General features: G+C 37.6%; 1 pseudogene; it reads left to right on the top strand.

Annotated features, from left to right (window-relative positions):
• Positions 1-35,841: 35,841 nt before the first annotated feature.
• On the top strand, positions 35,842-117,919 carry LOC114036431 (annotated as a pseudogene).
• Positions 117,920-142,679: the final 24,760 nt, after the last annotated feature.

Here is a 142,679-nt window from a genome sequence, read left to right as displayed (position 1 = left end):
CACACACACACACACACACACACACACACACACACACACACACACACCTACACCTCCTCCTCCATGTATGGACCAGAATTACAGCAATAAATCTGTTCTCACCCCCCAGATATGTCAAATATCTATGGGAGTCACAGTGTTGTTTTCCTATGTACTCAAAGGAGAACTATAAACCATTAACCAGTATCAATTTTTATTTTGTTTTAGGGAGAAAAAGATTAGTTTACAAATAATGACAGTCTACTTTCTGTCATTGTGGTAGAGAAACAGAGACATCCAGTGGCCTGAATGGCTTTCCATAGACGCACAGGAAATGTGAGTAGCAGAGCATCAGCAGAACAGCAGATGGAAAAGACATCTTGGCTTATTCACTTCCAAGTTTTCTTGGCCCAGGATTCTCCCCTGCCATGCTCTTCCAGGGCTTTGTCCAACCCCATCTCAACTTCTGGAGAGAACAGGACTCTCACCATGACACTGGAAAACTGATTTCACTTGTTCATAGAAATTATTGCTGGGGCAGAAAGGGGGGAAGGTTGTTGTTATTTTCTGGTGCATCACTTATTTGTTTGTTTGCTTGCTTGTTTAAAAGCTTACATCTGGATGGAAAAATTCCACTTCTACCACCTACTATCTTTGTGGGCATGATGGCCTTTGAGAGCCTTTCCATCTCTCAATCTATGATCCTAGGGAAATGGCCATTTTGGGAAAGGAAATGCAAAATGTTAGTAACCAAGTGAAAATATGTTCAAGTTCATGAATAATATTTCTGATATTCCAATGGACTCATATTTTATAAATATGAGGTATTCCTTCAAATGATGTGGATTATGAACCATGAGAGGGGAGGGTTGGGGGCAGGGAGGAATGGATATACAAAAAAGAGGCTTGGAAACAACCATACATCATTCATCCAAGCTAATCTCACCATCCAAGTGCTATAGATGCCTGATTCTGCTCTTCTTGTGATACCTGGGGCCTACACAGGGTGAGTTTCATCTCTACCATCAAAGCTCTTTCTCTTTCTACCAGTCATGGCCCTGCTTCATGTTGGTCTAACTTCCATCATGGCTTCATGGCTTATCATTTAGCAGCTGCTCCTGAAAGATGTTCACAGGCGCTGTCCTGCTTGTGAAAACATCCTACTTCTTCCAACCAGTTCCCTTCCTATGTCAAAGTCAAGAGTGGAACCTGGGGGTCTGGGTAACTGCATACCTAGCAAATCAGTTCCCTTCCCCCAAATTTCCTGCTCACTGGGGCTGCAGCCAAGCTGGAGCTACAAATGTGCATATGGTCTTACTCAACAGGAAATACATCTTCAAGAGTAAACACTGTTTCTTTTTTATTTTTATATCCCCAATACCTACTACAGTGCTTGGAATATAATAAGGATTTAATGAATGCTTGTTGTTTGATTGATTGATAGATGACTACTCCCTGGCCATCTTCTCAACCTTGACTGATACCTTACCACCAGGACCAAGGAACATGACCTAGAGATTTTAACCTTTTCACCTCTGTCACTTCCACCTTGGGGCTCCTTGTCCTGATTAATTGCTGCCTCACCTGGCCCACTATTTAGTCAAGCTCCATTCATGATGCCTCACTTCCTTTCCTATTCACCTAATTATAGACAGCTTTTACAACCACCTTGCTGCTTCTTCCTGCTCTGCTCCTTCCTCCAGTTTGGAAACTATGATCAAATCAATTTTGCCATTTTTACTTGAATGAATATGTCAATCTACTCCCCTTCATGGTCCCACTCACCATCCCTGTAACTTTCTAAACCATAGTGGCACCTGGTCACCAATCCCCTAGGTGTTATGTCTCCTTCTATTAGAACTGAACCTTCTGACCAGAAGGGAGGAGGCAGAGCTAAGATGGAGGAGAAAAGCAGTGACTCACCTGAGCTTTCCCCAGAATACCTCTGAACACCTTTAAATGATGCCATAAAATAATTCTGGAATGTCAGAACCCACAAAAGGACAGAGTGAAATAATTTTCCAGCCAAAAACAACTTAGAAGGTCAGCCAGAAAGGTTTGTTGCATTGGGGTAAGAGTAGAGTACAATGCAGTGCAGGATGTGCCAGCACAGACCACACCCCAGCAAACCAGGAGCAGGACTTGGGAGCCATTGAATCTGCAGAGGCAGTGGCTCCTTCTGGAACTCTTGGCCCATAGATGGTAAGGGGGTCAAAAAACTGATCAGAAGGAGATTACAGGAGTCTCTTTACTGGTACTGGGGACAGAACTCTGTTGCTTTGCCCATACTCAGATCTGGGTCACAGTCCTAGGTGGCAGTCCCAGGGCAAGCAGGAGAACTAGTACACCACAGTCTGTGGGCCATAGTGGAGCACAGACCCTTGTTATGTTTCTAGGACAGAAAAGAGTGCTTGTGGTCTCTGACATACCAGAGCAGAGGCCAGGAGAGTGGTAAACACCTCGCCTTAGATCATACCACCTTGGAAGAACTGAAAACTTGCAGGTCACTATAAGTATTTCTGAAAACAGTGGCACAAAACCCCGGAAAGATTGGGACAGTACACCCTCCAGCCTGGAAGGAAAGCTCTACTTTAACAAAGAGTTAAAAGCTAAGAAATAGACTGGGAAAAATGAGCAAATAATAGGAAAATATTCTGACCACAGAAAGTTACTATGGTGACAAGGAAGATCAAAACACACATTCAGAAGAAGATAACAAAGTCAAAGCTTCTACATCCAAAGCCTCCAAGAAAAATATGAATTGGTCTCAGGCCATGGAAGGGCTCAAAAAGGATTTTGAAAATCAAGTAAGAGAGGTAGAGGAAAAATTGGGAAGAGAAATGAGAGTGATGCAAGAAAATCATGCGAAAAAAAACCAACAGCTTGAAAAAAGAGACACAAAAATGCTAAAGAAAATAATACCTTAAAAAACAGAATAGGCCAAATGGTAAAAGAGGTACAAAAAAAAATGAGAACGCATTGAAAAGCTGAATTGACCAAATGGAAAAGGAAATACAAAAGCTCACTGAAGAAAATAATTCCTTAAAAATTAGAACTGAGCAAATGGAAGCTAATGACTTTATGAGAAATCAAGAAACAATAAAACAAAACCAAAAGAATGAGAAATAGAAGACAATGTGAGATATCTCATTGGAAAAATAAATAACCTGGAAAATAAATCCAGGAGAGATAATTCAGGAATTATTGGACTACTTGAAAGCCATGATTGAAAAAAGAGCCTAGACATCATCTTTCAACAAATTATCATAGAAGACTGTCCTGATATTCTAGAACCAGAGGATAAAATAGAAATTGAAAGAATCCACTGATCACTTCCTGAAAAAGATCCCAAAACAAAAACTCTCAGGAATATTATAGCCAAATTCCAGAGCTCCCAGACAAAGGAGAAAATATTACAAGCAGTCAGAAAGAAATAATTCAAGTATCATGGAGCCACAGTCAGTATAACACAATATTTAGCAGCTTCTACATTAAGGGATCAAAGGGCTTGGAATATGATATTCCAGAGGGCAAAGGAGCTAAGATTACAACCAAGAATCACCTACTCATCAATACTGAGTATAATCCTTTGGGGGGGAAATAGGCATTCACTGAAATAGAGGACTTTCAAGTATTCTTGATGAAAGGACCAGAGCTGAATAAAAAATTTGATTTTCAATTACAAGACTCAGGAGAAGCATAAAAAGGTAAACAGGAAAGAGAAATCATAAGAGACTTAATAAGGTTAAATTGTTTACATTCCTACAAGAAGATACTTGTAACTTATAAGAACTTTCTCATTATTAGGGCAGTTAGAAGGAGTATATATAGAAAGAGGGAACAAGTGTAAGTTGAATATGAAAAGATGATATCTAAAAAAAGAATATTAAGGGGTAAGAGAGGAATGCATTGGGAGAAAGGGAAAGGGAGAGGTAGAATGGGGGTAATAAAAGAGGCAAGAAAAATCTTTTACAATGAAGGGAAAGATGGGGGACATGAGAGGGAGTGAATGAACCTTACTCTCATAGGCATTGGCTCAAAGAGAGAATAACATACACTCAATTGGGTATAGAAATCTTACCATACAGGAAAGTATGAAGGAAAGAGGATAGGAAAATCGTGGTGGTGATAGAAGGGAGGGCAGATTGGGGGAGGCACTAGTCAGAAGCAAAACACTTTTAAGGAGGGGCAGGTAAAAGGATAGAGAGAACATAGGATGGAGGGAAATGCAGTTAATAATTATAACTGTGAAAATAATTTTTGAAATGAGTTTCTATGATAAAGGCCTTATTTCTCAAACACATAGAGAATTGAGTCAAATTTCTAAATATAAGAACCATTCCCCAATTGATAAATGATCAAAAGACATGAACAGTTTTCAGATGAGGTAATCAAAGCTATCTATAGCCATATGAAAAAAATACTCTACCTCACTATTGATTGGAGGGATGCAAATTAAAACAGTTCTGAGGTACTACCTCACACCTATCAGATTGGCTAATAGGACAGAAAAGGAAAATGACAAATGTTGGAGGAGATGTGAAAAAAATGAGACATTAATGCATTGTTGGAGTTGTGATCTGATTCAACCATTCTGTAGGGCAATTTGGAACTAAGCCCAAAAGGCTATAAAACCATGTATACCCTTTGACCTAGCAATACCACTACTAGGTCTGTAACCAAAAAGAGATAAAAATAAACAAAAAGGAAAAGGTTATGTGTTCAAAATATTTATAGAAGCTTTTTTTTGGTGGCAAAGAATTGAAAATTGAGAGGATGCCCATTTAATTGGGGAATGGCTGAACAAATTTTGGTGTGTGATTGTGATGGAATATTATTGTGCTATAAGAAATGATGTGCAGGATGCTCTCAGAAAAACCTTGAAAGACTTACAGTAGCTGATGCAAAATGACATGTACTGTGTACAGAGTAACAGTAATATTGTAAGATGATCAACTATGAATGACTTTGCTATTCTCAGCAATACAATGATCCAAAACAACTTTGACTTATGATGAAAAATGCTATCTATCTCCAAAGAAACTGATGGTGTATAAATATAAATTAAAGCATACTTTTTTTACTTTATTATTCTTGAGTTTTTCCCTATGTTTTCTTTCACAACATGACTAATATAGAAATATATTTTGTATGACTACACACGTATAACCTATATCAAATTGCTTGCCTTCTCAATGAGGGGAGTGGGAAGGGAGGAAGGGAGAGGATTTGCTAATCAAAGTTTTAAAAACAAATGTTAAAATTGTTTTCACATGTAATTTCAGGGAAAAAAAGTACTAAACAAAAAATAATAAAATAATAAAAGAAAAAGAAATATAAAAATAAAAAATAAGAAAACAAGAAAAATGAGAAAAAAAATAAAACTATCAGAAGGGGGAAAATAATAACTTTGCTTGTGTATGGATATCCCCAGTGCTTGACATATAGCAAGTGCTTAATAAATGCCATTGTATTCATTCATGCATTATAAGCATGCATGTGTAAAATACTAGGCCCTGAGAAAGAAATATGGGTAAACAGCATAGTAATTCACTTGGGAAAAATCCAAGAAGAACTATCAACAAAAACCATGATCTCAAGGTAAGGCACCCAGAGGAACAGACAGGACAAGTTCAGGAAACAGATGATAAGCCTGGCAAGAGGCACGTGGAAATCAATTAAACAGCAAACACTTACTCAGTATTTTCTATGTGTCAAGTATTGTGCTGGGCAATGGGGATGCCAGAACAAAAAAGAGACTGCCCCCAACTTCAGGAGTTCATATGTCATGGGAGGAGATAACATGTACATTAACAAGTGCATATAAAATAAAAACTAGGTAATTAGGAAGAAGGAAGGTAATTTTATAGATACTGTATACCTGGATTCTAATAAGGCTTGATTTGGAAAGGAGAAAGGACAGTCACAGAAGATGAGGACATTTGAGAAAGAGGGAACAGCATTAGAAAAATCTACCTCTCTACATGATACAAACAGAAGTGCCACATGGCTCTGTCCTTGGACCAGTTCAGTTCAATTTTTTTTTATCACACTTGGTTAAAGATAGAGACGGTATGCTTATTAAATTTCTGAAGGCCATCAACAAGGCTGGAAAGAATAGCTAAGTCAGATTAATGAACCAAGATCTCAAAAGATCTCAGCATTCTAGAACTATGGACCAACTTTAAAAAGATTAAACTTAATCATGATAAATATAAAGTGTTTACTTAGGTTCAATAAACAATTATGTAAGCACTTATAAGAAAAGGTCTCAGAATTTAGTGGACTAGAAATTTAGTAGAAATCAGAGGTGTGACATGGTGTCCAAAACGCATAAGGCAAACTTAGGTTACATTTTTTTTTATCAGACTTGTGATTTCATCAGTATAGGGAGCTTCCATTGAGAAAGTGATGTAGATTAGAAGATGATTTGTAGCTAAGAACTTTATAGATTTTCCTAGGGGCACTGAGAAGTTTAGTGATTTGCCCATAGCCACATAGCCAGCGAGTGTTAGAGATGAGACTTTTGTCCAGATTCTCAGATGCCAAGGTCAGCTCTCTAGCCACCCTGCCATACCTCTCAAGACCACATTAATACAAATATATTCCCTAGAATAAAGAATGCTTAATTGAATTAATATGCTTAATTGAAAAAAGTGAATTTTTAAAAAAGAAAATACATGAGTAGAAGCCTAATCTAATTTTATACCTTGAATTGGATGAATGGAAAACTCTACAGTCATGATGGATTGTTGGGACTATGCTATAAGCTAATGTTTTTTTGACTAACCCACCAAGTACAAGCTAGAGAATGTATTTTCAACCACTGGATAATGAGCCCCTGGTGGGAAGTGGGGAAAGGCCCAGAATTCCAAGACAACTTCTGGCTTAGCAAAAGCCTGGAATATGTATTCCCAAGAGAAGAATCTTTGGGACCAGCTGCATACAATTTTCTATTTCAAAGTCTTCTTCTCTCTAAAGAACTTTCAGTATTCTGATTGTAGAGAGGAAAAAGCAACAGTTATGGGTAAGCCTAGTTTTAACCTCTCATTTTAGCAATGTAGGACATTGAACCAGAGATTCTAAGTTCATATCCTTAACTTTCTACTTTCTACCATAGTGATATAGTGGAGAAAGCATTGGATATGGAAGCAAGAAAACTTGAATTTGAAACCTACCTCAAACTAGCTGTGTGAACCTGGAAAAGGGACTCATAATTCTATCAGATTCTATTTCTTCATCTGTAAAATGGAGACAATAAGCACCTATTTCACAGGGTAGTTGGAGGGTTATATTTTTAAGTCCCACCATAGTCTGTCCTAGTTATACCACTTCTGAAGTACTGAAAGGACATTGAATAGCTGGAGCATGTTCAGAGGAAGGCAATCAGATTGTGAAGGGTCTTAGAGACATATCATTGGAGAATAAGCTAAAAGAATTCAGGATATTTTGTTTAGAGAAGGGAAAACTTAGCAGGAAGATGACAGCTGTCTCTAATGGTTGAAGGGCAGCCATGTGGTAAAAGAATTATGCTCATTTTATTTGACCCTGGAGGACAGAACCAGAGCCCATGGGTAAAAGCTACAGAAAGGAAGATTTTGGCTCAATATAAGGAAACACCCTAACCATTAGAGCCATCCATGGGTTGCCTGAGGCAGGGTAGGGAGAAGGTAATGAGTTCCCCATCACTAGAAGTCTTCAAGTAGAGGCTGGATGAGTATTTCTTGGGAATGTTATAAAGAGTATTCATGTCTCAGGTAATGGCTGGACTAGTTGACTTCTAAAGCAACTTACAACTTAAGAGCCTATGATTCTATGGTAGGCCCTACAAGGCAATGATTCTGAATGAACATCTCTTCATTTATGAGTGAACTAGATAATTTTCAGTGATAAATATTAAAAACTCATACTCTTTTTGTATGTTTTCAAGTAAAACACTCATTAAATGGATCTAGAGTGGAAATAGCATCAAGTAAACTAGCTTCTCTGCAGGATAGAGACGGATAGAACCAAATTAAAATCAGCCAACCGTTAATTATTTTGGCCTAATAGAGAAGTAGTATGCTTACTGCAGAACTGATGATTGATGTGAGGTTACCTTCATTTCCCTGCCTGGATATGCCTTCTGAAATAATGGTCTTGGAGCAATGAAACTGGCAAAATCAAGTCAATAGAGGAGAAATGGAGAAATCAAGGCTATGAATAATGTATTTAATAGATAATCTATTCCTAGGTGAATGATGGGCTGTGTCTATAGTGTTTAAGGCTCAGCTGAAGGACCTTTCCTGACCTCCCCCCCATTGTTAGTGCTCTCACTACCCTCAAATTATCTATTTATTTGCTGACTCATATTTATATCTTTCTAGGAGAATGAAAGTTCCTAGAAGGTAAAAACTCTCCTTTTTGTCTTTGAATCTGCAGTGTAAAGCACATATTAATCACTTAGGGTATGTTTAATTGAATTGAACTGTTATAATGCTCAAGTTATGTTTAAACAATCTTTTTTAATCTATTTGATTTTCTTTTTACTTAAAAGAATCAAAAGTCATATTAATTGCAGATATAATTGATATTTGTGCTCTTTTTCAGACTATAATTTGCTTTTAGTTCTAGAAAAGTACAGTCAACTTCCAGGTCACTTGACCAGTAAGATAGAGGATTATAAATTTTCTCCATTTCCCTATTAACCCTAAAAAAAAACACTAAAGAAGAGCTGTATGACAGAGGGAATGATTATAGCTATTTCCGCAGAACAAGAAAGCAAAAAGCCCAACAAAGTAAGAGTGCTACAGATTAACAGTGGAGTATATTAATCCTTAACAAAATTACTCTAGAACTCAAGAAAGGGTTCTCAATGCAGGATTAGGAAAGGCCCCTCAGCTGAGCCCTGAAGACTATAGAGATAGCCTATCACCCACCTAGGAATCCATTATATAGATTAATCATACCCAGATTTCTCCATTTTTTCTGCTGTTAACTTCATTTTGCCCTCCCTTTCTCTTCCCCTGCCACCCCCCATGTCTAGGCAGGAAGCACAAATGACCCCACCAGACCATATTTGCCTCTGCCTGGGGGAACCCCTAGGGTAAGGATTCCAAAGGCAAGGGAAACTACCCAAAACACCCATTTTATCCTCCCCAAATCCATGAATAGTGGCAAACCAGTCCTGTGTACTCAATGGGACAAGGATCAAAGTCCCATAAAAAATTAATTCCCCAATGTGGGAGAAGGCTGAGACAGCAGTGTGGTCAACAACTAAAGGAATATTTTCCATCAAAGAAGGAATAGACAGAAGTAAGTTGTTCCTTCTTGGGAAATTTTAGCTAGATCTCCACAATTGTCCCATTTTCTGGAAAAAAATCTCTTCTCAATTTGCTGAGTCATTTATAAATGACCCCTGGGGCATCACTTCCGTTGCCTGACATAAATCTTATGCAACATGACTGTCAGAAATAAATTAGAGGTAGGCACAGTTAAGGATATCATATAATTAGATATTAATGCTTCAGACACCCCAACAACCACCACCAAAAAACTCGTAATAACCAGAAAAGGAACATGTACTATGTTAACCTAACAGACCAGCCAGCCATTGCTTGTAATTAAATTATAAGGTGCTAGAAATGAGAGATTTACAGGGCTTGAAATATTTATTGAAGGATACATAGCATTAAGTGGAAATCTACAGCTGTGCAGCCCATTCCTGTTAGACCTGCAAGGGCAGTCCTTTTTAGTAAATCCAACCCAAGTGACAACTTTTTGTGCTTAGAAATATTCAATGGGCCTCACCAACATCATCCAGATAGGTATATAAATCAATATACTTTGTTGTTATTAATAAAGGAATTATGGCTTTATTTGAGAAAAGCAATGTATGTCACATCATCCCAAACAGGAGTTGGCCAAGTAGGGGAATCAATAAATCTGCTCTTAGCCTCAGAATTAAAGGCAGTGTGGTGTAATGGATATAACGATGATTTTGAAGTAAAGAGTGCTTGGGCTTAAATCTTATTTGGGATACTTCCTAGCAATGTGACCCCATCATGTTATTAGATCTCTCTCATACTAAATGTACTCATCTGTAAAGACAGAATATTAGCAATAGCACTTTCTTCACAAGATTGTTGTAACAACCAAGTGAAATAATAAATGTAAAGTGCTTATCATATCTTAAAGCACTAGATAGATAGATAGATAGATAGACAGACAGATAGATAGATAGATATTTGTGTGGGCCAATAAAAGTACTTAGTATTTTCTCAAAAGCAATCCAATCCACTCTCCTTTTCAAGTCTTGTCCCAATTCATTGTCCATTTGTATTGTCTGTCCCAGATACTATGTGCCAGGCACTGTGCTAAAAGATAGGGATACAAAGGCAACTATTAAGTGTCTACTGTTTCAAAAAATAACAAAAACAGTCCCTGTCCTTAAAAAGCTCATATAGTAATGAAAAAAGAAATGCCAGATGAAAGCACTGTCATATAATAAGAGTCATTCTTTGTGTCAAGTCATAAAGTATAGTCCTTGCTTCTGACTTAATGATGATTCACCATTCCTAAGGCCAAGTTATCCTTTTTTGGTTCTTTCTCACCCTTGTCTCCACCATCACCATCACTACCACCACCACTACCTTGGGTGTTAGCTGCCCTTGGAAACTCATATCTCTCTTGGGGTAGGATAGGAGGTACAGTCCTTTTTTAAAGAAGATGGTTCCCTAATGTGACAATTTCTCCCAAATAAATCTCATTATAGAGACCCTAGCTCTAGGCAGGCATGTATATCTACAAATATATATTCCCAACTACCACCACCATCACGGGAATATTATTTATATTCATCCTTATTTTCCCCTCCTGGGATGAGACTCCCTTTCTACTCCATATGTCCCAGTCCCTTAGTCCATTGCATTTATCCTATTTTCTCACAACTAGCACTCATGTTGAAAAATTAGAGGAATAGCTAAACCTTCTCTGTTCACCTATGGACTGGGTATGGACACATATCCACTTCACAGTCTTTTACCACCCTCTTACTTCACCATTTGTGCATCTTTCCAGTACAACTCCCCATCCTGGAATCCCAGTCCTAGGCACAGATCTTCTCCTTAGTCAGCCTTGGATCTGTAACTTAGAACTGGATAGTGAGCTGCAGGTGGGCACCTATTCCTGCATCTTTGGTAAGGTCAGTCCCCTCTTTTCTATAACTGAGACCTCTTATTACCTTAGTTCATAGCCTCTCCCTGCTCTGGAATTTGTTATTCATCCATTTCTGACCATACCTTATATTCAGTGTCTGTAGATCTCTGTCTCTCTATGCTGACCTGAGCTTGAAAAAGAACTCACTGTGCTTTTTATCTTGGCTTCCCCAATCACTTCTAAGTTTAGTATACTTTTTAGATATTTGTGGAGGAATTGTAGGAGTTGGGATAAATAAGCTATATTTATTTTCTATTTATTGTTGTTATGTTACCTTGTCATGACCTCTTCATTACTCTACCTTTGGAAGAATTGAATTATCACTAAGATTAGATCAAGCTAATCTGCTAATTAGCTAATCTGCTTTTGGCAAAGAGAACCCCAGAAGATGTTTCAATAATTGCATTCTCTAATCATTAGTATAGAATGCTTTTTTTACTAGGTTTGTTACATGTTCCCCAAATTCTTCATCTCTTTCCTTTTATTTTTTGTCCTGGTGGACCACAGTATGTTCCAATAGAAAAATCACTTTTGTTTTTTTCTCCCTTTTGATATTTACCCAAATATTTCCTGTCATGCTTCTATGCTCTGGTCCCTGGCTCTCTTTACATGAAAATAACTTCTTAATATGCAGTGTTATTTAATCTCTTTTTACCTATCTTATTTCTTTTGAATAAAGTACAGTATACTCATCCTGAGCCTAAATATGAATCTAGATTACAATTAGATAAACAGAGAGATGCATAAATTCAGAAGGAAGAAAAAGCAAGAATTTTTTAAAAGTACAAATAACATTAACAAGTACTATACTATGAAAAGGAACTAAAATTTTGTGTCACAAAAGAAATTCTTAAGATATCCCAGAAATCATGGAATAACAACAATAAGATCCATAATGGCTTAAAAGAGAAATAAAACTTTAAAAAAGGTTGTAGGAAATTAATTAAGTTGGAAATTACTTTTAACACATAATTAAAAAACACAAATAGCAAGGAACTAAACTTAGAAGCCAAGATGGATAATTTTTTCCAAGAAGTAGAGACTCTGAGAATGAGAATAACAGATTTGGAACATAAAATATGGAAATAAAAGAAATTTTGGCAGAAGAGAAGCAAAGAACAACAATTCCAAGAGAATATATGAATTCTATATAAGCCAACGCAACTGGCATTGAAGACAGGATGTGTAGAGGTAATCTATGGATTATAGGGTTCCCAGAAAAACATGACAAATCAAGTACTTGAACACTTTGCTACAGGAAATAATATAAGAAAATCACTCCAAACTTTTGAATACTGACAACAAAGTCCATATCAATAAAAGCCACAGATTGTTACTACAGAAAAATACCACAGTTAAAACTGCATATGGAGTAATTAAACAGTTTCAATAACAAATAAATTTTAAGGGCATTCAGGAGAAACCTCCTCAAACATGAAGGAATGCTAATTCAAATAACCCAGGGTTATTCCACAGTCTCAAGAAATCAAAGAAGAGAATGGAATAATATATTTGCCAAAAACAAAGGAACATAAACTAATCAAAATTATTTGAAGCATCCCTACAAAAAAAAGACAATTCACCAAAAAATTAGAGGTGATCAGAATTCTCAGCTTGCAAACACTCCAAATAATACAAACACAATAATGGTAAATAAGATAAATATTAAGGAAAAACTCAATAATGTAATAAATTATCTTGGGTTTATAGTTCTTTTCAAAAAAAAAAAAGAAATTTAACTAAAGGACCAAGGGACAAAAATAACCTAACAAAAGATTTAATGGAAACCTAAATACAAGAAAGGAAGGGTGAAAGATCTGAATTAATATTCCAAGTTCTATGGTCCTTTATAAATGAATAAATATTTTTGTGGGAGGTGAAGAGGTGGTGACAAGGTAACATACAGCAAAAAAAGAAGAGAAAGTATAGTTTATTTCTCCCAACTCCTATATTTCCTCCATAAATATCTAAAAAGTATACTGGGCTTAGAAGTGATTGGGGAAGCCAAGATAAAAAACATAGTAAGTCATTTTTCAAACTCAGGTCAACATAGGAAGACAGAGAGGTCTGTAGACGCTGAAGATAACATATGGTCAGAAATGGATGGACAGCAAATTCCAGAGCAGGGAAAAGCTGTGAACTAAGGCAATAAGAGGTCTCAGTTATAGAAAAGAGGGGGTTGACCTTACCAAGGATGCAGGAATCACTATCCAGTTCTAAGTTACAGATCCAAGACTGACTAAGGAGAAGGTCTGTGCCTAGGAGTGAGATTCCAGGATGGGAAGTTATAAAAGGTCTAATATGTATACTGAGCAAAGAGCAAGTTCAAGAGCAAGCAGCAGCCATGTGACTCTCATCTCAAAAGCTGAGCAGAATTCTCAGTTCCAGTACCCAACCCAGTCTGAAAATTGCAGTAGAATGATCAGAGAAAGTATCCCAGAACAAAGGTGAGAATGCAGTTTTGTTGTTCTGAATCAGCAGAGCAGAGGGCTATGAGAGTGGGTAAGTCCAGAAACAGTCTACTGGAACTCCAACCAAGAGCAAGCCCATGCATGTGTTACTCAGACTCAAACTCAGGCCAGAAATTTTCAGGGCTCAGACAAGAAGGGCAATGATCAGACTTTGCCCTGATCAGATCACTTTGGTAACACTAAAAGCTTACAGTTCTCTAGCCTGAGCCATCAATGAGATCTTGGAATATCACAATACTCAATACTCCAAGAAAACAGCAGAAGGATTCAAGAAGACAAAACTCTGCCCAGATATTTTTCCCTGAAGTATATAGAAATTAGCCCTAATGAAGTTCAAAATCAGGAAGTAAACTAGAAGAATGAGCAAAAAAACAAATAAATAAAAAATAATGCCATCATAAAGTATTATTATGGTGATAGAGATGCACAAGGCACAAACCCAGAAGAAAAAATCATTACAAAATATCTCTAACAAAAGCCACAAAGTAAAACATTGCTTGAGTACAAGTTCAACTAGAATTTCTCAGAAAAAAAATCAGTCAAGAGTTTTTTAAAGCATTTAAAATTATTTTAGAAATCAAATGAGACCATTAAAGGAAAAAATAAGAAAATTAATAAGCCTGTGGAAGAAAATGCTAGAAAAGGAATTAACAGCTTGGCAGAAGAGGTACAAAATCTTAATCAAGAAACAAACTCCTTGAAAATTAGAATGGACAAAATAGAAGTTATAGACTACACTGGAAATCAAGAAATATTAAAACAGTCAAAAGAGAAAAAAAGGAAGAAAAAGTAATGTACCTCATATAAAAACAACTATCCTGGAAAACAGATGGAAGAAAAAAAAATTAAGAAACATTGGGGTATTTGAAAGCCATGACCGATAGAAGAGCTTCATATTTTAAGAAATCATAATAGAAAACTGTCATAGAAAATAGAGGACAAAGTAGAACCTGAAAGAATCCACCAATCACCTCTTTAAAGAGATCCCAAAATAAAAACTCTCAGGAACATCATAGCCAAAATCCAGAGTTTCCAAGGCAAAGAAAAATAATCAAAGCAGCCAGAAAGAAAGAATTTATGTACTTAGGAGCCATGGTTGGAATTATACATAATTTAGCATTTCTCCTCTATAAATAAGTGAATAATTTAGAATATGATATTCCAGAAGGCAAAAGACAGACTTATAACCAATAATAACTTACCTAGAAAAACTGAATATAATCCTACAAAAGAAAAAAAAAAACAGATCCTTAAATGAAATAGAGGACTTCCAAGCATTCTTGATCAAAATCTAGGACTGAGTAGATACTTTGAATCACAAACCTAGGATTCAAGAGAAGAATAAAAAGACAAACAAGAATAAATAATTGTAAGATATTCAACAAGAATAAAAAATTTTCATTCTTTTTTTTAAGGCAATTGGGGTTACGTGACTTGCCCAGGGTTACATAGCTAGTAAGTGTCAAGTGGTCTGAGGCTGGATTTGAACTCAGGTCCTCCTGACTTCAGGGCCAGTGCTCTATCCACTGCACCATCTAGCTGCCCCAAAAGTTTTCATTCTAATATGGGGAGATGATAATGTGTTCCTTAGATCCTTGTTATCATCAGTAGACAAAGAAGGAGTCTAATAAGACAGAGGCTCTGGGTGAGAGTTTGTTATGTTTTGATGATCTTAAAAGATGAATAAAAAGGGACGGGGAAAGGGAGAGTTGAAGCATGGGTAAATTATCTCACATCAATTCACAAGATTGGAGAAGGCTAAGTGTTCTGATCTTCAAAACCTAAAGAAGAACAGGCTGTACAGAGTATAAGCCAGTGAGCCTGGCTTTGATTCCTGGGAAAATTCTAGAAACAATCACTAAAAAGAGGGTTGGCAAACATGTAGAAAGAGAAACAGTGACTACAAAGAGCCAGTGGGGTTTCGTCAATGACAGGTCATGCCAAACTAATTTCATCTCTTATTTGACAGGATTACTAAATTAATAGAAAAGGAGAACGTTGGAGAAATAATTTTCCTAGATTTTGGCAAAGCTTTTTGTAAAGTATCTCCTGCTCTCCTTGTGGAGAAGATGGAGAAATATGGATTAGACAACAACATAATCAGATGGATTCAGAACATGGCAGATGCCCAGACTCAAAGGGTAGTTCTTTTTTTCTGCTCACTAGTATTTTATTTTTTTCCAATTACATGTAAAGATAGTTTTTAACATTCACTTTTATAAGATTTTGTGTTCCAATTTTTTTCTCCCTCCCTTCCCTCCTCCCTCCCCAAGACAACAAGCAATCAGATATAGAGTATACATGTACAATCCTATTAGACATATTTCCACATTAGTCATGTTGTGAAAGAAGAATCAGAACAAAATGGGAAAACCATGAGAAAGAAAAACAAAAAAAAAAGAGGGAGAGAGAAAATAGTATGCTTCGATCTGCATTCAGACTCCACAGTTCTTTCTCTGGATATGGATGGCACTTTCCATCATGAGTCTTTTGGAATTGTCTTGGATCATTGTATTGCTGAGAAGAGCTAAGCTGGTCATCACACAGTGTTGCTGCTACTGTGTACAATGTTCTCTTGATCTTGATCACTCTACTCAGCATTAGTTCATGTTGTCTTTCCACAAAGGGTAGTTCTTAATGGTGTAATGTTAATATGGCTGGAGGTCTCCAATGGAATACACCAGGGATCTATACTTGGTTCTATGCAGTTAAATAGTTTTATTGATTACCTGGACAAACACATAGGTAGTATGCTCATCAAATGTAGAGATGATACAAAACATAATAGTGTCAGGATCCCAAAAGGTTCCTGACGGGATAGAACATTGGGCTAAACCTAATAAAATGTAATTCAATAGGAATAAATATGAAGTCTTCTGCTTGGGTATGAAAAAATCAACTTAAAAAATTTAAAATAAGAGAGGTATGAATATACTCAGTTGTTCTATAAAGGATCTGGGGTCTTCAGTGGATTGTAAGCTCCATATAAATTAATAGTTTATGTCACAAGTGGCACAATTTCTGGTCCCCCTTTCCTCAGTTATAGAGCTTTTTCCCACAAGCCAACTTTGCAATTTTCACATCTTCTGTCTCTATCCCACCTACTCCCATACCCCCTCCACTACTACCCTTCTTGCTCTAATTATTTTCACTTTCTTTACCATAGCTAGGTAGTGTCTGCCACCTTTTGTGAGGCAAAAGGTGAGGGTTTTCAGTCTGTCACTGTTATGGGATAACTGAGATGGGACCTGCACATCTTTACTCTGAAATATAAGCCTACAAGCTTTCTCACACTCATCATACCTAAAACATGAAGCAAATTAGGGTATGGGCATATACGTAGAAATTCTAATGATTTAAGCTCTCTAATGTTATTTCATGTTTAGTTTGCTATTACTACATGGTGTTTGTCTTATTATTGAAGATTTGGGTTTAGTTACTTTACATTTGGAATGTCATTTCTTTTTCTGAGGTTTCTGGTTTAGAGAAGTTTTATTGCACCATCTAGATGGATAGAAGTCTGGGTTTGGAGTCAAGAAAATCTGAGTTCAAGTCATACCTCTGAATTAGCTAACTTGTGACCCTGGACAAGTCACTTCACCCCAGCCCTGTTTTAGCATCTGCAAAATGGGGATAATGCAGACAGTTGTTTTGAGGATGAAATGAGATATTATGTAAAGCACTTCACATATCATAAAGTTCTACATAAATACTAGTTCTTTTTCTTGTTGTTGTTATTATTATCTTGCCCATCACAGCCTGATAATTTATACATTAATTGTTCTGCACAAATCATTATTGGTTAATGCATCTGTCTATTACCCTTTGAGTTACAGGAGAAGAGGAGAAGAAAGAAGAGGAGGAGGAGAAAGAATAGGAGGAGGAAGAGGAGAATGAGAAGAAGGAGGAGGAGGAGGAAGAGGAGGAGGAGACATATAGCAGTTGGACTACAAAGTACTGTCCTCATAATAACCTTATGAAATAAGTAGTATATTATCACCTTCATTTTAAGTTGAAAGAATGAAATACAGAGGTATTGAAGAATTTGTCTAATGTTACATAGCTCATAAGTGTAAAACCTGGAACTGAAATCCAGGGCTATTGATTCCAAATCCAGCGCCCTTTTGGCACTGTAATACAGTATACAGGCTGTTCTAGAATCAGAGGACTTGGATTCAAATCCCTCCTCAAATGTTTACCACTTGCGTGTTTTGAGGCAAGTCACTCAATCTCCTTGGGCTTCAGTTTCCTCATATATATAACAAGAGAGTTGGACTAAATGGTCTCTTAGACCCCTTCCAGTTCTAGATCTATAATCCTATAGAAAACAAAACTGAAAACCTGACCTCCGACTCAGTGCCAAAAATAGCAAAGCAAATGGGGAAATGTCCATGATCAATTTTAGAAACAAACTCTCTAACTTTTGCTTCATTAATAGCTGGCTGCTACTGAGAGATGTCATTAGTCACTTTGGTATCATTAATCAAATTTGCATGCAGATAGCCTAAATGCCTCTCATTTCTGTTTGACCTCTCCTCAAGGAGAATTGGCACCAATATCATTTCCATTGGTCATATTCAAAAGGCTAAATTGTTTGTTTTTTTTTAATTCCCCATTTTCTCTCCCTTTCCAGCTGCATAAGTAGAACAAAACTTTGAGGACCCCATTAAACTTCCCAAATGGCAAAATAAAACTATAGGCCTCTCCTCTGCACCTCCCTAGGCCCACAGATTTAAACTTCCAGTTCCTGTTCTGATTAATGGCAGTGATCACTTCTCCATCCAATCTGCAAGTTCTTATTCCTTCTTTAGGATATTCTAATGTAAGAACATGAAGATTAAAAAGAAATTTCATCTTCTCTCAAAACAGTTTCCAAATTTACTGCTCTTCCTTCCTTCCCATCTGATTTCATTCCAAAGCAAAGCCAGTGTACTCACTCACTCACCACTGCTGATCTCTCCCATTCATCTATCACACCTCCCTGATGCAAGCCAATGCTATAAACTCAATTCAGGGCGCACGGGTGGCCAGCAGACATAAGCTTCATGAGTGAATGGAAGAATTGTGTAAGACTGAGCTTTTTTTTTTTCCCCAGGAACCTGCAAGGGTGGATTTGCCAAGACTCTTAAATACTTTATATGCATGCTTTTGTTCTCCTCCTCAACTTTATAAATCTCATTTCTTTTTCACAATTCCTTTCAACATAATTATTTCACTGTCTTTTTCTTTTTAGGTGAAAGATTTAATTTACAGAGGCTGGTTAGGCTCAGAGTAGACAAAATAATAGTCTTGACACAAGTGAAACATTAGGGCCAGATCTATTTGGCCCCTACTCCACACAGACTCCAGAGTCCGCATAGAAACAGGGCAGATGAAACAGATAGAAAGTAAATCCCTCAATGAGCAGGAAAAAAAAAACTAATCTTGAACTTTGGTTGCTTGTAGTCAATGATTCATTCAATGACCCAGATTTTTTAATTCTGTTTAAGGAATCTTCAGAGATGCCCATAAGTCTTCCAGTGGATTTTGATACACTTAGTTCTGTGGACAATTGTCTCAATAATGAATGTTCTATGTTTTGTCATTTCAGACTCTTTGTGACCCTATTTGAGGTTTTCTTGGCAAAGATACTGGAGTGGTTTGCCATTTCCTTTTCCAGCTCATTTTACAGATGAGGAAACTGAGGCAAACAAGGTTAAGTGACTTGCCCAGGGTCACACAGCTAGTAAGTGCTCCAGGCCAGATTCAAACTCAGGAAAATGAGTCTTCCTGACTCTATGCCCAGTATTTTATCTGCTGCACCACCTAGCTGCCCCCAGTAGTGAATGGTGTGGAGTAATGGAAAGAACATTTGATCTAAAATCAGAGAAACTGGGTTTGAATTCCACTGATACTATTTCCAAGCGAAGTGACCTCAACAAGTGATTTTACCTCTCTGGGCCATTTACTCTTTTATAAACTGAGAGGTTTGAATTATATGGGACTCTAAGATGCCTTCCATCTCAAATCTCTATGATCTCATTATCTACCTGCACTTTTCCCCAAATTACTTTAACTTGCTTTCACCCTGATAGATCTAACCAGGAGTAATGGCAAGATCTGCATTGGTGACCTGAAGAACTGAGGCAGTTATCTACAGAACTAGGATTGGGAGAAAGAGACAGACACTGAGACAGAGACACAGAGCCAAAAAAAGACAGAAAAAGGTGGGGGGGGAGAGAAAGGAGAGAGAGGGGGAGAGACAGAGACAGAGAGAGAGAGAGACAGAGAGAGAGTCAGACAGAGAGGAGAGAAAGGCAGAGAGACAGAGAAGAGATAGAGAAAGACAGAGAAGAGATGGAGAGGAGACAGAGAGAGAAGAGAGAGAAGAGACAGAGAGAGAGAAAGGAGAGAGAGGAAAGAGAGAGCGACAGAGAGAAAATGAGACAGAGAGGAGAGACAGATAAAGAGAGAGAGATTATTATCACTTGCAAACAGATAATTAAAGCTAAAGAATTCGAAGCTTAACCTGCCTGGACATCTCTCTCCCTTCATCACAACTCTAAGTTTTCTGGGTTTGTTTTTTTTTTTTTGAGTCCAGTTTCTGGAATATGGAGGGGACTGAAGATCAGAATTCCTGAGCTCAAGAAAGACATCCGCTTTAGCCTCCCCAGTAGTAGTAATTAGAGTCATGGGCCATGATTCTGGGCTCTGACTCTTAAGGCAACATTAGCATTTCTTGAAAAATTATCAGTATATATATTTTTCTCCCAATGGCAATTTATTTGATCTGTTGGATGCAGGCCTGTTCTTGCTGTGTGGTCCACACCTGCAGTTTCATCAGTGCTGGGAAACTCTACCATTGCAGATGATTTAGGATTATAGAATCATCAATCTTTAGCCAAAAGGGACCACATCTACTCCAATGCATTCGTTTTAGAGATAAGGTAACTGAGACCCAGGGAGGTTAAGTGCTTTTCCAGCAGTCTCACAGGGAGTAAGCCTAAGAAACTGGATTTGAATCCAGGACTTTTGATTCTAGTGTTCTTTCTGCTATACCCCACATCTCTAGAAACTGAGAAGTTGTCACTGATTCAGAGTCCCAGTGCTACAATGCTCCAGAGGCAACATTTGAACCCAAGCTTTCTTGTCTCAAAGTCTAGCACCTTATTACTGCACTGCCTCCGAGGTTTCTTTAAATATATAGAGTATCCCAAAAATCTTGGGGCAGCTAAGTGGCACAGTAGATAAAGTGTTGAGCCTGGAGTCAGGAACATTCACCTTCCTGAGTTCAAATCTGGCCTCAATCATTTACTAGCTGTGTGACCCTGGGCAAGTCACTTACCACCGTTTCCCTCTGTAAAATGAGCTGGAGAAGGAAATAGCAAACTACTCCAGTACCTCTGCCAAAAAAAAAAATGGAGTCAACAAGAGTCAGACATGACTGAATAAATACAACTTTCTTAGCTTAAAAGCTTTGCTATCTTAAAACAGCACTCAGACTTTTGGGATACTCTATTGCAATAATTCCCTTGTTGCCATCACAAAGCACTTTACATGTATTATCTAATTTGATCCTGGCAACTACATATTGAACTCAGTCACTCAAGCATTATCATCCACCTTATAGAGATGAAGGAACTGAAGCCTAAGTAGATTATTTGATTTGTTCAAGATCACCCAAACAGGAAGTGAATGACTTCAAGCAAAGTCTGATTCCCACAATACTAGAAACTGTCCTTCAAAAAAAAAATAACATTTTCTTTTTCCTCAATTTCATGTTTTTAATAATATTTTCCCCACTTACATGTTACAACAATTTTTAATATTTGCTTTGTTTAAAGTTTTGAGTTCCAAATTGTACCCCTCCCTCCCTCTCTCCCCTCTCTCCTCCCTGAGACAGTAAGCAATCTGATATAGGTTATACACGTGCAATCATGTAAAACGCTTGCATATTAGACATTTTGTACAAGAAGACACAGACAACAACAAAAGCAATAAAGAATGAAAGTGAAAAAATAGTGTGCTTCAATCTACATATAGACAATATCAGTTCTTCTCTGGAGACAGATAACATGTTTCAGCATGATCCTTTGGGATTGTCTTGGATCATTGTATTGCTGAGAATAGCTAAATCATTCACAACTCTTCATCATACAATATTACTGTTACTTTGTACAATGGTCTCCTGGTTTTGCTCACTTCACTTTGTATCAGTTCATGTAAGTCTTTCTAGGTTTTTTTTTCTGAAATCATCCTGCTCATCATTTCTTGTAACACAATATTATTCTATCACAATCATATACCACAACTTGTTCAGCCATTTCCCAATTGACAGACATCCCCTTGATTTCCAATTCTTGGCCACCACAAAAAGAGCCGCTATAAATATTTTTGTACAACTAGGTCCTTTTCCCTTTTTCGATCTTTTTGGTCTATAGACCTAGAAGTGGTATTACAGGATCAAAGGTTATGTTAGCCCTTTGAGCGTAGTTCCAAATTGCTCACCAGAATAGTTGGATCAGTTCACAACTCCACCAACATTGCATTAGTGCTCCAGTTTTCTCATATCCCCTCCAATATTTATCATTTTTCTTTTTTTGCCATATTAGCCAATCTGATAGGTGTGAGGTGGTGCCTCAGAGGTGTTTTAATTTTCATTTCTCTAGTCAATAGTAACTTAGAGCATTTTTTTGAACTGAGTCAAACTTAGAAGAATGTAAGTCATTCCCCTATTGATAAATGGCTAAAAGATATGAACAGGCAGTTTTCAGACAAAGAAATCAAAGCTATCTATAGTCATATGAAAAAATGCTGACTGTCACAAAGAAAAATTTTATATTCACACAGCATTAATATTGCTACATTTTAAATTTTCTTAAGCAGACTATATGCATTGGTGAAGAAAAAAAGTGATTACCCCATTTTGACTACCAGTTCAGAGTTTCATTTTTAGAATAACGAAAACTTAGTTATAATTACCACTTTAAAAGACTAGCATTTTTTCTGTTAGAAAACACTGCTATTTTTCTCCCTCCAGAATTGTTTTTTTCCTCCAATATCAGTTGAAATTTCTTACTTTTTCTTAACCATTTTATCTCTATGACTTCTAAAATTTCTGACTTGAAGAAGGTTCCCTACTATTTCATACTTCACTAGGGCAAGATGTTTTAGGTGAATCAGTCAATAAATATTAATTAGGCTTTCATTTATTACTAGACACTGTTCTGGGCATCCAGGTGGCACACTGGATAAAGCAGTAGGCCTGAAGTCAGGAAGACTCATCTTCCTGAGGTCAAATCTGGCCTCAGATACTTACTAGCTGTGTGACCCTGGGCAACTCACTTAATCCTGTTTGTGTCAGTTTCCTCACGTATAAAACAAGCTAGAGAAGGAAATGGCAAATCATTCTAATATCTTCAAGAAAACCCCAAATATGGTTATGAAGAGTCAGACATGACTGGAAAATGACTCAACAATAAGACACTGTGCTAAGCAAAGAAAGGAAAAACATGAGCCAGGAACTCACATTCTAATGGGAGAGATTTGTGTGCTGTCTAAAAGAACTTTGAATCATAGGACCAGAAAAACACAGATCTAAAACTGGAAAATAGTTCAGTGCATCATCTAGGACACCTCTCTCTTTTGAAGAGGAACCTGAGGCCTGGGCAGGTAAAGTGTCCCAAGGTCAGAAAAAGTATAAGTATCCAAGGTGAGGTCCTCTGGCCCCATAGCCAGTGTTGAACTAGCTCAACATTCTTTTCATCACAACCACAAACTATTAATTTCCAGCTATATTAATTAGTTTGGAAACATAAATCAATGAAATGAGTACTTGATTGATTTTTGAAAATAGCAAATATCTCTCCTAAGAAAAAGAAAAAAAAGATTTAGAGTCTTTTGTTTTTACTTTTCTGGATTTAGGCCTGGATCAGAATTGGCTTAACTAAGGATAGAATGGCGGATAACACACCTGGTAGCTTCAGACAAGCTTGTGAGAAATCTTGTTCTATTACTTACCCAAACCCTGCCTTGGTAGAGAATGAGCCAGAATTCCATGGCTTGGCTAGTGGTTATTTGGGACAAGAGTGAACCCGCCTGGGGAAAAGAGAAGGAAATGGGGAAAAGAGATTATGAATAATTATAGATATTGCTAAGAGATTAGGGGCAGCCAGGTGGCGCAGTGGATAGAGCACCAGCCCTGGATTCAGGAGTAACTGAATTCAAATCCAGCCTCAGACACATAACACTAGCTGTGTGACCCTTGGCAAGTCACTTAACCCCATTGCCTAGCCAAAAAAAAAAAATATTGCTAAGAGATAAGTGGAAGTTGGAATCTAGAAGGAAAAGGGCTAACCACAAAAATAGTAATCTCAAGCCTTAATTTGTGTGATATAGGAGGGTTTTCTCCATATGAATAATATCTGACATTCATTTATCACATTAAGATTTACAAAGCACTTTATATGTATTATGTCACTTGATCCTCCCAACAATGCTCATGAAGCGGGCACTATAGGCATTGTTATCTCCATTTAACAGATGGGGAAGCTGAGACTGAAAAAAGGTGAAGGATTTATCTATGCTTGTGAAATTAGCAAGTATCTGAAGCAATATGCAGACTAGGCCTCTGTTTACTCCAAGTCTAGCATTCTTTGTACTAAACTATGCTGCTGCTCTCAAATATGGTAGAGCAAGCATTTTGTTGTTTTTTTTTTAAACTATCAAAATTGTGTTTATTTGAAATCATGGGAGCTGATCATTTAAAAAGTAAAAACCATGATTAAAAGGGGTAATTATATTTATGAATTTAAGTTATAATGGCAGCACTTGAAATACCTATTTTTTGCAGATGTCTAACTTAAATTGTATAAAGAGTAGGGATAGTATTTTTTCTGGTTTTTATGTATCACCTTTGAAAATGATTACATTCTTTTTTTTATAAGAATACAAGTCATTCTCCAAGTGATAAATGGTCAAAAAATATAAACAAACAGTTTTTACATGAAGAAATTAAAGCTACCTCTAGTCATATGAAAAAAATGCTCTAAATCACTATTGATTAGAGAAGCGCAAATCAAAACAACTCTTAGATACTACATTACATATAACAGATTGGCTAATATGACAAAACAGGAAAATAATAAATGTTGGAGAGGTTGTGGGAAAATTGGAACACTAATGCACTGTTGGTAGAGTTGTGAACTGATTCAACCATTCGAAAAGTAATTTGGAAGTATGCCAAAAAGGCTATAAAAATGTACATACCCTTCAACCCAGCAATACCACTTCTTGGGCTGTATCCCAAAGAGATCACAAAAATGGGAAAAGGACCCACATGTACAAAAATATTTATGGCAGTTCTTTTTGTGGTGGAAAAGAATTGGAAATTGAGGGGATGGAGGGCAAGCATTTTTGGCATATGGAAATGATGCAAGGCAGGAAAGGATGGCCTAGTGACTGAATACATCATAAGGAGAGGATTATTGGAAAACAATTACTGTTTCTTAAGGAGCTTCCATTTCTACTTTGCATAGTTTCAGGACTTGCAGTCAGGAAGACCTCAATTATAATCCTGCCTCACACTCTTGCTAGCTGTGAGATACTGGGTAAATAGGGATAAAAATGGCATCTACCTCACAGGATTGTGAGGTCAAATGAGATATCTTCAGGTGAGGCACCATCTCTTACACTACATGAGACCTTTTCTGATTCCTTTCTAGTTGTTAGTGCCCTCTCTGACTAAATTGCTTTGAATTATTTTGTATGTATTTTCTATCGACTAACCTGTACACATGCTGTTTCCCCTGATAGGATATGAGCATTCTGAGGCTTTATTTCATTGTTGATGTGCCAAGAAACTGCACTAAGGAGGCATTTAATACACACTGGGTGACTGAATAATATGTAAAGTTCTTTGCAAACTTAAACGTCCACTATTATTCCTTTGGTTCCTGCTTGCACTTCTGTTTGTACTTCTTCTATGAGCTAGTCAACATAGGGCAGCCCCCTGGTTATCACTATGCTAGATGCTGAGAACACAAAAATGGTTACAGACCAGTGTCTACTTTTAAGGAGTTTACAATCTAAATGGGTGGTAGACAAGAATATGAATAATTAGGACCCAAGGGAAAATGAAATAAATGCAAAAGAGAAGTCCAGGTAAAATGTTAAAAGAAATTTGAAGAGGAGATTAACTATCATGAGGATGCTGGAATGGAAAGGAAATGAATGATATACAGACACACCAATTTGGAGACTGTTGTAATAGACTGTAAGAAGAAATGAAGTAGAAATGATCACAGTGGGCATGAAAATGAAGGACCGACTGTGATGCAGATAGTGGAATGAAAATCACCGAACTTGGCAAGTGAATAAAAGTGTGCAGCAAGGTGAGAAGGGAGAGTCAAAGTTTATTCTTAAATTATAAGCCCAGGACGCCATAATAGCTAATAATTTATGCAGAGATACACACACAAATGTGTATACATTTTATATGTATACATATTTATGGCATATATATATCACATACGAGGTTACATATTTTATAGAATATAGAGCATAGGTTCCCAAAGTGGGGTCACTGTGATGATCCAGGGGAGGCACTGGAATGATTCGGGGGGGTGGTAGTAACCTCAGGTGCAATTGGGGGTCACAGAATAAAAATAAGGAGGCAGTGGAAACATAAGGAAAGAAGAGAAGAAAATTTTGAAAACCTGTTCACACATGTTTCATCTGTTGTATAACAGAATTAAAGTAGTAGTGATTACATTATTTTCCAAATAAACCCACAAAATGCAAGTTATAACCGATCAGTGGTCAAGTCCACTGACAGATCTTAACAAATAAGTTCTGGCAGTGAGCATGTTGCTCATTGTCAGGAAGTCCAGCATGCATTGGCAGTAATATGTGCATGTATTGACTTATTTACAATATGATACTATACAGTTACATGATGTAATATAGTGTCATCAAAATTTCAATGCAGGAAAAAAAACCCACAAATTTATAATAAATTATTAAACTTAAGATGTGTCATTTTAAAAAAATATATTTCATGTTTTTTGAAATGATGCAAATTTCATAAAAAAATGCTAAAAGGTTAAAGAAAGTGGATTTCTAGGGAGGTGTTGAGTAATTTTTTTTTTAAAGGGGATGGTAGGCCAAATAAGTTTGGGAACCTCTGTAGAGGATATGTATATGACTGTAAGTGAATCTAATTTCATATGCATATACATATATATGTATACGAATTATCTTTGTGTGTATATATATTTTAGAGCATATATTATATAACATATAAGGTTACATATTTTATATAGAGGATAGTATATGATTGCGAGTGTATCTAATTTCATGTGTACACGTATGTATGTATTAACTATCTGTATATGTATATATACATCTTTTATGTGTATATATATTCATAGGATGTATTTTATCATATATGAAGTTACATATTTTATAATATACAGAGATATGTGAATGTATCTAATTTTTTATACATACATGTATGTATTTATTATTTTTGTGTGTAGGGGAAGAGGGTAAATTAGTAGGAAAAGCACTATACTAATAATCAGAAGACCCAAAGCCTGGTCCTAGGTCTACTAACAACCTTGGGTAAGTCACTTCACTTACCACTTGGGTGAGTCTCTCTTTCCTTACCTCTAAAATGGGGATAGGCAGCTAGGTAGCACAGTGGATAGAGCACTGGGCCTGGAGCCAGGAAGATCTGAGTTCAAATCTAGCCTCAGACACTTACTAACTATGTGATCATGGGCTACTCACTTAACCTTGTTTGCCTCAGTTTCCTCATCTATAAAATGAGCTGGAGACAGAAATGGCAAACCACTCCAGCATCTTTGCCAAGAAAATCCCAAATGGAGTCAAGAATAGTCAGTCACAACTGAAAAACAACAATTTTGTGCTACCTACCACACAGGGTTATTGTGAGAATCAACTTAGGTAAATGTTTGATAAACCCTAAAAGTGCTATCTGACTGTGAACTAGCATCAGCATTGGCTTCGTTACATATCTAAAAGTTATCCAGGATGGCTTAAATCTTCCTTGATGGACTATTTCTGCTGCAGAACATGTATCTCATTCCCATTTCATGACTCAAGTCTGTAGGCAAGCTTACATCATATTTCCTGTGTTCCAGACTAAACTAATTTGGGGTGTAGGGGAAGGAACAAGGGCCTTATGGAGTCAGAGGACCTTAGTTCAAATCCTTGCCTCTATCATTCCCTCTATAGTCTTAGGAAATCACTTCTCTGGGCCCCTGTTTCTTCATCTTTTAAAAATAAGAGGATTGAATTAGATTGTCTCTAAAATTAAGGAGATTGAACTAGAGATGCCATTGCATCTCTAAATCTATGAAATTGATATGATTTCTCTCATGGATTCTTCTTATTTCTATTTTTACATTTTATTAGGCAGCTAAGTGGCACAGAGGTTAGGACTATTATGCTCGGAATCAATAAGATCTGAGTTTGAATCCAGCTGAAGACACTCACTAGCTGTATGACCTTGGCAAATCACTTAACCTCTCAACCTCAGTTTCCTCATCTGCAAAATAGGGATCATAATAGCACCTACCTGACAGGGGTTGCTGTCAGGGTTGAATGAGATAATATGTAAAGCCCTTCACTGATTTTTCTTACTTTATTCTTTAGATTCTCTTAAAAAAAAGTAATGATATAAAGTGACAGGTCGCCATGAAAGTCCTGAAATATGGATTTCTGTGAAATAAGAGATGCCTCATTCATCTGTTAGATAAAGGATACTTAGCACCCTGCCCAGAACATAATAGGCACTTAATAAATGTTTGTTGACTGACTCACTGTGGCAGAGAGGTGAATAGCAGTCCTGGAAGACTCTGCCAGCAGAGAACAAGCTCCATCAAGGGTCCTCTGAGTTGGAAAGACCTCAAATAAGAGCACAGTAATGGATTTCCTGTCTACCAACCAAGAAACAGCCTAGCCCTTTGTTTGGCCTAATCTGGTTAGCCATGGCGTGATGAATTTTTCAGCCACACTAATTCCCAAAAATGGTCTACTCAGGTTTAGAAGGCTTGTGAGCCAGATTTGCAGAGAGTAGCACTCACAATGATCCTAGAAAGTATGAAAAGAAGTAGACGATAACCTTCTATTTGAAGAAACAAAGCATTTCATTCAGATGTGGGGGTCTGGTTTCTTAATAGTCCTCCTCTGGCCTGGATATATTTTTGTAGACTATTTGATACAGAATTTTACCATCTTATTTCTTTCAATCCAAAATAAGTTTTGAAAATTGGGTGGAGGACCAGATTTCAGAATGGAGAAACCGTTTTACCAAATTTAAATTCCATTCAGTCTCTTAACCAATACTGTCTTTGCTGTTTTAGTATTTTTGTGTGACATCCACGTTTTAAGAAACAAGTTGCTGGAGATTTCTTTTTTTCCCCCCAAAGGCTTTGTAGATGCCAAATAACTCTTTGAAAAATGTTGACGCCATGCACTAAAGTGAATAAAAACATATGGATTTAATGTTCTCTAAAATATATATTTTTTAAATGAAGTGGACTGGGAAGTGGTGAGGGGAAAGAGAAGGGGTGCTTGGCAGGACACATTTGGGTTTTAGTGATTCCAAAATTTGTGAAAAGTTGTTCCAGATGTTTGATGAACCTCTGATGCCCCTAGGATTCACCCAAATCTGATAATAAATAAAGAGTAATTGTAAACAGCAATGATACACTGTTTGGGGATGTTTGTAATGGATACCTACTACTTGTGTGTGACCTTGAGCAATTCACTTTACTTCTTGGGGTTTCAGTTTCCTCCTCTGACCAAGGAGATCAGTTGGACTAGATGACCTCCAATACCTCCTACTTCGATATTTTTGATCATCCCATTATCCTAGGATAAGAGTTTGCTCTGGTCTGAATTAAACTACAGAAATAACCAGGTGAGGCTATGTTTCACATAACATGAAGAAAAGCTTCATGATAAAATCTCTCATCTGCCACGCTTATGCCAAGGAAACATCCATATGAAACTGAAAATTCTAATTTACAAAACTGGATGGTATCTATGAGATACTAAACATCTGGCTACTTAAAGACATCTGTTAATGGGTCTCACTCTTCTTCTCCAACCTTTTGCCTCACTACATTCCACTCCAGTAGGGTAGCTCTACTCTGGCCAGGGCAAACACCTTCCTTTCACCCTGGAACTCCATGTTCATACCCATATTATTCCTCCCATTCCTTTTTCTTGAACAATCTCCCCATCTTCTCTGCCCATCCACAATCTTTATTTCAAGTTCAGTTGAAGACTCACCCTCCTTCCCTCATGGATTCAATTCCATGGTGATAATTGCTCATCATCTAGAGATGGAATGGCCCTAAGAAATACTCTAATCATTTTGCAGATAAGAAAACTGAGGCCTATCAAAATGAAGTGACTTGCCCAAGAGTCACACAGGTAATGTCAGAGGAAGGATTAATACTAAAGTCCTCTGATGTCAATTCTCTCAGCACTTAATTATAGAATCCATACTTCACAATTCCATATTTGATTTCATCCTTTCTGATGCTCAGAATGATGGTAGATACTACATATTTGATAAATTCCTTTTAAATTGGTGTTTTATTTACTTTTCTTCCACCCAAATGTTTGGGATCATATATTCATAGTCATTGATTATACTTTCTTTGAGAGACAGAGTAGAGAAAGCACATTACTTGGAGTCAGGAAACAGGTTTGAATTCTGCTTTAGATACCATGTAATCACAGAGAAGTCATTTAATCTTTCAGTTTCTTCATCACCAAAATGGTTATCAAAATACTCATACTTCCTAATATGCAGGGTTGCTGTGTGAGAAACACTTTACCAACCTTAAAGTATTATGTAAGTATGTCATTATTGTTTTTCTTTCCTTCACATCAACATGTGTGTGGATTGGTGTGTTGTTGCTTTTCCATTTCTGAAGAGGACCAGTGACAGGGAGTGACATCTTGACTCCTGTGTAAATTGGATTTAAGTGAGGCAGAATTGTACAAAGTCATCAGCCTCACTCTCTCTTCTAGAGTCATCAAAGTCCAGGGGGAAGTCAGGATGACTGGCTGGGATGCAGTGGATGACCTTGGTGTCTCTGATGTCTGACCAAACTCTAAGCACTCCACAGCACCTGCTTCAAGTTACCTCTGTGGTCACTGGAACAAATTCTTCTTATCCACCCATTCTACTGGAGGAAGTCTTCACATGCTTGGGGTAGACAGCCCCCTAACTCACCAGCAAGTTTGAGGCTTGTTGGTTACCCTCAACTTTGTTTAGTTTGTCTGCCAAGATGGTTTTACCAGGGTGTGGCCACTACACATACTACAGCTTCTTGGAGCCACAGGTGAGAGTTGGGTGAAGGTAGACACCTAAGGTAGATGATTAGCTCTGAAAAGGGCCCGGCAAGCCCTCACACTGGAGGTCCTCATCTTCCTGAAGACCCCATACACCCCAAATTGGCAGATATGTGTATATATGTATATACGTATATGTATATATATATATATGTATATGCATATATATATACACACACACATACATATATATCCACACAGTGCAATCTTTTGGATTTGTAAATGTCATTGTCTGAAAGAGGACATAAGCAAAAGAATGAATGGGTAATTGGGCTCTACATCTTATTCTTTAGCTAATGACTACAGCTGCTACATAGATGGGCCATTGCTTCCTATAGCCACTCTAGTTGGCTCTGCAACATAGCTAAGGAATTTGGAGAGATTCATGTGGCCAGGAAGAGTCAATACATCTGGGGGGAAAATAATCCCCACAGATCTTCAGTGGAAGACATATACTACACATCTGGAAAGCTCTAATGCCTTGGGAGTTTTCTCTTTCAAACCATTGAAAACTATACTAGAGAGTGTGTTTTAAGAAGTAACCCTTCACTGACCATAGGCACAAAAAATCAAATAAGAAATGAACTTACTGAAATGCTTATTTAACACTAATACTTTGCTGTGATAATCTCTACCCTTATGAATGACATATTTTGAGGGTTTAGGAGAGTTCAAACCTATGATTTTACTAAATCAGAGAACTCCAGGTGAGGAGATTACCTTTACCAATGAAGAATTTTCCATTGTTCTACATTTTACAGTCTTATAAAGTGGCCTGAGGCACTGAGAGGTTAACTGACTTTCTAATATGTGTCAGGGTCAGGACTTCAACCCAAGTCATTCTGATTCCAAGGACTCTCTGTACATCACAGTTGCCTCTCTGAATGACATTTACATACAGATAAATACTGCTACCCCTAACCTCACCACTGCTCTCACAACCCCAATGGCCAGAACCCTGCCATGCCATAGTCCACCTCTGCCCTTAGAGCTCTTACTGCCATAGCCAAGGTCATCAATCCATTCTCCTCATGTCCATCCCAGTCCCTTCCAGGAGGATTCAGGCCTCAGTGCGTCACTGAATCACAGTCATGCAATCTCAAACTCAGAATGGATCATCAAATCCAACCTATAACTGAACAAATGCCCTATCTACAATGCACTCAGTAAGTGAGCATGCAGCCTCTGCTTGAAGACATCCAAAGAAGGAGAACCCGGTACCTCCCAGCAATCCATTCCACTTTGAGGCAACTCTACTCGTCAGGGAGTTTTTCAAGTGAGGGGCTCAGGTTCATGTCTTATTCAGGAACACTAAAGAGAGCTTAGGTTTATAAGTTACTGTAAAGACTATTTCAAATAATTTACAATTTAAATAGACTTGTATGGACTGGGCTACAACCCTAATCATCATCTATAACATTGTTTACATGAAGTAATGCAGTCTAAGTTCCAAGCAATCAACTTGCAAACAGACTTTTGGAATACAACCCCTCCATTAACTTGGGAATTGCCTAGGAACTACATAGGCATATTCCAGTTTTATTAATCCTCTTCCTTCTGAATTCAAAGGAGGGACATCAGTTGCCCAGTTGGTGTAGTGGGAAGACATGGAGTCAGGAGAACTGGGTTCAAGTCCTAACTGACCCTTACTGGCTGTGTATCCATGGGCAAGTCCCTTTATTTCTCTGAGCATTCATTCCCTCATCACAAAATTAGGATTATAATATATTGCCTATCTCAAAGGAATGGACAGCTAGATGACAGAGAGGATAGAGTGCCAGGCCTGAAGTCAGGAAGACTTAGCTTCCTGAGTTCAAATCTAGCCTCAGGCACTTACTATCTGTGTGACGCTGGGCAGGTCATTTAACCCTATTTGCCTCAGTTCTTTATCTATAATATGAGCTGGAGTAGGAAATGGCAAACCACTCCAGTATCTTTGCCAAGAAAACCCCAAATGGGATGATGAAGAGTCAGACATGACTGAAACAACTGAACAAAAAAAAAAACCTCACAGGATTGTTAAAAGGAATGTGCTTAATTAACCTTAAAGTGGTATATAAATGTAAGACACTTGAAAATATTTAAATGAGGGGAAGATTGGCATTTGACCCTTTATTATGTTCAGAGCCAAGATAGATTCCACAGAAGAAGAAAAAAAGGCATTTAATTTTGGTAACAAGTGTCCACAGTTAAGCTAATAATTGGTATACAGACTTCATCTTAAGGATTCAAATGAACATGTGTTCTGTTCAGTCATTTCAGTCATATCTCCTTCTTCATGATGCCATTGGGGTTTTCTTGGCAAAGATACTACAGTGATTTGCCACTTCCTTCTCCAGCTCATTTTACAGATGAGGAAACTGTGACAAACAGGGTTGCCCAAGGTCATACAGCTAGTAAGTATCTTAGGCCAGATTTGAACTCATGTGTTCCATACTCCAGATCTACTCTATACACTGTGCCAACTATATGCTCCTCAAATGAACCTGGGTTGGTACTATTACAGAGTAATAGGAATTATACAATTAGATTATTTCATCATGAACTCTTGAAATACTACAATACCATAAGTCTTAAATATAGAGGTATATGGAATTCAATAATTTGGGGGAAGGAGAGAAAAAATAAATTTATATGATAACTTTATATATTTAAAAGGAATAGCAAGTTGTACATAATAGATTTGCAGTTTCATGTGCAATCATCTTTTTTATAATACTATATTATAGAAATATTTGTTTTATTCCATAAATTTAAAAAATTTAAATAATTCAATGTAACTGAGGATATAATGTAACAGGCAAGAACACATCTTGCTCAGTATCCAAAAAAAAGAAAAAGGCTGAGTAGCAATATACTTGGGGAAAACTAGACAGAAGAGGATAAGCAAATATAAGTAAATATATAGAATCAACCTCAGACCACAAGACATTAGGTCATCCTTTAAATCTTGAAGGAAAACAAATAATTCATTGGGTATGATGTGAAGTCATGTTCTGAATCTAAGGGCTGCATTACCATCCAATTTCCTGGTTGAGAGAGAGTCCAGCAGAGGACTACCTTGGGAAGACTAGAGCTGGCCCAAAACATCACTGGAGAATGGTGGCAGGAAACTTGTCATTGACCCCCTAAGAGCCATGTGTACTTTTCTAACCTAAGTTGAGCTTGGATTTTAAAGGTCATTGATACTGCTATTTTTTTTTATATTTATATTATGTTTAGCGACGGGAGAAGGAAGAGAAGAGGGTAGAGGTAACATTGAGCAAGCACACTTTTAAGCAGTGGAGATAGTTCAGAAAAAATGAAACTTTATTTGCTTGCATCATGACCTATATGTTCTGGCTTTTTGAATCAAGATAGAGAACCAAGCTCTTAGGTAGAGAGTCAGAGCCACTACCCTCCTGTTGGGTAGAAGGGTTCAACAGAAAATCAACAGAGAAAGAATGATCAGCTCTGCCGCTGCTTGGACTTCAATTTCTTCATTTGTATATTGTGGAGTAGAAAGAGCACTGAACTTGGACTGATGGGAGTAAAAACACCAGCTCTGCCCCTTACTACGTGTATGTCCTTGGGTGAGTCACTTTAGTAGTCTGGCCTTCCATTTCCTCATCTGTCAAGTGAAAGGATTGTACTGGATGACCTCTGAGGTCTCAGCCAAATCTAGATCTATGATTCTATGACTAAAGTAGGCCCCTTCTAGCTCTTAGAATCTACTATTCTATAATTTTTAAAATTATTCAAATACAGTGGATAGAGGCCCTGGAGTCAGGAGGACCTGAGTTCAAATCTGGTCTCAGACACTTGATACTTACTAGCTGTGTGACTCTGGGCAAGTCACTTAACCCCATTGCCTACCCCTAAAAAATTATTCAAATAAAGAAGTGATCATAAACATTTTGTCACAATAAACTTTTTATAATTACAAACTCTTTATGATAAACTTTAGAGGGAAAAGTAGGCTTCCAGAACATTTCTGAAATCTGGAATAACCAGTTCATTACCACTGTCACTAAGTAGAGTCACCAGTATCTGCCAAAGCTGCAAAAATGGCCTCCTGCCATGTTGCTCATTTCCTTCAAACAGCAGTAAGAATATTCAAGAGCATCTGGGACATCTGGTTAATGTCACAATCACTTCCCAGGGTCTCCCTCTGCCTCCTCTTCACTGAAGATAATGGTAGCAATAGAATATAAACACCCAAGAGTGATCCACCGACTCACAGCCTTTGCTTCGCCCCTGAGGGTGATTCAACAGGAAAATTTCCCTTCAGACAAAAGTTAACAAGTGACAGATGGTGCTACAGATAACATGAACTTCTGCTAATAAAAAACCAGGAAAAATGTTAAGGTACAGTAAGTCCTTTAAGATTTGCAAATGTACCACATGTTGAACAACTTCTGAGTGTGTGAGTGCCTGCGTGTGTGTGTGTGTGTGTGTGTGTGTGTGTGGGTGAGTGCGTGTGTGTTTAAGGGTACTTGGGGGGTGTGAGGAGAGCACAAAACTAAAACTTTATATTGCAACAAAGAAAACATGGTGCTTGATAACCTAGGACTCCCTTTATCTCATTTTTTTTAGCAGAACCAAGACAACATTGTATACAGTAACAGTAATATTGCTTTAAGAATGACTTTGGCCTGCCTCCCTACGGGGGTCCTGGAGCTCCAGCAGCAGCACCAACTGTGAAAGAAAGTCGATGGTGATGTAGTAGGAGGGACAGAGACATGGGTGTATCTGAAGGGGAGCAGAAGCAAGCCCTTGCACCGCCCCTTTGGGGGCGGTAGGCGGGACTAGGTAAATAGAGTTGCATAATATTGCAGCCATGGAGTTGGTGCTGAATAAGCTGAAGGGCACTGTCACAAAAGTAACAGCTGATGTCACCAGTGCAGTAATAGGAAATCCTGTCACAAGGGGATTTGATGTTGCTCAACATGTTTACAGTGTTGGCAATGGACTGGCTAGCTTGGAAGATTTTTAATAGCACAAAAAAGTCAACTAAACAGGAAATGGCTGTTTTTGTCTTTGATAAATAGCTGATTGACAAATATCAGAAATTTGAAAAGGATCAAATCACTAATTCTCTAAAATGAGTTAAACAGTGTATCCGACTTCGACACCCTCAACTTCTTACAGTCCAGCATCCATTAGAAGAATCCAGAGACAGACTGACATTTTGTACAGAAGGTTAGCCAATATTCTTGGGAACTGGGAAAATCTGCCTTCCACAGGGTACCCTGACATTAAGGATTATAAACTTTATGATATAGAAACGAAATATGGGTTGCTTCAGGTTTCTAAAGGATTGTCATTTTTACATAGTATTGTGAAAATGGTTCATGGAAACTTTACTCCAGAAAATATAATATTGAATAAAAAAGAAGTCTGGAAAATAATGGGCTTTGATTTTTATATACCACTAATGAGTCCTTCTCAACAAGAGCCTAAGTTTCCTTGCAAAGAGTGGAATCCAAATTTACCTTCCTTATGCCTACCAAATCCTGAATATTTGGTTCTTCAATGTATATATTCTGTGAGCTGTGAGACAGCAAGTGATATTTACTCTTTAGGAGCTGTTGCTTATGCTGTATTTAATAAAGGAAAACCTATCTTTGAAGTCAACAAGCAAGGTATGTATAAGAGCTTCAGTAGGTAGCTGAATCAGTTAAGTCGTCTAAGATCCAGTTCTCATGAGAACATACCTGAAGAAGTCTGGGAACATGTGACATTACTTTTAAATATAACTCCAGCTATCAGGCCAGATGCAGATCAAATGACAAAGATTCCCTTCTTTGATGATGTCTGTGCAGTCACACTACAATATTTTGATTCCTTATTCCAAAGAAATAATCTTCAGAAATCACAGTTTTTCAAAGGACTCCCAGAAGTTCTGCCCAAACTACCCAAGCATGTGGTAGTATAAAGAATTTTGCCTTGATTAACCTCAGAATTTGTAAACCCTGATATGGTATCTTTCATTTTGTCCAATGTTCTACTAATTGCTGAGGAATGTACCAAAGAAGAATGTGTCAAGTTAATTCTGCCAGAATTCTGCCCATCTTTAAGCATCAGGAGCCTATCTAGATTCTGTTAATTTTCCTGCAAAAAAAAAAAATGGATTTACTGCTAACCAAAACACCTCCAAATGAAATAAAGAACAGTGTTCTACCAATGGTTTATAGGGCCTTAGAAGTACCTTCCATTCAGATACAGGAACTTAGAACATCATTCCAACCTTTGCAAATGTCATACACTAACCATCCATGAAAACTTCTTTGATACCAAGAATTAAAAATGCATGTTTACAAGCATCTTCCCTTGCTGTTCATGTAAATTTATTAGCGTGCTTAGAAAAGATTTTGGAATACATGAATAAGTGGTTTGTACTTGATAACATTCTAAACTTTCTACAACAAATTCCATCAAAGGAATCTGTACTCTTCATGGGAATTTTAGGTGTTTACAAGTGTACTTTTGCTCATAAGAAGTTAGGAATCACCAAGGAGCATCCTGCTGGGAAAGTATTGCCTCATCTAATTCCTCTGAGTGTTGAAAATAATCTTAATTTCAATCAGTTCAATTCCTTAATTTCAATCATCAAAAAAATGCTTCATAGACTGGAAGTGGAACATAAAACCAAAGTGGAGCAATTCCACATAATGCAAGAACAGCAGAAATCTTTGTCAAATGGATGTGTCTGAAGAGACAAAAATTCCTAATGTTGGTAGCCAGGTTGACAAGGTCTTTAACAATATTGGTTTGTTTTTGTTTTTTTGTTTGTTTGTTTTGGATAGGCTATGGGGTTAAGTGACTTGCCCAGGGCCACACAGCTAGTAAGTGTCATGTGTCTGAGGCCAGATTTGAACACAGGTCCTCCTGACTCGAGAGCCGGTGCTTTATCTACTGAGCCACCTAGTTGCCCCAAAGTCTTTAACAATATTGGAGCAGATCTTCTAACTGGTCAGACAGTAAAGAGAATGGGATACAGAATACACAGAAAAGAGCATCACTGACACTTGAAGAGAAGCAAAAGTTAGCAAAGGAATAGGAACAAGCCCAGAAGTTGAAAAGTCAGCAGCCACTAAAGCCCTAGACCCACACCTCTGAGTTCCCCCTCAAAAAGACTAAGGACTTGACAGAAACTTTGATGGATAATATGTCTGCTTTGACCAGTCATTCTGTTAACATGCCCCAAATTTTTGCTTCCACTAGCTTCTCTTCAGTCCCATTCATGGGGATGGGCATTATTCTTTTCCACACTAGTTGATTATACAAAGAGAAGTTCGACAAATGACCTAAATGCCAACATGGACTTTCAGATGCCAGCATTCAGCCTGCCAGCCGGTGCAAGCAGCATCTCTTCAGTAGCCCAGGCACACCTGCAGCAGCCCAGATGACTCTGGGGACACGTTATTGTTTACCAAACCTGCACACTCAGAAGGCTTCAGCTGGAATGCCATAGTAGACCTTATACAGACCCACCAATATGTCTGCTCTGGACAGTCTGTTTGAGCCTCAGAAATGCAAAGTTAGCATGAACCAGTTATCTCAACTGAAACCAAACCAATGTCTTAATCAGTTTGTACCTCCTCAAGGATCCCCAGGGATGGGCAGTTCAGTAAACATAGCTGAATATGGTAGGACAGGCTGCCTTTGATTTGGAGGGCAATCCTTTCTTTAACCTACAGAACTTTGCACAGTCAGCCAATATGACTAGTAGCATCTCAGCTAGCAATGATTTAAAAGGTCTTTTTCAGTAAGACATCCCGTGTTCATTTTGAAGGATTGATTGCATTTTAATCACGGGTAAGCTAATTTCCATCTTGGTATGTTTGATTGAATATCTGGCTTGGAGGAACTTTCCCTACAGGAAGGAGTCTGAGAGATTTGGTGGAGAAAAACAAGAGTATCCACATCAGCATTGTAATGATGTAGAATCCTGTCCTTTGTCCACATTGAATACAGTGTGGTTTGTTCCCTCCTGCCTTCTCCCACATCCTCTCCCACCCCACGCCTTCTCAGTGACCTGAAGGCATGGCCCTCAACCAGGCTCTTTCAGAAATGAAAACATTGGTGTCAATGGATCATCTCTCCCTGCATAACTTGGTATGACAGATCAGTGACAAAAAGGAGTCAATGGCATTTTCACATTTTATCTGCTCAGTGCTGCCAGCATCAACATGTCACAGCTTTTAAGTCTTAATTTTAATTTGTTCTTTACCTAGTTGCTTGAATTGATTCTTGAATCGGTGTTTCTCTAAGTAAAGCAAACTCTAAGCATATAGAAAGGATCAATCCTTTCTTTCTTAATCTTTATGCATTTGTTGTTTTCTAGACAATTCTCAGCAAAAATAGTAAAATTACACTCATCTTGCTTTTCATTGGTTCAAACAGTAAAAGCCTCATAAATCATCTTCAGTGAGAGACACATTATTGTAAAACCTAGTGGAGCATGGACTGCCTCGTGGTGTAGTGGGTCTTGTTCCTAGGTTCCCCATAGAGTGTTTGTGATCATTTGGCTCTTTCTTCCTATGCCTATCTGAGCAGACTAGCCAGGTTAGATGGGCATAGTCAATTGGCACAGCTCTCTTTTGCAGGGCGGCTCCAAATGTAATAAACTTTACTTCTCAAAAAAATGAGCAGTGGTATTTTGTGCTTGCCAATTGTGATGCTCAGCATGTCTATGATATAGTCTGACCTCTTCTCCATTAATGTGGCTGAATGTTAATTCTTCCTTTCCTAAGAATTTCAGGAATCTTTATTCTAACATTTTGAAATTCAAAGTTGACAATTTGGCAGAAGGAAAGAATTAATTCTTTAACATTTTTACAGAAAACCTATGTGCTTTATTTTTTAAAGTGTTTCACCAATGATATTGTCCTTTCATTTGCTGCTTTAAAAAAAATCACAGGGCTTTTTTGCTGTAAATATGATTTGTATTTTATTAAATTATATTTCCACAGTTAATGCAGTGATAAATTTAAACACATCTTTCAAAGAATCATGTATGTGTATCTAATGGTGGCTACCTTCATATTTTTATTTTGAATTATCTGGAACCAGCAGTGGTTTTAAATAAATCATTTGAAGTTTTGAGTGCTATTGATACTCTTGGTAGGTGTCCTGGGTTATACTGAAATTGATTATAAAATGTGATTGGATGATTTTTTAAAAATCCTTGTTGCCAACATATGATATGAGGGGACTTTTTAAAAAAATAAATAAATCATCTTCCACATCTGAAAAAAAACTTTGAGTGACTAAGTCATTTTGACAATTATAAATACCCAAATTAACTACAAAGGACCTATAAAGAAAGATGCTATCTGCACCAAGAGAAAGAACTGATAGGTTCATATAAAATTATTTTACTTATATATACATACTTGTTTTTAATGGTAGCCATCTGGGGCAGGGAGAGGGAAGGAAAAAAAAAAGAAATTTACATGATTATCTCATTATTTATTTAAAAGAAATAGCAAGCTGTACATAATAGATTTGCAGTTTCATGTGCAATCATCTTTTTATTATTCTAAATTAAAAATAAAATAATAAAAATTGTGATGATAAAAAGTTGGGAGTGTGAAGGAAGAAAGAAAGGTCAATGATTGAAAAGGGAAAAAAATAGAAATGTCAACTTTTTTGCACATCCATTTCCTAAAAATGTGCCAACCAGTAAGAAGTTGTTGTTAGTTGGCAATAATGCAGACAAAAACATTCATTTAAGCAAGAGAGAATAGCATTGACTGAGCCAACATGGCTATTGACACATACCTATTACTGAGAGGAAAATATACTGAGCTAAGAGTTGTAAATGAAGGGGAAAATATACTGTTATAATCAAAGGAAAATGTTATTGGGCTAAAGCCAAGAAATATCCTTGGTTTAGATTTTGTTTCACTTCCTCATAATGTAACTAGTTAGAATTCTTTTGTTTTCCCCTTGCAGAAGCATCCTATTAAACCTTTTGAACTGAAGGGTTTACCATGACAATAGAAAAATATTCATGTCATCTCACGTGTAGAATTCAACCTCCTAGGTCTCCAGAGAAGTGGGATCATCTCTGTGTTACATGCTCAGCATATACTAAATAAAAATTATAGGAAACAATTTAGGATTGAATAACCATATTATAATAACAACAACATGAATAATAATAGCTAATATTCATATAGTACTTTAAGGTTTACAAAGCATTTAATGTATATTACCTCATTTGGGTCTGACAACATTGTGAAGTAGGAGTTATTAAAATGCCTCATTTTACAGATAAAGAAGCTGAAGGGGAAGTGGCAACAGAGGTAGGAAGGATGGAAAAGAGAATGAGAAAAAGAGAAAAAAAGAGAGATAATCATAAGTGTTGACATATGGGGATAAACTAGATATGAATGATACAAAGATAGAATAGAAATAAAGATAAGTATAATTTGCTATTGGTAATATGCTGCAGCTTACTTATTCTCACCATTTGTCTCACCACTGTTTTTTGAGTAAACCATAATTTTAATTCTTCAAAGAATGTGAAGTACTATAATTAGTGCCCACATTCACCTGAATAACACTGTTTTTAATAAATTGAGGTTTTGTTTTAGGGTAAAGTTTGAGATCATTCAAAGTCTTACGCTTTCCAAAATTCAATCCAAAACATTTTCTTCCTCTTATTCAAGACAGCTCATTGACCACCTTCTTTGTCCATCTAAGATATATCTCCTTACAGATCAGCTCGATAAGCTATCTATACAGCAATGTAACTAAGCATAAAAGGAAAACAGAAAACAGAAAACAGTTTCTCAGATAAAGACCTTGTATCTCAAATACATAGAGAACTTTGTCAAATTTGTAGGAATATGAGTCATTTTCCAATTGACAAATGACCAAAGGATATGAACAGGCAGTTTTTGGAAGAAGAAATCAAAGTCATATATAGTCACAGAAAAAATGCTCTAAATCATTATTTTTAGACAAATGCAAAGTAAAACAACTTTGAGATACCATCTCACACCAATTAGTGATAGAAGGGGAAAATGACAAATGTTGGAGGGGATATGGAAAAATTATGACACTAATATACTATTGGTGGAACTGTGAACTGATCCAACCATGTTGGAGAGCAATCTAGAATTATACCCAAAGAGTTATAAAAAAGAAACAAACTGTGTATACTTTTTGACCCAGCAATACCACTATTAGGTCTGTTTCCCAAGATGATCAGGAAAAAATAAAAGAACCTATGTGTTCTAAAATATTTATAGTAGCTCTCTTTGTGATGGCAAAGAAGTGGAAATTAAGAGGATGCCCATCAATTGGGGAATGACTGAATAAGTTGTGGTGTATGATTATGATGGAATACTACTGTGCTATAAGAAATGATAAGCACATTGATTTTAGTAAAATATGGAAAGACTTGCATGAAACAATGAAGAATGAATCGAGCAAAACCAAAAGAACATTGTACACAGTAACAGCAATATATTTAGATCAAGATTATATAAATATAAATGAAAGGAAGATAGATACAATTAATGTAGATAGAGATATAATTTCAGATTGTAGAGATACAGAGAAGAAGAAGCACAGTAGAGAAGATAGAGGGTCAGCTTTGGAGTCAAGAAGACCAGGGTTCAGGTCCTGTCTCTGGCAATTAGCTGTGTAATCGTGAACAAGTAACATAATCCCCTAGTGCATCTGGGCAACCTCCTAAGGCTCTAAATTACAAATAAACTGCACATTTACAGCAGGGAAAGAGAGTTTTCACCCAAAAAGTTTCCAACTGATGAATCACCAGTCCAAAATCAGACAGATCAATATGCAGAGAGAGAGGTGAATGTAGGCAGACATAAATGATGTACAGAAACTGATGGATCCAAATGTGGATATAATCTTAGGTACATATTCAAAGATATAAATGTAGAGAAAGGTTTTAGTCATGACCTTCTGTTTCTACTGTATTGAATTCTACATAGTGAAATATGTCAGAGGGGACACATGAAGTCTTCTATTTCACAAGTAGGAGTCCATGAGAACAGAATGTCAAGCAGATGAAAGACAGTTTGAAAAACAAGTTACTTGTTTTAAACAATCATTGCTTGAAAATGGCCCTGTCATTGAAGGATAGGAAAGTCAGAAAGATAAACAATGACAGAATGATGTCTTTTTTCCCAAAAAAGTAAGGGCTTTTTTTTTTCACTACATCTTGCAAGGCTGCATCTGCATACATAGGAACAAAGCCGTCTTCAAATTACCTAAAACATCCTTTTCAGGTAGCACAATCAGTCACTCCAACAAGCCCCGACTGACAATCACTCTGCAGATGTTATATGTCAGTAAAAGTTAAAGGATTGGCTTTGAAACAGTTCTGATGTCGTGCAGATTACTATAAAAGTCAAAACAATAACATATTAGAAAAAAAAACCATTAAATATTTGGTTGGTTGAGTCAGAAAACATTAAGTTATGCTTAAAAAATCTCTGGGTAAGTGGCATAGATAGTTCATGGTCTTGGAAAAGAGTTTCAAAAACAATCAAGACCTTTCTTTCAGAATCAGGAAATCTCAGAAATGCTCCCAAGGGGGCAAAAGCCCTTTAAAAATCAAATGAAGCACTGAGCAATAGAATGTTACTATAATGAGAATAATAATAGTTTCCATATGTGAAGTGCTTTGCACCTAGAAAGTGCTTTCACATCCAATATTTAATTTGAACTCCATAATATTCTGTGCAAAGATGGATATAATTATCCCCATTTTGCAGAGAAGGAAGCTATGTTACAGAGAAGTGAAGTGACTTTACCTAAGGTTGTAGAACTGCTGTAAGGCAAAGCTGGTATGAAGCAGGTTTGGGATTCAAGGCAAATGAGGTGACTTACTGGATGATGATAAGCTAGCATTGATATAATGCTTTAAGGTTTGTGCAGTGCTACGTCTATGTTACCTCATCTGATCCTCATAACAACCCTATGACGTAGGTGCTATAATGATCCCCAGTTTACATTTGAGGAAACTGAGGCCAAGAAATACAACCTGGTTTGCCCAAGGTTACATAGGTAGTATATATTTGAGGTGGGATTTGAACTCAAGTCTACCTGACTCCCCATCTAATGCTCTTAAGCAATGTGCCACCTAAAGTGCTAGGCTTGCAGTAAGGAAAATCTAAATTCAAATCTCACCTCAGACACTGACTTCCTAGTCACGTGACCTAGCAAATCACTTAACCTCACTGGGCCTGTTTCCTCATTTTTAAAATAATGGGGTTTGACTCAGTGGCCCCTAAGGTCCTTTCCAACTCAAAATCAATGATTGGATAGAGACAAAACGTTGATTGAATTGTACCTTCTCACCCTAAGCCCAGACTTTCCTCGATATCCCACTTACTGAAAGACTTAACATGATTTCAGAAAAAAACTGAAGAGAGGAAATAAAAATAGCCGAGGTATCACATTAAGTAAAAAATTGAGACTATAAACATCTAAATATTAATATCAACTATTACCTGAGAAGTCTGAGTCTTAAAAATATTCTCATCTTGCTGCAGATATCTCTTCCCTAAGAATAAGGAATTTTAATCATATAAGATTCTAATGGTCAATTCAATTCAACTCAGCAAGCAAGTATTAAGCCCCTACCATGCAATAAGCAATGTGAAGGGCACTGAAGATACAGAGACAAAAACCAACAGACCCTGCCTTCAAGGAGCTTGCATGCTATTGCCTGATCTAGCATTAAGGAACCTTTGTAGATTAATTTTGGAATGGGTGAAAGCAAAGCAGAAATGAAGGTATGAGGCCCTGTCCTTAAAGAACAGGGACAAAGATAAAGGACAAAGGTGAAGAGTAATGAGGTAGAGCTAGAAGACATAGTGTGATGTCTCCTTCTGTTACATTGCAAGCTACTTGAGAGCAGGGGACGGTCTTTCTTTTTATTAATTGAAGCACTTAGCACAGTGCCAAACACATAGTAGATGCTTCAGAAACAGTTATTGGATTGGATCCATGCTCTTACTCTTTCAGGAGGTTGTTAGGTGGTCCGTGGGCAAGATTATGAAGTTGGTAAAGACTGCCCCACGTCTAATGCCCTTCTCCCCTTGGTGGCTATACCTTTGGTCAATTCCAAAGAGGTGCCTATGCCCTCAAAATTACTTCTCAGAGAATCACAGAACTTTAGAGTTTGAAGGGATCTCAGAGGTCACCTAGCCTGAGCCATATGTGAATGAATTAATGAAAGAATAAATGAATGGAAAGTATCAAATATCTACTATGTCTTGAGCACTGTACTTGGCACAACTACAAAAAGTGGGGTAGTTCCCACCCTCAAAGAGATTATATTCTAGTACAGATAATACATAAAGGGGAGTTACAGACAAGAAGGGAATTTTGGTCTAGGGAGTCATGGGAATGGAGAACAGAGCCATAGAGCAGTTAATCATCAAGTCCTTTTGGAAGCAATAGTAGTGTTGATGAGATTGCTGTTCTCTAAGCAAGAAATTTCCAATGAAGGAGTGTTTTGTTTCAAGGAACAATGGGCCAAAAATGTTCAAAAGGAAAAAAAATGGGTGAATCCATTGTACCACATGGGATATTATAAAAGTAGTTAGAAATCCTATAAAACTAAAGGTCTCAAATTTCCCAAACTGAAAGTAATAAAATGTGATAAATACTATCAGATATATTTTTTAAAATAACATTTATATAGCACTTTTATTTATAATATCACATAGGATCCTCAAAACAATTCTGACAAAGTTTTATAACAATTTTACAGATGGGGAAATTCGGGCTCAGTAATTTGTTGTTTTTTTTTTTAAGTAACTTACCTCATCTTTCTAACTTAAGGTCTAATGGTATTTGTTTTTTCCCCATTAGACAACACTACCTCTAAATCCAATGTTGTTTAGTATTTCTACATCCACTTTGAAGCTTTTATAGTCTGTCCAAAAAATCTAAATGAGTAAATGACCAGAAAGTTATTCTAGAACAATTACTTTCAGATTGATTCTCCTAAGTAAACAGTTACCAAATATTCTCATAATGAAATCGGTGTGAGGTCTTGTCTCCATAAAGCAGTAAACAAACAATGCCAATGAATAAAACCTCCAAGTCACAGGTTGTCAAAGTTAATTTCTCAGGGAAAGTAGTTAATGAAATTGTACAGTTTTTAAAAAGTGGTTTCATATTTTGTTATTTATAGTTTTCTTTCTGGCAGAGATTTGTGTAAATTATGCCTAAAGCTCTAAGGGAGGCCTTAATGGTTTTCCTAGTATAATAAAGAAGCTACAAAACCAGACAATGACTGCATTAAAAACAACAACATCCTCCCAGAGAAGGTTTAATGCCAGTATCTCCCTTCACACCCTGACTGCTTATCTCCTTTTAATCATGATTTATTGAAGAATTTGCCCACTTTGCTAAATGTATTCATTTCAGTTCATTGCTTCACAGATTTTTATCTCACCTGCACTTGTGAAAACAGATCTCAGAAATGTGTTGTATTTTCAAATAATTTACTATTCATGTGGAAAAGTAGATTTCATTTAAAGAGAGCCTGCATGGTGTAGAGAAATGGTATTGAACTGAAATAGAAGGGGGGGGCACTAAACCATACAAAAGCATCCCTGGGTGTGTATATTGATTTTTAAAACTGCATACTTACATGATTGATATTTTATTGTATTTTCATTTATTTTGTCAAATATTTCCCAATTACATTTTAATCTGGTTCAGGCAACATGGAGAATGCTGCTGGTCCCATGTTTGACACTTCTGGTTAGTGAATAAAGAGTTAATTTTAGTCAGGAAGACCTGGGTTCAAATCCAGATTCAGACACTTACTATCTGAATGAGTCTGGGAAAGGAAGGAAGGAAGGAGGAACAGAGGGAGGGAGGGAGGAAAAAATGAAAGGAAGAGGGAATGGAAGGTAGGACAAAAGAAAAAAGCATTTTTTAAGTGTCTGCTATGTACCAGGCTAAATACTATCTCATTTGATCCTCACAACACCCCCAGGGAGGTGAGTGCTATTACGACCTCCATTTTGCAGTTGAAATAACTGAGGCAAAGATTTAAATGACTTGCCCAAGATTACATAGCTAGTAATCATCTGAAGCAAGCTTTAAATTTAGGGCTTCCTGACTCCAATCCCAACATCCTATTCACTGACCCACCTTGCTACCTCAGTTAACCTTCCTGTGGCTTAGTTTCCTTATCTATTAAATGAAAGGTTCAGATTCAATGGCATGTAAGGCCCCTTCCAACTCTAAAGTTATCATTCTATTGTTGCAAATTGTTTTGTATAAAGTGAAGGACTATTTTCATGAAAATGGTCACATTGCCCAGTGTGGTATATTGAGTTTAGAGCACAGGGATTTGGAGTCAGGAGGCCTAGGCACAAACCTTAGTTTTGATCTTTATTACCCATGTGATTATTGGTAAGTCACTTCACTTCTTTGGGCTTCAGTATCTTCATCTATAATATATATGATAAAACAGAAAAATGATATATGTTGGAAATGTGGGAGAATTGGAACACTAATGCATTGTTGGTGGAGTTGTGAACTGATCCAACTTCTGAAGAGCAATTTGGAACTATGCCCAAAGAGCTATAAAACTGTGCATACCCTTTGAACCAGCAATATCACTACTAGGGCTGTATCCCAGAGAGATCATAAAAAAAGGGAGAAGGAGCCACATGTGCAAAAATATTTATAGCAGTTCTTTTTTGTGGTGGCAAAGATTTGGAAATTGAGAGAATGCCCATCAGTTGGGGAATGGCTGAACAAGTTGTGGTATACAAATGTAGTGGAATACTACTGTTCCATAAGAAATGATGAGCAGGCAGACTTCAGAAAAAACCTAGAAAGACTTACATGAAGTGATGCTGAGTGAAGTGAGCAGAACCAGGAGAACATTGTACACAGTAACAGCAACATTGTATGATGACTGACTTTGATAGACTTAGCTCTTCTCAGCAATGCAGGGATCTAAGGCAATTCCAAAAGATTCATGATAGAAAATGTTATCCACATCCAAAGAAAGAACTATTGAGTCTGAATGCAGATCAAAGCATACTATTTTCTCTGTTTTTTCCTTCTTTCCTGTGGTTTTCCCTTTGGTTCTAAGTCTTTACAACATGACTAATGTACAAATATATTTTAAAAATAAAATAAAACTGTTATCCTGAAAATATATAATATACGATCGAATTTATCTAAATAACCTCTAAGGACTGTTCAGGTCTAAGTTCTATGAATTGGTGAATTTGGGCTCCAGTGCTACTGATTTTCCTCCTCCACAAACATCCTCCTCCAACTTCTGATGGCCCAGAGGTGACAATGGGTTCTCAAGAGATATGCCAGTAGAACACAAGCTCTGACAATACCTTTGAGTACAGTCATGGGAGAAGATTGCTTTCTAATGGACAATTCAGCTCACCTGAGCATGGGAAAGTTCATTCATGCTAAGTGGGTGACATTGTGATGAATGAGGTCACCATTATTACCCATTAAGCAAAGAAAAAGAAAAAAATAACTGAACCAGTTTTGATCAGGTTCTCTCTCTGATTCTGGTCCCACCCTGGCTGAAAATTCCAGGAAATCTTTAAAAAAAAAAGTTAAGTATGGCATGTAACTAGAGTCTTCCCAAATGTAAGTAAGAGGGTTCAGTCCCACAAAAGTATACAAAATATAACATGGTATTTAGGAATGGGACAGCTTTTTATTTCTTCCTCCACCACAGGATCTGAATAAGATACAAAATATCCCCAAATAAATAGAAACAGTAAGTACAGAACACTGTAATAGGTCATGGTAATAATCCCCCAGGAGGGAAAGACCCTTTCTGAGACTACTGAAGAGATTATCTCCCAATTCTTCTTGAAGGCGCAATGTCTAAACCAATCGTAGCAATTATCATGAAAGGTTGCCAACATTCAGACCTCTTCACTAGTCATGATACAGCTTTAATTCTTACCTATAAGATCTTCCTATTGCTTTCCTAATTCTCTGAGAAAAATGCTGTCATGGAAATCTTCTGAGCAACTAATGCCTAAATGTCAAACTCAGGAGCCCTTGGACTCAGGATTACCTATGAAGTCACCCCCAGGCTGGAAATGTCCTTTTCTCAAGTTCACTAGTCATTGTGATGGGGTTGGGATCTGGGCCCCAGAAAGGAAAAGTCCTCCACATTCCCACTTGGCCAAATCTTTGGCTTTCGCCTGAGGCTATAATCCCATCAATTGGACTTTCATTGTGGACCTCCCTATGGCCCCAGGCCACTTCTCCATTCTCCCTTGGCCATGTGGTCCAGGTCCCTGGAATTCTATTACCTTATAGACTACTTGGCCACTCCTAGATCCCTCCCATAGTCTTTCTGTATATAAGATCCATCTTGGCTCCATTAAGATGCTCAGATTTCTAAAATCTAGCCACTGCTCAAATTCCTATAATCTAGCCACTGCTGGGATTCTTATAATGTAGCCATGGCTCAGATTTTCACAATCTAGTCAATGGCCCACAGATGCTCAGATTCCTTGAGTCTGGCTAATATGGCGAATCTTCAATAAATCTTGTTTTTGGTTGCAAGAAGGCTTGGGTCGAATTCTTTAGGGCAGGACCCCTAACCTCTAGACTCATCAATTGGACCTGTGATCAGGAGAGGAAAGAGAAAGACTTAGCAAGGACACGATAGCTACAGCTTCAAGTGTTTGAAATACTATCCTAGGGAAAAGGAATTAGATGTATGTTTTACTCCAAATCACAAAACTAGGGGAAATGGGTACAAGTTGCGAAGGGGTAAATTTAGGCTTAAAGCAAAGAAAAACTTCCTGATGATTAGTATAATCCCAAAAAGGAAATAGCTATCTTGGGATGTAAAGAGTTCCCCCTTAATGAAGGTATTCAGTTATAGAATGGATGATCAATTATTGTATATGTCATAAAGAAGATTCTTTTTCATACATAAATAGCATAAATGAACCTTCCATAAGTCTGATACTCTATATGTGTGATTCAACATGTGAATTGAAGCTACAGGTATTTTAAATCTAAAGCTTATCTACCCCAAATCAGAGGCCATCATCTTGATCTTTTTTTTTTTTTGCCATTGGACTCCGATGACTCTGGAGGAGAGTGAGGAATTTGCACCCCTCTGCCTCACTAAAATCCAATTCACAGGCAAGTCAAGACACCACCCTTGTGATGTCATTGGCCCTCTTCAAGAAGGAAGGACAAACAACAACATCCCAAAGCAGATAAGGGAATAAATGGAAATCAATCTAATTTAATTCAACTAGCTTTCACCTAGCACTTATATAGCATCTACTACGTTTCAGGCACAATGTTACTTACCTCACTTGATCCTTATAACAGCGCTGAAAGGTAGGTACTATTATTTTACACATGAGAAAACTGAGGCAAACAGATGCTAAGTGACTTGTCTGAGGTCACACGGCTAGTAAATGTCTGAAGTTGGATATGAACTCATCTTCCTGACTCTGGGTCCAGCACTCTATCCACTGTGCTACCTAGCTGCCTCATTTGCTAAGTGTAAGCAATGCGGCACCATGTTTTGGCAGTAGATAAAAATGCATGTTACAGAATAGTTTGAGATAATAACTAACATTAAGAATAGGGGTGAGGCACAAGTGATCATAGAAGGCTTCACAGAACAGCACTTTAGCTGAACCTTGAAGAAGACCTCCTGCTCAAGTATAATAGCAAGGACCAAAACTCACAACACTAATAGGAGAGGTCCCATGGGTAGATTAGGAGAATTTCAGTGAAAACAACAAATAATACCACCTTAGCTATAAATATACATATATCTACCATTAAATCCAACATGTCTATGAGTTTGGGAATGTTTAAAAAAATAAAGAATTTAAAATTTTAAAAAAAAAAACTTGGGGCAGCTAGGTGGCACAGGGGATAGAGCACTGGCCCTAAAGTCAGGAGGACCTGAGTTCAAATCTGACCTCAGACCAAACACTTGACACTTACTAGCTGTGTGACCCTGGGCAAGTCACTTAACCCCAATTGCCTTTCAAAAAAAATAGAGAATTGAATTGAATTCATATAAACTTTTTAGCAAGATCTGTTAAGATACTTCATGTAGATTTCCACTGACAAAAAAACGATAGCCTATTAGGGCAATTCCTTGCATTATGTTAACAATTCCAAGTTCATTTGATAGAAATTTTATCCTTTCATCTTCAGGCAAGAAATTAAACATCATTTCTTTAGTACAAATTTTATCTTATTGAAAGCAAATTGTTTGTATTTATTTTTGCATGTACTGACATGTATAGTTACCTAGGTTCTTAATTCAAATTAAAATATAACAAAAATTCAATTTTCTATAGTCATACTATGGTGATTATTGTAACATTCAGAACATGTCTCTAAATTTAGATTAATTTAGTCATTGGAAAGCTTCAATATTATTAAGTATTTTTTTGTGCTATAATAATTTAAGTTATTGTGGAAGAATATTTTGTACACTTCTCAGTCCCTAGTTGGAAATTCATAGTGACCTAAAAACGTATCTGTGAAATTTTACAAACCCAGTATTCATAATTAATATGCCCAGTCTGTAGCTTTTATGATTTCAAGATACTTACCACTGTGTTCAGCATATTCACAGCAAACTATGGTTGACAACCTTAAAAATAACAATTACTTCTTTTACCAAGTTTAGGTTCCAGTCAAAATTGTACAGGTTCAGAATTATGAACCAAATTCAAACATACATGTTTTTAAATTAATTAATGCTAGGTAAAATATATGCCTATTCACAAAAAGAGAGTTGGGTGAAAGTATAAGATACATATATATATATATATATATATATATTTTAAAATAACCTAAAAAACTGCTTGGAATCAGAATGACTCTTACAAAACAAGGTTTTGATGACATAGTTAAATGAGTCCAAAACGTGTGCATCGGATTTCCCTTTAAAAAGAGGTACATGTGGTTATAAAAATTGAGAGTGGGAAAATAGAGTAGAATGCATTTTGGATTTTCTTAAATGCTAAACATCAAAAAATAATTTCCAATGTTTGGCAAATGCCAAGAAGGCCTAATTTAATAAATAGTTTCGCTTAATATTCATAAATAACCTCATGTTTTAAAATTAACTTGCTTTTTCACCTTCACATCATTATTTCACATTTGGCTTACAATCTTAATCCCAACACAAAATAACAATAAGAAATGGAGGTATTCATATAATCCTGAACTCTATTTTTTTCTTCTTCAACAACTATAGGGAGGCCAAAAACAGTCTCTGCACTCAAAAAGCTTACAGTCTAATGGAGGAGACAACATGCAAACCACTATGTACAAAGATATATACTGGATAAATTGGAGTAACCACAGAAGTAAGGCACTAAGATTAAGAGAGACTGGGAAAAGCTTTTTGAAGGAGATAGGACTTGAGCTAACACTTGAAGGAAGCAAGGGAGGCAGGGGTAAAATGTAAAAAACTAGGAAGGTAGGAAGGGGTCTGATTATGTTTAAAAGTCAAAAAGAATATTTTGTATTTGATCCTGGAATGTAGGATCAACTGAATAGGGAGCAACTGGATTTTATGCAATGGGGAGAAAAGAAGGTGACATAGACCTGAGCCTTAGGAAGATGAATTTGACTACTAAGTAGAGGATGGCCTGGAGTAGGGAGAGACCCCAAAGCAAGGAAACCAACCAGAAGGTTATTGGAAGATTCCAGATATGATGCAATGAAGGTCTACACTGGGGTGATGGCAGTGTCAGATGTTACAAAGGTAGAATTTGGCAATAATTGGATAATGGCAGGTGAGGGGTATGTTGGTAGTACTCTCAACAGTAACCAGGAAGTTAGGAAGAGGGGAAGACATGGGGCGGGAGAGGTGTAATAAGTTCGGTTTTAGACATGTTAAATTTTAAATGTCTATGGAAACATCCAGTTAAGTTGTTGGGGAGGTAGTTGGAGATGTGAGACTGGCAATCTGGACTATTATTCCTGATGTTCATGCCTTCTCATGAATTCAGTCTCCACCCTCCCCGTCTCTGCCACAGCCTTCAACATTCTGAGTACCAGATGACTCCTAGAATTCACATTCCTCCTCCTAGGCCAAGATACTGCCCCAGGAGGCAAAATACTATTTCAGAGAAGTTGGTGTCCCAGTTCACAAACTATACTCCTGTGCCTGGAGATCAAACTTATCATGAAATCTGCCCTTCGAATCATAGGCACATTGCTTCTTCTCCCATGGGAATGCTCTTCAATGTTACATACCCTCACCTGCTGGGGTAAGACTCCCCCCTATCATTTTCCTACTTTCATTCCCTCACTTCTGCCACATCATCCATTGTCCTGCATCCCTTCTTCTTGCCAAGAGATTATAAGAATGATCACCCCTCTACGGTTCACTCATTGACTTGTCAGGAGTGCATCACCCTACCACCAGACAACCTGACCACCAGGTCAGATCCTCTCTCACCATTTATGCACCTTCACCCTCCACATTTCCTTCCCACAAGATACACTGATTCACCTATAGGTAGGTTATGGAGGCTAGTTTATGGTGCTTTAGTTCTGTCCCTCCATCATCTTCATTTCTGTATTAATCCTACTTATAACTTTATCTTCTTGTGTCTTTTTTTAATCCTTTAATGATCACCTTCTGTCCTTTTTGTTAGCTGTCTCTGGTCAGACTTTTCATCTTTTTCTTTTCATTCATTTCTGTACTGGGATAATTGATTCCATTACTGTCTCAGCTCTGAGTTTGTTCTTTCTCCACCCCACCCCACCCCACCCCCCACCCCAGGTAAAGGGATCAGAGACTATAGCCTTAAAAGTTTTTAAAGGTCAGGAAAGTGATTGTCTGGGTTTTATAGCCAGCTCAGTGCTGATGTCCCAAGAAAAGAGTGATCTTTAGGACCCAGGTCAGGGAAGGCTGAGATGAGGACTTATTAGGTAGTAATGCCACATCTGGACATGAACTTTTGGGGACTAATGTTACATGGAAACTTTCTAAGAATGAGTCCATTTACCCTAGAGACTTAGGCGGAATAGGAGAGAGTATACCTCTGAGGAATTGGGGGAGGGGGAAAATTTGCATTTTAATTTTTGCTATGTCTTCTAAATAAATATCTTTTTGTAACAACTGATTGATGTTAAGTAGTTAAATGAAACTGGGCGAGGGTTGATCAATGGCAGCTAGCAGTGAGAGGAATAAAACCAGTGGGGACTTCAGCAGATGGCACAAGCCCCTCAGGGTACTTCAAGCCCTCCAAGGGGAAGATGCAGTTTGCCTCATTTTGAGAGGGTGAAGCCAGAGTGTACTTGCTACACAAAATTTAAAGAAAGAAGGAAACTCCTAAGGATAAGCAATATCAGTTAACCATGCAGTGGTGAAACATAGGAAGTGGAGAAATTAATAATAAATATAATTTATATTTTGTGCTTGGGTGTGTGAATTTTTTTAAATGTTGATAACTATATTTTACTATTATTGGTTTCTTCAGTAATCCTATGTATTTAATTTTACGCATTTAAAAGCAGTATTTTGAGAAGGGGTCCATAGGCTTCCCCAAACTGCCAAAGGGCTCCGTGACACAGAAAAGGTTAAGATCTTCAGCACTAGAGTATCTCCAAGGTCTTTTCCAGGTTAAGTTGCATATTAGCTTCATGAGGTTGATTCATTAAGAAAAGCCTTGCCCTTTTCACCTCATCTGGATTCTTAGAACTTGTAGACACACTTCCTATTCCAATCCACCCACAGGTCAAATTGCTGAACTTTCCCCAAGTTACAAAACTACCCTTCAGCATTTCTGGATCATTTGCCCCTCACCTTTAAGACCCAAGTGTCTATAGAACCTATTGTTCATTATTCTTCCTGGCTAGGGCAAATAATGCTAGGAGGAAAGCCCTGTTTGGATTCTAATTGCAGGACTGTTCCCATGACTCACTTAAATGTCTGGAGAAAGCAAAGTTAATCTAATGAGGGGTGACCCTGACAATCTTAAAAATATTACAAATCTGTTATTAAAAAAATTTTGACTTGCAAATAGCTTATTACATAAGGGAACCCTTGGCCTAAAACAAAGGGCTGCTTTGTCTCCAAGGACAATAGGGCATTTACTAATAGGCATTTGTGGTAACTTTTTTTTGTTGTTGCAATTTTCCAGGAAGGGAGAAGGAAATTCTAAGTCTGTCCTGGCCACTCTTTCCAGTGGCCCAGAGTCATATCTATTTGTCTAGACTCTGAAGTTCAACTAATCCTGCTAATGCAAGCTGGGACCTGAGAAGCCTGTGTTACCACTGCCTCCCAAATGAGTACAAGAGGCTGGCAACAACCTGATACAAGGGATGGAATGGTTACTCTCATAGCAATTGGTGGTATCCCTCTCTCACCAAGTCATGCACTGAGTTCCCTAAAGAAGAACATTCCATGTTCATATCCACCCCAAACCATAGCATATAAGTGTTCATTTAAGGCATTTAAATTTAGTCCCAAAAAACATGAAAAATTAAAATCAAAGCATTTAATGAAATAACATAGCAAAAAAAGCAATAAAATATTATAATAAATAAATAATAAAATAAAATATTTCCTATAAACCTGGAGTGCACTCTCACAAATTCATATACCACCTGTGGGATGAATGGACACATGTAAGGTACAGGTGCAATGAGGTCAACATGGAACATTGCATTTGGAGTTAGGAGGAGCTGGAAATCTGCCTCTGACAGTAACTTGCATAAATCTCAGCAAGGCATTTTATATGGCTCAGGATTTAATTTATAGATGGGCTGTGATCCTCGTTGGTGGAGGGAACTCCCCATGCTGATTAATTCATTGATTCTCAATGTATGCTTGTGTTGCAAATGACATGCTGGCTAGAGTGTTGAACTGGAGCCATGAAGCCCTGTCTTCATTCATCTCTGAGGCTTGTTGTATGCCTATGGCTTAATCATCTAACCAGGGGTGGGGAACCTTCAGCCTCAAGGCCATATGTGGCCCTCTAGGTCCTCAAGTGCAACCCTTTGACTGAATCCAGAGTTCATAGAACAATAATGAACTTTAGTTTCTTTCTCTTCAAAATGGATATAATAACTGTTTTACCTAACTCACAGTGCTGTTGACAAACTCAAATAAAATAATCTTTGTAAAACACTTTGAATATTTTAAAGTGCTATGTAAATGACAGTTATTATTATTTTACTCCACCATAGGGCATCATGTGAACTGACATTTTTCAGGTGTTATAGTTACATGCTCACCCTAATAGTTATGCACTATTGTCAGCATCAAGGGGTTCTTAGCAGTGAGTGCCAGGCGCTCTAAGATTGCCAAAGAAAAGGCTGATTCTATTCCCTGACTCTATTCATTTGTGAGTCAAGATGGTCATTTTGTTCATCTAGTGTTATGGTGTATATAAATGCATAAAATTAATTCTTGGGTCAACCATTATTCATTAGGAAAGTTTTTCCCTCTTGCTCTTGTATTGCATTTAAATGAACTCTAATCACATGACATAATGGAGTGGACACATAAGCATTGTTTGATTATATAAAGTTGTAGCTCCTCATCCACAAGGAAGGTGATGGGAAATGTAGCCTTTCCTAGCTGGAAGGAGGCATTGAAGAATTGTGAAGGATCAGGGAGGTAGAACTAAGGAAATTTTACTCCTGGATGCAGATTTGGACCAGGGCAGGGGTTATCAGATTGCAAGAGAAGGGTGTTGCTGTCCTGAGTTGAATATAATCATGATCCATTGGAGATTTGTACAACTCTCTCACCCACTTAAAAAGTGACCTATCGGAATTTGTTGCCAAACTATGATGTGGTGAATTTATTCGCTTTCTGCTTCCTGACTCAGTGAAGTGGCATCATAAATAAAGTATTGGATTTGGAGTCAAGAAGAATTGAGTACAAATCTAGCCTCAGACACTTATTAATTATGTGACTCTAATCAAGTCACTTCATCTCTGCCTGCCTCAGTTTCTTCATTTATAACTTGTGTGTTAAAATAGCAGTTACCTCACAGGGTTATTGTGGGGATAAAATGTCATAATTTTGCAACCCTTGAAGTGCCATATAAATTATATTTGTTATTTTTTTGTAATTTATTTATTTAAAATTTAAATACAGAACAAGAAAAGAAAAAAAAAAACACTCCATGTGCACAGCATTCCCTAAGATAGGATTCAATATAAAACAATAAATTTCCATTTCGAGAAAGCCTATATGATAAATACTACACATAGTTTCAAAGCTGCCCAGTTTTTCTTTGCTTCCTTGCTGGTTTTCTTTTGTTCTCTACTTCCCACTTTTTACTTTATTTTTTTTTCTTCTCCTTCCCCCAACTACCCTAAAAAAGGTTACAATTAGGTGAGGATATATATACATACACATAAATATCTATAAACATACACATATATACACATAGATATATATATGTAAGACTGTATTATGCTCATGTCCTCCCATGATCTGTTTCTCTGAAGGTGGATAGCATCTTCCTTCATAAGTCCAAGTCTTTCCATGATTTTATAAATCAGCCAGTTCATCATTTCCTACACAATAGCAATATTCCAATCCAATCACATCCTATCTGAGAGATTGACTAAGAAAGTTTTTTCCCCCAATTTTCTGCATTCCTTCTATTCTTGGCTACATAGGCTTTATTTACACAAGAAAATTTTAATTTAAAATAATTGAAATTATCCTTTTTGTACTTCAACAATGCTCTCACCTTATAATACAGTTTAAGGTCTGATATTGCTAAATCTGCTTCCTTTACTTCTTTTTTTTCCCAGTTTCTTTGAAGTTCCTGTCCTTTTTGTTCTTCCAAGTGAACTTTGTTATTTTTTCTAAATTAGTAAAGTAATTTTAGTAATTTAATTGGGATGATATTGAATAAATAGATTAGGTAAAATTGTCATTTTTAAAATTATATTGGCTTTACCTTCCAATAAAGAATAAATATTACTTCAATTATTTAAACCTGAATTTATTTGTAAAAAAGTATTTTATGCTTATGTACATATAGTTCCTGCATCTGTTTTGGCAAGTATATACTCAGATATTTTTATACAGTCTAGGTGTTTTAAGTAGTCTAAAAACAATATTAAATAATATCATTGACAGTGTAGTTTCTTTATTTTTCACTTTTGATTAAGTCTATTTTAACTTTAACTTTGTCTGAGATCATTATTACTTTCCCTGCTTTCTTTTTACATAATAAAATCTACTCTGCCTTTTATTTTATCTTTGCGGGTATCTCATTTTTTTTTTGTTTCCTGAAAGCAACATATTATTGAATTCAAATTTTTAATCTGCTATCCATTTCCATTTCATGGGTAAATTCATCCCATTCATGTTCTAAGCTACAATTACTTATTGTGTATTTTTCTCCTTCCTATTTCCTCTATCCTTTCTCACTCTATTTACCCTATCCCTCCTCACTCCTCTGCTTTACTTCTACTCCCTCCTATTTCTTGACCTACCTACCTCTTTAAGAATCCCTCCCTTGTCTTCTCCCTCTACCCTATCCCCTTGCTCTCTTATTTCTTTCTGAATTTAGAAGGCTTTTATACCCTTCTAGATAACTCATTCCCAATGAGAGTAAGGTTCCAGCACTATCTGCCCTCCTCCCTACTATCAATTTTTCCTTTTATGTTTCATTTGTATGAGATAATTACTCCTTTTTAATCCCTCCCTATACAGTTTTAATTTTTTTAGAAAGACCCCATCATACTCAGCTCAGCCCATGCCTTTCTTTCAAACTACCCAAATAATGATGACAACCATAAGAGCACTACTAATATTTTCACATATATGAAGTAAACAATTTGACCTTATTGAGTCCCTTATAATTGGTCTTTAATGTTTACCTTATGTTTCTACTGGATGTTTTTTGTTGAATTTTCCCTTATATTCCTAGGGTTTTATCACAAAAACTGAAATTCTTTGAGTTCATTAAATGTCCTTTTTGGTTTTTTCATTTAGAATTATACTAAACTTTGCTGGGTAAGTTATCCATAGTTGTAACCCAAGTTCTTTTGCTCTATGGAATATAGTATTCCAAAACTTATAGTACTTCACCTTAGGAGCTGCTAGGTCTTGTATAATCCTTATTGTAGCTCCATGATATTTAAATTGTTTTTTTTTCTTGTTGTTGCCAATATTTTCTCCTTAACCTGTGAGCTCTGAAACCTGGCTATGATATCCCTGTAAGTTTTCCTTCTGGGGTCACGTTCAGATGGTTATCAGTGGATTTTTTCTATTTCTACTTTGCCTTCTTGTTCTAAAACTTAAGGACAATTTTCCTTGATAATTTCTTGTAATAGTGTATCAAGATACTTTTTTATCATAATTTTCACATAGTCCAATGATTGTTATATTATTTATCTTCAATCTGTTCTCCATATCAGTTATTTTTCTGATGAGATGTTTCACTTTCTCTTCTATTTTTTTCATTCTTTTGATTTTGTTTTATGATTTCTTGGTGTCTTAGAACATCATTATCTTCCCCTTGCCCAATTCTTAGCTTTCAAGTAATTATTTTCTTCATTAAATTTTTGATTCTCAGGGCAGCTAGGTGGCACAGTGGATAGAGCACCGGCCCTGAAGTCAGGAGGAGCTGAGTTCAAATCCAGCCTCAGACCAAACACTTGACACTTACTAGCCGTGTGACCCTGGGCAAGTCACTTAACCCTAGTTGCCTTAAAAAAAATTAATTTTGATTCTCTGTTTCCAATTGGTTGACTTTCTTTTCATAATGTCTTTGATTTTATTGGATTGTTCTTAATTTTTTTCTAATTTTCCTTTGATCTCTCTTATTTGCTTTGTAAAGTGCTTTTTAAATTATTCCAAGAACACTTCTTGTGCTTGGGACCCAGCAATGCCACTATTAGTTATGTTTCTCAAAATAATTAGGGAAAATGGAAAAGAACTCACATGTTCTAAAATATTTATAGCAGTTCTCTTTGTGGTGACAAAGAACTAGAAATTGTGGAAATACCCATCAGTTGGGGAATGGCTAAACAAATTGTGGTATATGTTCATGATAGAATATTACTGTGCTACAAGAAATTATGAGCTCAATGATTTTAGAATAGCATGGACACACCTCCACGAAATAATGAAGAGGGAAATGAGAAGAACCAAGAGAACATTGTACACAGTAACAGCAGTATTGCTTTAAGAACAACTTTGAGCAACCAAGTCATTCTGATCATTACAAACACCCAAATTAACCTCAAAGATCCTATGAAAGAAAATGCTGTTTGAATCCAGAAAGGAATATTGCTGTGGCATAGGAAATGATGAGCTGGTTGATTTATAAAAGCATGAAAAGACTCGGACTTTTGAAGGAAGGTGTTAATCATCTTCAGAGAAACAGATGACAGGAGGAAACAAGCATTACATATATGAGTATGAGTGCCTATGTGTATATTTATATATGTATCTATGTACAAAAAAAATTACCAAAAAAAATTCACATACCCCAGGTTAAGAATTTGTATTTGCAGTCCAATCTCCTTATTATAAAGGGAAAGTAACTGATGTGAGTGATAAAATGTCTTGTTCCAGGTCACACAGTTGATTAGTAGTAGAGGCAGGACCAAGTTCAGTGTTCTTTCCACAAGGATCCTAAAGCCAACTCTTTCCCTAACCCATAGTACTATTCTGTGGGATGCATACTTGTCCAAAAATAGTAGAACTGATCTGATCTCTCTAGAGCTACTGCCTAATAAAGGTTGTTTAGAAATTCTCAACTGTCCTATCAGGGAGCAGGGGTTGGGGTAGATGGAAAGTAGCTCATACATATTCTACTGGAAAATATAGTCCAAAGAACAAAGATCTCTCTCTTTCTCTCTCAAACACTGTTGGTAAATGTCATCTACCCACAGACACACTCCTCTACATCTCTAAAACCAAGTAATAACTAGTAGGGCTTTAAGGTTTACAAAGCACTTTATAAATATTATCACATTTTATATTAATAACAATGGTGCTATTATTATTCCAATTTTGCAGATGAGAAAATTGAGACTGAGGAATTAAGTAACTTTCCCAACATCACACAACCAGTTTTGGAGGCCAAATTTAAACCTAGATCTAACTCTAAAATTAGTGTCTATGCACTGTGTCACCTTACTGTCCTAAGTAGAATTATTTTTATTCCATTGTTTTTCATATTCTGGCATTTAGTGCTTATTCATTCCATCATCATTTCTCTTATCTACTCCTGTGCATAGCTAAGAGTTAACTATATTACTTGTAGCTAGGTGGTATGGCAGATAGAGCACCAGCTCTGAAGTTAGGAAGGCTTGAGTTTAAATTAATCCTCAGATATTTGAGCTATATAACTCTGGACAAATCACAACCTAACCTAACCTCTGTCTGCCTCCATTTCCTCAACTGTGAAATGGGGATAATAATAGCATCAACCTCACAGGTTTGTAGTAAGGATCAAATGAGGTAGTATCTATAAAGTAGTTAGCACAGGCCTGGTACATAGTATCTTCTTAATAAATGCTTATTCCCTTTCCCCCTTTCCCTTAATCCTCCCTAATCCTCCATGGCACAACCATGGCTTTAGTAAAACCTAGGCTACCAGTGATTCTCATCAACCAACAATAGCCTGAATCTCTCCCCTAATTTCTCTGTTCCTTCTATACTTGCATCAAATATAAAATATAATGAAGAAGCAGCGTGGCATAGTGGGTGGAGATTGGGCCTTAGAGTCTAGAAGCCTGGGTTTCAAGTTATATAGCTGCTGTTTAATGGCTATGTGACCCCAAGTGAGTCCCTTAAACTCATGCTGCCCTCAAGCTGGTCCTAACACAATAGTTGTAGAAAAGGTGACAATCCTCACTGGGAATTCCCTACAGTAATGAAATCACAAATTCCATCAAAATGATGATGTTAAAGATGAAGAAGAAAAAGGATAATGCTGATAATGTTATACATATGCATATAAAGGATATAAATAGCAACGTGGTGAATGGATGTGGATAGAGATCTGGCCTTGGAGCCAGGAAGTGTTGACACATCCTGTCTGTGTAACCCTGGGCAAATCACTTAACCTCTTAGGTCTAGACAACTCTGTAAGACTATAAATGGCAGGGAAGGCACTGACTTGGATTGATAGGAGTTTCCTCTTCTCAGAGTTCACCATGCCAGTGAAATCACAGGCCTAGTCCCTATCCCAATGTTAGGTTAAATGTTATGTTGTATTGCATTACACTACATCATATTATCATTATATTATAATCTCATTTGGTGCTCAGAGTGATCCTGTGAGTTTAGAAGAACAGGTTTTATTATCCCCACTGAGTATGTATTGTGTTTTATTTGGTGTTGGTACAATGCAGGAACTAAATGGGGGGGGGGCATAGTATAACCAGGAGCTATTCCACTATTTCTTTATGCCCCTCTACAAAACCCCACACCTTGGTCTCTCCCACAGTGAAAGTCCCCTGCTGGGCACGGGAAGGAATGTTAAGGTAAGTACAATTGCTCCTGTTCTAACCCTAGTCTCTGACTTCACCATTAGAAAAAAAAAATCTTCCTCATCAAGGCAGAAGAAAGCAGAAAAGCTGAGCATTTTTCCTTTCTTTATTCTCCTCCTTCCTCTTTACTCCCATCCTTCCCCACCTCCTGTCCCCTGTGCATTTGGGAAGGATTATCCCCTCCCCTCTTCAGAATACTTCTGGCCCAGAAAGCTTCTTCTGCTTCCAAACAGGAACCCCCTTCCCCCAGGCCCTGAAACCTCTCCACACACCTACTTAGCCTGAGCTAAGCAGAGGCAGCCTGCCAAGTGCCTCATCCAAGAACAAAGCTGGGAAAATCTAGGGAAATTGTTTGCAAACACTCTATACTGTACAAAACAACTCATACAACCCATGTATTCTAAGTAACCAGGGTCTCTTTCATGTTTGCCCAGCAGAATCCTGGAAGAATTTTCTGACTTAGGGGAAGCTCAACAAAGCCTTACCTTTGTGTATTACTGCCATACTTTATTTACTTTTATTACAGCCCTTATCTGGAAAGCTTACTATATGGCAGAAAGAAAAATGGTTGGAAATGTCCAAAGACCCATGTCCCAAACCTGGCCCGGTCACTGTCTCGCATTATCATGGGATTGAGGGCAATAAAAACTACAAAGATCACACTGTGAAACCAACCTCACGAGGATCTGGGATTGCCATGACTTCTCTTCCCTGGTATTAGACTCTTAGGGTCTTCTAAGATCCATTTCCCCAAAAAGAAAAAAGATGAATCCCTTCATACAAAATGGACAAGTGATGTAATCACTGAAAGCAGGAGAAGCATAATCACAAAGCCAGATGTTGAAGCCGATTTGAGCATTTCAAGGTAAAGAAATAGCTAGAGTGCTTTTCTATAGCACTGGGGAGTTATGGGAGTTTCTGAAACACAGAACTTACTCTATTTAATCTACCATGTATATGGAGATAAGATTATTTGCCAAATGAAGTGCGGTTATTTACACTTGATGAGCGCCAACAATGTACTTGGTATTGTCTAGTATTGAACCAGACGTTATATGGATCAGACAACTAAATGTAGTCTCCGCTCGATGGCATGCAACCATATTTTCCTTTAATTTGTGCAGACCTCATGCAAAGCCTTTCAAGTGGGACACAATGAAACAATAAAAATCCACACGTAAGTCAGTTCTCCACAAGCCCAAAGCTCCCATTACTGTTACCTTAAGAGAGGTCCAAAACCCCAGAGCTTTATCCAGCAGCAGCCTGTTGTCTATTACAAAAACACAAGGGATGATTTCTCTCTTCTCTTGGGACAATTGGCTCAAAAGAGTTTCCAGCTGTGTTGAAAGAAGTCTGGAAGGTCACTTAGTCATAGTCATAGCTGCATTTTCCAACTGGACACACTTCACCAGGAAGTGAAATATGTTCTTCAAGGTAATTAGGCATACTCTAAACTGCAAAAACTTAAATTTCAATAATCATAAAGATATACAGATAGATAGATAGATAGATAGATAGATTAGATAGATAGATAGATAGATAGATGGATGGATGAACAGATGTTAGTTTGGGGTCCCAATATACAAAATGTGCTAAAAGTCTCAGTTTAGTTTTAAGCTTTAATAAGTTAAAACTACACTGAGACTTTTTAAACACCCTATAAATATTAGGAGGCAGGTAGGTGGCTTAATGAATAGAGTGGTGAACATGGAGTCAGGAAGTAAGTTCAAATCCAGTCTCAGACACTTATGAGCTATGTGACCTTAGGCAAGTCACTTACTCTCTGTTTGCTTTAATCCACTCAAGAAAAAATGGCAAACCACTCCAATATCTTTGCCAAGAAAATCCCAAATGGGGTCACAAAGAGTTGAACACAACCGAACTGACTGAACAACAACAGTAGGTAGGACAGATTGAAGTGGGGCAATCTGATGCAGGGAAACCAGTTAAGAGTTTGTTGCAATAATCTGGGTAAGATGTGATAAAGGCCTAAATTTAGGGTGTTAGATGTATAAGCACAGAGAAGGAGTCAAATGTGAAACATGTTGTAAAGGTTAGACCAGACAACCTCAAAGATAGGATCCTCGTAATCTATTATCTTATGTATAGGGTGCTGGGATCTTTTCTCCTTTGATTTCTCCTAGGAAGAAAATGGGCTATAGAAAGAAGGTATCCATGCCTTAAGACTGCTAAAAGCAGAGCCCTCCACCTCAGACAGTACACCCTGAGATGATTTGAATCATCTCACCTAGTCCTGCTTTATCAATCCCTGAATAAGTAGGAATGTTCCTTTTGTTGGAAGATGATTCTTCCAGGTGTCAGAGAAATGGTATCAGGATTGTAGGCGGAATATTTTAATTTAAATGTGTGATGTGGTCTTTCCTGGAGCTAAAGAATATTGCTGTTCATCTTTTGTTCTCAAAGAAGACCAGTAACATCACAGATGATGTCTTGACTTGCTCATGAATTGGATTTGAGGCAAAGCTGTGCAAAGTCAGCAGCCTCACTCTCTCCTCCAGAGTCACCAAAGTCCAGTGGCAGAACAAAAGCCAAGATGACCAATAATGGCCCATTATAGGAAATAATAGCCTTAACGAAAGGAGGTAAGTTCTTGTCTGGTACTATATTACCAAAGTTATAACAGCCATATCACTGGAAGAATTTTGTCCCTAGACAAAGAAATAGAGTTCAAGATTATCCCTACATCCCCCTTAGTGGAAAAGACTTCATTCAACAGCAGTGAAGGTTTTTGTCTAGCAATGGGGGCATTTTCTAGGCTCTGACCCCTAAAAGAACTGTGAGAGTGAAGCAGAGAGAGAGAGAGAGAGAGAGAGAGAGAGAGAGAGAGAGAGAGAGAGAGAGAGAGACTGAGAGAGAGAGATGCCCTGGGGATGATGGATCCTTTAGTGGGATACACAAAGTGAAGAGGCCAAGCTAGAAGGAAAGAAAGCTTCTGATGACACCTGCTGGGAGCATTTGGAACTGCAGATAGAAGGGAACCCCTGCAGTCCACTCCATCAGCAGGGGCTGCCAGGCTTGCTCTTAATTAGGGTTAAGTTATCTTCAGACATGTGTGCCTTCCCACAATCTCCTAATTCACTCTATCAGAAAAGAGAAAGGTAGAAATTTCCCATTATGCACCTCACTTACTACCTCAAGAACATTTCATTTTCCTCCCAAAGTGAACTCCTCCACCTGGCCTGTTAATTCATTGAAGATTTATTAGCATCTCCCAATGTACAAAACAATATGCTAGAGAACAAGAAAAAAAGTATAAGTTTTGATTTGAATAGAGATGATATGTATGACAATCAATGACAAGGATTTAATTGTTTTAAATAAGTTAAAAATTGTGACAGAGTTTTTTTATTATTATGGATAAGACATTATACAAATGGAGATGATAATTGGAGCTGGGGAGTGGACAAGATCACCAAGATGGAATATGCATGAGAGAACAGGGAAGGAGGAAAGAAGGAAGGAAACAACTACTATGTGCCCACAACTGTGTTAAGAACTAGAGATTCGAAGACAAAAATGAAACAGTCCCTTCCCTCAAGGAGCTTACATTCTATTGGGGGAGGGGGGTAGAACAACATGTAAATATTAAGTATATACAAAGTAAAGACAAAGTAATTTCAAGTGAGGTGGGGGGGTGATAGCAACTGTGGGGATCAGGAAAAGCCTTATGTAGGATGATGGAACTTGAAGAAAGCAGGGATTCTAAAAGGTAGAAGCTAGGAGGGAGCAAAGATAGCAGTTATGGGGGACAGTGCATACAAATATACAGCGACTAATAATGAAATGTCGCATGTGAGGAAAAGCAAGAAGGGTAGTTTGCCTGGACCACATTGCTCGTGAAGAGGAGTAATGTGTAGTAAGACTGGAAAGATAGGCTACAACCAGATAGTAAAGGATTTTAGTAATCAAAGAGTTTATATTTGACATTAGAAGCAAAGGCCACACATGCATTGCAATCTGTCCAGAAGGTTTATGGCAATTCCTTTCAACTCCCCTCTACCCTTGGGTTGTAGTAAAGCTGGATTTTGACAAAAATCACCCTCATCCCAGGAGTAAAATGTCTCCTTGGTGGTGGCAGATCCCCTACTTCCTCCATTGTTGAAAACCTATCAACCTGCTGAATATTACTATTAGTTTCATTATTACTTAGATCTCAAATTGGACCCCTTTTCTTTTCCACGGTAGAGGGGGTTTCCCTCAGCTCCAGTAGTTACACTAATTAATCATTGGCACACACCAGTCTGGCTGCAGGGAAAATAAAAATATTTGGGCTTTCAGACCAGGATCAGGAGGTGAGGGGGTGTAATACTCTTATTCTCATATTTCCAATTTCTTCAAATAATCTATTAACATTGGATGAGTTGAGCAAAAAGATTCTCCTCTACATCCATGAAACATGATTTTTGTGGGAAAAGGAGTCCCTGACATCCTTACAGTAAGTGTCTCCAGCAGAGAAATCTAGCAGCAGACTACAGATCAGAGGTCTAAGCCAAAAGATGCTTCATAGGAGGAGGCCTCACAGCAGACAGGTGTCCCAGCAGGCAGAGAGGCACTGCACCAGTCTGATGGCAGCCAATCAATAGAAATCCAATCAGATAGCCAGTTGTCATCTTAGCACGATCTAGAAGCCAGGGTTGAATATGGCATCACAGGAGGGAAGGTTCAGAGATAGAATTCCTATCCCTGGGGCATCTGATGAAAGTTATTCAAGGCAACAGTTTCAAAGTGACAGGAGTGCTTAAGCAACCTAATAGGTTATAGACTCAGGAATGGGGAATAAACAAGATACTGGATAAGAACATGGTCACCAAAAAGAAGGCAGGGATCCAGTTACTAGAATCAAGATACCAAATCAGAATGGATCAATTAATTAAAAAAAGGATTTATTGTGCACAGGGAATACAAATACCAAAGCAAAGACAGCCCCTGCCCTCCTAACAGGGGTGACAATATACTTACGGAAGTAGCAGCCAGGAAGTGGCAATTTGGTCCAAAAGTTACAAGTATGGTAAATGGGACAATAGGAAAATAATTTTACACAATCACTGCAGGATGACCAATAAGGTTGCTGAATTGAGCCACTTAATATACACCTTTCTGAGAGCCTTCCTGTTTCTACCATGATTTTGCCTAAGGCCAGAGCAGGATTAAGCCTGCAGGCTGGGTTAAGTGACTCCAGGTGTGTGGATAATGGAGGCAAGAAGCCAAGCTGCTTGTTAATGGCCTTGATTTTTCTTGGTAAAGTAAGGAAGAGAATCTGCAGAGAATAGGGATTGGCTAGAACTTGAAGAGAGGTGGAAAGGTTTGGAATTTCCTGTCATGGAACAGCCTTCCTCTGATACCCATGGGGAATTACAGATTCTTTAGTTTTAATGATAAAAGTATTATGTATATAAGCACATAATTAAGGAAACTTGGGGGAGGAGGCGGAAATCCGCCCAGTTCTTTGACAATAACTGAGTATCACAGTCACAGAAAAGTAGAGTACGTCATTCAGAGAGTTCAGGCATCTCAGTTTTGCTCATGATATAAGAGCTCCCTCAGGTGGAAAAAAGAGGAAACTATTGGGTGGAAAAAAATCAAGGGCTGAGTTTGAACAAAGACAGAACCTTTCAAGAACCCTAGTCAGTTCAGGTGCCACCTTCCCTGATGATCCTAGATCATCATTAGTACTCTCTTCTCTCCTCAGTTTCTGTTATATTATGCTCATTTTTATATATTTGTATTTCCCTAGTAGAATGTAAGCTCCCTAAGGGTATGTATTGTTTCCTTTTTTCCTTTGTATCCACAACACTTGGCACAATGCTTTACACCTGAAAGATGCTTAATAAACATTTGTTCAATTGAATTCAGGAGAAAAAGAAAGAGGAGGTCTACTTCTGACTGTTTGAGAGAGTTTATATGATGTGTTGAAAGTCTCAAGGGGAAAATGGCCCTTTACATCAAGGTCCCATGGTTGGTAGAGAAAATAAACTGTCGTCTAAATTTGGTTAACGCTCAGTAAATGTTTGTTAAATGGATAAATAAACAATAGACAAAACAGTGTCTCACCACAGTGTAGAATCCATCTTAGCAGTTTTGGGAACATACTTAAAGCAAATTGAATAGACCAAAGCAAAAACAGGTCAAGGGTGTGGGTAGAAGAGCCCTTCTGAGGTAAGATAAAGAAGCAACCACACTGACTACAAATCTTTTTAACTAGATAAGAAAGTGCTTTCCTCACTCACCAACAAGACAGGACACATATAGACAACTAGGTAGTTGAAACCTAAAGATAACATGAGGCCTTCACATGAAATTAAGACAAGAAATCTAGAAAAAAATAATTTTTCTACCAGACCCAGAGGTGATTATCCAAATCTACTTTGTGCTAGAAGGTTGCATGATAATGTTGGATTAGTGCCCAGCTAAAATAACATTAAGTCAGAGATAGGACTTGAACCCAGGCTTCTTGGCTTTCAAGGCTAGCTCTCGATCTGCTAAATGATGCCACCTCTCATGCTAAATTAAAATGGAGTAAACTTGGTTTAATAGGTTTTTTAAAATTATTATTAGCAATAACAAAATACATATAGCACTTTGCATTTTATGTACATGTTGTCTTTATTTTCTCATATTTTTCAATATAATTATATATAAAACAAATCTATAAAAATCACAGTCTCAAAGTTAGAAGGGACCACAGAGGCCATCTAGGCTTTCAACATATCCACAATTCTTTCCATTATACTTGACAAAATCTTTTTGGTTAACTCAACCAAAAAGGATAAACCTTTCATCTTTCAAGTCTAATGGACACTCACACCAATAAACTGTTTTCAGTGATGCATATGTGTATATATATATATATATATGTATATATATGTGTATATATGTGTATATATATATACATATGTATATATATATATGGTCATTTTCTTTGACAGATTAAAATCCAGTTCCCACAGACCACAGAAATTTATAGCCTGTAGTTTACTCAACTTCAGTAGCAGAGTGTTCTTTATGGAATGTTTGTTTAATTATTTGGAAACTGGGTTAAGATGCATTATATTTGTTTGGAGGAGGGGAGGAATGGAGCTCCACTCAGCTTGTTTATCTGTCCAGGATCCCAGACTACCAGCTTTTCAAATAGCTTTCTCAGCTGCTTCAGCTCAAATGTGAACTTCCACTGGTATCAGGGCATATTCAGGAACTCTGAAAGCAAAGTATAGATCAGGGACAGCCTAGGAAAATTTTTGAAGATAGCCAAGTTTATTTTGGCTCCCACTATCTCATACTCACCCTTTATCTCTTTTGGTACCTGCTTCCCTTCTTGCTCAGGAGCATCATGTCCTCACTCTACCCACTGACCTACTGAGGGCCCCTTAGAGTAATGCTCAAGCCAAGCACTTTTTCCTCTATCCCCCAACCCCCACCCTTCAAAATATGTTTGTCTTGTATCATATTCTCATAGAATCAAAGAATGAAAGCATCTTGAAGGACTTCAGAGGTTTTCTAGTCCAACTCATTTTCAGAAGAAATCTCCACTGCATCATACCCAAGTGGTCATCTAGTCACTTCTTGAAGACCTCCAAGAAAGGAAACTGGCCACCTCTCAAGGCAGCCAATTCTACTATTGGATGGTTCTAATTTTTAGGAAGTTTTTACTAATAGAAAGTTTACATTTGCCTCTTAACAACTTTTACCCATTGCTTTTGGTTCTATTTGAACTAAAAAGAACAAGGCTAATCCTTTTTCTATATAACAATCCCTCAAATATTTGAATATAGTTATCATGTTGACTCCCTTCCTCCCAAATCTTCTCTTCTACAAGCTAAGTATCCCCAGTTTCCTCATCTGATCCCCATCGGAAATGGACACTCAAAGCCCTCCAACATTCTGGTTGACCTACTCTGTACACTTGCCAGCTTATCAATTTCCTTCCTAAACTATGGAGCCAAGATCACAAGACTTCAAATGAATCTAATGAAGGCTGAGTACAGGGTATGGCCAGCTCAGTTTTGAAGCAGCCTCTCATAGTGCAGCCCAAGTTTGAGAGCTGCATACTTACCTAGCCCTTACCTAGGATCTTACTAGCTAATCCTGCTAATGTCTTAGTGGGTGATAATGGCTTAGAATAAAGGAGTAACTAGTGTGAGAAATTCATGACAGAAGTATGGATGAGGTGTTTTTAGGAGAGGTACTTTTAGAACCCCTCAATCCCATGTTATAAGAAATCTTTTTGAAGGAAAAAAACTACCAGAATAAATCAATAAATAAGTAAATAAGTATTTACAAAGCACCTATCATGTGCTGGGTACTATGGATATAATAGCAAAAAAAATCCCACAGTCCCTGCCTTCCAGGAGGTTACATTCTACTGAGGAAGAAACCATGCATACATATAAGTATATTTTAAAAAATGAATACTGAGGCCAGAGACATTAGTTGTTAGAGGGATCCCTCTAACAACTAATGTCTCTGGCCTCATTTGAGGGGTAGTACTTCAAGATGGAGAATGTTTTGCTTACCTTTATGTATTTGTTGCAAAAGTTTTATTTTTCTTTTTTTCTTTCAAATTGAAGAGAAGTGGGAGGGAAAGAAAAGAAATATTTTTTAATTTAAAATGAACATTTTTAAAAGCAGAAAAAAGAAAATGACAAACTGAAAACAATTTGATCTAAAAGAAATTCACACTGATAGAAGAAAGAAAAAATTATTTGTAAATTAAATGTGTCCAAAACTGCAGAAAAAAACTGGTACCAAACTTTTAGGAAGTTCATTTCATCAATAATGTTTAGAGTTTTCACTCTGCACTTCCCTCATCTTCATCCTCCAACAAGAAACACATGTTATACATGCTTCCTAATGTTCATGTAACCTTGCATTAATCAAAGACCAAGAAAAAAAAAGGAAGTATGACCCTCGACAAAACAAAACAAAACAAAAAATACAATGCAAAATATTTGTACTTTACATTAGTATACACTGAGCAATTTGCAAAATTGTGTTAAACTTCTAAATGACACTATACAAAAAAAAATTCTAACTACTTAACCAAATGATGAAGTACACCATACTATAGGTTTCAGAATACAACTTCATTGGAGGACTTTATTAAGTACTGTCAATAAATCCAGTTATTTGACCTTTCTAATTATTTGTATTTTAAATAAACAGAAGTTCATTAAAATTAATAATAATAACCATTTATTACATGCTTCATAATGGGCAGAATGTGGTCATTCGCATAAAAGCTACAAACCCTTCCTTTAAAAGTTCATTCATGTGAAAAGCTTTTGTTAAGGTCCAGTTCTTCATTTCTTTTTTTTTTTTAAAGAATATTATTATATTTTCTGAAAATTATACCGCTGAAAAGAAATAGTCTATCCAAAATGAAAAAAAAAAGAGTGACAGAAGCCAAAAGACAATTTATTAATGCTTTCTGGCTCCCTTTTCTTATTTCTTATTTGACAACTAAACAATTAGATATTTCTTGTATTTTTCTAAAGAAAAGTAAAATTAAAGGTGTACTTGAGGAAACAATGAGTTTTCCTGTAGAGTCACATATTAGATCACTACCAACCAGTACAAAACAGTAAAACCCAGAATAGTCCTTCACTTCTCTTTGATTTTGAAAACAACTACAGACTAAAACAACTGATGATAACACCTATCTAATTTGCAATTCTAAAATACCATGAAAACTGAAAATGTTGTCCTTCTATCAAGATGGCTACATGATTCAATCATGTCAAGCCTCAATTCTTCATTACTTCAGAATAACAACAAATATTCAAAAATAAAATAATAACATTTTAATAGAGAGAAGGAAGGAACTCATCACAAGGAAAATTTCATAGAAAAAATCAGCAAGAGTTTTTTTTTTTAGGCAATTGGGGTTAAATGACTTGCCCAGGGTCGCACAGCTAGTAAGTGTCAAGTGTTTGGTCTGAGACCAGATTTGAACTCAGGTCCTCCTGACTTCAGGTCTGGTGCTCAATCCACTGCCCTACCTAGCTGCCCCAGCAAGAGATTTTTAAAATTAGTTAAAGCCAAAACAAAAGGAGCTCTAAGATATTGAATAAATAGTAGTTAGTTAAGAGGAAAAAAAATAAAACAAGAACAGAGGGAGGGAGGGAGGGAAAGAGGAAGGGAGAGAGAAAGAGAGAGAGAGAGAGAGAGAGAGAGAGAGAGAGAGAGAGAGAGAGAAACTGATGATATACTGAAACAATAATTAGGGCTCCAGAAATTTTAATGAAGCAATTCTCAGGAAGGATCAGACAAAGACAGTTTAGTATAGTACTATAAAAATTCATAGGATGACAGCAGAGAGGAAACTCAAATTCAACTCACCCAGAAATATAATTACCAAGTTTCAGAATCTCGACATTAAGCAAGAAATATTGTAAGAACCAAAAGGAAGTCCTTCACATAACAAAGGAAAACATTCAAAAGCAGACAAGACTTCAGCAAACCTGAAGAATGAAAGAAAATGTCAAAATGCCTAAAGACTCAAGGGGAACATGATAGCTATCTTGAAATATTTGGAAGTCTGTCATGTGAAGGAAGGGTTAGATCTGTTGTGTTTGGCCCCTAAGAAAAATTATTGAAGTTGCAAAGAGGCAAATTTAGATTTGATAATAGGAAAAACTTCTTAACCAGAGCTATCCAAAAGATGAATAGGTTGCCTCTAGAGGTGCTGGCTTCTGCCTTCTTGAAGGTCTTCAAACAGAGACTGGGTAATTACTTGTATGGTAGGTTATAATAGGAATTCTTTTGCTAAATGTGTAGAACCAACTCTCAGTTCTGTGCTTCTGTGATTAATAAAAGGTAAATCATAAAAAGGGGAATTTATATATGCTATCACTATATTCAGTTTTTCTTAACTTTGTTTTTAAGTGGGAAATTATTTTCTTGGAATTTTTTATTAATAAGTAACTAATGTATCAAACTATGTATCAATAAGCATTTTAAACCTACTGTAGGTATTTTCAATTCTGGGTTAGGCAAGTACATTTATCTAATCTCTTGCTTTTCTTGCCTAATCACAGTTATTTCTATTTATCAACCCTCTTGACTTCTTTCTCTATTCCAACATCACCATGAATCACATTTTTTGTCATGACTTATTTTTCTCATATATTACATTCATCCAGAAGAAAATATGTTTTAGTAATTTCTGTATTCCAAAGCATATCCTAGTTTTTACAAAGTATGATTATGTAGAAGTTCTGTTAGTTATTATAACTGCATGTAGTTTAAGCAGCATGAATACAAATATACCTTACTTCCTGGAGAAAAAAATCTCTTCCTGAAAAGTTGGCTCTAGGGTAAATTTCTCTTAATAGAATCATATTTTCCTTTTAAATGGGAAATTGGGTCAGTCTGGAATTTTTGTTATTTTTGGCCAAATGTTATTTCAAGACAGAACTGGAGATATGTTCCCAATATTTTGAACTCAGAATATAGTAAAAAATCATGCTTCATCATTTTTTTCATTACAAAGAGAAAATCTATTATCTTTCAATAATAAAACATATATAGCAATATAACAATAAAAATATTCACAAAATACAAATATTGTACTGAAACCAAAAATAGATTCATCCGATTTGGTTTTTAGCCCTTTTTAGCTGCTTATAGCTCCTCTATATTCCAAGTATTGTGTTTTTGAACAACAAAATTTTAAACTAAAAACTGTTGCCCACATGTTCATCTATAAGGGTATAAATCTTTGTGTCAGAAGTTTGATAATGATTCCTCTTATTTATTTATCTAAACTTGTGGTCTGGGGGGGGTTGATGATTTGTTTGTCTTGTATTCTTCAAAAATTCTTTATGCTAGAGGAAAAACCCCCAACTCATTTATGTTTGTAATGAAATCCCCAGGTACACCCTTCAAACAAGAAGCTTCCCATGCTCACCACTCCTCTTGGCAATTACCACTATCCAAGTCATGGAGGTGATTTTCCTATTTAATCACTGACTTTAGTATCTCAGCCTCATTCCTTTGTTCTCACCCATATCCCTACTAGGTAATAAGCCAGCACAAGTATACATTCTCAAACAACCATTTTAAAAACACAGACATTACAGTGTGAGAAATCTCAGGTATGGGTTGCTTTTAATAGTAAATTACAAATACACAAGTGGGTTTTAAAATCCAATTTTGTTTGACTTCTTATATGAGCCCCACCTTGCTTATAATACTCTTTCTTCTCACTCTCAAAGCCTTTAAGAAAAGCAAAGTCCTTTCTGGTTGGTGACAACAAAGTCAAAATAGCCCTGTCCACAAGCATCAAACACCTAAGCTAACTATTTCTAATCTTGAAGTTCTTAACCTACAGTCCATGGACCCCTAAGGGATCTGGGGAAAGATTTCAAGGAGTCCATGAACTTGGATGGGGGAAAAATCACATCTTTATTTTGATATAATTGGTTTTCTTTGTAATCCTAGGCATTTTATTTTATGCATGTAACAGCATCATTCTGAGAGTAGCTCCATGGGCTTCAACAGAGTCCCAAAGGGGTTCATGATGAAAAGAAAGGTTAAGAACCTCCATTTTAATCACTGGCTTCAGGACCTGGAATTCCTTCAATGGGTCTCTTTCATAGTTTCCTTCCTTACCTTCACCCTTTGGCCAAATACCACCAACTATACTCTAGTTCTCTAACCTTGGCTGAATTAATATTTAGACTATTCCACCTACCCTGTCCACAATTTTCATTTTTTTCTTTTTTCACATATTTCTTCTTTCACGTTCTCTCTTCTCTATTCTCTTGTCTTCTCCTCCCACTTTCACCTTCTGAGCTTAGTCATCTTTTTTGGTTCACATTTCCTTTTTCCAAACCATCTCTAATGCTACATTTTCTACCTTATTTATATGTTCCAGGTCAATTCTAGCTCATACTTAACATTCCCAAATCCATATTTGCATCAACATGAATATAATAACTTAGTCACCAAAGCAAAAAGAAGTGGTAATATCTGCCATTTATATAGTGCTTTAACATTTGGAAAACACTTTTGTGAACCAGTGGAAATTATTTTGACTGAAACAACCCCAGCCACCTAAAATACATGTATGGCCAAAGCAAATAAACCCAAAGATCAAGCATTACCCCAACCCCAAGCCTCTTGCTGCATAGCACTATTAAGAGTTAGGTTCCCTGCATCCCTGCTTCTTATTCCTCACCTCTCATCGGACAATTTAGAGAACATGCTTATTTCACTGGACTTGTCTATACTATTATTTTCTCCTCTGGATGACAGAACAGTCTCCTATTGGTGCCAGCCAGGTCTTAGTCTAGAAAGCTGTGTAAGTTTGAGATCTAAAGGGCTCTAAGCCTTCAACCAGAGTATAAAAACTATTGAATGGATCCATGTCCAATGCCACCTTACTGTGTGCTGCCCTCAAGTGAGGGCAATGGGAACTGCATACTGGGACTGTTGTTTGTTGGCATCTACTCCCTTCCATCCCTTGTGAGTAGTGATAAGGTTTTATTAATTGCTATCCTCATGTAGTCCTGCTTTCCTCATTTGAGTTCCCCACTCTCCTACTACAACTTCATAGTTTCCTCAATGACAAAATAAGGATAATAACACAGCACTTACCTTTTAGCATTGTAAGGATCAAATGAGATAATATTTGTAAAGGTCTTAGCACATAGTAGGTGCTATAAGAATGCTTGCTTCCTTCCTTTTTCCCTACATTATTATCTCCTTTAAGCATCACAACATTTCTGAGAGATGAACATCACAGGTATATCCTAAATTTATAAATGAGGGAACCATGGCTTACAGTGTTTTAGTTTTTAGTTTAATCGTATAACTAGTCAGCATCAGAAGTGGGATGTGAATCCAGGCCTTCCTCATGCCAAGTCCAACACTCTATCAAGTGCAACATAAAATTATAACATAGAGGAGGAACGAAGATAGTGGAGGAGCAGAAAGCAGTAGAACAAGCTTCCTCTCCATCCCACCACCCCTCCCCCCAAAAAATCCTCTAAGTAGATCTAGAAAACACACCATGTTGAATCCTGATGGGGAAATACAAGAAAAAGTCACAGTGAGTCATTTTTCCAGCCTAGGTCAGCACAGGGAAATAGATAGAGAGGTCTATGGATGCTGAGGATGGGGTCTGGCCAGAAGCTTTGAGCAAGGAGACTTCAGTATACAAAGAATAACTATGCATTAGGACGAGAGGAAGACCCAGATCCCTACCAGAGTATCCCCAGACCTATGCAGGGCCACCACAATGGGAATGGGTGCTATCTGGCAGCTTTGTAACATACTACCCAGCCCCAGGTCACAGATCCAGCATAGATCTGTGCCTAGGGTTGGTGTTCAAGGAGAAAGAACATCTACGGGCCCTAAATAGTGTATGGAGAAAGGAGCAAGTTAAAAAAAAAAAACAAGCAAACATGGGGGCAGCTAGGTGGCGAAGTAGATAGAGCATCAGCCCTGGCGTCAGGAAGACCTGAGTGCAAATCCCATCTCAGACCAGACACTTGACACTTACTAGCTGTGTGACCCTGGGCAAGTCATTTAAACCCAATTGCCTTGTCCCAAAAAAACAACCAAGCAAACAGCACTGTGGCTCAGACCACAGATCAGCATCTCCAGTCTTTGCTTCTGACCCAGCCTGAGGAATAACTAGGGTACGAATCCCAGGCCAAAGTAGAGCCTGGAGTTTTGTGGTTCTAAGCCTATAGAGCTTCCCAGATAGCTGATAGTGGGTAAGTCCATTGCTCAGACACATCTCAGGAACTTGCAGCAAGGTGGCATAGTGAATAGAGTACTAGGCTCCTATTCAGGAAGACCTGAATTCAAATCCAGCCCTGAACACTTAATAGCTGTGTGACCCAGGGCAACCTTAACCTTTGGATCTGTCTGAGTTTTCTCAACTATAATGGAGATAATAATAGTTGTTGTGAGGATCAGATGAGACATATATCAAGTGCTTAGCACAGTGCTGGCACATAGTAGGCATTTAATAAATGCTGGTTCCCTTACCCCTTCTCAGAGCTCAAACCAGGGCAGGGGTGGGGGGAGGCACAGCAGTCATACTTTGCCCTGGATCAGATCACTTTGGGAGCGCTGTTAGCTTGCAGATACTCAACCTGAACTCTCCTTGAGACCCTGGAAGAACACTTCTTCTACGTATCTTCTAAGAAAGCAGCAATAGGACCAAAAGTGCACTTTCCATCTAGAAGTATACTGAGTCCAGTCCTAATATCAATCTGAAGTCAGAAAGTAGTCAAGAATGAGGAAGCAAAAAAAAATTAATGCCACCACAAAGAGTTATTATTATGGCAAGAAAGTTCAAGGAACAAACCAAGAAGAAAAGAATGACTCCAAAACATCTATATAGGCAAAACCTAAAAAAATTAAATATTAAAAAAAAAACAGGTTGGGCACAAATTCAACAAGAATTCTGGGAAGAGATGAAGCAAGAGGTTTGTTTTTTAAGAGTTAAAAATACTTTCATAAATGGAGCAAAGGGACTAGAAAAAATTGGAAAACAAGAGTTATAGAAGAAAGAACTGAAAAAGGAATTAACAGCTCCATGAAAATTGGAATGGACTAAAGAGAAGTCAATGACTCCATGAACAACAAGAAATGCTAAAATAGAAGAAAATGTAAGATATCTCATGACAAAAACATTGAGAACAAATTTAAGAATCATTGAACTACCTGAATGCCATGATGAAATAAAGATTCTAGATAACACATATCAAGAAATCTTAGTAGGAAACTTCCCAAAATGCTTAGAACCAGAGGACAAAGTGTAAATAGACTTCACCAGTCATTTCCTGAAAGAATCCCCAAATGAAAACTCCCAGGAACATTAAAACCAAAATCTAGAGCTTCCAGGTAAAAAAAAAAAAAAAGTACTGTGAGCAGTGAAAAAGAAAGACTGGACGTACCAGAGCCATAGTCAGGATCACACACAATTGAGCAGCCACTACGCTATAAGAACAGAAAACTTAGAAAGTTATTCTGAAAAGCAAAGACCACAGGCTTACAGCCAAGAATAACTTACCTAGCAAAACTGGATGTAATCCTACAGGGTTGAAAAAAAAAATAAACCTTTGGTGAAATAGGGGACTTCTAAGCCTTCCTCATAGAAAGACAAGGGTGGCATAGAAACATACAAGTTCAGATATAGAAGTTAAGAGAAACATAGAAAGGTAAACATGAATAAACAATCATAATGGACTAAACAAGGATGAACTGCTTACATTCAAATATGGTTAGATGACACATGTATCCCCTCTGAATCCCTTTATCATCTAGGATTATAGAGTCTACTTAGACAAGACTTGAGAGTGGTTCTGTTATGTATTTGATGACCTTAAGAGAAGAATTGAGAGGGGAAGAGGAATACAGTGGGGAAGGGAAGATTAGGGAAAAGTATTCCAAATAACCAAGGTGTGCAAGTAGATATCTATACATAAAAGGAGGAGGGGGTGAGAGGGAACAGATGACACTCGAACCTCACTCTTATCTGAACTAGCCAAGGGAGGAAAGGATAGAGTCAAGTACTGAAATACATTACGTTCAGCAGGGAAATGGGAGGGAAGGGGAAGAAGGAAGACAGGGTAATTATAACAAGGGCAGACTAAGGGAGGGATTATGGCTCAAGAAAACACTCTAAGCATGTATAAGAATATTTATAGCTGCTTTTCAAGGTGGCAAAGAATGGGAATCTGAGGGAGTGACTATAAATTGAGAATGGCTGAACAAGTCATAATATATAAATGTGATAGAATACTATTATGCTTTAAGAAATGATGAAGGGAATGATTTCATAGAAATCTAGGAAGACTTATTTGAATCAAAGAATAGTGAAAATCAGGGCAATAATTTATACAATGAAAACATAATAAAGACAAACAACTTCAAAAGAATGGGGGGATCTCATAGGCATAATAACCAAATGTGGTTTCAGAGGACTAATAGCAAAACATGCTACCCACCTTCTGATAGAGAGGTGAAGGACTCAGAGGGCAGAATGAGACATATATAGATATATACACACACACATAAACATATATGTATATATTTGGACATGGCCAATGTGGAAATTTGTTTTGCTTGACTATACATGTTTATAACAATCAAAAAAAAACCAATATACATAAAAAGGTGTGGTACAAAACTCCTTTCAGTCTTTGCTCTTTTTAGATCTTGAATATCTCATTCTTATCTGGTAGAAGGTAAAGGAGCTTTGAATCTTTACATCTTTCTTGATTGCTACTGAGTCTATTATCTTTCTAAGTAGTTTTCTTTCAAAGTCTTTACCTTGGTCAGATAATATTTTGGCTGGGAATCTATCTAGAGGAAAATACTTTTCTCATAACACTTTAGCAACTATACACTATAGTACTTCTCTGGTTCTTTATATGGCATGCTTGTGTATATTGGATGAAATAGAAACCACTAAGATATGTTTCATGTCCTCCAGAGACAAAAAAAAATCAATGAACAGGAACTCCAAAGACTTGTTGGTACTCTCCAAATATATACAGCACAAATTTTTAGTGCTTTCCTTTGGGCACATGGAACAAAAGTTGCATACTTCTTATAGACATCCACCACTACAGCAAGCCAGGAAAATGTTTCTCATTAGTTTAAGTGTTCTCTTTTGACCTAAGTGTCCAAAGTCATCACATAAAGCTTTCATGGTTATGGAGCAAAATGCATGGGGCAGCACTAGTGGATTTCTGGTCCCATGTATGGAATCAGTTACTGCCCAGTACAGCATTCCTTTAACCAATAGTCCTCTGTATGTCTCTGGGTATATTGCTAGTCACCACTGTTCTGGGGCACAGCATCCATACTGCTCATAGTGGATACAGAAATCCAATCAATATCAGTAATTAAGCATTTAATCGTGCATAAATTATGTCAAAGCAACTAACAAAAACAAAAGATAATTATCACAGGTTCAAGGTATTTTTGTGAATCCTCACTCTCAAAACTATAACTCATAACCTCCCACCAGTGTGTTTACATTTCAGTAGCAACCAGAGGACACATTTAGCTCAAAGCAAAGGCATTTACTAAAATGGTATAATAAGAAAAGTAGTAACAGAATATCACCTACGTAAGTCTGGCATGCAATCCCCTATATATACACCCAAAAATCAGCAAGGAGAATGGATATAAAGAGATCATAAGTAGAGAAATATACATGTAGAGAGCACATTTGACCCAAACACATGCAAGGAGGACAAGATCCTTTCTCCTGAAAGCATAGGGCACTGATTTCTTCATGCTATTTTCTAAAAGCTAGGACAATTTTCTTTCTGTCCTGAGCTTCTTTGGTATTTAATTTTTTTAAGATCAACCCATTGTATTCTAATTGGGGCTACTTGCCCATGTCTTTAAATCCAAATCCTCTCTTACCTGGGTAGAGAAAAGATACATATATAATGGGGGGGGGGGGGTTGTAGCAAGTTCAATGTCTCTGCAAACCGCTAAGACTGCATTCTTGACTATTTCATATATTAATGTGACCATTCAACATTTCTTTAACCACTCCAAATAGGTATTCAAAGTCTGAAAAGGACAATGCTTGAAAGCGTTTTTCCTAAAACTGGGAAAGAAATTTATTCAATGCCTTCCTAGTGAGCTACTCCACAAAATGGGGGTATCAGTCAGTCAATAAACATTTACTAAGCACCTACTACATGCCAGACACTGTGCTAAGTGCTAGGGATACAAAGACAGGCACAAGACAAGGAGATAATATGCAAACAACTTTGTACAAACAAGTTATATACAAGATAAATAGGAAATAATCCACAGACGAAAGGCACTAGAATTCAGAGACACTGGAAAGCCTTCCTATGTAAACAGTGGGATTTTAGATGGGACTTGAAGGAAACGAAGGAAGCTATAAGGCAGAGTTGAGGAGGGAACACATTCCAGGCATGGGGGACAGCTAATGAAAATGCCCAAAGCCAGGAGAGAGAGTGTCTTATTCAAAAAAGAACAAAGAATCCATAAGTCTACTTCATTTTTCCTGTCTTAGATGTATTTCCATTAAGCAAGGAGTAACTTTGCTGGTTTACAGAGTCACTGTGTATCTGACTGGAGAAGACACTTCTTTATTGTTTTTTCAACGACCACTAATGTGTTTATCTTACTTAGATGTCTTATCTTTCAATGATTTGGCTACATGCTCCAAGAAACAGTCAGGTTGTTTCAGTCTGGCAGAGACATTAATGAGAAGAAGCCTACAGATAGAAAGCATCATTATATCACACAGCACTCTAAGACGAATCTCACTGAAACAACATGATTTCAAGCATTTTTTCACACACAAACTTTCCAACCCATTGCCAGAAAAACACCCACAAAAAATAAATAAAATTGAGTTCAAAAATGAGACCAAAGTCCATCATTCTGGCAGAGTTTTGAAATGTTCATTCTTCTAATAAAGAGCACATACTGGAACCAGCAGCCAAAATCATTCATAGATGCTATCTTTAACATCCATACACTCCCACAGTCCCAGAACAGCAAAGCTGAGTTTTCCATTCTGTAATTCTGTCTATTAGTTGTTTTGGGTTTTTTTATTCAACTCCCCCATTCTTTCTTATATCTTGGGAGTTTTAATGTTCCTTTGTAAGACTGTTTTTTTGGCTTTCTGTACATACTGATTTGTTCTTGAAGTAGCAAGAACTTTCCCCTTCCTCTCTTCTCCCCAACACCATTCTGGTACTATAGAATTAACTATGAAGTAAATATTTTAATAGGGGCAGCTAGGTGGTGCAGCGGATACAGTGCCCAGACTGGAGACAGGAAGACTCAAGTCCAAAGTCAATCTCAGACATACATACTAGCTATGTGACCCTGGCCAAGTCACTTAACCTCAGTTTCCTCATCTGTAAAATGAGCTGGAGAAGGAAATGGCAAACCACTTCAGTATCTTTGCCAAGAAAATCCCAAATGAGGTCACAAAGAGTCAGACACAACTGAAAAAACTAAACAACAACAACAAAAAATACTTTAATATTTTCAGGCATCCGTGATTTCTTTGGTCTGGATACTACTTACAGAAAAACTCCTCTACAACTTAATTAGAGGATTTTCAAGAGTTATAAAGAACACAAAATTCATTGCCTTATTGCTAACCTGGTGATGAGTCCTCGTCCTACTCAATTAACTAGGCTGGTTCTACCAAGAGAGAAGCAGAGCAGAAAAGAATATGAAGCCTATTTGCTTTGCTAGCACCTCCTAGTGCTTATAATCCACTGCCCATAGCTTTGGAGACCCAACAGTACAACTCTATTCCTCAAAGAAGCTGCAGAAAAGAAATGGACTGGTGTTGGAGGAAGCTCTAACATCAGTGTTCTCTTAGTACCTATTTCAAATTAGGACAAAATGAGTCACTCACAAGTCATTCAATAGTTCATAAAAAGGAGTTCATTAACCTTTGCCTTATAGAGCAAGAATATAGTGATATTTGGCAGCTGGGTGGCACAGCAGACAGAGAGCCAGGCCTGGAGTCAGGAAGACCTGAGTTTAAATCCAGCTTCAGACACTTACTAGCTGTGTGACCCTAGGCAAGTCACTTAACCCTGCTTGCTTCAGTTTCCTATTATTCCTATCACAAGTGAAGATAAGAAATGAAAAGGGAAAAGAACAAAACTGGTGCTCTCATTGGCGTATGGAACTCTAAGGTGAGGAAAATGCTACTGTTACTGATCGACACCTCTCTAATTTATATTCTTAGAGAACTAGTTAGGGCATTGAGAGGTTTAAATGGCTTTCTTTTTTAAAAAAATTATCTTATTTTTAATTTATGGAATAAAACAAGCAATATCTATAGTAAAAGAGATAATTGCACATCAAATTGGAACTCTATTATGTACCACTTGCCGCTCCTTTTAAATACATAATAAAGTCATCACGTAAATTTCTTTTTTTTCCTTTTTTCTTCCCTCTCCCCCAGAGATGACTACCATTAGACACAAATATATATATGTGTGTGTATATGTACATATATGCATATGTATATGTGTGTATGTGTATATATAAATGTAAAATTATTCTATACGTACTTCTACTTATCAGTTCTTTCTCTGGCTGCTTTCTGAGGGTCACAGAGCCAGTGTCAAAGGTAAGCCTTGAAACTAGGTCTTCTTGGGTACTTCTTACCAAGTTTTACATGTGTTAGGAGTGTAGGGCAAAGCCCTTTTCAAATCCTGATACAGATATAGATATAAATGAGAGAGAGATGCTCTCCTGCTTGAGCTAATAAATTAATCAACTCACCCCAAATGGAGTCAACTATTCATTATGCAAAGAGAAAACAGTACTCCCACAGATTATACAAAACAAGAAAAAATCCCAGAAAATACAAAGGTAATGGTCTTAGGCCTGCCTTGGAAATAAAAATGGTGAAGAAAACCAAGTTGATGGTCCTAGATACATGTCCCCCTTCAGTTATGATGAGTGAAGAGACAAGAAGAAAATAATCTCTGTTGGTGGATAGCCCACTAAATGTATGCTCCAAAATTGACTGCGAATTAAATCAAGATAAATTGTTATTGATTGAGAGGGCAAGTGGAAAAGATTCCATTTCAATCTGTGTAAAAGAAACAAGCATTCCAAAAGTATCTGGCCAAATCACATTGATGCCATGAAAATGGCAGTAATCACAACAGTGCATAAAGCATGGTTCTGGGTAAAGATCTACAGAAAAAAAGATCTAATCCTTGGCAATCTCTCTGATCTATTTAACTAAACAATTTCCCACTTTTTTTTTTCCTTAAATAAATACCATCAGATATAAGTAGTCCTGAGGACCATATAAACAGCATTGTCCAATGGAAGGAACACATCCACAAAGTTCCTAGTGATTTAGGAGAAGCTCACTATCCTAAGAGAACCCTGAGAGGAAGGGGATGGGAAATGGGCACTCACTGACTGACCGATATACCCTGCCCATGTGAGAGGTAGGGGGCAAGTAGCCCTAGAAAAGACGCCTCGCTAGTAACATGGGAGGGGGTGACATTTCAGACTTTTAATGTAAGGGGGCTACTTTCCCTGTTAAACTTTCAAATTTTGCAGAAAGTCAAAATGGATGATATGTTTGAAACAGCAATAGAGACTCATGATGAAAAATGCTCTCCACCTCCAGAAAGAGCAATGATAAACTCTGAGTACAGAGTGAAGCATATTGTTTTTCATTTTCTTTATTTTTCTTACTTCTTCTTTTTGCAACTTGACTAATATAGAAATATGTTTTGCATGACTTCACATGTATAATTGATATCATTTTGTTTGCCTTCTCAAAGGTGGGAGAGGGGTTAAAGAAAGGAGAGAATTTGGAACTCAAAAAATTTTTAAATTAATTTTAAAAAAATAAACATAGATTAAAAACATGAAAATGGAGGAAAACAAAGAAAGAAACAGCAACAGCACCTGTAAGAGTTCACTATAGCTAATCAAATACATATCCAGTGGGGAAATAGTAGTATTGTGGTCTGCTTTGTGAAATAACTTTCATTTCTATGACCCCTTCTGGCTGTACTTGAGGCATCTCATTTAAATGAACATCAAAAAAATCTATGACTCCCAGTGTTAGAGGAGACAGTCGGATGCCCACCTGAAACATGAATCCCTTCTACAAGGGCAATGGTCACCCAGCTCCCACTCTAAAACACCCAGTGACAGGAAACTTGGCAATTTTTTAAAGAAATCATTTTCTCTTGTAGGTAGCTCTGATCATTAGAAAACATTTCCTTTGCATTGAGGCAAAATCAGTCTCCTTATAATATCTGTCTGTTGGTATAAGTTCTTCCTTCTCTGATCAAGCAGAACAGGTTTAATCTCTCCTCCACAAGGCAGCCCCTCAAACATTTTAAAACAGCTGTATTTAATCATTTTTCAAGCCTATTCAACTCTTCATGATCCCACTTGGTGTCCAGCTCATTTTACAGATGAGGAAACTGAGGACAATAGGATTAAATGACTTGCCCAGGGTCACGCAGCTAGTAAATATCTGAGGCCAAATTTGAACTCAGATCTTTCTGACTCCAGGCACAGCACTCTATCCACTGCACCACCTAGCTGCCCCTTAAAACAACTATCATATAACTAATATAATTATGGTTTCACTAAAGAATTATTATTCCACAGAAAACCCTGCCTCTTAAGGCAGAGTTCTATGTAAGTTCTGTGTAAATAACATTTACATAGTTCTTATTCTCACAAACTAATCATGGCCATTGCTACTTCTCTCCCAACCCTAATTAATTGTTGGGAAGCATGTGAAGTCTGGTATCTGAGGATCATAGGGGCTACAATTCAGGAAGGCATACAGCCTTACCACATTTCAGTCATTTCCTTCAGCCACCACTCCTGGATGTGTTTATGCAAAATAAGAAGTAATTACAAGGCAAGTGAAATGAAATAGAGTACCAGCAAATTGGCAACAATGAAAAAAGATGGAAATAACAATGCTGGAGGTGCTGTGGAAAGGAAGGCAGGCACACTAATGTATTGTTGGTGGAATTGTGATAGGCTAAATCCCCATCAACAAAGACACTCAACTTTTATAAAGAGAGTAAGAATTTGATATTCAATGAGGATTAACAAGTATATTTCAGAAAATTGTCTAGGTCAGGGGTGGGAAACCTGTGGCCTGGAGGCCACGTGTGGCCTTCTAGGTCCTTTTGACTGAGTCCAAGTTTTACACAACAAATCCTTTTATTAAGGCGATTTGTTCTGTGAAGTTTGGACCACATGTAGCCTCAAGGCCACAGGTTCCACACCCCTGGTCTAGGTTATCACAAACATGCAAATTGATCAAAAATTATTTCCATGACTTGAAAAGGTATTCTTAACAATAATTCCTAAATATAGAGGCAAAGACACATTCCTGCAACAGGATAGAATTATATTACAACCCAATACCTTTTGTAAACTCCAATGGGACTTTGGGACATTGGCATGAGCTCACTCAGGCTTTACCACCCCAAAGGAAGCAACAAATAAAGAGAAGGCAAGGAAATCTGGAACTTGCTGCTTTTGCCATTAAAAAAGAGGAACAAAGTTGAAATAATATTTGTAAATTGCTTAGCACAGTACCTGACACATAGTAGGTGCTTAATTCTCCGCGCACACACAGACACTTCTTATAATACAGCTGCCAGAGAAGAGGTTGGGGTGGGGGGAGAGGTGAAAGTCCTTAAATGCTTTTAGATGTCTTTCCCACTTCCTTTCTAGTCAGATCAGGTGTAATAACTTTCTTTCTTGCTAGACTATCTCTAGCCTGCTCATTACTTCCCTTTAAAAGTTAGAGGAAAACAATACCTCTTCACTCTTGATTTGGTGGACGTTTTTGGTGAGGAACGTTCCTCTTATTAAAGGAATTTTAATTTTTGAATTAACAAAATCTTTCCCCATTAATAATATAAAGTCACTGTTCTACCTAGGTGCCTAGTTAGGTAGTTCAGTGGATAGAAGGCTGGGTTTTGAGTCAGGAAGACCTGAATTCATATCCAGTTTTAGACATTTTCTTGCTGTATGACCCTAGGCAGATCACTTAACATTTCTGTGTCTCAGTTTCCTCATCTGTAAAATGAGAGACTTCTAAGGTTCATTCCAGCTTTAAATCTACCTTCTAGTTTCAATCTATTAAGATGACCCACTCGTTCTCCCTTTTCCAAGGCCTATTCTTCTGGCTGAAACCAAGTGTTAGATGGAGCCAATACTTTATACCTCCCATTCTAATCAGTAAGAAATGTCCATTTATAATAATTCAGTAAATTCTGTAATGGCCAAGCATAAGCTCACTCCTAACAGCTACTTCAGTATTAAATAGTAGCTTCCTTTCAGCAACTACTTCCTGTAAATTCCCAATGTATTTTCCATTAAATAATCCATTAATTTTCAAAAGCTTCTGATAATATTCCAACAAATTTTGTGCAGCCAAGATTTCTGTACATAAAGTTTGATTTTATATCTGACATATCACTGCCAAGGAAATAAAAAATTTAGAAACTGATTTTCTTTCCTAATCTCTTATTTCTTTTGTTTTAGCTATGATTTAATCATTTATCTATAATTAATAACATAGTATTAAGGAAATATGTGTGTATATATATGTACAGACCTTTTTTTCTAAGTCACAGGTGAAAAATTTTTAAATCAACTACACAACTAAATGTAGAATTTAGTGTCTTAGAAATAGAAGTGATTTTAAAAATCATCTCATTTTATAGATGAGGAGATTGTGGCTCAAAGAATGTGAGTGATTTGCCCAAGATCACTGGGATACTTAAGTGACAGAAGCAGGATTCAAACCCAGGTCTTACATTTTCAGAGCACCAAAGCCCTTTTCACTATATTTCATAAGACCCCATAGCTAATCCATGGAAGAGTGTCTCTTCTTCCATACACCAACACCAATCTTTCAACTTATGGAATAAATTTATAAACCCTCAGGGAATTGTCTTCTGATATCCTTCTTCAAATTCAGGCTTTATTTATAAGTAGGGCTCAGTCTACCAAGGTTGTCAAGAATCTCCCACTTTCTAATATAATTCAGTGAGTGATATGCAAGTATTTGGAGATTTTTTAAGTGAATGTTCCAGAACTGTATGTGAATTTCATCTCTCCACTATCTTCATAAAAATGACATTCACAATATAATTCTTGTAAAGCCAACTGTTGATTTTCCCTGTCCAAGAAAGGGAGTAGAGGCACCAATGATCCAAACTTGCATGTAATTTATACTCACACACTCTCATTCTCTTGGTTTACACAACTTAAAGCTCATGTGCAGCCGTTAGCCATGGGGGTGCAGAGTAGGGATAAATTAAATGCACTAAGGACCATTTTCTTGCAAATGCCATGTAAACCAGACCGATTTCAAGAAAAAAAGGAGGGAAACAAACAATTATTAAGAACCTAGTACATGCTAGGCACTATGCAAATATTATCTCATTTGATACTCACAACAACCCTGGAATGTAGGTACTATTATTACCCTCATTTTATGATTGTGGAAGTTGAGGCAAACAAAAGTAAAGTTACTTGCCCGGGATCACATGGTTAGTAAGTCTTTGAAGTCTGGTTTGAACTCAGATCTTCCTGAATCCAGGCTCAGCACTCCATCCACTGTGTCATCTAACTGCCTCTAGAAGTGTAGTTCTTCAGATCATTCAGTCTCTTGTCTGCTTGAATGAGTATTTGTGACTAGGGAACTGGAGAGCTGCGCCTGTCAATGTCAGATTATTAAAGGTAGGGGCTTTCAATATGAGAAATGGTGGAGACAGAGGAGATAGATATGGCCAGGGAGAGAGGAATAGACAACTAAGAAGTTCTTTGAACGGGAGCAAAGAAATGTGATGGCTACTTATTGAAAAGTAAATATTTCTTTGAAAACAGGAGGAAAGGAGGGAATTCTAGGAGAGAGGTGTGGGGCAAAGGGAGTCATGGAGAGAAAGTAATGATGAGGGGGAGGTAATGATGAAAAGGGAGAGAAATGAAAGAAAGAAGAGCTGGTTGGTTGCTTAGTTGGTTGGTTGTTGTCCTTCATTCTTGAAGAGGACCAAAATGACATCACTCTGTTGGAGTCAAGGTACAGTGTGTCCAGCTGTGGCTAATCCAATGAATATGAGCTCAGAGGGCTCTACCACAGGTCAGGCACAAATAGTCCATATGAACCCTTGGAGCAGAGATGCTTAAATTTGTGCATCTCGTGTTTCATTTGAGCCGCTGCAATTCTGCTTCCCTCACAGAGCACAGGAATGTCTTTGTATCACTTCTTCTGACCACTATGTGAGTGCCTGCCTTGTGTAAGTTCTCTGTAAAATAGTCTTTTAGGCAAGTGTGTGTTTGGCATCCATCAGAGTTGTGCTCTCTGCAGTAGAGTTTGAATGCTTGGCAGTTTAGCATGAGAAAGGACCTGAGTGCCCAGTATCTTGCCAGGCGATCTTCAGAATCTTCCTAAAACAATTCAAATGGAAACAATTCAATTTCCTGGCACTATCTGGCACTATCTGGTACCTGGTACACTATCCAAGTTTCACAGGTATATGACAATGAGGTCAGCACAATAGCTCTGTAGACCTTCAGTTCGGTAGGCAGTCTAATACCTTTTTTCCCACTTTCCTTCAGAGCCTCCCAAACACTGAGCTAGCTCTGGCAATGCATATGTCAACCTCTTTATCTATATGTACATCCCTACTGCCAAGGTAAGCCAACTTATCCACAGCATTCAAAATTTCTCCATTTGCTGTAAAGTGGAAGAACCCAACATAGAACAAAGTGTGTCAGTTTAGAGTGAAGAGGACTGCCCTAATTATAATAGATCTTCTAGCCAAGCTCTCCTTCAAGCTCTCCATAAGATCATACATCTATATCTGAAATGGACCTCAAAAGTCATCTGGTATAACCCCCTCATTTTACAGATGAGGAAACTGAGGCCTAAGAGATTAAGGGATTTGCCTCAAAACCATACATTTAATAAGTACTGGAATCAGTATTTGAGTTTAGATTCTCAGACTCTAAATCCAGCATTCTGTCTAATTAAGAGGTCTACTAGGACATAGGAAGATTTTTAAGTCTTCCATAAGAATCCTTGTATCATTACAGTTGATATTCTCATTTGTCAGAGTTGAGCCAAGGAAAATACCGTCAGGCAAATTATAGAATTAATTCAGTAAGCATTTATTGAGTATGATGTATGATGCTAAATACTAGGATACTTTAATACTTTCTATTATCTCATTGAGGAGTGTATTCTTCTAGCAATGAAGATTAGAACCTCTCTATGCCATCTTATCCTGTGCAACTCTTGCTTTTGTCCTTTAACAGGAGACCCAATCAATCTTTTGGGACCTTCCTCTAGACGTGTTAACTTTTTTGAATACCAATGGAGTATACAATCTGTTCTTGGTCATCCCTCCTCTCACCGTACAAAAAAAGATCAACCTCACTGTTCATACAGAAAAAACCACGTGTATGAAGAATGCCCGCTCTCCAAGCTAAGAGGTAAATGGATTACAGAACATAAAACTGGATCCTGAGAAGGCAACATGAATAGACAATGAGCTGGGCCCAAAGCTGAGATTGAGCCGGATTACCTTTGAGAAAACGCACAGAGTTTTTAATGATCCCTAGCTTTTACCTAAAACAACATTCTGTCTTTGCTCTGATGATTCTATTTAGCTATGAGTCTTGGAATAATGCAGTATCTGAAGAATGAAAGTTGAGTGTCGCCCAAAGGGCAATGGAGAAACACAAGGTAAATGTAAATAGGTGGCAACATGTTACCAATGAAAAATTGTGAAAGGGAAGTAGCATAAATGATGTCATCAAATATGTTTAACTGCAAAAAAAAAGGCTATAATGTTACTAGAGATACAAAGACAAAAAAATGTCTTTACCCTCAAAGAGTTTACATTCTACCAAGTGATATAATATGGAACTGGGTAAGTAAATATAGGACAATTTTTAAAGACAGAAAAAGAGTCCATTATCAACTAGAGAGATCAAGAAAAGCTTTTCATAGGAGGTGGCACATAAAGAGATCACTAAATGTCTTCCATTGGGGGCAGCTAGATGGCGCAGTGGATAGAGCACCAGCCCTGAAGTCAGGAGGACCTGCGTTCCAATCCGGCTTTGGATCAAACACATAACACTTACTAGCTGTGTGATCCTGGACAAGTCACTTAACCCTATCTGCCTCAGTTTCCTCATCTGTAAAATGAGCTGGAGAAGGAAATGACAAACCACTCCAGTATCTTTGACAAGAAAACCCCAAATGAGGTCACAAAGAGTCAGACACAACTGAAAAATGACTGAATCTGAACCATACGCTATGCTAGGCATCAGAGATGCAAAGACAAAAACAAAATCATCCTCCCCTCACGGATCTAACATTTCTATTCTTTTAAAACCTACTACGGCAAAATATCTACAAATTAAATACAAAGTAATTTAAGATGGGCGTTAGTCACAGGGGAGGAAAGGAAATGTTCCACGTAAGAAGTAGTCATTGAACTGAACTCTGGAGAAAGCTAGGACTTCTAAAAGACGGAGGGGAAGAGGGAAAGTATTCCAAGCACGGAAAGGGGAAATGGATTGTCTTATGAAGAATGGCCAGTAGGACAGTTTGGACAGAACACAGAGTACATGAAGAGGAGAAACATGCAATAAATCTGGAGAGATAGGCTGAAGCCAGACTGTGAGAGACTTTGAAAGCAAAACAGTGGTTTTGTATTTTGTCCTGGAGGCAACAGAGAAATACTGGAACTTTTTGAGCAGAGGAGAGTTTTGCTCAGATTTGTGCTTTAGGAATATCACTTGACCAGGCAGGTAGAAGATGAAGTGGAAAAAAGGTATTATTATTATTATTAATCAGCAAGTATATATTCAGGAAATCTAGCATCTTCTTAATATATGAGACAAAATCTTGCATTTTATTTCTTGAAGTAAGACATTCCAAAACTAGGCAGATATCATTTTTAGATTATATGTGCTAGTATTTCCATCTATTAGATCTATCAAATCAAATGAGATAACATAAGGTCATATATTTAGAGCTGAAAAGGACTTCAAAGATGATTTAGTTATAAATAAACACCTTAGAGATTATTTAGTCTGGATGAAGAAACTGAGGCCCAGAAAGAAAAAGTAAAACTTGCTCAAGGCAAGAGGAGGAGATGGAGGAGGAAGAGGAAGAAGAAGAAGGAAAATAGTTTATCTTTATATGGTGCTTTAAAGCTAATGTTTTGGTTTGGTTTTTGTTTTAGAGGGTTTGGGGTTTTTGTTGTTGTTGTTGTTTTTGAAACTGGGTCTTTTTATCTTGCCCAGGCTAGAAGCGTAGTAGCCTTCATAGGACTGAGTGTACTACTGATAGGCATGGGAGCTTTGGTCTGGTTAGTTTCCAACCTGAGCCAGTTTTCCCCTCCTAGTGCCCCCTACACATGCCTGGGGGTTCATTATATTGGTGCCCATATTTAGTGTGGACATCCAGTTGGCTTTAGCCTTTGTTGTTGTTGTTACTGTTGTTGTTGTTCATCCTTTATTTTTGAAGAGGACCAATGACATAACAAGATGATGTCTTGACTTGCATGTGAATTAGGATGTGAGGCAGAATCTCACAAAGTTGCCAACCTCACTCTCTCTTCATAAGTCATCACAGTCCAGTAGCAAGACAAAGTCAAGACAATTTACTGGCAACGACCTGGGATGCAGTGGATGACCTTGGTGTCTCTGATGTCTGACCAAGCTGTAAGCATTCTACAGCACCTACTTCAGCTGCCTTCATGACTGTTGAAACAAATTGTTCCTATCTGCTGGGGAAAGTCTTCACATACTTGGGGTAGATATCCCCCAACTCACCAAACAGGTTTTATACCTGTAGGTTACCTTCAATCTAGTTGAGCCTGTCTGTTCTAGTACAGCTCAGAACTTCTTAGCTCAAAGATCTACCAGCATCAACTCTCTGGTTGCCAGATTACAGGCATGCACCAACATACCCTGGCCTGTTTTAAGGCTTTGTAAGGCCTATTTTATATACAGTAAGTCATCTGATCCTCACGAGAGATGAGATAAGTGACATTATCACCTTTTTGTAGAGGAGCAAACTCAAGCAGAGAGGTTGAATATCTTGCCCAGGCTCATAATGCTAGTAAATTTATGAAAAGGGGTTCATAGATTTTTTTAATTCCAAGTTTCACATTGTATTTATTATGCTATGCTACCTCTCTTGGGCAGCTAAATGGCACCGTAAATAGAGTGAGGGCCTGGAGTCATAAAGACTCATCTTCCTAAGTTCAAATCTAGCCTCAGACACTTACTAACTGTGTGACCCTGGGCAAGTCACTTCACCCTATTTGCCTCAGTTTCCTCATCTGTTGTTGGTCTTTCATTTTCAAAGAGGACCAATGACATCACAGGTGCTATGTTGACCTGGGCGTGAATTGGATTTAAGTGAGGCAGAGTTGCCCAAAGTCTTCAACCTCACTCTCCATTCCTGAGTCATCAAAGTCCAGTGGCAGGACAAAAGACAAGATGACTGGCAATTGCCCCGTATGCATGAGCAGGAGAAAGAAATGGCAAACCATGCCAGTATCTTTGCCAAGAAAATCCCAGATGGGACCAGAAGAGTCAGAACAAGCTGTCTCTCTTATATAAAACATATGCAAAATACTATGTAAATGCCCATGTATCTACAAATACATACTTCTCTACCTTTAATAGTAGACAATTGAACTAACTACATAGCTTAAAAGTCAAGTATCAGTGTAAGCACTGGATGAATAAATTGTACCCTTTCCCTATGTCTATACTCTGGGTGAACGGCCATTCATCAGTGCAGATCTGCTTTTCGTTTCCCCAAAATACATCTATTGATTTTGATCATCATTTCTCCCCTACTCTCCTCATTATTTAATTGAATCCCACAATGCTAGAGCTAGCCCTCATTTCAAAGATGAAATTTGCTTGAGATCCCACATCTAGGTAGTGGCAGAGCTTGAATTTCAACTCTTGTCTCCTGAATTCCAGTGGACATACTGTCAATATTATCAGTACTACACTGCCTTATATATCAGGATTTTGTAGCAATGGCCAACAGCAGGGGTATAAATTCAGAATGATATTAATTATCATCAGCTTGAGTTTAGATCAGGCTAAATGATAATAATAACTCACATTTGTACAACAACTTTACAGAATTTAAATATTTCCTTCTCAGTAGCTTTGGGGGAATAAGTAGCTTCCAAGGCGTGGTGCTCAAAGGCTAAAGTCAGAATGGCTTGTAATTGTCCTGCCCTCAATTAATTTAAAACCAAATATTTCTAGTTAATCGCCTTCTCTTGGCAGGGAAAAAAACAAAGCCAGGGCACAGAGGTTGCACCAGTTCCCAAGAGAGGTCTCAGAATAAATACAGTCATGGCTGATCTGGGACGACTGTTGCTACATTAAGTATTAATTTACACTTGTGTGGAAACTTGAAATCCTGTCCCTGTGACCCTAGCTAACCTCTAACAGGGAATGGTTTATAGTGTCGAATAAAAACATTCAGTCTGTGCTAAAGGGAAACATGCAAAGGGCAAGGTTTGGGGATCTGTGCTATGTAGGGTAAAAATGCACTCATTTGAACACACTGGGGAAAGAGTTTTAAGAGCAAAGACTAGGGGGAAAGAAAACAATAATTCTAACAATAACTAGCATTTACATTGCACCTACTATGTACCAGGAACTTTCCTAAATGCTTTACAAATATTATCTCATTTAATCTTCACAACAACCATCAAAGGTAGGTGCTATTATTATCCCCATTTTACAGATGAGGAAACTGAGGCAAACACAGGTTGAGTGATTTGCCCAAGGTCACACAGTTAGTGTCTGAGGTCAGATTTGAACTCAGATCTTCCTGACTCCAGGCCCAGCTACCCACCTGCTGAAAGAGGTGGGCAAGTAAAAAGGTTAATACTCAATGGGAACTTGAAGGATCTGAGGATGTTCCCACTTTTGTTTGTTCTTCTGCAAAGCCTAGAAAGGCTTTGTCACATTCTCCCTCCATGTTCTTTATTCTCCAAGCCAACGAGAGTATATACTCATCATTCCCTATTTTTAAAAAAATCCTATGCCTTTGTGCCTTTGCTTACATCATTCCCTATTACTGGAACGTCCTCCCCTTCACATTTTTACTCTTAAGTCCTATAGGAAGATCTCAAATACATCTTGTATTGAGATTTCTTTAATCTCCCTAGGAGGTAATAGGATTTCCTTCTTCTGAATTCACTTGGCACTTGTTTACATATCTCTTTTTAGTCATCATAAATTCTTATATTATCATTGTATATGTCTGTGTCATATTCCCCTTCTAGATCAAAAGCTTCAGGGGGGAAGAACCATTACATATATAAACTTTGTATTCCACTCCTCACCCTCCACCCCCAGAAGGTAGCACAGTGCCAGATAAGCACATAATCAGCTATTGGATTTAATTGCATCAACTTGAAGAGTTGAGTCATTTGCCAAAGATGTGGGGATTTGTATGGAGAATGATAGACTTTATCATGCCACAGAAAATTCTTCACCGTGGAAGTTCACCGTTCCCCTAAACTTCTCGTACTGAACTACCACCTTTCTCTGATTGGCTGTTTCCTACAAACAACTTCCATTTTTAAGGATGACACCCAAACCAGCTGAGTCTTCATTCTTTTCCAGGTTTTTCAGCTTCCTTTTGTGTGCTGTATCTCCCGTTAGAATGTAAGCTCCTTGAGGGTAAGAACTACTTTTCTTTCTGCTTTTATTTATATTGCCAGTAAGCCCTTACTAAATGCTGGATTTAAACAGTGGGTAGAGGGACCTGGGGTCAGGAAGATCTGAGTTTAAATTCAGCCTCAGACACTTACTAGCTATGTGCTCCTCTTCCTGAGCTCAAATCTGACCTCAGACTTTTACTAGCTGTGTGACCATGGACAAGTCACTTAACCCTATTTGCCTTAGTTTCCTCATCTATAAAATGAGCTGGAGAAGGAAATGGCAAACCACTCCAGTATCTTTGCCAAGAAAACCCCAAATGAGGTCACAGAGTCAGACAAGACTGAGTAACAACAACAAAAAAAAAAAGAAAAATGCTTGTTGACTTGACTTAAATGTGAGTACTCCAGTAAAACTATAGAGTAAAGGAAAAGGGGAGGAGGTTGTGACATAAACCTTTCTAAGCTTTACAGAATATCAAAGAATGAATACCATCAGATCTCACAAATCCAAGTTGTATACTAGACTTTCTTACTTCCCTACTTTTTTTTCTATTTCTATTTATTGACACTCAAGGTAAGAGAGACTCTTTTACTAATGGCCCAGCAACAGGTAAAGATTAGGATGTTAGCAGGTCACTCCTTACAACAATCCTAGCAAAGAACTTAATAATATAACTCCCAAGCTAATAAAGCAGAAACCAGAAAACAAAGGCCATCATAGAGCTCTGATCTTATAAGAGGGAAAAATAGATGGGCACAGTAATTACAATAATGCAAATTAAAAGGTCACTAAAAGAAGCTAAATTCAGTGTAAGCAAATAACCAATAAATGTCCTAGAGAATGACCAGTAAAGCCCACCTCCTTCCCTTGGACAAAGAGATAAGGACCTACTCTGGCAGAATGTGGCATGCATTGTCAGACAGAGCAATCATATAAGGCATTTTTACTTAAAAGACCAGGGTTCCACTGGGGGAAGAGGGAAAAGGATACAGTATATCCAGAAGTGACTGTACTTTATAACAAAACACAATAATAAAATGTATTTTTTAAATGTCTAGGCATACTCCAAGGTTCATGTGGGGACTGCATCAGCTGAGTATTCTATGCATATTCATTAGGACTGTGCTTATTAGCCAGTCCTCTACAACAGTAAAAATAAGAATAACAGGAATGAATGAGCAAAAATCCTTATGGAGACTCAAAAAGAGCGATTAAAAAGTTATATGCCATTTTATGCATTGACTTCCGTGTACTTCAAAGTAAATAGTTGCATAAGAAACTAATAAAGAGGAATCTTAAAATTATTGGTTGATTGGAAGGAACCTCTGAAATCATCTCGTCCAGACTTCTTACTTCACAGATCAAGAGACTAAGGCCCAGAGAAGGAAAGTGATTTGCTTAGGGTCCCATAAACAAGTTAGTGGCAGAGCTAAGACTAGAAACCTGTTCTCCTAATTCCTAATGTGAGATTTACTTGTTTTTAACACCCCTTGATGCTTTTCCATTTTTCATGCTACAGTTACTTCCCCATATACCACCCCAGATCCCATTAACATTTTTCCTAGAAATCTCCCATTAACAAAGAAAAACAGTAAAATAAAAAGTTTTTTTTTAATTGTTTGTTTTTCCAGAGTACCTCTATGGAGTCCAATTTCTTTGCCTAAGTCTCTGAGGAGGGGATGAACTCTGAGCTATAACAGCATATATCTTCCCAGGGGCTAGGGAAGGTCAGCGGAGGGATGTCAGTATGGATTTCCACACAGACACTGCCCAGACAAATATCTAGGTTGGGGAAAAACTGGAGCCTCCAAGGGGCAGCTAATTTCCACTCACCTCCACCACTGAAAATCAAAGAAACAAAGAGGAAGAAGGCCAGATTTGGTTCTTGGCATAAAAACCCTATCAATCTCCATAGGAGAATAGAAGAGTTCATTCTTGCCCTTCTCTGACACTTAAAATGGTACAAGCTTTTTTAAAGTCACTTGTAAATACTATCAGAGGCAAAGAAGTAAAATTAGTTTGTAAAAAAATAATTTTCTTTTTACTTATTGTCTTTGGACATAACAGAAACAAGTAGTCTGTCAAAAGGGAGATGGGAAAAATGGAAGAATAAATGCAGAAAATTGATGTAAAATATGGAAGCAAAGAGGGGAAAGAATGGAAGGCAAAGGAGGAAAAATAAAAATAGGAAAATTCAGGCTCCAAGTATAGTTCACGTTAAGATGAATATGTAGCAGAATACCAAAAAGTTTATTTCAAGGTCAAATTCTATGTTTAGTCCCTATATCTGTAACAATTCAATAAACAAATATCTAATTTAAAAACAAAAGGTTTAATCTAAAAATATTAGAAAAAGTATTTTTTGCTTTGGAATAGACCACCATAAAACCTGTACTGAACATAATAACTATTTGTTGATTTTGTTCTTTTCTGTAAATTCTCACATTTAAATAATTAGTTTCCATGATGTTCTAATAAAATCCTTAGAAAATTTCCTCCCTATTGGCCAACATGACAAAACAGGAAAATGATAAATGTTGGAGAAGATATGAGAAAATTGGAACATTAATGCATTGTTGGTGGAGTTGTGAAATGATCCAACCATTTTGGAGAGCAGTTTGGAACTATGCCCAAAGGGCTATAAAAATGTGCCTACCCTTTGACCCAGCAACAGCACTTCTAGGGCTATATCACAAAGAGATCATACAAATGGGAAAAGGACCCACATGTACAAAAATATTCATAGCAGTTCTTTTTGTAGTGGCAAAGAATTGGAAATTGAGAGGATGCCCATCAATTGGGGACTGGCTGAGCAAGTTGTGGTATATGAATGTAATGGAATACTATTGTGCTATAAGAAATGATGAACAGGCTGACTTCAGAAAAACCTGGAAAGACTTGTATGGTCTGATGCTGAGTGAAGTGAGCAGAACCAGGAGAACATTGTACACAATAACAACCATGTTGTGGGATGACTAATATTGATAAACTTAACCCTTCCCAGCAATACAAGGATCTAAAACATCTCCAGAGGCCTCGTGATGGAAAATGCTATCCACATTCAAAGAAAGAGCTATGGAAGTTGAATTGCTGTTTTTTTTTCTCTTCTGTTGAGTTTTGTTTCCTCTTTCTGGTGGTTCCTCCTATTGGTTTTAATTTTTACTTACAACATCACTAATGTGAAAATATGTTTAATAGGAATGTAAATGTATAGCCTATATCAGATTGTGTGCTGTCTTGGGGAGGGTGGTGGGGAGGAAGGGGGAGAAAAATTTTGAACTCAAAAGCATATGGAAGTGATTATTGATAAATCAAAATAAATTAATATAAAAAGAAAAAAAGAAGAAAAAAGAAAGAAAATTTCCTCCCTTTACATACCACACATTGTTAAATCTTTGGTCACAGGTCCAGCTCCTGACCTGGTGTCAATGTTATTTGGACACATGGAACACCATATCTGAATTCATTGGCTCAAATTGATTCTTCAAATCCATCTAATTAATAGGAAGAAAAACTAATCTTTTTGGGGTATTGTGCTAGATACCAGGGGCAATCTAACATTTATATGTGAGGTGGCCCGTTGTAAAGCTTCTGATAAAGAAAGGCAATGTAAACATATATGCAAGCAAATACAAAATAAAAAATTATAATTGTGTAAGAGAGGTATAAGCAAGTGCCAAGTGAGTTCTGAGGAAGGAAAATCCCATTAACTGCTGAGGAGATCAAAGTAATCTAAATGGAAGCATTTGAGCGAAATCCTGACAGATGGATAGACTTTATGGAGCAGAAATATGGAAGGGAGAACATTCCAAGCACAGGGTACAATGTGAGCAAAGGCACAAAAGTATCAAATTTTTCCAGAGAACAGCGAGTACTCAAATTGTCCTGGAAAGCAGAGTACATTGAGGCTTCAAGATAAGCCTGGAAAGGTAGGATGACACCAGAATCTGGAGGACCCTCAATGTCAATTAAAAGATTCTAACTTTTTTGTTTGTTTTTTACCAAAAAGTAGGATTGCAAACATTGCACTAATTTAAAAAAAAAAAGTGTCAGTGACAGAAATAAAGAAGTCAAAAGGGGAATCAGGATATAGGGAAAAGATATGTTCAGTTTGGGACTTGTTGATTATGAGGCATTCAGATCATAAAAGGTTATAGAAACAAAAAAGTGAAATAATTGTGGTAATTAGAGTTTAATGAGTCCTACAATATTTATGCAGCATATATTTAAAAGGAACGGAATACATACAATTTCTTGACTTCTCCAGCAATATGCATCAGCCCCGAAGCTAGACAGAAGAACCAAATGGCAGGAATTTCCCAGGCTTACCTATGAAAATGGCAGTATGATGTAGTGGTTAGAGAAATGTCATTTAATCTATGAAGCACTTTTAAGACATTATAGGAGCATCTAGGTGGTGCAGTGGATAGAGCACCAGCCCTGAAGTCAGGAAGACCTGAGTTCAAATCTGGCCTCAGACTAAACACTTGACACTTACTAGCTGTGTGACCCTGGGCAAGTCAGGTAACCCCAATTGCCTAAAAAAAAAAAAGACATTATAAAGATAAGAGGAATGATGGACCCACTATGGAAGATTTGCGAAGGGATAAATATGATACTAGCACAATTTAGAAAGGCTTAAAGGGTAGAAAAAATGTCTGCACTGATGAAATTTTGGATCTAGTCAAATGAATATGCAAGTAATGATATAATTGTCTCTGAAACTATTTTCTTGACTTTTAATGTATCTGTGTCATTTTCTGGAGATATGTAATTTTGTACCTATGCCTATAAACTGATTAAAGGAAGGAATGTTATAGTTGAATTCTGATGAACATTCATTATCTCTAAAACAAGTAGTTGATAATCAATGTGTATGAATACAAATGTGGTGCAGGGTGTCTTTCCTCCCACTGAAACCACTTTGTTCATGTAGATGCAGTCCTAAAATATTTCAATTTAATGCTATACCTATATGAGAAGCCAAAATTCATTCAATTAATCATTTACTGAGATTACTCTGTGTAGGAGTACACGAAGATAATATATTCATAATTGAGGCCTTTGTATGGACTCATTCAACATTCTGAATATATGACACTCCATTTCTCATCTCCCTACCTTTACACTTGCCTGTCCCCTATCCTTAAGTGGTCTCCATCTTTATTTCTGTTTCTCAGAATTCCTGGGCTTTTTTTCAAGACGCAGGTTAAAAACCATTTTCTGTTTGAAGCCTTTCCTGATCCCATTAGCCCAGCAGCCATCACACTGTGTCCCAAAACTACCTTGTTTTCGTTTGTGTATATATTCTGCACATACCTATATACCAACAGTGTCTTCCCCATTAGAATATAAGCTATTTAAAAGTAAGGGACTGTTTCACTTTTGTCATTTTATTCTCAGCATTTAGCACAGTGGGTGGTAAGCACTTAATAAATGCTTAGGGCTTAAAATGTATTGGGAAGATACTACATACACACATTTTTTAAAAAAAAAATCCAAAGTCATTTGTAAGTCCAAACTGAGTTCCCCAGACGTGAGGGTAATAAGCATTCAGAGGAAGGGAGAAACACTTCTAGTTCTGGACTGTTTCAGGAAGGAAAAAAAATCCTTAATTAAGGTGGTAGGACCTGAGCTGAAATTTAGACAGTGGGTAGCTAAAGAGAAGTGAATCAAAGAATCTCAGAATTGGAAGGAAGTTGCACCTAACCTGAACCTTAGAAAGTATCCCTCCTTCAATATCCTTATAGAAATTGGTCATCCAGATTCTACTGGAAAACCTCTAGTGAAGAAAGTGATTTACTGCCAAATGCCAACCTTTCTACTTTTGGACTGCTCTGTCAGGAAGCCAGTGTTTTTCTGTCTACAACTTACATCCATTGTTCTTCATTCTGGCCTCCGGGGCCAAACAAAACAAGCTTAATACCCCTCCTACGTGAAAGTCTTTCAAAAATTTTAATGATTATCATATCTCTCCTAAGTGGATTTCTTCTATGGTGTGGAAGCTCCTTCAAATAAATATTATTGGTCATCATTCCCAATACCTTCACCATCATGGTCACCCTCCTTGAGATTCACTCTAGCCTATCAAGGTCCTTTCTAAAACATTGCACTCAGAACTGCAAAGCTCCCAGCAAAGAGAAAGGTTTTTGTTTTGTTTTGTTTTGTTTTTTTAACAAAGTCCAAAACCCATTTGAGGACAGCAAGTACATTAGTCTAATTAAAACAAAGGATTCCATAATGAAGTAGGAGAAAGTTAACACACTGAAACAATAGAGAGAAACCATATTGTTCAAGGCTTTGGATAAAAATGTTTAGGAGTTTGATCTTTATTCTGCAGTCAGGATCCATTGAAGGTTTTTGAAAAAGATTAATCTCCCAATAGAATGTGAGATGGGTTGGAAGGAGAGAGGCTGGAGGCAGAGAATAATGAGAAGGCTACAGCAATATTCTAAGGCTAAGTCGATAAGGATAATTTTTTTCACAGAAGCGTGATTTTATCTGAGAATGTTGACAAGTCTAGAAAATGTCTTCTTCCGCATGTAGCCTCAGGCAGGTTTATTATGATCAAATCTTCTTACACAATTTCTGTGCCCTTTCTCAATCTGATTGAACATTTTATGTCTGTGCTTCTGTCTACATTCATAACTGATTCAACCATTATGCTGCTTAATAGTCCAACATTTTTTTTCAAGTGAAACCATTAACTGTTAGTCAAAATGGTTGCTTGGCAGAGTTCCTGGTCATTTAGAGTCCTTGAGCAAAGTCTGGGTGACCACTAGTCAAGTAAGGTAGGCATAAATGGTCTCTGAGATCCCTTTCCACTCTGAGATTTTGTGATACTGTGACTGATTTCTTTTCAAAGGACCCGTATTTCAGTAACTAAACTTGTGATAATATATGTAAAGTTCATTTTAAATTTTAAAGGGCCAAATAAATATCAGCCAAGATATGAGCAAAAAATGCTACAAAATAGTGACCACAGCTGGCTTCCACTGGGCCACCGACATTTCTTTTCCTGATTTGGTTGGGATACTAAAACCCCTACAAGTCTAGCAACCTGACAGACTTTTTACCTTTCTCTCTTTTTCCCCATCCATCTTCTTGGTATCTTAGGGAAAATATATTCCTTTCTCCTCTCTCTTCTCCATTGTCCCTATATTCAGTGCATTCTCTGAAGTTTCTATTAAAGTCTCCAAATGAATAGAAATAATATACTAGAGATACTGGAGTGACCAATCAATTAATCCACAAGCACATATTAAACATGTGATAGGCACTGCACTGGGAACTGAGGAATACAAAGACAAAAATGAAAAAAGTCTCTTCCTTCAATGAACTTAAATTTTATCAACATGTATGTATAAGAAAAAACAAAACGCAAAATGAATACAAGGTGATTTGGTGAGAGGCATTAACAGAGGGGTATGTGGTGCATGGGCTGAGTTGTGAAGAGGAACTAGGGATTCAAAAATATAGAGGTGAAGAGAGGGGCCATTCTAGCCATGCAGGGCAGTCTGTACAAAGAACCAGAGGTAAGAGATGCAAAGTTGTGTGAGAGGAACAATTAAGTAGATCAGTTTGGCTGGAAGGTAGAGTGAGTCATGTCTTTAAAAACAAAAGTCAAAAAAGTCCCTACCTTTGTGAAGTCAAGCACAAACAGATCCACTTTGTCATTCATTTTAATGTTCCTGGCAAAATATCTCCCAATGGGGCTCAAGTCCACTCTTGAGCTATGACTAATCAGAAAGGACAAAAAATTTCCAAATAGCATCACCTTATTCCAAATGTGAACTTGGGCTTACATGTTAACTAATCATTCAATCATTTTTTCAGTCATGTCTGACTCTTCATGATCCCATTTGGGGTTTTCATGGCAAAGATACTGGAGCAGTTTACCATTTCCTTCTCCAGCTCATTTTATAGATTAGGAAACTGAGGCAAAGAGGATTAAGTGAATTCCCCAGGCTCATATACTAGTAAGTGTCTGAGGCCAGATTTGAACTGACAAAGATGAGTCTTTTTGACTCCAGGTCCAGCATTCTATCCACTGTGCCACCTAGCTGCCTAAATATCAATCAAACCAGATGAATGACTAAGAAGTAGGCAAAATTGTATTGGCAGGCCTGAAAAAGATGAATCAGATAATTCTTTTCAGCAAGTTGAGCCTTCAAATGCAGGCTTAAGAAAAAAAAATGTGATAGTTAAAAATTCAGTTAGGTTATATATTCTAAACATCATCAAAGGCTGATTCTACATTATAAAACTGAAGGGAGAAGGAGGAATAAGCATTTATACATCACCTACCATATGCCAAGCACTTTGCTAAGTGCTTTTTACAAATACTATCTCATTTTATTCCCACATAATCCCTGTTAGGTAGGTGCTATTATTATCCCAATTTTAGAGTTAAGAAAACTGAGACAAGCAGAGGAAAAATGACTTGTCCAGAGTCACACAGCTCTGGGGCCAGATATGAACTCAAGTCTTTCTGACTTAAGGCTCAGTGTTCTGTCCATTGCAGTATCTAGCTGCCTGTGATGGCAAAGGAGGCAATAACTTAATAAACAAGAAGCTATGTTTGTGAAATAATCCAATGATTTGGAAAGTTAACCTTCCTTTTAGACTCTTAAGTTAGAACAGTTTCTAGTTTAACTCAACAACCCTAACAAATCACACATAGAATCTTTATAGTTTAAAGAATGTAGATCTGGGTAATTTTCAAGGTAGCCACGGTGGTAACGATCCATGGAACTGCTATAATTTTGAGTAAGCTTCCACGCCCCACGAAAGTATTCGGCTGAATGGAGATAGCTACAAGGAATAGAGGAAAAGAGATCCAAGGTTGTTTCAAGCAATTTTGATCTGCCCAAATCCCACTTTGATAACTGACCCATCAAATTAGACAAAACCCTTTTGTCCTTCTGATGTGGTCATTCACAAGGTAATGTAAGACACTTCATAGTTTGTAATAGTAGTTCAATTAATACTTACAAAGACCTTTTTCTATGGCCACTCTATAAAACAAGTAGTTTAAATATCATTATGCTCGTTTCACAGATGAGGAATCAGCCTAGTAGAAGTTAAGTGATTTGCCTTACCCTTAGTTTGTAGTTTTTTGGCTAGGCAATGGGGTTAAGTGACTTGCCCAGGGTCACACAGCTAGCAAGTGTTATATGTCTGATGCTGGATTTGAACTCTGGTCCTCCTGACTCCGGGGCCAGTGCTCTATCCACTGTGCCACCTAGCTGCCCCTGCCTTACCCTTAGGTAATTGATTTCCACCACCTCCAGTTCTAGTTGATATATAAATTCTAGCTCTTTATATGAGAGAAACAGACAGACAGAGAGAGAGGTACCGAGACAGCAGAAAGAGACAGAGAGAGAGAGAGATTTTAAAATCCAGAATTTTCCCATAATCACAGCACCTTAGAGTTGGAAGAAACATTGCATAAATTCAATGCCCATTACCATCCTCATTGAGGGTTATCAGGCTGTCATCAGCTCACTCTTTGAACTACATTCGATGCTGTCCAGCTTATTATGGCCTCTTTAAAATATGGCACCCAAAACTGAACCACATATGGTCTGGCCAATGCAGGGAGTAGTAAGATCATCACCTCCCCAGTCCCATGCACTCATTATGCCTTTCAATGCAGCCTAAGATTGCATTGGCTGCCTTTACTGCCTTACCCACACTGTTGACTTATGTTGAGCTTGCAATCTGCTAAATATGAGTTCCCTCTTCATTTGAATAAAGATTCTAGAATGTATGATATACAGTGGATAGAGTGCTGGGCCTCGAGTCAGGAAGACCTGAGTTCAAATCTGGCCTCAGACACTACCTGTGTGTGACCCTGGACAAATCATTTAACCCTGCTTGCTTCCATTTAATCTATAGAATGAGCTAGAGAAGGAAATGGAAAACCATTTCAGTATCTTTGCAAAGAAAACTGTAAATGAGTTCACTAAGAGCGACTAATCAACACTAAAAAAAAAAAAAGCAAAGACCAACAGACCATATTAAGTTCCATGAGTTTCATTATAATAAGCTGATACAGCCTGATGATCCTCATTAAAAAAAAATAAAAATCCTCTTGAGAGGCATTGTGACATAGTATAGGGAGTAAGGTCAGCTGACCAAATCCAGCCTACCACCTGTTGTTGTATGGTCACAACTGAAAAAAAATATTTAATAAAATAAAACTTTATTTTAAAATGTAAAACCACTTTTAGCTCAGGCCATATGAAAACATACAGCCAAAAGAATGTGGCCCAGGGCCTTTATTTTGCCAATCCGTGGTGTAGTGGATAAGGCCTGCAAGTCAGGAACGCTTAAGTTCAAACCCTACCCCATACACTAACTGTGTGACCCTGGGAAAGTCATTATACCTCAGTTTCCTAATCTGTAAAATGAGAGAGTTAGACTTTATGACCTCTAAGGTCACTTCTAAATGTATTTTTATGCTTTTAATGAAACCAGCAAATTATTCACAGAGTTTCCTAATGGATTCTAATAGTTATACACAGTTGGTAAACCCACTATCTGCTCTGCTAAATGTATCTGCACATACAAAATATCATCTAGAAATTAATTTGAAAGAGCTCTTTATTCCTCTAGAGTAGGTTCAACCTTTTCTTTATCTGCCATCCTTCTATGTTTGATAAGCTCTACAAGCATTTACTTCTGGAAGTCATTACTCAGACCAGTTTAAAGTCCTTTGGGATCTACAATGACTTACATCAACATTTTCAGAGCTACAATGCAGAATCCAAATATGACAAGGTTGATCCCTAACATAGGTACACATTCTATAAATGGAGACATATAATAAACCGGATCACATCAGAAATGTGTGGGTTAGCCAGATGGCAATTCTACCTTAAGAATGAAGCTAGAACTTATAGCCTTTGGAGCCACCTGTTCCATTTTCCTAAGTAAAATTAATTGGGTAAAAGAATGAAGATGATGATGCACATACTTTGAATGTCTGGTCCTCTGCCAGAAAGATTCTTGGAATGAACATACCTATTTCTTTTTTAATGACTATAAGAATACTTTATAAATCTTGTATTTATAATTTTCTTAGGAAACTGTTTAAAAGAACAAGAAAAGTCACTGAAAAAAAAGGTAGCTTAAAGTCAAAAGTAAATTTGATGGGGGCAGCTAGATGGAGCAGTGGATAGAGCACCAGCCCTAGATTCAGGAAGACCTGAGTTCAAATCTGGCCTCAGACACCTTACATTTACTAGCTGTGTGACCTTGGGCAAGTCACTTCACCCCATTGCCTCTCAAAAAAAAAAGTAAATTTGATGAACTGATAAATATATCAAGATAAAACACTTCATAAAGTCAAGTCAATAAGCATTTACTAAATACGTAGTATGTACTGGGCTCCACTGCTAAGCAGTAGGTCCCTGTCCTTAAGGAGCTCACAGTCTAAAGGGGGAGATGACACGCACACAACTATGTACAAACAAAATATATACAAGATAAATTGGAAATATTCCTAGAGAGAAACCTAGGAAGACTGGGAAAGTCTTCTTATAAAAGGTAGGATTTTGGTCGAGACAAACAAAATCAGGGAAGCTAGGAGGTGGATTTTAGGAAGAAGAAAATTCGAGGCATGGAGAATAGTCAGCTAAAATGTGCAAAGGAACAGCAAGGAGTCCCTTGTTACTGGATCATAGGCTATGTAAAGATGAGTACTATATAAGAAAGGGAGAAAGGAGACTGATTAAGAGAGACTTTAAAAACCAGCGGATTTTGTATTTGATGCTATAGAATATAAGAAACCGCTGAAGTTTATTGAAATCAGAAGTGACATGGTCAGACCTGTACTTTAAGATCACTTTGAAAGCTGCATAGAGGATAGATTGGAGTGGGGAGAGACTCAAGGCAGAGAGGCCAACCAGAAAGTTATTGCAATAGTCTAGGCATGAGGTGATGAGGGCCCAAACCAGGTTGGTGGCTGATTCAGAGAAGAGATTTCCACTCAAATCAAGCTAAGCAATTGGAAGATGTATCATGCATTCAGATCCTGGATTTGTCACTTAATAACTGTGTGACCTCACACAAAGTATTGAATCTCAGTTTCAACATTTGTAGAATTAGCTGCAGCTTTATAGTTAGTATTTATATAGTGCCTACTATGTGCCGAGCACTGTGCTGAGGACTTTACAAACATGTCATTTTATCCTCACAACAACCCTGGGAGATAGGTACTATTATTATCTCTATCTTACAGTTGAGGAAATTAAGGCAAAAAGAAGATTTTTGTGACCTGTTGTAAGGAAATAGTGTTTGTTAAGTGTTTACTGTTAAGTCACACTGTAAACGGGAATGATTATCACTGGATGATAGAATCATTTTGGTAGAAATGTTGCATTGATATTGAAAGATCCCCATATCCACCACCTGAGCCCAATTAAATCCTACCACATCTCTAACAGACTGAAGCAATCAAGGAGTTTCCCAGATACTGAGTCATTCAAATAGAATTGCAATGGCACTGAGACAAATTTGATGGTGGGAATGATAACCTAAGCAGTCATAATGGGATCCATGTTAGAAGAGGAAGGTGTTTCTTCCAGTAGTACCACCATACACAGTGTATGGGGAGTGTTACTAAAGTTGCGTTATTTGAAAATTATTACGGTAACATAAAAATCTTAATAGGAATGCCAGGAGTCTCCAGAATCTTCTAGGTACCATATGTGAATTTTAAAAGGAAGAAATAATCTCTCCTTCATAAAGGTTCCTGTTAACTATGTATGAGTCTTTTGAAAGAAGTATTCATAAGGTGACCAAAGATTGAGTAGAGGCCAAATTGCTCCTGTGCAATTAGGTGGATAGAGCGCAGGCATGGAGTCAGGAAGACTCATCTTTGTGAATTCAAATCTGGCAGCACACACCTACTAGCTGTGTGACCCTGGGCAAGTCACTTGATCCTGTTTGCCTCAGTTTCCTCATCTGTAAAATGAGCTGGAGAAGGAAATGGCAAATCTCTCCAGTATCTTTGCCAAGAAAACCCCAAATGGCATCACAAAGAGTCTAACAGGATTGAAATGACTAAACAACAGTTGCTCCCTCCTTTGTTGTATTCTCCACTTGAAGTTCAACTTTTAAGAACATCTAAGGTGTGTACTCAAATTGCTTGGAAGTGCATCAGAGCCATAATTAACAATTTTTGTACTTATGACATTTGTCATAAAACAAGTCCTTTTTGTGGGCCAGGCTTGGCTCAGCAAGTCCAGTGGCTCAGGTTCATGTTGAAGCAAAATGAGATACTTGTAACTTAACAATGTTTCCTCATTTTTCACTTGGCTGCACTACTTTGGGACTTCTCTGACTTTCCACCATGCCCCCAGTGAGATACCTTCCCTGGCTTCCAACCTTCTTTTCATCTCCTTTTACGTATTGTCTTCCCCCATTAGATGATATGTTCCCTGAGGACAGGAACTGTCTTTTTCCATATTTGTATCCCCAGCACCTATCATAGTGCCTGGTACATAGTAGGCAGTTAATAAATGTTCATCGACTGATACTAATATGCCAACTAATACTTAATGGAAAGAGATTTAATTAACAATAGCAGGAAAAGGACTTTCAATAAGGATACAGCATTGATATGGTTGGATAGAGTTTCCCTGCTTCTACATTTGTCATGATGCCACACCTAGCCAGAAACACATGTCAAGCCTGAAGTGTCCCTAAATCTTTGTGACCCAGGTTTCTGTATGGGTGACCAAGAAGGTCATGTCACCAGTTTGAGCATTAGTTCCTTCGTCCAAGAAAGTCCTAAGGACAGTTTCATTGCCCGTTAGGGGGGAAATAGCTTAGCATATGTGGCATGGATCTTAGATGTTGCTCCAACCACAAAACTGAAATAAAATCTTAAAGTTAAATTCTTTTGAGGAGTGACAATGATCTATGGAGATCACAAGGCTATGGGGGTAGAAAGAAAGGTAATGAAGCTGTTCTGAGTTGACCTGGGTTTTGGAATTGGGAAAGAGAGTATCTGGTAACTTGCTATTCAAACTAATCTTGCTAAAAGGTTTTAAGCTAAGTTTTTAAGCTTCAGAAGGATTGCAGGTGATAATAATAGTGATAAAAAATATGCCATTAGGGCTTAGAGTCAGCAAGACCTGGAGGCAGGAAGATCCAATAATAATAACAATAATAGCTAACACTGTGTGCTTGGCACTGTGCTAAGTGCTTTTACAAATATTCCATGCATTCATTACCCGTTGATCCAGCAATACCACTACTAGGTCTGTATCTCAAAGAGATCATAAAAAAGGGAAAAGGACTTACATGTACAAAAATATTTATAGCAGCTCTTTTCTGAAGGCAAAGAATTTGAAATTAAAGGGATGCCCATCAATTGGGGAATAGCTGAACAAGTTGTGGTATACAACTTGAATGCAAGGGAACACTATTGTGCTATAAGAAAAGGCAAGCAGGCAGATTTCAGAAAAATCTGGAAAGTCTTACATAAATTGATGCAAAGTGAAATGAGCAGAATCAAGAGAACATTGTACACATTAGCAGAAATATTGTGCGATGATCAGTTATGATCAACTTAGTTATTCTCAGCTATACAATGATCAAAGACAATTCCAAAAGACTCATGATGGAAAATGCTATCCACATTCAGAGAAAGAGCTTATGGAATCTGAATGCAGATTGAAGCATACTATTTTCACTTTATTTTTTCATGTTTTTTCCTTTTTGTTCTGTTTCTTCCTTCACAACATGACTAATATGGAAATATGTTTTACATGATCGCACATATAAAACCTATTTCAAATTGCTTACCATCTAGAAAACAAGAAGGAGAGGGAGGAAGGGAGAAAGAAAATTTGGAACTCTAAATTTTATCAAAAAATGAATGCTAAAATTTGTCTTAATGTGTAATTGGAAAAAATAAAATACTATTTAAAAGAAAAAAAAAACAAATATTCCATGTATGAGGGACAGCCTATGCAAAGGCACGTAGGTGGGAAACAGAATACAAAGTTCAAGGAAGAGCAAACAGGATAGTCTGGTTGGAAAATAACATGTGAACAGGAATAATGTAAAATAAGTAGGGAGATGTAGATAGGAGCCATATTATAAAGGACTTTAAATGCCAAATTGAGGAGTTTGTACTTTATCCTAGAAGCCATAGGGAACTCCTGAGGAATCTTAAGCAGAGGAGTAACATGGTCAGACTTAAGCGTTAGGAAGATTGTCTACATAGTTGCATGAGGAAAAAAATTGGAAATGGAGGAAGCAGAAAATAGAGAGGTCAATTAGGAGGCTATGACAACAGGGCAAGCAAGGGGTGCTGAGGGACTGGACTCAGGTAATTGGACGCAGTGTAAGTGGAGAGAAGGAGATGGGATATGAGAAAAACTGAGGAAGCAGTCAGCAAGTCTGAACCACCGATGGGCTGTGAGGGGTGAGAGACAGGGAGGAGCTGAAAATAAACACAAGACTCAGTGAGCGATATTTGGTTGGTGAAAAGAAAATAGAGGCCAAAACTAGGGTTGTCATCTAAATGTACCAACCTGGGAAAAAAGACTGGATATGGAGGAACAATAGGCAGTGTCCTCTGTGTGGCCGTTAGAAGACAGCTAAAGAGTTGCCATTCAATTTAATATCGCCGTCCAATGGCCCTGTGCCTATTTCTTCTCTCTAAAACTACTTCATGCCCATGTCTCTAATTCTCCATGGGACTCCAGGGAATGGTTCACAGTCACTTCCTAAATTGCTTTGACCCAGCCAGAGTCCATCTCTTGAAGGCCCGTAGAGAGCATAATTAAAGGCACACATTAACAAGACAAAAACAGAAAAAGAACATTTTCTCAGCATGTGAGAACATTTTCCCTCACCACTAAGAAAGTTTGCCCAAGTCATTAAAACACATTTATGATGCCTCCAGAGAGGTATCATCGCATAGAATGCCAACTGCCAACCAACTGCCACACACACAGAGCAGGCAAGCTAGCCTAGCTGAAATGGCAAGCAACCTGAGGGAGAAACTGGATTCAGCATGTGCCAGGCAAATCAAACCACCATTACCGCCTGACCACCATCCAAGTCCACCCAGACCCTGATGGAGAAAGCCCAGCACCTGGGCCTTTCAAACAGCAATGCTTCCAGCCCAGTTCCCTCAGCCATCATCCTGAGAAGCAGTCCCTGTAGGGATACAGCCCAGCAACTGCTCCTGCAGTGGTACAGCCATGGCTACTTAAGATCCAGAAAGGGGAGATCTTGACACTAAAGTCCTTGGCACTGCCAAATGCCTCATTATCAGAATTGATATGCCATTATCAGTGGAAATGACCTTAAAGAAGAAGCATTGCCATACATGTTACTGCTCTACCCTAAGGATCACAGAACCTTTCCATATGACTTGCAGCTGAAACCTTCCATATGTATTGTCTCCTCCATTAGAATGTGAGCTCTTTGATGTGGGTGACTATACTATGTTACTTTTCTATTTGTGCCCCAGACTTTAGCACAGTGCTTTGTACATAGTTAGTGCTTAATAAATGCTTCAATCATTCATTGATATGTAGCAGCCTTGGAGTCAGGAAGGCCTGAATTCAAGTCCTGACTCTGAAACATACTAGCTGTGGGACCAGAGCAAGTCTCTTAACCTTTATTTCAGTGACCACAGCTCATTCATTTAACAAGAATCTATCAAATGCCGACTACGTGCCCAACACTGATGGCATCAGAGCGGGAATAAAAAGCCAAAACAGTCTCTAAGACTAATAGTTAGGGATGAATTACTGACCTGCTTTAGTGGAAGAAGTTTCCATATTTAGAATTGCTTAGACCAATAAAATCCCAAGTCCCAAACTAAAAAATTAAACTAAACATATTGCCTTTAATCTAGTAACTAACTAAAAAGAAAAAAGTGTACCATCTGACCAATATTCATCCAAATTATCATATAATAATAATAAAGGTTCTTTTAGAACATGCTAAAGTTTTTGTAATTCCCAAGTGTAACGCCAAGCCTTTAAAAATGATTTAAATGTTAACAAAACATTTTTGGCTTTGGTATCAACCTAGAGTATTAATGTCAAGAAAGTAAGATCCCAGATGACTCTTTACAGGAAGCCCAAAATTAGTGGTTGGATGAAGGAAAACTTGATTTCCAGATGTAATGTCAACTTTGGAAGCCAAAGTTGCTATATGTCTCAGATTCCATGTAGCAAAGCCCCTTAGGTAGAGTCTACAAGATTCCTGTTTCTCCTTCCCCTTCCAGGTCATGACATCCACATTAATATATACTCTGGGTAGGCACCTATGCTTGGTCTAGTCTATTCTGTATTCACTGCTAAAATTTTTCTAAATCCGAACCTCAACAACCCTGCGAAATTATATATATATATATATGTATATATATATATATATATATACACAAATATGCACATACATTTATATGTGTGTGTATGTATCTGTATATGTAGATATATATATGTACATATATATATATATACACACACACACATACAAATACACAGCAAAAGTCAATTGAATGTTTTTGACAAAGAGAAACATTGAATGTCTCCCCCTGGGTTTATTATAACCCATGTACTCTGCAGTAATTATGAAAAAGCAGCATCTGAAAAGCATGGACTGTTTGAATGGAAATGTTAGTTTGAAGCCGTTAAAATGAAATATTTGTTTAAAGTGTCCATCTTCCTTTAAGAAGGTTCCCCTTCCCTATAAATAGCCATACCAGACTAGAGGTGCAGTTCTTAGCTAATGCTGAGCATTTGTCAATTCTCCATCAGCAACTTCATGTAATTCCTTTTGATCTCTGTTCTCTGGAACCCTGGACACCTGTGAGGCAGACCCACAGACCAAAGCAAGCCTCATAAATGAAAGGCAAATGTGGCTGGTATCAGTGCTCACAAGTTACAACACATGTTGAGTAAGTGCTTTCTCGTTAACTGTGCCTGGACCTCTTTTTATGCTCCATCTTCAAAGAGCACTGTGCTGGATGGAGCCCACTTGCAATTCTGTTAAGAGGTTTTGTGTGTGAGTGTGTGTGTGTTGTGTGTGTGTGTGTGTGTGTGTTTGGAGTTTGTTTTTTGGGTGTGTGTGTGTGTGTGTGTGTGTGTGTGTGTGTGTGTGTGTTTCCTGGCAGTCTACTACAGGAAGGATAGAAGAACTCTAATTTATTCTCTAGTTCAGAGATTGTAATCTATCTCTTTACGCTTCACTCCTTTTCTGCCAAATCTTCTGGCAGTAGAAACATTGCTATAATGGGCACAAGGAAACTTGCTGGGGAAGGTGGGGTTCCACTGCTTATTATTTTGATGCCTTTCCTCTTATCAAAGTGCTCAGTAACTGAAAATGAGCAACTGTTCCCTCTATCTCATTTCTTTGGTCTTGCTCCATGCCAAAGAATCCATGTGAATAAAAAAAAAAAAAAGATGTCTAACAAGTCAACACAACAGATGAATCATAGAATTAATCACAGAGGCCCAGAGTTGAAAAGATTCTGAGAGGTTGTGTAGCCCTCCCAGCACATGAACAGGAATCCCCTCTACAAAATGACCCACCAAGTGGTCATCCAAATCTCAAAGGATTATAGACTTAGAGCTGAAAGACTTTTAAAGGCCATCTAGTCTGCCTCCTTCATTTTCCCTAAAGACCAGAGTTCTCAAGCTCTGTAGCTGAAAGAGACCTCAGAGAACAAATATTTTATAGGTCAGTTCATTTTAAAAATGAGAAAACCGAGGCACAGAGAATGTACGTGAATTGACCAAGGTCACAATCATAGTAAATAAAATCATAGGGTCATAGATGAAGAACAAGAAAGAACCTTGGAGATCATCTAGTCCAACCCCATCATTCTGCAAATGAAGATATTGCCCAAGGTCACACAGGTAATATTTAGCAGTGGTAAGAGTCAAACCCACCTCTAAATCCTAAGTGCTTCTTCCTTTTTACTATACTGACATTCTCACATGAAGATCTCTTGCCACGGAGAACTCACTACCTCTTGAGATAGTTCTAGAGGTAGCCCATTTCACTTTGGAACAAGTTGAGTAGTCAGAAAGCTTTTTCCTTTCCTGCCACATAAGACTACTTCTCCACAGTTTCCACTCCATGCGTCTAGTTTGCTTTCTAGGTCAAGAGGAACAAGTCTAATCCTTTTCATACATTTCAGATCTTCAAATATTTGAAGACAACTTTCAGAACCCCCCAAAAAGTCTTCTCTTCTCCCAGCCAAACTCCACCATTTGTTTCAATCAATCACAGAAATAGTTAGGTACAAAGTAGATCAAGCACAGGACCTCAAGTCAGTAAGCTGTTGTTCAGTCCTGTCTGACTCCTCATGACCCCATTGGGGGGTTTACCATTTCCTTCTTCAGATCATTTTACAGGTGAAGAACTGAGGCAAACGGGGTTAAGCGACTTGCCCAAGGTCACACAACTAGCTACTAAGTGTCTGAGAGTACATTTGAACTCAGATTCTCCTGACTCCAGGGCCAGCACTCTAGTCACTATCTATCTAGCTGGTCTAGAGTCTGGGAGCCCTGAATTCAAATTCAGCCCCAGACACTTAACTAGCTGTGTAATCCTGGGCAAGTCCCTTAACTCTGTCTCTTTCCTCTGCTGTGAAAAGGGGATAACAATAGCACTACCTCACAAGATTGTTGTAAGGATCAAATGACATAATATTTGTAAAGCTCTTAGCACAGTGCCTGGTACGTAATAGATACCTAAAAAATACTTATTTCTTTCCTTCTTTTCTTCCTTCTGGCATGGTCTCCCATCTTCTCACTATCCTGGTAGAACTACCTTTCCCACCTTGATCTAATTTGACAAATTATGATCCTCAGAACCGAACATGTCATTCTAAATATAGTTAGAGCAGGGCAAAGTATCGATTCATCAGCTCTCTTGTTCTGGATACTATTTGTTTTACTAGACCTGTGATTTCATCAGTATAGAGAATTCCTTGTAAGGAACTTTACAGATGAGGAAACTGAGGTTAAGTAACTTGTTCAGAATCATCCAGCTAGTTAAGTGTCTGAGGACAGATTTGAACTCAGGTCTTCCTGAGTCCAGGCCCAGGATGCTATACACTGTGCCATCTAGCTGCCCCTCTAGTGAGAGAGAACTCTCTACCTCCTCAAACTGATAAATTCTAAAGTATTCAAGTTCTGAATACATATACCTCATTCCCTTCTTGGATAGTTTTAACTGATAGAGTTTTCCCTTATAATTTTCCCCTTTGTCAGTGGAAAGTTAGCAATTTCTTCCTAAAATGAATGTGTCACCCTTCTGGGTTCACCCTCCCAATTCCCATTCATATTAGCAAGATGAGTTCTCAGAATATATCTGACTACTTCTCTCTTCAGATTCTAGAGGTAACCCTGAGACGGTGGGATTTCTAGTAATGTCAATGATAAGCTCCCCCCCAATGCTCCTCAATATCAATCAACCAATACAACTCTATTAACTTTTAGAAAAGGTATGGTTACAAACACAATCCCCCTAATACCAGGGATCGTTTTCTCTTAGTACAGAAAGGGACCCTACAGAGAGTAGGCTCAAATTTAAAGCACAAAACTAGTTAGGCACAAGGGGTGTCTCTGAACTTCTGGCCACAGAAGATTTTTTTCTCCCTTCATAAAGTTCTTCTGAGGTTCCCCTTTGGTGCAACTCTCTGCTGGACTCCAAAGATTGGTGTCTATATAAAAGAGTTCATGCAAGCATTTCTCTCTATCATGAGAGATCATAATCTAAAGTGGCTGCCATCTTTAGGGAATTGTCTTCCCACTTCTATCAAGATAAATCTGAGAAAAATCCAAAAGAAAGCAGCAACATGTGTCACGTACACAGGATGGCTGGGTAAAGGAATATGTCTTGCCAGCTAACAGTAATTCCGCCTCCCTCAATGCTAAAAAGGAAAATAAAAGGAAAAAAGGGGACAAAGGGATTAGCAAGTGTCTTTTTTTATAGGTGAATTCAATTCCAGCTCAGTACCTCCTAAGTCATCAATGCTTTGGGGTCCTCAATCAATTAGAAGAATCTTTATCATGCCAGGTGCCACCATACCCTTCAGTAATTTGTAATTGAAACTAGGTTTACCAAGCCTCCATGAGTTGGATTATAAAAGGCGAGGATTATTATCCATGTTCTATATAACACACCAAGAAAGGCATATCTCAACATGTCTTCATTGGCCAGTCTCCCCATTAAACTTAGCTATGAAATTCAAAATGAAGCTGAAAGTTACTTAAAGTGTTAAAAACAAAGGAAATTTAGGTGTTGCTCCAATAGAGCAAGCAGTCAGGCTTATCAGTCAAGTCAAAAATCAATTGTTAGAGTGATTAAACATGAGTTTAAGAAGAATTGGTGATTCCATCAGTTTTGTCTTCCATCAAAGTAGATCACAACCCAGCTAGAATTTATCCACATCGGTTCTATGGAGTTGCCTAAAGCATATAGAGGTTAGGTGACTTGCCCAAAGTCATATAGCTAGCTAGGGAGTGTCATAGGCACAATCTGATCCTGGGTCTTCCTAACTCTAAGCCCTACACTCTATCCGTTACACCACACTGTTCCACCTTGAAAAGTAATTAAAAAAAGATTCTTTGGAAAAGAATCCTGTACCTAGGGCCAAAAGGGGAGGATTCTGGGAAGATTGAGGAATAGGTCAGAAATTTCCAGGCTGTCCAAATTTCTTCCACAAAAAGACAGAAAATCACCTCGGAATGAATGTAGAGCAGCAAAAATAAAGGGATAAAGTAGTTGTCCTCCTATGATAACTTGAGAGGACCTCAGAAAAGACAGGGTTTCCAGGAGCTTTGGTTTGGCTGAGTAAAGTATTGACACCTGCAGGCCTACTCCACTGAATCAACAAACAGTAGGCCCTGGAGCAGCTCTGTCAGGAAGCAGGCTAGGTTTGCCTCAACTTTCACCTCCCTCACAGCTTTAAGAAATTTCACCTCAGGAACTTTTACCTTGAGAACTTTTACCTCATAAACTTTTATCTAAGGAGCCCCAGATGGCTGAGTGGAGGAGGATTGAAGGACCCCCTGCTGTTTCTGCACTCCAGGCCTAGCTCTGCTGACCAGACCTGGGCTGTGGCTGCGAGTGAGGTGAATGGAGCACACGCTTCATGAGTGATACCACAGGGAGCAAGAACATTTTGGGGACAGTGTGTCTGGGGGACCTAACTGTGGCTAAGGGAAGGAGTCCCTAAGGCTGAACCACAGAAAGAATTCAGAAAATAACAGTAAGGAGGACCTAAAGCCTAGGGCAACATTACCCACAATTCAGAATTAAAACTTGATTAATAATAAGGTGCTAAAAATAAAATAAAAATTAATAAACAAAGGGAAAAGGACCCCAGTTAATTTGGTGTTAAAGAAGATCTGGGTTCATATTCAGAGAAAAATAGCCAAGTAAAAAAAGCCACTTCTACCTTAACGAGTAACATCAAATGGTCATAAGCCCGAAAAGAATTCTTGAAAGAACTTAAAAAAGAATTCAAAAAACTAATAGGAAAGATTGAGGAAAAGTTAGGAATAATAAAAATAAAAGCAATCCAAGAAAATTATGAAAGAAAGTTAACCAATTGGAAAAAAGAGGTCCAAAATCTTAAGGAAGTAATCAAAATATCACTTGAACTCAAAATAATGAGGCAAATAAGCAAATATTTTTAAAAGGGGAAAAGGTCATTTTGTTGACTAATATCCCGTTTCATATTTGGAGTCCCAGTTTTATAGAACAAATCCTTTTATTAAGGGGACTTGTTCTGTAAAGTTTGGATTTGGTCAAAGGGCCGCATTTTAGGACCTAGAGGGCCACATGTGGCCTTGAGGGTCACATGTGGACTGGAGGCTGTAGGATCCCCACCCCTGGACCATGATAGGTGTTTAATGAATTCCTCTAAAATTGAATGGGCATGATTATAGCAGGGGCAGTCACTTTAAGAAAACCCCCTTCTTAATCAAGAATATCATACTGAAAATGGTAAAGCTCCTGGTAAAGTTCATTTCTGATTAGGTAAAAAGAGATGGACAAAGATATCTTATAAAAATGTGGAAGGATTATATCTATTCCTCCTTTCTCTTTCTTTTTTTCTTCCTTCTTTTCTTTCTTTCTTCCTTTCTTTTTTCTGGGTTTCCCTATCTCATCCGGACTGGAAGTGTGGGTACCACACACAGGACTGATTCCACCCCAACTTAGGATGTCTTGTGGCCCTGGTTCCTTGAGACCAGACTTAGTGCAGTAACCCCACTGCTGCTTAGAACTCACAAACTTGAGCAGTCCACCAGCCTCAGCCTTCCCACTACTATGGACTACAGGCATGGGCCACCAGAATTTTATTTTTTCCATGGTCCTCTTTTAGTTAATGTACAGCTCTTACTTTGTTCATTTTCTCTTCCCATCTTCTTTAATTAGGGTCACTAGTAACCATCTTTTCCTGTTAGAATTGTCTTCTGCAATTCTACTATTGACTTTATCTTTCTCAGCCTCCACGGACTTGAATACAAATGTAGTTAGAGTTAATACCAGCCCATTTCATTCTAATGGCTTTCACATGCCAACGTCTGATTTTTTTTTTCCAATTTTAATCCATTCCAATCAATGGGTATTTATTGATTTTTTTCTTTTCTTTTCTTTTTTATTTTTAGTTTTCAACATTTACTTCCACAAGATTTTGAGTTCCAAATTTTCACCCCATCTCACCCCTCCCCCCACCCTAAGATGGCATGCATTCTGAATACCCCTTCCCCTAGTCTGCTTTCCCTGCTACCTCTCCCCCGACTTCCCCTTCTATTTTCCCATAGGGAAGGATAGATTTCTGTACCCCATTTCCTGTATTTCTTATTTCCCAGTTGCAAGTGAAAACATTTTTTTTAAACATGTGTTTTTTAAACTTTGGGTTCCAAATTTTCTCCCTTCCTCCCTCCCCACCCACCCTCCTTGAAAAGGCAAGCAACTCAATATAGGCTATACATGTGCAGTTATGCAAAACACTTCCATAGTAGACATGCTGTGAAAAACTAACTTGGTTTCCCTTAATCCTATCCCGCTCCCCCATTTATTCTATTCTTTCTTTTGACCCTGTCCCTCCTCAGAAGCATTTGCTTCTGATTACCCCCTTTCCCAATATGCCCTCCTCTCTATCATCCCCCTACTCTCTTGTCCCCTTCTCCTCCTATTTTCCTGTAGGGTAAGACAGATTTCCATACCCAACTGAGTGTGTATGTTATACCCTCCTTAAGTCAAATCCTATGAGAATAAGATTCACTCATTTCTTCTCACCTTCCCCCGGTTCCCCTTCACTGTAAGAGCCTTTTCTTTTCTGTTTTTTTGTGAGATAATTTACCCCAATGGGTATTTATTGAGTGCCTACTAATATAATACTGAAATTACATAAATTGATACTTGCATCTATAAAATGTATTCAAATAGTACCTAGAGATTTTTTTAAAGAAAATACCAGATACCTTCAATCCAATCTCTTTTTTTTTTTTGCTTCTATTCTTTTAAACTCATTAAAAATGCTTCATGGTTTGCTCTAATAAGATAGTTGCTGTGCTTTGGCAAACATCTACTTTTAATAGACACTTCACACCTCAGTTATTATGCCAAGCTCTGCCAGGAAGTCACCTTAGAAGAGAAAAGTTTGAGAAATATATGTAGATAATTTCTTTCACCACCAAATTTAGAACTTATGTGGTCCAAAATATCCCAGATGGAACCTTGAAGATCTCTAGTCCAGGGTTTCTTAATCTTTTTTATTTCTTTGGTCCTCCGGTGAAGCCTATAGATGCCTTCTCAGAATTGTTTTTAATAAAATGCATAAGATTACAAAGGAAACCAATCATATTAGAGTTATTAAAAAAATTAAAATAATTTCATGGACTCCAGGATAAGAATCCCTGGTTTAGTCCAACCCAATCATTTTATGGGAGAGGAAACTGAGGCACAGAGAAGTTAAATGATTTGCTTAAGGTAAGAAGGTTAGTTAAGAGCAGAATCTAGACTTGAGTGTGAGTCTCCTAAGAACCAATCAGGTTTGCTTTCCCCACCACTACATTGTCTGGAGAGAAGATATTGAAACAATACGGAGTAGTATGAAGAGCATTGGATTTGCATTTAAAACCATAGCTTTAGAGTGAGAAAGGACCCCAGAAGTCACTGAGTCCAGATCTCTTATTCGAAGCAACTTGGCCACAGAGGTAATAAGCAGTAAAGCTGAGATTTGAAATACCTCTAAATCCTGTGTGTCTTATACTGCACCAGTACCTATGTTCAAATCCTGACCCGATTTCTTGCTATTTCAGTGACCCTGACCAAGTAGTATTTCACCTTCTCTTGGCCTCTGTTTCTTTATCTGTACACTGAAGGAGTAAAATTAGATGACCTCCAATGTTTCCTTCGAGCTCTGGACCCTGAGAACCTAATATTCTTGGTCATTCCTAAAATGGAAATCCTTTCTTTTTTTTTTTTGGAAATTCCTTCTAAAGAACATAATGTGTTCCTATTGTGAGATATATGTTCCCTTTTAACTAAACAACTACTGTTGGACACTGATGTTGATAGATGATGTCTAATAAAGTTTGTAGTCACTTAATATGAAACCAGAAACTGTTCAGTTTTTTTTTCATAAGTAAAGGACAGATAAATTCTAAGGTATTCAAGGTCTGAATAGATGTAACTCATCACCCTTTAATGGTGTGAAATTTGATTCTTTCAACTTCTTCTCCTAGCTCTTGTTTATATCCATGTGACGATGATGAGTAGGCTAAACTCCAGTATACTTCAACTGACCTTACTTATTTTGCTTAATTGCAAGCAGAGCTTTTCACTTTTTCTCCAGATTGCAAGAGCACCACCAGGAGACAGACCACATGTGGGAAAATGCCACACTGAGAGAGAGAGGGGAGAAGGAGGAGGAGGAGGAGAATAAGGAGAAGGAGAAGGAGGAGAGGGAGAGGGAGAATGAGATGGAGAGGAAGAACGGGAAGGAGAAGAAGAAGAAGAAATAGTAAAGAAGCCACATTATCATCTGGCAAAATGGAATGCACAAACTTTAACATATGTTTCTCACCAATGTGGGAGGTGGGGATGGAGGCAGAGCTTCTCTATAATGGGCTTAGGTAATTGTCCCAAACTTCCACAGTCCAGGTCAAGTGAACTCACTGACAAAAAAAAGAACCGGTGCCAACTTTTCTCTCCCAGAGAGACGAGTGTCCTGGAGCCCTTCAAATAATCCTAGGCAGAGTTGGGTTTTGCTCTAATAGTTTTAAAAATAATCCTTGAACAAATTATAAAGTAAACTACATGTGCTTCCTATAAATAAGAACTTATGTTACTTCCCTCTTTCTCTGAACAAATGCATTTCTATTAATTGAATTTATTTCCTTTCCCTTTTAGGTCAGGGCATGGTTTATGGTTTATGAAAATTGGATAGGGGGAGAGGGGGGAGGAGGGAATAAAAGGTCAGCCTAGGGTTAGATGTGGTAGTGGAAAAATATTTGGCAGGTATATTTCATGGAATGTGTTGCAATCGCTTTTAAGACCTCTGGAAAGCTGAAGCTTAGGAATTTTATAGAAATTAAGGAGTCATTGGCAATGTCTGTGACTGAAGACAGGGCAGTGGAAATATACCAATCCTGAAAACCTCTCTAATTATAATTCAGGTCCTTTTTATTCTTTCTATAGCTATTGACTGCCATCTAGTGGCCATTGAGTTTGTGGGGCAATGATCTGACCTCATCCGATAACTTAACACTGTTTTTTAAATCAATTTTTCTTATTAACTAATGACGAGAGAAGCACTCCATTAAACTACACATGTTTATTCATTCAACGATAAAATCTGAAAATATGCAAGGAGCTTATTTTTTTAACGATCCCTTGGCATAAGTTGCAGCAAAGTTTTAGAAAATGGCAAGCTCCGAATATGCCCATGCAGTCATCCTTTCATAGGGTAATATGTGGTTGATGAACAAAATCAGTTTCCTAGTCTCACTAAAAAGGATAAGCACCAAGACTGTCTGAAATCAGAGCGCCACTTTCCATGGTGTGTTTACATGTCACGTGTCCAGTCTATCTTCTTTTTTGTTCATATATTGGTTTAAAACTTCTTTCACTCTGAGGTATTTCTTGTTTACATCCTTGAGATTCAAAGAAAACAAGGAAGGGCTCCATCAGGGTTGGTACACTCCTTTTATGGGTGGACATGAGCAATGGTAACACAGGATGGGCAGTTATGGATCAGCTGTAATCTGGTATAGTGAAGGGGGAACTGGTGATGGAGTCGGGAAGAACTGAGTTCAAATCCCATCTCAGACACTAACTGTATGACTCTAGGCAAATATCTTAACTTCTTTGGGCCTCACTTTCCTCATTTGTAAAATGAGGTTGGACTTAAAAACCTATAAAGTCCTTTCAAATTCTAAATCTATGTTCCTATAATAATAGCTAACATTTATTAAGTACCTACTATGTGCCAGGCACTGTGCTAAGCACTGTACAAAGATCATTTCATTTGATCCTAACAATAATCCTGGGAGGTAAATACTATCATTATTTCCATTTTACAGTTGAGCAAATGGGTTGTGACTTACCCAAGGTCATATAGCTAATAAGTACAAGACAATAAGTACAAGACAATTGTGAAGGACTTATGATGAAAGGTGCTGTCCATCCAGAGAAAGAACTGGTGGAGACTGAATGCAGATCAAAGCATAGGTTTTTTTTAACTCTATTTTTTGTTGTTGTTTTTTTAATTTTGGTCTATGTTTTCTTTTGCAACATGACTTACCTAAATATGTTTTGCATGACTACACATGTATAACCTATATCAAATTGCTTGCCTTCTCAATGAGGAGGGTGGGGAGGAAAGGAGAGAAATTGGAACTCAATTTTAAAAACTCATGTTTAAAATTGTTTTTATATATAATTGGGGAAAAATAAAATACTAAATTAGAAGAGATGAATGTAGAAAAACTTTTAAATTCAAGGCATCTCTCAGTGCAAATATTATTATCCTTGTTTTCCAAGAGGAAACTCAAGGTCAGAGCGGCTCAGTGATTTGCCCAAAGTTACACAACAAGTAAGTTGGCAAAATCAAGACTTGAATCCAAATCTTATGACCCCATCTGATACTTTTCCCAATACAATTATGTACTGACCACATTCTATGTGTCAGTATCGTGATGGGCACTGCAGAAGAATAAAGATGAAATATCAGACATGGTCCTTCCTTAAAAGAGCTTATAAGCCAAAACACAGATGAGAAAATTAGCAACAATATAATGTCATACATAAATTTTGTGGTAGGTACTACAGATACATAGGAACTCAGAGAATGTGAAGATCATTTCAGGTATCTTGGAAAAAGTGAGGCATGAGGTAGGCCTTGAAGGAGTCAATCTTGGATAAATAAAGACATGGGAAGAAGGCATTGAGGAAGGGGAACACAGAAGGAAAAACAAAGACAGGAGTCAGAAATGCCCAAGTCCTCAGTGGTGAACAGTGGGGTCACAAATAGACCCTGGATCCCTGTCAGTGGCATATTGACTTAGAAAACCACAAATTAGCAATGTCTATATTGTATTGTGGCAGATAGATGGTGCAGTGGGTAGAGTGCTGGGCCCAAAGTCAGGAAGATTCTTTTTCCTGAGTTTAAATCTGGCCTCAGACACTTACTATCTGTGTGCCCAAAGAATTTTAGTGTGCCCTGCATAAAAAGGGATATTTTGGGGGCAGCCCACTAGTTGGATGGCCTTATGTACTGAAGGCATTATTGAAAGAGTTTCCTCTCAGCCTCGACAACCCTAACCCCCTTAAGGCTATTGGAGGACCCTGGGGAAGGAGTGAAATCTAACTACCTGGTCTAATAGTCAGTGAGGGCTAGGGTGGTCTCTTTTGCATAAATGTGAGCCATTAGTATATGGACACTGAAAGGAAACATTTTGATGAGTGTTTTCATCTTCCTTCTTCCAAAAGCAGTGTGGTTTTCCAGACAGAGTGAGGGGATCAGGATTAAATGCCCCTCAACTCAAATTGTCACCCCAATACTTTCTAGACCTCAGTTTCCCCATATGTAAAATGAGGGGTTGGAATAAATGACCTCCAGGGGTCTTTCTACTTCTAAACCCTTCCTCCTGTTGCTTTTGCCTTTCTTCACATTCCGCTATTAATTCTGAACCTGGACTTAATCAGAAGAAATAGATATGGAAACAGTCTTTAGGTCATTCAGGCCAACTTTCTGCCAAGAGTAGGCTTATTCCCTGTAACACCCTTATTGCTCAGAACACTCTTATAATGAAAATCACATTTTCCTTTTGCACACTCTTTCTGAGATACAGATGGACCCACCAGTATTGATAATTAGGATATGAGTTTTATCACATATTTTCTCACCATCTCCCAGCATCCTGTCTCCTTAAGCTTACTTCCCTCTCAGGGAATGATTTTTACTTGCATACCCAGCAAAATATTTGACTCATAAAGTGTTTAACTTTTATAGCAATAACAGTATTCATAACTACCATTTATTAACATTTTTACATTGACTGTCTCATTTGAGTCTCACAACTATGTGAAATAGGCAATATTATCATCCCCATTTTGGAGACCAAAAAACTGAGGCTAACAAAGGTATAGCGATTTCCCCAGGATCACACAGCTAGAAAGGGTCTAACGCCAAGTATTCCTGACTCCAGGTTCTATATGCTATACAATACAATACCGAGCTGCCACATGGCTAGAGTTCTTATGGTTTAGGCCCAGTTGCTAACTATGAATTCCATAGACATCCTGAAAGCCTACTTACCACCTAAACTTTAATCAAAGTAGCCTAGGCAAATAAAAGTCCTACTTCACTTTGGGACATATAAATATCCATTTAAGTATTAAACCTTCCTACCCACCCAAACATCATAGAAATTCAACTGGTAGCGAAATAGAGTGCCAGGCTGGAGTCAAGAAGACTCATCTTCCTGAGTTAAAATCTGGCCTCAGACATATACCAGCTGTGTGGCCTTGGGCAAGTCACTTAATCCTGTTTGCCTTAGTTTCCTCATCCATAAAATAAGCTGGAAAAGGAAATGGCAAGCCACTCCAGTATCTTTGCCAAGAAAATCCCACATCACCAAGTTACAAAAAGTAGGACACAACTGAAAATGACTGAACAACAACAAAACCATTGGCTTATATAATCACCTCCCAAGCAAACCACACAAGTCTTAGAGGCCAAGAGGATGAAAGAGTTTCTGGAGATCAAATTCAAAGATATAAGAGCTAACTAACCCATCAGCAAATTTTTAAAATTTGATACAGCAAGAGATTTTCATACAATGTTGTTAGAGGCTTCTAAGACTATATAAAGTTCTTTTTGGACTGACATATAAAGTATACTTTAGCTAAATCCTATAAACATAAGATGATCAACTAGTTGGGATGTATTTAATCCTGGCTGTGGTCTGCTTGGGGAAAATGGAAAACTTAATGAATAGTAAGTTAGAGTATAACTATCTCTCCATAGAGGAATACCACAACTTGCTTCAAAATTGTGTGAATGTATCCTGCTTTGCATTTCTATAGTGCTGTCCTGCTCCCACTCTTGTATATTCGCTCATAACTTGGCATGGAGTAGTGGAGCCATCTTTGGACTTGGAGTCAGAAAGACCTAGATTTTAAATCCTGACTTCTGTAACTCTCAACAAGACATTTAACCTATCTATGCCTCAGTTTCTTCATCTGTTAAATGAGGTTATTAGATTCCCTGGCCTCTAAAATCTCGTGCAGTTCTAAATCTATGATTCTGAGATCTTACTATCTATACCCTGACCACCTACCAGATACACAATGATCTCATGCTGCCCTTTCCCTGTCCAAAACCCTCAACTGGAATGACACACCCACTTTTCCAACCCCTGGGTTAATCTCTCAATAAAACATAAAGTAAATTAATCATACTTTATATTCCTCTAGTGCATCTGCCAAAATCTAATATATTATACCATATTTACCTTTGTACTTATCTAATAACATTAAAACTAAAAGGGATATTGTTTGATATATAGTCATATAGCCAGGGGTGGAAGGGACTTCAGAAGTTGTGTAGTCAAACTCCCTGATTTTACAGATGAGGAAACTGAGACCTAGGGAGGGAATATGGCAAGTAACAGGTTACTAACAAAGCCAGCACTGGAACCCTGCTCTGCTGGCTATCACTCCACCGCTTTTTCCACTATCATTATGAAGCCCATATCTTCCAAACAAAAAATAAAGCCCTACAGCCTGATAAAAGAAATTACCTTTGTGAAGTCTCTTTCTTTTCTTAATATTAAAACTGTCCCTAAGAAATCCAGGATATTAAGTAGGTTCATGCTAACTAGTTAATATTGCTAGCTTTCCTTAAAGGTAGTGACTGTATCTTAGTTTATATATTGCTGCCTCCCCTCACACCTACCACCACTCAGTGCCCACCATAGCACATCATATAAAGTAACTGCTTAATAATTTTTCAATGAATGGCCCTCCAACTCTAACCAGAAGAAGCCAGGAAGGACCCATGCCCAAAGGGCTAAAGTGAGAAGGGAAAAACTGGTCATCTTTTTGTACGGGTTTCTGGTAATTAAAACATCTGCATTGCAACCACCCTGATAGATAACTCTACCCAACAATTATCAAGGCAGAGTTATTGCTCTTTTTTGCCACTACAAATAGGACTCTACTGAGATAACACCAGGAATGACACACAAAACAAAATAGATGAATTAAGAAGTGATTATTTGTTTTGCAAAGGAATGGGAGCAAGGAAAGGAAATTGAGGATAAATACCTAAAAAATGGTGAGGTTCTGCAAGATTACTATCAAAAGAAATAACTAAGAAATTTCTAAGCTAATTATGGCTGAATTAAAACAGTAACAAGTTTTTGTATCTTTGTGGGTGGGATTTTGTTTGTTTGTGAACCTAAGGACAAGAGGAGGATCATAGAAAGGATAGGTCATCTGCTCAAGGTTGATGGAATGCTAAATGATGATGGAGGGAAGATAGAACTATCCAATTCTTCCTGTATCTCTGTTCTCTCTTCTATCCAGGCTCCAGAACGTGACTGCATGGGATTCTAGGATTTGGAGGTGAAGACAGCTTCTTTCCTTTGGAGAAGAAGGGCTGTAAGCTGTGAGCTGGACTCTGCCGTGGGAGAGTGAGTTGGAGGAACAGACTTCTGTTATTCTGGGAATTTTGGAACAAAAAAATCAACTACACTAAGAATGCTTTGTGGAGGCAAATATGAGCACAAGGTAAAGATGAGGTAGGTTCAGATTTAGAGAGGAGAAAAGTAGGTTCTTGTCTTCTGAATGGAAACTAACTGGGCTGGGAGTGGGGAAGAGAGGGGAATGTGGCTACATTTCAAGCCCCTGCTCCTGGTCTATACTCTGCCTATTCTAACTCAGAAGGGGTGAGGACCTAAGAAGTACTAAAGCCACTGGCTGCTGTCACTCCTGGAGATCAGCCAGAAGAGAGTGACTTCATCTTGCTCCTTGTGCTTGCAGTCAGCAGGCATGTTCTTAAACAATACATCTATTTCTTTCTTGGTTTCTAATTCCTGATTTTGTCTCGTATAAAACTCTGTGACTCATGTCTGTTTAATTAATCATGTACAGAAGTAGTTCACTGAAGGGAGATTTTAAACCTCATCCCAAAATGTTAAGGTTTCCTTAACTAGTGACTAAGCCTGATGGGAAAGAATCTTGGGATTTTGATCTTAATACTAAAAAATACTAGCTAGTATTTATATAGGACTTAACTATGTGCCACTCACTGTGCTAATTTGAGCCATACAACAACCCTAAAACATAGGTGGTATTATTATTCCCATTTTACATTTGAGGAAACTGAGGCAAAGAGGTTAAAGTGGAGTGCCCAGGGTCATGAAGCTAGTAAGTATCTGAGGTCAAATTTGAACTCAGGTCTCCCTAACACCAGGCCTGATACCCTATCCACTGATCCACCTAGCTGTCTCCATTAATGCTTATAAGCATCTAAACAGCAGAGATAAACAAACCGCATGATTCAAGAACCTCAACTTTAAGCTATGGAATTTTGAGTAATCAAAATTCTGATGGGATAAAGTGTTAGACTGCTCAGTGAGGTTCCTGGTGTCCAAAGTGAGAGGAGCTAAAGAGACATGCACCAAGGGAAGGTCATCTCCCTTGAGATCCCTGGTAGGAGCAAAAAGGTGTAGTCTGGAAAGAATCTTACCTGCCCACATTCCCAAGGTCAGGGGAGGGGAAGAAACCTTTTGCTTTCACTTTCTACCTGAAACCTCCAAACCTTGTCAGAAAGCAGCATATGATGGTAAGACTGCTGAGGAGAATGTTGTTTTGATCTTGAAAAATAAAACAAACATCTAAGTGAGAAGATGCTAGGAAAACACAAAACTTGATGTGATGGAAGTTCATGGTTTCTCATACAGCTTTCTTGGTCTTCCTTATATAGTGAAATGAGGGCTTTTACTGATAATTATTAAGTTTACAATAATAAAGAAAAACTGGAAGGCAGGGAGACGGTTGGGAGAGAATGAGTACTTGGCTGTCCTTAATTAGTTCATATCACCAGACTCCAAAGAACTCCTAGGCTACTGAAAATATTGGTAGGTGTGAATCTTAGCCATTTTTCAATGACCTTTGAAAAATCTTGGAAAATGGGAGAGAGAAATAAATGTATTTTGGAACTCAAGACTTTTAAAAAATAAGTTTAAAAATCTTTTTAACATGTAATTGGGGAGAAATATATATTTTTTAACGAATGAGTATATTCTTCAAACTCTAGACCAGGAACACTGCCTTTGCAACTTGCAGTCTTAAAGAGCTTTCTAGAACACCAAGAGGCTTCCCTTTCTACTGCCTCCAGCTAGGGGACTTTGACAAACAAGCTGACATTCCCTCATATGCTCTAATGTACCAGATCCTCAAACTGCTCAACTAGAGCTAACAGGTATCCCTACCAAAAGACTGGGTGACTTACTTTGAAGGTTTTCCCTTCAAAGTAACAGAAGGCAGTAAAGGGTAATGCAGAAAAAGGGTTTCCCCTCTAGAGAGAAAGTTAGCCCTTCCTTAGCCAACTCTTCACACAGCAAGGATGCTGCTTTCTCCAGTTGGCTCCCAGGATCATAGCTTTTCCTCATCAGATAAGCTTCAGGACCTGCCTGTCAGCTGTGCTCAGCTATTGGCTTCTCAACCTTCTCAGTTTCGTCATCTTCTGTGTTCTCTCTTCTAGAAACAATTTTCTCCACTGTCTTCTCAATCTGTATCTCCTCTTTCTCCTGATAATGGTTTTTTCATGACTCTTTTACCTAAAATCAGGGCCTCTTCACGTGTGATAATTCACCTACACTTTAGGTTGAGTATATCAAAATGCACATTTCTAATATATGTGACAAAAATAGTTAAGATACAATTTCCCATAGACTCCAATCAGTTCTTTGTTTCCAGAGTTTCCCAACAATAAACTCCAAAGTCCAGAATATGAATATATTCAAATTAGCTACTGGGAAACACAATTTACTCAAACCATCTCATACATCAGCCAGTACTTTTGCCCCTGAGCTACTTTCATTCAGGTCATCTCAGTCTGATCTCCTCAAGCAGCTTTTAGTAGGGGTCACTATTCTCTAAATATCTTATATAAACTTCTCTTTTCTACCTTTTCAGTAAATAAAATATCCACATAAGAAAGGGACAGTACTTTACAATGCCATGATCCTAGAAATATTGGTCATCATGAGAAAGATGGAAGCAGGTAAGGTGGAATTACACACACACACACACACACACACACACACACACACATGCACACACTTCATAAAGAACTGACTATTCTCTCAATTATTATTACTGTTCCCATGGCAAAAATGATCATTGCAATTTAACAGTCCTAAACTTAGAAATATTCACAGAAACTCTTAGTGACTAAGTTGTACACAGAACCTGGGTCTACTTCCCAATTCTTAGATTCATTCACCAGATTGTTGTTTTCATATACCTGCTCTTCTGTTTTACTAATGAAATTAATATAGGGTGTCCCAAAAATCTTAGTGCAATAAGCTGCACTAAGACTTTTCGGATGCCCTGTTTTGGGGGACAGTTGAATCTGGACCATCCTCTTTTCTGTCAGATTCATATATTAAAGTGCCTTTTTTCCAATAAATTATTTTGGTGCTTTTTAAAATTTCAAATGTGACCTGCTTTACCAAGAAAAAATGAAAAATTCTAAGACTGGTTATTAGGTAAAGCCTTATGGTCACTTAAGAATATTTGCAAAGGGGGCAGCTAGGTGGCACAGTGGCTGGAGCAGCAGCCCTGGATTCAGGAAGACCTGAGTTCAAATCCAGCCTCAGACACACTAGCTGTGTGACCCTGGGCAAGTCTCTTAACCCCATTGCCTAGCCCAAAAAAAAAAAAAAAGAAGAAGAAGAAGAGATACAAAGGCTAAAAGGCAGTTTTTCAAGGTCTCATTTTTTGGTGAGGAAGAAGGTCGTAGCAGATCAGTGATTTTATTATGTCCAAAGCTTCCAGTGTGGAAGTGCTTTCTACCAATAAATGCCAACTGGAATCTCCACTATATTTTACAGTTTCAGAGAATTGCCTGGGGGCCCTGAGAGGTTAAGTGCTTTGCCTGTGATCACACAGCCAGTATGTATCACAAGCCAGAACTGATTCTATTTCTCTCTGATTCCAAGGCCCCACCCTTTATCTACTCTGCCACACTGCCTCCAACAAAAATATAAAATAATACATTTTCAGTAAGAAGAAGAATGAATGATAAGAATTCAAGATGAGGCCTGAATCCCTGGATGTGTAAATAAATGTAATTTGTTTTCAAACAGAGAACATTTTTTACATTTTCATTTTTTTTACATGTGCATAAAAATAATCAAGACAACCTATATGGTGACCTCTTACTGCAAACAAGAATGCATCGAAGACATTCTTGAAAGAAAACAAAAACACATGAAGGACAGAGGGTGAGGAAGGAATCTAAATTGAAAACTCCACAGTTGTTTAAAAATAAAAAAAAAGAGTAACATCTCTGCATCTGAGCGCCTTGAAGGCAAAGATTTTTATGGCTGCTAATTAAACCTCTCAGCATTTTTATAGGACAGATGGGAGCCTTATTGGGGTTATGGGTTTCAGAGATAATATGAGACTAAAGTACAGAATATAAGCACTCTGGAACCACCACTGAGAGCCCCATCACCCTCACCCTCCCCACCCTGCAAAGGGAGCATTAAAACACCAATCTAAATTTAGGTCAGTTGCTTTTTATATAAAGCTGGTCTAAATTCATTTTTCATGTTTCAACCATTAAAAGTATGAATAAAAATATTTCTATGATCTATCTATAACTTGCTGCATGACTAAGGCAAATTCTACTAACAATTTCTCCAGTTAAATATTGTTTCAGCAACTGGGTCTGGGCAAAACCGGAAGATTTACTAAACTCCAGTGTTTGACACTGCCAGGGAAGCACCGCAGGTTTTCTTGCAAGTTTGGTCACGCACAGAGGATCAGGAAGGCTCATTTATTTTACCATGTCAGTTTTAACTCATCTTTTGGCTTCAGAAAAAAACTACAAAGATAGTAGTTAGATTCAAAGTTGGATAGACCTTGAACTTAAATCTCATCAAGTTCACTCACTTTCTGGGCTTTTTCTTCCCCAGTCTTAGTTTCCCCATCTGTAAAAAGGGGGTGATATCTACACCATTTACCTTACAGAACTATTGGAAGGAGCAGATGAAATGATATATGTAAAGCGTTTTGCAAATATTAGTAATTAATATTATTGCCCATATTACCTAGGGCTCTACAATCCAAAGGTACATCTCTTTGCCAGACATTTCAATAACAATGTTAAACTTAGTTTCTAAAGACTTAAATGTGCATTTCAAGACATCAGATATGGGGAGAGGGTCTTATATAAAAATACAGTTCAATTGTTTATAGCAGTTCTTTTCGTGGTGGCAAAGAATTGGAAGTCAAGGGATGCCCATCAATTGAGGAATGACTGAACAAGTTGTGGTATATGATTGTGATGAAATACTATTGTGCCATAAGAAATGAAAAGGAGGATGATTTCAGAAAAACCTGGAAAGATTTACATGAGTGAATAGAGCACCAGCCCTGGAGTCAGGAGGACCTGAGTTCAAATCTGGTCTCAAACCACACACTTGACACTTACTAGCTGTGTGATCCTGGGTAAGTCATTTAACCCCAATTGCCTCACTTAAAAAAAAAAAAGACTTACATGAACTGATGCAAAGTGAAGTAAGCAGAACCAATAGAACATTGTACATCATAACAATAATGTCGTGTGATGATAGATTGTGAATGACAGCTATTTTCAGCAATACAATGATCCAAGATAGTTCCAAAGGACTCATGATAAAAAATGCCATCCACTTCCAGAGAAAGAATTGATGAAATCTGAATGCAAATTGAAGCATACTTTCTTTAATTTTATTTTTTCATGTTTTTTTTGTTTTATGTTTACTTTCACAACATGAATAATACAGAAATAAGAAAGAAAATACAATTAGATGTAAATTTATTAAAATACAACTATACTGTGAAATATAAAGTAGGAATTTTGGTGTCTTGAGGCAGAAGGAGAAAAGAAGGGGTTGTCATGTGGGAAAGGAAGTGGAAGGAGAGTTTGGAAGGGGAGAACCTGCTAGCTGTTTTCATCTAAACTAGGCCGGGGGAATCCTGGATTTTGAAAGAAGCTGATGATAACAAAGGACAAGGTCCCCAGAATGGGCCTCTAACAACCTCAGGCAAGCCTACTGCACCCATCCTGTCTTCTTCAAACCTTCTACTGTCACAGCTCCCCTTTCTGGAACTCCCTAGTTTATCATTCTTCTTGCTTAAAATCTGGTGTCACGATGGCCAAATACAGTTCCAGAAGTTTCATGGTGAACCTTGCTATCCACCTCATGATAGAGGCAATGGATTCAGAATGTAGATTGTTGTTTTGGTTTTTTTTTGACACAATGCAAAAATTTATTTTGCTTGACTATACATGTTTGTAATGGGTTTGCTTTTTTGTTTGTTTGTTTTCTCAGTTGAGGAGAGAAGGTGGGAAGAAAAGAATGTGAACCTAAAAATAAAATTGAATTTAAAAATAAAATAAAATGTGGCACCCAGTACTGAATACAATTCAGATGTGATCTGAACAGAATAGAGTAGAAAAGATTATCACTTCCCTAGTCTTGAATCCTTTGATACTTCAATGAGTTGATGATCTAATCAATCCAAGTACTCAATCCAATGTTGCAGATTGCAACCCATCCATGCCTACACCTGTTATCCATTACGGCCTACATTAGACCAAAAACCCACCACAGGGAGCACAGTATGCTCACATCCATCTTCAAAATCTCTTGCATTAATATAGATACATAGGCTCCGCAACTATTGTTACCCCTGCTCACTAACTAACTGGTTTATCTTTTTTTTCATCATCCACTGTTCTGATAATAGCATTTATGCTTTTTATGCAACACAATTCTTCATTTCTAATGAATGACAGTCCTCCCATGCCTATAATGTGCCTTTCCACCGTCTTTTGGGTGATCCTCAATTTTCCTTCTTCAGAGACTGATAATCTATCAATAAGAGCCATGAAACAAAATTAGGAGACTACTGAGACTATTGGTGTCTAGGAGAATTCCTTCTTCCGCTTGGAATCTGCTTTTCTTAATGCTTGGGCACTCACTATGCCTGAATAATACTGCTTAAGATTGCATTAGGTTCTTTGGCTACCATACCACACTGTTGCTTCCCATTGTGCTTTCTAGCCACCAAAACAATAGCTAGCATTTATATAGCACTTTAGGGTAGCTAGGTTACACAGCGGATAGAGTGCCGGACTTGGAATCAGGAAGATTCATTTTCCCAAGGTCAAACCCAGTCTCAGACACTTACTAACTGTGTGACCCTGAGCAAGTCACTTAACCCTGTTTACTCCTCTATAAAATGAGCTGGAGAAGGAAAGAGTAAACTACTCCAGTATCTTTGCCAAGAAAACCTCAAATAGGGTTACAAGGAGTCATACGTGACTGAAACAACTGAATAACAACAAAATATGGCACTTCAAAATGTACAAAGCACTTTACAAATATCTCATTTTATGTTCACTACAACCCTGGGAAGTGGATGTTGTTGTTATCCCCATTTTACAGATTAGGAAACTGAGGCTGAGAGAAGTTAAATGATTTTCTCAGGGTCATATTAGCTAATAAGTGTCAGAGGACTCTTTGGAACTCAGATCTTCCTGATTCTAGATCCAGAGCTCTATCTCCTATGCCACCTAGCAGCCAAAATCCTAGCTATTTGTCAAATTGCCGTCTAGACACAGCTCTCCCATCTTGGACTTGTGAAGGTGATATTTTGAACCTAAGTGCAAAATTTTATATTTATTCCTAATAAATTTCATTATAATAAATTTGACCCAGTATTCTAGTCCAGGCTTGGGGAACCTGCTGCCTCGAGGTCACATGAGGCCCTCTAGGTCCTCAAGTGTGGCCCTTGGACTGAATTCAGACAAAGGACCGAACTTGAGAACCTAGAGGGCCACACCTCTGTATCTAGTCTGTCAAAATCTTTTAAGAACCCATCATCTAGCTATCTTTTTCATCTTATTTTGAAGTTGAATTGTTTAATTAAGAGTTTTTTAATCCTCACGTATCTCAAAATGAGTAGAATTATTAAATTATCTTATGAAATAAGGCTTTAAAATGTTACATATATTATTCATGAAGTTATTTACCCACTAGGGTTTTGTTTTCTTTTGGTTTTAGTGTATATGTGTTTGTATGTATATATACATATTTAAATATATACATGCATATATTGCATATATTGCATACATGTGCATGTACACATACATATACATGCACTCACATGTGTGTATATCCATGCATATACCTATATTCTCACCTAACCCCAGCCAGTCTTTGAAAGACAGGACCAGACAATTTTTAAGCTATTATTGCTTACTGTCTGCAGGAACATTTAACATTCTACATTGTTAAAGTTGCTCATTCCAAATAGCAGAGAAAAATCTGTCCTTTAAAGTCACCAAATATGCTCCTACTGTTCCAAGCTTGGAGGGAAATCCAGATGATGGTTCTCCGAGTGTTCATGGAATGTCTGGTATGGCAGGTGAGCAAAAAGCCTGACGAGGTTTCCAGAATTTCACAATCAGGTCGGCATGTACATTTTCTGTTTCCAGGATAACACTAAATCTACTACATTTCATACATTTTTCTGACCTGTTGTAGTTTTTTGGCCACCTACTATTAAATTTCTTTCCTTATCACCACAATAATTAGAGGCAGTTGGATGGCACCAGAAGTAGAATATTAGGTTGATTTCAAATCCAGCCTCAGATATTTACTGGGTGGCCCTGAACAAGTTGTTTAACCTCTGTCTCCCTCATTTTCCTCATCTGTAAAATGGGGACAATAATAGTACCTACACCCCCCCAAGATTATTGAGATAATATTCATAAAGTGCTTTGTAAACCTTAAAATGCCATACAAGTGATAGATATTATTAATAATTATCCAAACATATAAACCAGTAATATTGCAAATGATTATGTATTGCATGTCTTTCTGGGAATATGCACTGGAAAGAATGGCTATGCAAGGAGCTTGCTGACATTAAAAGAAAAGCACTTGTGTGGGAGTAAGAGGTCCTGTGTTCAAATTCCAACTCTACCATTTAAAACCCATATGAACTTATAACCTGTATGACATTTGGCAATTTGCTTAATTTCTTTGGGACTCAGTTTCCTCATCTGAAAAATAAGATTAGATTAGATGACCTGTAAGATCTCTTACAACTTGAAACCTATGCTATGTGTTGGAAGGAGAAAGAGAACATGACAAACAGCTCTTGGGAGCATCCACTCTAAAGGTAAAAGGTGTATATAACGCCTAAAAGTTGTTATTCTGCTTCTTAATAGAAGAACATAGTGATGGAACCAGCCCCATTTCATTGGTTTAAAGAAACATTTCCTCTACCAATAGAGGTCAGCACCTTCTCTCTGCAATGATAGTATTAGACAGAATACTGCCGAGAGAATTGAGAGGTCAAATGGTTTGCCCAGAATCAGACAGTATGTGTCAGAGGCTGGATTTCAGACTAGTTCTCCAAGGCCAGCTCTGTAACCACTATGCCATGCTCCCTTTCACTTAATATAAAGCATTTAAATATATATGTGTGTGTGTATATATGTATATACATGTATGTATGTATATGCAATTATACATATATGTATCTACATATACATGCATACAAATATACATGGAGTATATACATATACACATATAATTTATACATATCTGTATATCCTTATATGTATAAATTATATATTCATTATACTTTGTATACATATATCTAAATTATACACCACACACACACACACACACACACACACACACACACACACTTGGATCTGAAGGGTGCTTCCTTCTGTGACCCCAAGTTAAATTTATTCACCTGTAAAATGAGGGGGTTTGACTACATGGTCTTTGAGATTCCTGTTTCCTTTCGACCTATGATTCCAAAATTCTGCTGTAAGCTTCCTGCCATCTTACAGTCACATTTCCTATAATGGGTTTTTTGTTGTTGTTGTTAGTTTTTTTGCTTTTACTGGAGGTAAGCAAAAGGAATGGTTGTGACAGGTACTATCTCCCTCCTTGCTTCCCTGCCCTGCAGTTCAAAGATCTCTTGAAGAAGATAGAATGTGAGCTAAGTCTTGAAGGAATGCAGGAAATCCCAAAGATGGAGGTAAGGAAGGAAAACATTCTGGGCATGAGAAGTAGTGCCCTGGTACACATTTGAGAGATGAAGTTTCTTGTGCAAGGAATTAATAAGAAGGGCCAGCGTCACTGGATCATGAAGTATACAGAGGAGGAAAAAAATGTAAGAAGTCTGGAAAGATAAGAAAAGCTCAGGTAGTAAAGGGTTTGAAAAGACAAATGGACTTGAGGTAACAGAGAGCCACTGGAGTTTATTGAGGAGGACTGACATAGTCAGGCCTGCACTTTCGGAAGATCACTTTGGCAGCTGAGTAGAGAATGAACTGGAATAAGGGAGAGGCTTGAGACAAGGAGATTGACCAATAGGTTATCACGATTTATTGAACTGAATTGAAATGGAAGGACTGTCAGGGTGTCAACAGGTGTCACCAGGGTGACAGCTGTATTGTGGAGAGAAGGGGCATATGTAAGAGATATTTTGAAGTCAGAAACAACAATATTTAGGAACAAATTGGGTAAGTGTAAATGAGGAGTAAAGGACAACAGCTAGGTTATGATCTTGTTTGACGGGGATGATAGGGAATCCTTTGACAATAATAGGAAATTTTGGAAGAGGGTACAGCTGAAGGAGAAAGATAATTTTGGACATGTTGAGCTTAAAAGATGCGACATCCAATTTGAGATGTCCATTAGGCAGTTGGTAATATGAGACTGGAGGTCAAGAGAGAGAATAGGGGTAGATAAATGAGAACCATCTGTAGAGAAGTCATAATAGAATCCACAGGATCTGATGTGTCAGTCAGAATTTTACCCCAGGTCCTCTGACTCCAGAGCTATGTCTCTTTCCATTATGCTGTAGTAAGTGACTTGCCCATGATCACACAGTTAATAAATATCCAAGCAAGTATTCAAACCCAGATCTCACCAAGAGAAAAGGCCTCTAACCCTGGTACCATCATCACTGTGATCACAGTTGACTGTGTGACTTTCGGCAAGTTATTTAATAACTCAGAGCCCTGATTTTCATATCTATGAAATGAAAGGGTTAGAGTAGAAGCTGTCTAAATCTATAGCTCTAACATTCTGTGATTTTAACTTTTCTAAAACATATTTTAGTGTAAAAAGTACACTTGTTTTTAAAAGTCTTTGCAGCATCAAAATTAGTAACTATTTTTTAACCTTTTACAATTTGGAATTCCTATCATAAAACTGATGCAAGCTTTAGTCTTTTCGTGCTTCTATAGTGAACATAAATTGTGTCACTTACATTCATGCACTCTGTTCTAGCCAGGTCGCCTAGCTTGCTCTTCCCTTTTTAATGCATGAGTAGTATGGCTGTTCACATCATAATGCCTCATGTCTCTCACAGGGACATATGGATACCTACTCACTCTCTGACCTGGTCACTCACTGCAGCCTGCAGAACCACTACCATGAGGTTACACTCCAACTCTCATAGAGTCTTCCTATTCTCCAAGTTCACCAAGCTCTCAAGCCACCTCCAGTGTGCTTCCATTTACACAAACCCAACAACTCACAATGATGATATATTATATCTTTAACATAATCATTTGCTTAACAATAAGACAAAAAATTCTAAAATCACGGACACATTAAAACAAATGATATATAAACTTGGGTCACACTATTCTACCATCAGTATCTATGATATAGAATAGTTGCACACTTTTAGAAATCTAAAGGGAAACATAAGTGAGGAAAACTCATAAGCTCTAGGTTAACTCATTACTATAGGACCTGATGTCATTGATCCATTTAGGAAGGACAGCACCTTACAAAACTGCTTCTCTGATTACTGTTCTCCTTTTGTACTTCACCATGCTCCAAGAGGAAAAATCCTCCACCCTTCTATTCTCAGGCCAATGAAGCATTTTAGAAGGCCTTTCAACTTACAATTATTATATTTTGTTTTAAGGCAGATGGGGTTAAGTGACTTGTCCAGGGTCACACAGCTAGTAAGTGTCAAGTGTTTTGTTCTGAGGCCAGATTTGAACTCAGGTCCTCCTGACTTCAGGGCCGGTGCTCTATCCACTGTGCCACCTAGCTGCCCCTAACTTATAATTATTATTTAAAAGGCATTAAGAGGGCTTAGCATGTCCCAGGAACCATGCTAAACACTGGTGTTACTAATACAAGCAAAAAGACAGTCCCTGCCCTCAAGGGGCTTACATTCTCGAATGGGAAAGACAGCACATAAAAGGACGCTGAAAATGGAAATCTCCAGAGACCTGCAGCCTAGTAGGAAATGAGGTTTTTGGAGGAAGCCTCCACTCTCTAAACAGAGGGAAGGGCAGCAGGGGCAGAGGGTACTTCATTGATTTTTACTGAATCAAAGCTGTTTTCCAACTCTCTTTAGGTACCAAACTGTTCACCCTATAAAAAAGGCAGTAACTCACAGCCTTTATCCATTGATTCTTATCATTTTTTTCTTTATGCAAAAGCAATTTTCTGCCCCTTTCATCACCAAATTGCTCCATATGAAACACTACCTTACACACCTGCCTACCACCAACTCACTTCCACCTCTGTGGCTTTGCACAATCTGTGCCCTCTGCCTGGAATTCTCCCTTCATATCTTGTAATCCCTACCTTTCTTCAGGACTCAGCTCAAGTACCACCTCCTACATACGGCTCATCCATGCACACACACACACACACACACACACACACACACACACACCATTTATTAGCATTTTCTCAGTCCCTATCATAACTGCATATTTAATTTGTATGATTGAATTGAATCGTGCTTTTTATGTGTGTTTGTTCTGTCTCCCATACAATTCAGTTAAATTCAACAAGCATTTATTAAGCTCTTCCTATGTGCCTGGCACTGAGGTAGGCACTGAAGTTAGCAAGAAAGACATGAAAATGGTCCCTGCCCCCAAGGAGCTTACATTCTACTGAGGAAAACAACACATACAAAAAATGAGTAACTACAGAGCAACACATGACAGAAACTCCAATTTCCACACAACCAATTGAAGTTTTAAATGAAGACACAAAGGATAATAGATCTCCAGTGGGAAGAAGCCTTAGAGGTGAGTCATAAGGGATTGTGGCAAGAGTTGGAAGGCCCATAACCAGATGGTATTAGTTTGAAACAGCTTTATGAAGGTGTGTTTGAGAGAGAACCAAAAGATTGTTTGCTGGAGAGAAAGAAGGAACATCTTCAAAATGTGGGGAATGTTATGTGCAAAAAAACTCTTAGGGAAGAGCAGCTGAGTAGTGTGGGAAAGTAGTGTTCTTTTGACAGGAAATAATAAAGCCAATATACATCAAGATATAAGCGCTCTTACATATGGAAGCTGGGACAGTTTGAGTGGAGGATCCTGAAATAGGAATATCTTATATTAAATTCAAAATGTTACTAGAAAACTTCTGAAAAGAGATGTCAGAGAATTAGTTCCCCAGCCTCCTTCCAAATATGTGTGTGTGTATACATATTAATGTATACACACACACACACACAATTCCAAGAAAAGAGGTTAGAAGTGGTATAGGAAATAGAATGGGGAAAAGAAAGAAAGGGAGGGAGAAGAGAAGAAGAAAGAAAAGAGGAGAAGAAAGGGAGCAGAGGACAAGGGAGAGGGAAAGAGAATATAATTGGATACAAACATAAAAGAAAAATGCAAATTTTCAGATTACTAATAACACATTTAAAAAGAATCACAGAATCATAAACATCACATACAAACAAAAAAAAACTTTAAAATGTAAGGAAGAGTTCATCAGGGGAGTTCAGCCCTTAATATGGTGCCTGGCACATAGTAGGATTTGATAAATGTCAATTGGTTGATTGATTGATTGATTTAGTTTCCCCCTATCAATTTGAAAAGTTTATCACCACACCTGTAGAGGAATAGGAATTTTAAAAGAACGAAATAAAGATGAAATGGAAAAGTTTAAAATTTTTATCTTACTTATTAATGATACAAACCCTTTTTTCTTTTACTTAAATATTGCTGTTATTGATTACAATAATTATACATAATAAGATAGTTATTGTGAAAAGTATTTTAATAAGAACAATGTGATTGAATAGGCTTCATTTTTTAAATCTCTAACATGTCTGGGAAAATAAGATGGACTTGTCAATAATAATTTTGTAACTAATTAATTGCTGTTAATTTTTAAAATATAGCTAGCCAAGCCAGCAAATTTCATGTGTGTGTATATATGTATGTATATATACACATACATTACATATATATACCTATAATTACATATATATTTTGTTGAAAGAGACAATACAACAATAGAATAATGTTACATAAGGAATACTACAGCTTTTCAACCAGTCGTATTTCTGTGTGAAGATATTCACAATGCACAAAAAAGCCAAAGTGAATTGTCTCTGATTTCAACTCAGCAGAGTGTTTGCAGTATAAATCTATTCCTCTTTCTCTATAGCTTTCTGATCAACGGATGGCATCATACCTTGATCTCCTATTAATATTTTATTTGTGTTTTTGTATGAATGTGAAGAATAGCAAGAAGAAAACCCCTTTGGGTATGCTATAGAGCACATGAAGGTTAGCAAGTGTTAGTTAATAGGAACAATGAATAGGCTGTCAAGTGCTTTAAATGTCAAACAGAGGAGCTTATGTATGATCCAATAGTCAATAAGGAGACACTAAAAATGGGGGTAAGGGAAGAGGGATAGAAATGAGGAGCAGTTAGGAGACCACTGCTCTAGCCACAAAATGCTCTGGGATGATGAGTTATGGAGGCAAGGGGAGAGGTGGAGTTGAGGTCAGAGGCAAATTTTCCCAATGATGCCTGAATTGTGATTGCTATGGGTGCCTGTCAAGGTTAGGTTATGACTGCCTTAAGGAGCACAAAGGAGAGGAGATTGGGAGCTTGCATAGCAGTAGGAGAGAACAGGATGGGAAAGTGTTAGGAGATTAGTAGGTAGAGTAGATGTGGTTGTATTGGAGACAAAGCCCACAATTGGTTATTACTAAAATTTATGGAAGGACTTATATGAAGTAACCCTAAGCAAAAAGAAGAAGAAGAAGAAGAAGAAGAAGAAGAAGAAGAAGAAGAAGAA

The sequence above is a fragment of the Vombatus ursinus genome, unplaced genomic scaffold (assembly GCF_900497805.2).
Source record: "Vombatus ursinus unplaced genomic scaffold, bare-nosed wombat genome assembly UNPS02009835.1, whole genome shotgun sequence".
NCBI lineage: Eukaryota > Metazoa > Chordata > Mammalia > Diprotodontia > Vombatidae > Vombatus > Vombatus ursinus.
The sequence above is the reverse complement of the archived record's forward strand: the minus strand, read 5'-3'. Positions and strand labels throughout refer to the sequence as shown.